This window comes from Uloborus diversus, chromosome 2, assembly GCF_026930045.1.
Source record: "Uloborus diversus isolate 005 chromosome 2, Udiv.v.3.1, whole genome shotgun sequence".
Lineage (NCBI taxonomy): Eukaryota > Metazoa > Arthropoda > Arachnida > Araneae > Uloboridae > Uloborus > Uloborus diversus.
Window position 1 is genome coordinate 60,144,831 of NC_072732.1, and position 144,179 is coordinate 60,289,009.

A 144,179-nucleotide genomic window follows, 5' to 3' on the forward strand; every position below is an offset into this window, starting at 1 on the left:
TAGATGATACATCATAAATAATGCAACCGGAAGCGCCACTACGACGGGAGGAGAAGGAGGAAGCGGTCCACTCCAGATTACACCTTTCTGGGGAGTTGGATGAAACTCAAAATAGTCAGAGTTTATTTTTAAAAAAAAATATTGCAATTCTGATAAATTTCCCCAAACAAATCTCAAATTGTTTAATTTATCGAATTTTAAAGAAAATTGATTGCAGTATTGCGGGGGCAATTTTATAAAATAAGTTCATAATTTTACTTGTCTTTTAATGTAAATTGTCGATTAACCACAAAAAATGAAATTTATTTCCGACAATTGTAAGAAATTCATGTTTGCGTGAACATTTTTTTTTTTTTTTTGGAACGTTCAGGCCGGGGGGGGGGGGGTCTGCAAATTGCCGCCTTGGATGACATAATAACTCTTAAACCAAGTAAAAGTGTTCAAATTTACTGTTTTTTTTTTCCCCTACAATCGCCGACTCGTAGTGGAGAATGTAATAAATTTGGATACTTTTTCCGAATAAGGTCTTAATTCCAAAGAAGGGAAAATTTTTCAACTATTCTGAAAATACGTAGTTAATAAGAAAAACGTCGTGATGGCTGTTAAAACGTACGGTAATATTTCAAACTAAATAAATGAGTAAAAGTAGTCTTTTACTTTATTTTCTTTAGATATTTCATAAAAAACACTTTTTTGCGTACATATATATTGTAAATTTTTTGAAAAATATAAACTACTTTGGTAATATTACTTATGTACCATTTCTTGAGGGCTCGTTTAATATTCTGTTTCTGCCACCATGGCCTACTGATAAATGTGCTTCATGAATTACGGTAAACATATCTTCAAAATACACGTAAAATTTAACATTGATCTTATTTATGGGATAGATTGGTTTTTAAACATTGACAACTGTCATTACGTTATATCTTTTTAGTCTACCACACCCTTCGTGATTTTTTCCTCTATTTTTTTCCACTAATTTTGATTTCACTACAATTCCCCTTAATTAACGAATCATCATAGTTTATTTCGCCAAAAAAAAAAGTACACAGGTATTTGTTAATTCATGACAGTTGACTAAACATGACTAAAACATGAAATTGAAACGCCGAAGCATATCGGCCATTATTAGAAACTCTATAAAAGCGAGAAAGCAAACATTCTGAAAAAACGTCTTGGGAGCACATCAAATACAGTAGAACCTCATTAATCTGTACAAATAGGGGATCCAGGTTATGCGAATTAATGAACGTATGGTATAAACAAAGTAACCAAAAAAAAAAAGAGTCAAGGTACATAAACAAACTACTGTACGCAGTAAAAATTGTGTTTGGAATTCAAGAGAAAAAAATATAACTGAAGAGAAAATTTTAAAAATGCGTAACAAAAAAAAAATGGTCTACAAAGATTCATTATTACGCTAAATTGCATTTTATTTATATAGTGTACATTTAAATAGCTATTCCGATTAATCAAAATCCAGTTTAATAGGGTTTGGATTAGTGAGAGGTTAAAGTTTAGAAATGAAATTAAAATTCTGCTAACATGGCCAATAAATGAGCAGACACAAGAAGCATTTTCTCAAGATAATGGTTTTATAACTACGGACTTCACTTTTTTTTTTTTTTTGGTCACTTTGTTATACTATTTTTATTTAAAATGAATCAGTTTAAAATAAATCTGTTTTACTTGATTTACATTTTCACCAGTCTAAACTTGATTTTCAGGCAAATAATTGCAGAAAGGGCATAAGCCTAAATATTTTTTTAATTTTTAATTAATTTCAGTGACGAAATGAAACGTAATTTAAGGTGAGGTAATGATCCTACTTATGTCTAGATTAGTCCATGAAATTCTTGAAAGAAATATAAATTCATTTATGAATTTAATAAACACTTTTTCTTGAATCCTGAAAAATTTAATTAGTTGAACTGATCCCTTTCTGAAATAATCGATTCACTTGCTTTACGAAAAAATGCTGTTTTCCCTGCGTTGACACTTAGCTGCCAAAGAAACAACTTTTACAGAAATTATAAACTTTTTTGAAATGATAACTTCTTATGGGAGGGTAAACCGATTTGTGACATAACGCGCGTAACGGTGTATATTTAATTATAATATAGAATGCTAGGAACGCAGGATATGCATAGCCACGGTGGCTCGACATGAAGATGCGGGCATCGCGAACCGCATCGTGATCCAGTGGGCGTAGGTTTGAATTAAGCAAGATGCAAATCTCGAGGATGCTTTTCGGAAAAAATCCTAAACGTTGCTGAAAATGATTTGTTAAAAAACAATATATATATATATATATATATATATATATATATATATATATATATATATATATATATATATATATATATATATATATATATATATATATATATATATATATATATATATATATATATATATATATATATATACGTATCATTGTCATATCTTGACTAATAATAAAGCTCAAAGTCTCTCTGTCTGGATGTCTGTAAGATGTCTAAATCTCTGTGACGCGTCTAGACCGTTCGGCCGATTTTCATGAAATTTGGCACAAAGTTAGTTTTCAGCATGGGGATGTGCACCTCGAAGCGATTTTTCGAAAATTCGTTTTTGTTCTTCTTCTATTTCAATTTTAAGAATATTTTCTGGAGCAAAATTATCATAAGATGGACGAGTAAATTACGAAATTATCATGACATAGAATGGGAGAGCGAATGAACATAGCCAATTGGCGAGAAATTCGTCATCCATTGTTTGTAAATATACAGGCGAACCGAATGACCTTTTAATTTTCAACTACGGGCAAAGCCGTGCTGGTACCACTAGTTTTTCTTATAAATTAACCAATAATCCTGATATATTATTTCTGAAGCCTGTTTTTTGTTCCTACGCGAGATCTTCCTTATTTCTTGATCGATTTCTTTGATTTACCCCCCATTTTAAAACTTATCGTGCAGGCTAATGACGAAAAATACACCCACGTTCTATTTTTTTTTTCGCAAAAAAACCTGTTTTAAAGCACTGGACTGAGGTTTTTGGTTAACTTTATAAGTTTAACTTGCGCTGTGACTGACAGAGCTGAATGGCTCGATCGGCAGAACGTTCGACTGGTAACCGGAAGAATGAGTGTGCGGACCCAGCCCGGACTAGCTGTATCGAAAAACCAGACTAATCACGCATTACATTAACACTTAAAATGCAATAAATAACACAAGTCAGGCAATAAAATAAATGAGATTAGAATGCTCCTTGCTGTAACGAAAACTTGATGCAACATGTAGCTAAATTGTTTCTTAATTGTAAGGATTTTTTTTTCTCTTCTGTTTTTGATAACTAAGTATAATCTATCTATACTAATGATATAAGCAGTAGAGTTTGTTTGTTTGAACGCGCTAATCTCGGGAACTACTGGTTCGAACTGAAAAATTCTTTTGTGTTGAATAGTTCATTCATTTATTCATTGAGGAAGGCTATCTATTCTATACTAATAATATTAAGCAGTAGCGTTTGTTTGTTTGAACGCGCTAATCTCGGGAACTACTGGTTCGAATTGAAATATTCTTTTTCTGTTGAATAGTCTATTCATTGAGGAAGGCTATAGGCTATCTAACATCAAGCTATGACTAATAGGACTGGAGCAGCAATAAAAAATGTTATGAAAACGGGAAAATTTACATTATAATATAAAATGTTTGGAACGCAGAATATGCTTAGCCATATTGGCTTGACCTGAAAGTGTGGGCTTTGCGGTCCAGTGGGTATAGGTTCGAGTCCACCATGAGGCAAATCTCGAGAGAATTTTCAGAGAAAATTCTAAACGATGCTAAAAATGGTTCGTAAAAAAATATTATATACGTATTTTACGACGCATATTGTTTTTTTTTTTTTTTAGAAGATAGAGTTATAAATTTCCTGAAAAAGAAAATCTGGAACAGGCGTCGGAAGTCATTTTGGGATTTGGTTCAAAGTCAATCAAAATGTGTTACGTTTCGAGTGTGTGATATTTTTACTGCGGATATATAGGGAATTGAGGGGCAAAGTGAAATGGTTAAGATGACTGAGTTTTTTCAAAATGAACAAATCAGAAACTTGTTTTGAAAATTACAGTACATAAAGAAAGAACATTGTATTTCATAATAAAACTTACGTTGAAACAGTATTTTTTATTTTTGGCAGTAAATTTAAGCATTCAAAAAAAAAAAAAAAAAGTGGAAAATTTTTCACTTTTTTTTTATGGGGCAAAGTGAAAATTAAAATATATTTCTAGTGAAATATTTTCTATTCGATTATAAGACATATTTTTGATCAAAAGAATCAGTAAATAAAAGGTTGAATGAATAAATGAAAAGATAATGAAACATTAAACGAATAATTAAATGAATAAACAAATTAATATATGAAAGAAAAAAAATTAGCTTGTAAAAGAGTAAATGAATAAGAAAATAAGTGAATGAATGAATAAACAAGTTGATTACTAAATGAAGAAATGTAAATCATGTAAATGTAACAAATTATTTCACTTTGCCCAGTATATACTTCACTAATTGCGTACAATTTTTTTTAATACAAATAAGCTCAATATTAACTACATTTTTACAGCATTGAATATTAGGAGGTCTCAATTAATATTTAAAATGTTAATAAGAACTTTATCATTTGTAGTAACAAAAATATTTTTTGACTTACAACGAAATATTACAATATGAGTATCATTTTTTCTAAATTGCCTTTATTACCAAATGCCTTAATCTCCGGCGGTATGTTTTATCCAGACTGGAATGAATTACATATGGTACTATACAGGGGCGGCAAATAGGGGGGTCAAGAGGGGGCGGTCGCACCCCCAAGTTTTATAAGCAGAATGATAGAAAATGGGTGAATTCAAGTTATGTAAATCGGAAATCAATGTTCATTTTAAAAAATCTCGCTGGTTCTCAGTAACTATTTGATGAAATTCGACGCATTCCCAAACTAGAAAAAGTGTTTTTCGTTATTTGAATGATGACTTAAATTCATGAAGTATTTTCCGGCCTTTTCAGAACATAGAAAAGTGATAGAGAACCATGGTTAATTTTAACTAAAGAAGACATTTCCTCATTTTGGCTAAATATTTCATACTTGTGTGTCCAGTGTAACGATGGTATGTCCAATATGAGAGGCTCATGCAAAGTGGTGTGGCTGCATGGTTTTCACAAGAAAAATCCTTGATATTTTACAATAACTTTTACGCTCATTTTTTAAGTGTATATTTATTTGATGAGTGTTTATCGCTTTCTTCTGCCAGAAACACGTTTCAGCTGCTCAATGCATTATATGCTTTCATAGAAACTTCTTGAAAATGCATATGATTATTGAATTTAAAAAAAAAACATATCAACAAATACCTTTTATGGGGCTCTATAATTATGCAATCTCTGCGTGACAGAAGCAGGGGCGGATCTAGAGGGGGGCCATGGGGGCCATGGCCCCTCCCAAAGCCTTGTGATTGTACAAATTTTTAAGGAAAAAAAAAAGAAAATATTATGAGAATTTAACAAAATTTAACACATGTATTTTATTGAAAAAGAAGTATAGGCCTTAATTGGGAGATAAATTATATCCCTATCCTCAACAAAACTTTTATTTCCAAAAATTTTCTCCATCTTTTACATGATTTCTTGATTCCAACTACAGACACTTGGACCAACTCTAAATGCTGCGGTTCTCAGAGTATACCTATTGTTTACAAGACCAAAGAGAGCCTAAATTTTCGTTTTTATGTCTTTAATTTCGAAACGAAGAGGAGAAACCCCTTTTCCCACGCCCTTTCACAAATGCCACGATATGTAGCAAAAAATTGCATTTTTAATCTTTTATTTGGAAAAAAATGTCAACGGAAACGAGCTTATCCAGTCCTTATCACTTAACTTGCTTAAAAGCAACTTAAATGAATTTTTTTGGGACTTCAATTATAAACGAGTTTTGATAGGACCCCTCCCTCCCTAGTTTATATCGTGATGATAGCTTTAAAAGGAGCTTTTTTGGAGGACCTTACGAATCTTCCATCCCTTTCTAAAACATGTATAAATATAGTTAAAAATCGAATTTTTAGAGGCTCAAAGGCAAAATATTTCCAAGAAGGAAGGATTCTAAGCACCTTCACACTTCCTTTAATGCATAAGCAAACATTACCTAAAGGTGCATTTTTAGGCTGGACAGCTGAAAAGCTAGAAGAGCACCCTTCCTCTTCTAACTTCTCAATGTATAATGACAGAATATTTTGGTTTCTAAGCTTTATTTTCAAAAAATATTTTGGGGCCAGCGCCCGAAACCTGACCTTCCTCTGTACATCATCAAAAATAGACAAAATGCGTTTTTAGTTTTCTAATTTTCAAAAATTACTCGAAAATTTAAATTTTGAAACATTTTTGAGGGAGATTCCTAAATCCACCCCCTCACCTAATGTCTCGATACCCCGAAAATTGAGTCTTTTAACTTCATTTTAATAAAATTTTTGAGGAATTATAAAGGCCCAATTTCCCAATAGGCAGAGTAGGCAGCTACCTAGGGCGGCAAACTTTTTAGGGGCGGCAAATTTGCTATTACAAAATACATTTTTTGAATTAAAGTGTTATTCTTGAAAGTCAAATATTAGCATTCTTTCATTTTCCACAGAGACATTTTTTCTTGTAATTTAATAATGGTTACTTTCACACATCTTATGAAAGTCAAATGTTTTTCAGTCTTAGTATTTGCCGAATCGTCAGCAAAATTTGCCGATTAAAAATTTTTTTGGGAGATCACTGTGATCATTTCATCGGGGCACCTCAGAATGTGAAACGCCATCATTTCTTCATAAGTTTGACAGTTTGAATCTGGGGAACACTTTTTACGTTTTTTTTTTTTTTTTGAGTCAAGGATATTTTGATTTTTTTAGGGGGGGGAGGGGCGGCAGATTTCAAATTTGCCTAGGGGTGGTATGGAGCTAAATTCGGCCCTGGGGATTTTATTCAAAAATTTCGGATAGCCCCCTCCCAAAACAGTCGGCTGGATCCGCCACTGGACAGAAGATGGTCTTCAAGAGCTAAAACCATAAAATTATTTCGCTATAACTTCAAAGCAGTGATTTAACGACTGGAAGAATTATTGCAAAACGATTCTTTCAATGGTGAAAAAGCTCATGCCCTTTACCATGTATGAATTCGTTTGAATTTTTATTCAATTTGTCTGTATTGAGGAAAGTTTTTGAAAAATGCTTTACTCTATCAAAACATCTTCAATCCGCTACCCTTACTTTTCAGATTATTCAAACCACAGTTCAATCTACAATTGATCTGTGCAGTATACTGCCATAGTTGAATCTACAATTGAAACTGAAACTAGATTTTATATAGATGCATATTTCAATCAATCGTGAAACTATTCAAAAAATTCTTCCTCCAAGCCAATTTTAAAAAGGCGAAAAAAAAAAAAAAAAAAGTGGCGAAAACCCACACGATGTAAAGTCAAACATTGTTTTCTTAATATTTTGTATGAAGTAATTGATTCAGTTCTGAATGAAATTAACACAAGATTTGATGATAATTATTTTTCAGTATGGTTGGCTCTATATTATCTGGATTGGATGTTGAAAACAAAAAATAAAATGTTTCAATTTTGAGTAAAATTTTTAGCACGAGGCAAGAAAAATTACAAGCAATATACCAGCAGACCGGTTATCATATCCAGAGACTGAAGTTTCGTCCTTGTTATGAACTCATCAGTCTGGAATAATGAATAAAAGAGCTGGATGCAGATGACATCTCATTGAAGCTGAGAGCGCCTACGAGACTAGATTATTCAATGATGAAAACTTAAGCCCCTCAAATTTTGAAGTTGCCTGGGTGATTTTGAAGAGCAAGATATAAAAAGTGTTTTCATACATAACTTTGTTACTTCAAGTATTTTTTAACTTTTCCAATCAGCTCAGCTAGTAGAGAAAGATTTCTTTGTCTCAGGAGGTTAGAGAATTATTTTCAAAACACAATGGGCAAAAAAAAACATTTTATATTTAGTTGTACTGGTAAAACAGCACAACACTGGGCACTGACAGATTAGTAACACGATTTCCTGCTCTTTCGAATTCCAAAAATCATGCATTAAAACTTTTCCAAAAGGTATAAAAACTTTAGTATCGAGACGTTTTGTATGATAACGTATTAGAAAATGAACAAAATTTAATTGTTTTTTAATTGTTTTCAATTTTAATTGTTTCCAAACACAAATTTTTATTCATAGTAAACCGATTTTAAGACCACTCCCTGTTAGCTAATGTGTGTTTTGTACCGCACTGTAGTAATACATATTTAAGAAACTCGACCCCCCAAATGAAATGCTGAAATGCCGCTCCTGGTACTATATAAAATAATATCAGATAAGTGGAGCTAAAAGCAGAGTAAATATTTCACCCAGTGGCGCACACAAGGGAAAGGTCCGGGAGAGGGGGGTACGTACCCCTCCCATAGCTCTTGCATTTTTTTTTCTCGATTGATTATGATTCTATGTATTTTATACGTAAAATATTTCCAAACAAAGAAAACAAAAATTTCAGTTCTTGTAAATGAGAAAGTAAAATCCTCTTGTTAAAAGATTTTTTTTTTAAATATGAACTTTTTCTTTTACAAACTGCACAAGCGAAAGATCTTTCTCGACTTAGAGAAGGCTAAAAACATACTTAAGGAGAACTATGTATAATGAACGTTTAATAGGTTTTTGCAGAAACGAGCAAGAAAACTAGATTTTATTCAATTATATTTTATCAGCCTAGGCGCAGGCTGCTGTCTGTAAATGGATACATGGGAATAATCATGTTTTTAGTTTCGTAATTACAGATTAAAATGAGATTTTCTTGGTCTTCAGTTATGGGGCTTCTTATAAATGAATTATCTTCGTTGTTTTCATTTTTGAATAATGAAAAAAGAAAAGACATAAATTCTAGTGCTTTCTGGTGGTTAATTAAGTATCTGTTATTAATATTTTTTATGAATTAGTGCTAATTATTTATTCAATAAATTTATTTTTTACCGTTTTGTGTTATTATATTGGGGAATGATATGAAAATGGAACTTTTTTTTAACTCTGAACCCTCCCCTTGCAAAATTCTTGTGTGCGCCACTGATTTCACCATTTCACTTTGCCCCATGTTCCTCTACATATGGTATTAGTGGTATTTTTATGCATCCAAACCTTATTAATTATCCTTGAATTTGTTATCATTTTCTTTCTTGAAACAAAAATTCTTGTTAGTTACCACAACTTTATGATCAAGCAAAAACATTTTTGTTAAAATTTTATTTCTGTCTCTCTCTCTCTTTTTTTTTTTTTTTTTGCAAGGTAAACCAAGAAGAGTTTGCGCACAACTCAACAAAATGTTGAAAAACACTCTAGGGCAATTCCACGGTGTCGGACGTAGAATTTGCACGAAATTTATCAATAAAGGTTCATACTTTTCAGAGTTAAAATGGATGAACTGAGCCAATTTTTTTTCTCAATACTTATATATGTAGGAACAATATAAAAACTTATAGAATTTCTGAGAAAAATTCAACCTATAAATATTAAAAATAAAAAACCTCATGGTGTCGGACGTAGATGAAAGGGGAACTGAAAATTTACTTACGTTGAAAAACCCCAGTTTCAGCTCAATGAACTGTTTTCAGATTTTTTGACCACTTGAATGTTTAAAAGCAAAGCTGAAATATGAATATTTTTTTCCTTTTTCACCAAATTATTTAACGGATAAATAGCAGAAATTTTTTTTTCCCTTGGTGTCGGACGTAGAATGTGCAAAGCAGACAACGTCCGACATGAAATAAACATCTTAAAAAGCTGTTTAACTCTTAATGTGTTTATAAAATTATATATTATGGTATTTTAAAGCATAAAAAAGGGGGGAAATATGCATAACAGGAGTCTGTGCAGAATTTTTCCCAGGGCTCCATTTTTGTGTGAAAAATCAAATAATTTTGTTAATATTGAAATAATTTGAAACTCCAAATTTTAGCAAAAAGAATGTTGGGAGGGGGGGGGGATCATGGCGCAAGTTATGTCATAGAACTTGTTAACAGGGAATGTTTTTTAAGACATTTCTTTGTTTTTCTGACAAAATATTATTTTTCTGGGTGTTCTCGAGGAATTTGGGGGAGGGAGGGGGCAGGGGGGATCCCGTTGCTTTTGGGGAGATGGACACCCCTTATGTATCAATATCTGCATACCATCCCAGGAAATTTATATTTTAAGTCTTCACTCATAAAATAAGGAAAATACTATAACGAGAACAAGAGAGATTAGACGTATTTTGTCAAGGTTTTTTTTTTTTTTTTTTTTTTTTTTTGCAATCTCTATGTGAACAACAAAAAACTCAATCTCTAGGGGGAAAAGAAATGAAGATTAATTTACAGAATTTTAATGAAGAAAAATCTAACTTATTAACAAATAATAACAAATTTGGATGTTGGTTACAAATTGTTGAAAACAAAACTGAGCATTTTGAGGCACAAACAGGGGTTGTTGTGAGTTCACCAAAAATACCTGAGAGGTTTTTAAGTAAAAACTAGGGAAGGAAGGAGTGTTATTTTTGAACTAAGACCCTTAATGTTTCTTAAATATTCATAATTTTATACATCACTACGTTAATCGCTATTGAAAAACATATGAGGCTCATTTCTTACCTTCAGATATTTTCCCCAGTCAAAATATTGTGTATATGTTCTTTATATTTATATTATGTAAAATATAAATATAAATACATAATTAGACATGCATAGCATATGTGAATTATTTACATAACCAGGAATTTTTGTATACTTATAAACCTAGTTTCACTCAGGAAAAAATTGGTGTCGGACGTAGAAATTTTTCTGACCATTAATTTAAGCATAACTAGTTTTTTGAAATTTAATTTAAATGATTATTTTTAATTGCATATAAAATCTTTATTTGCAGACAAAATATTTTGTAAAAATCTCCACTCAGTTTTACACAATATAAACTTTCAGCCAATTTGGTGTCGGACGTAGAATTACAAAAATGCCTTATATGAAAAAATCCTTAAAAATTAAGTTTTGCAGTTAAAATGCAACTTTTTTGTATATAACTCTTCTAGAGAGTTCTAAGAAGCATATTTTAGGGAGAATATTTGAAAAATGCGATAATGTAAATATCAAACAGCTATTCTTAAGTGTATAAAAAAAGTTACTTGTATGAACATGGTCATAAAAACCTTATTTGAAGCCTCAGAACTCTAATAAATTTTGCTTTTGCTGCATATTTTTGTTGTTTCCATACACTTCAGATAATTATCTTTCCATTGATACCGAATTTGTGAGAAAAAGATTATTTTAAAATTCTGCTATTTTTCCCCCTTTCCTGTGGAATTGCCCTCAAATTAAGTTTTGCTAAACTCTTCATGTATAATTGTAACATCATTTGTTGGTTATGCATTTTCATTGTTATTTTGCTGTTAATATAATGCAACAGTTGAAACTGAACCATGAGGCGTTTTTGCGCTATCTACCCCTATAGAGTTGAAGAGATTGCGCATATGGGTAGGAGAGATTCCGCTTAATAATAACTATACAACTAAATTGTTAACAACAATAATTACGCTTAAAATGACATAATTGTAAAGTTTTTGTATAATTATAGTGGGAATGAATATTTTAGCTTAATCATTGATGAATCAGAAAATGCAATTTTCAGAAAGGATGTAAAAATTGTAGTTAAGGAAAAAAAATTATAGAAACCAAACAGAAACTTTACAAATAACGTTAAGTTACTTTGTAACTCGTTTTTAACTTAAATCTGTTCATTTTCGTTTTCAAAACAAAGTAACTAATAAGCCGCGTAATCTCTCCTATCATACGAGGAGTAATTTATCAAAAGAGAACATATCCACTTTTTAGAAAAATTCATTTTATGACATTTTCTAAATCTTCCAAATGACCTTTTATCAAATCACTTACTCTGAAGAAGTCCAAACGTGGAAAATCCTATTTTATTTAAGGGTAAAGTGTGGTTTTTTGATCAAAAGGCAACAAACCCGTCCTCTGCACGTTTTATTTTGAAAAAAAAGGGGACAGATCCTGAATGAATCCGTAGTACGGAGACTTTTGAACCCAAAGGAACGCACGTCCAAAATCCTCAAATTTTAATCCACTACTTTTAGGTTCAAGTAATTTGATAAGAGAATATGAGAAGGTGAGATATTAGAGTTTTGGTGAAATTGGAATTTTCAACATTCAGGTTTTCGTTCAAAAGAGCACATATCTAAAATGAACATGGCGATATCTCCCTGTTTTTTTTACGCACAAACATCTCTTACTCTGGGCCATCATTTGCTGTGCTTTGCTGCTCAATAGGGAAGTTGCAACCTATTAAATGTTCATATTTTGGCTATTGGATATTGTTAATTGACCCTCAAAACTAAAACATTCACCATCGCCGAATTTTAAAACACCGTGATTGAGTTTTAATGAATTTTTAAAAATCCACGCGCAAAAGTGCGCTCTTCTGAAACGTCACGGGCTTACGTCACAGGGCACTAATGGGCAGCCTTCCGCCGAAGATCCCTTGTTTTCACTAGGGACATTTTGAGCGCGCTGATATTTTTATTTTTTAGAAATTCAATAATCCTTTTGAACAAACTATGGAGGCCGGATTCGTTAAGGCACAATCTAAATAATCTTCCTCAAGTAACATGAATGATGATACTCGAATATTTCCGAGAGGATGAGAGGTTTAATATTCCAGAAATGCGAGGAGTTAAGCCTTTTACGTTTCGTCTTCGAAGTCGAATGCACGTCCTTCGGTTTCTCCCCTATCGGAAGAGTGCATGACGTCACTTCTTATGCCATTTGACGTCACAAGCGCTTGAACTTTAAAAATTAATTAAAAAAGCCCTACTTATCGTACCGCAAAAAGTTTTTCACCTATGATGTTCATACATGTTACTCTATCATATAAAAATAAAATTGAAAAATCGAAAACTTCCCAATTCTGTTCCTGTTTGTTAGAAGTTGATAATGTTCCTCTTACCCTGATTCGTTTTTCTCACCTCCTGAACATTTTTCGAAAATGTATACGTTCCCTTTTCATAAATTAGTCCTCATATATGTAAACGAATGAGAACAGAGCACCATCTCTCTTACGTAGCAGATGCGCGAATACTCTTATTTCAGTCGGAGAGAATGCGTGGTTTTTTATTTAATCAAGGCCACTGCTATAAAGAACTTCTAGTGTTAACAATGCCTGTCTACGGCGGTAGCTTCATGAAAAACCGTTTAAATAAAAATTATTTTACTTAATTGCCATTTTATAAAAAATAGAGAAAAAGATATGAAAATTCAAGCTTTTAGTTTGGTTAAACTATGCAAAGTAGAAATTGATTGTCGTAAACGCTCTGAACAAACCAGCATGTACTTTCATCTGCGCACTCATATACTGCTCTTGTACAAGTAGATGAAGTCTCTGCATGTTTACTCAATTCGTATCCCCGTACCCCTTTGGGAGCAATCTCTCCGTCTGCGCACAATGTTTATACTCGTTTTACCTTATTCTTCAAATGTGTTTAATATTTATGAAAATTATTATAAAAATATCCTTTTCATTTTTTTTACCAGGGTTAAAGAGCACACGTCCCATCCTTTGCATGCGCCAGAAAAAAAAGTTTTTCCTCTCTCCTGTAAAATTATCATGATGTGACTTACGTCCTTCTGGCTTTAAGGTACAGTATTGTTCGTTATTTTTGGAACTCAAATACGTCACTTGAAATCAGGGGCGTACCGAAGTAAAATTACTGGGGGAGGGGGATTTTTAATTTGTCAGATGAAACTCTGAAAAGCTTTTTGGAGGTTACAGGGACTTCCCGTGACCTCCCATTACGCCATCCTTGCTTGAAATAATGAAGTAAGTCACTTGATGATCACGGGCTGTCGAGGCCTGCTCTAGAACTTCCTTTCCTCATTGATATGCCTGACTTCAGTTCCTGTCGATAACAACATGTCACGGCAAAGTCCAAAGACGTCACTGCAACTCACAATGATCACATCACAAGTCTCAAAGTTACAGAACTGCTACATCTTGTATGAATCACTCTGTGACATGTTTGTAACGTGTTTCTTGGGACTTCATTGTAACATTGTTGCAATAACTATTTTATGACCAGATAGTGTGTGTCTTTTAGAAGAAGTCACTGCAACGTCGCTTTGTGACGTTGCAGGTCTCTTCTCATAAAAAATCCTTGCCTATCAATAAAACGCCTGAGAAGCGTATTTCGAAGGGCATCACGATCGATGAATGAGGTAACTTCTCGTGAGGATATTTCTTCAACATACCTGATGACGTAAAACATTCTTTCCATCAAAAGTCGCTTTCTGTAATTGAAGAACCCTTAAAATTCTAACTTATATATAAATATAACACTAACGCAGCCAGAAATACCATCTGGAGGGGTTTTGTTTAATCAATAAATTATTTTCAAATAAAAAAAAGAACCGATTTCAAAAAACATTAAAAAGTAAGGAGCTAAAAAAAGGAACTAAAAGATAAAAAATAATTAGACATACTTACATACTATTTCCTAACCAAACGTATAAATCAAATATATTTTACAATTCCACTACAAAAATCAACTAAACACCCAATTATGAAATAAACACTGATTTTAATTAATATACGATGAATTATTTTTATACCTAACTAATTATATACGATCTCTTAAATTTTAATAACCATTTGAAGTCGAGGCCCCCTACAAATTACTACCCAACGTAAATCAGTAGGTTTAGTTTTAAAGACTTTCGCGTTTTGTTAAATTAGTATTTAACTCAGGACTTGGTGGGTGGTCAGTTACGTTTGGTAGTAGTTTATAGGAGGCCCTGACTTCAAATGGTTATTAAAAATTAAGAGATCGTATATAATTAGTTAGGTATTAAATTAGTTCATCGTATAGTAATTAAAAACTGTTTAATTTATAATTGGGGTTTTAATTTAGTTGGTTTTTGTAATGGAATTGTAAAATAAATGGGATTTATACGCTTGGGTAGGAAATCGTTTGTAAGTATGTCCAATTATTTTTTACTTTTTAGTTCCTTTTTTTAGCTCCTTACTTTTTAGTGTTTTTTGAAGACGGTTCTTTTTTTATTTAAAAATAATTTATTTTTTGCTTTTTAGTGGTGTAAATATAGAATAAGTACCTAGGGTAGAGTATGTGGTACACTCCTTACGTACATCTCTAGTGAGAAAGCGTCTAGCACAGGAGTCTGAAAGCAGCTAAGAGGGGCAAAATAGAGAGCACAGCGTATATCGGAGACTTCTGAAGACTGAAGAAAGGCTTTTTCAAATGCGCAACTATTTACAAAAAAAATTGTCTTTATCATCAGTTTGACTTGATCGAAGTATGCTTTCCGAAAAAAATTCACGAGTCACTAAAAGACAACAACAGAAATTGCTTTAACTTTGACCATATAATTTGTTCTTTGGCCATATAATAGAGTTTTCTTGATTTTTCAAGGATCTCATTTTCAGATACTGACCTGATGACCATGGGATCACCTGGGAAGTATATACCTTTTCAAACGAGAAAAAAAAAAAGAATTTTCCAAATTGGTCTATGCGTGTTTGAGTTTACGGGGGACATACACAAAAAGATTCCGATGAATTGAGAACTTCTTTTTTGAAGTCGGTTAAAAAAAGAAAAAATCTTAATGCGCATAATATTTTACACGATTGGCACTAAAACACTGTAAAAACGATTCAGAAACGTTCCTGAAAAATAATGGGCAGCTGATGTGCCCAATTTCTTCCAGTAACATATCTTGGAAAAACCAGTAACGCTTTCCGCTAAAAGTCAGTAACCTTTCTGAGAACCTTCCTACTTTACCAAGAAGGCTCCATAAATATCAGAGCGACCACGGCTAAAGATATGCAAGAAGGAACCAAGCATATCCCTTGCCTGCAATTCCCGCCTTTCAAAGCTGTAGCTATCCATTGACATTTTCGCTCTCATTGGGAGCTTAGTCAGTCTGGACAGGCCGTAAGCAACTTTAGGCCGATACACTTAATAAACACACTCATTGAATCTTTAAACTGGTTGCTAAAAATATTTTCCACAACAGTGACAAGTCTGTACGCGTGCAACTTGTAGCGATTCAGGAAACTTTTTTGTGATGATACTTGTTTTTACGGGGAAATAGGTGAAAACGTGTGAAATCCCGAGACGTTCCACGGAAATAGCCAGTAACGTTTCGGATTTTTTTTACAGTGAAATTGATCTTTGTTCCTCTCCAGGATTTTTTTCGTATCCTAATTTAATTAGAACCGTTTAAATGTCAATAGTTTTCCTAACTATTTTATATTTTACAATAATACGTGTCACGTAACTCGTGAAAAAAGTCGCATTTTTCTTTATTTGGCCACGTTATTAATCAACACCACAGTAGAAACAGAGTATCTACTGTGATGTTGTATATATGAATATCAAAATACTACTAGAGCAATGATACTAAATGAATTTCTTGTTTGCTTCATAAGGAGTCTTTATTCAAAATTTGCGATATGACTACAAATGATTAATACATTAGGGGAAATATTTAGAGAAGGTACTCCCACAAAGCTAGAGTCCCCTAAAAAGGAGGAATACCCCTCAAAACAACCCCTCCCCCGCCCTTAAGGGGGCACCCCTGATTAATATTAATGTTTTATGGTACTTTCTTTAACACTGAGTAAAGAACAATGGATTTTATATTTAATCGTTTAATATTGAAATTAAATGAATTTTATTGTTTTTTGCCTATAACTTTTTTCTAAAGAACAAATATGGTGAAGCAAAGGTTTGGGACCTAAGTTAGATCACTCTTATCCATTAATAAAAAAAAAACGATAAAAATGGTTTCACTAAGTGAGACGCTATGAATTTAGTAACAACAAAGTATGAAATTTGAAGAGTTCCCTCGATTTCTTCAGGATCCCTCATACCCGGACTTGAAGACCATTAGAGGACCGGGAGAAGTATACCGTTCCAAAAAGAAAAAGATTTTTTTTAATCTGTCCAGGCGTCTTCCAGTAATCGGGAAGCATAGTACATAAAAAAGTTCCAACGAAGTCATATTGCCCTAACTGTAAATTAAACTGAAGGCGTCATGAAATATTAAATCTAGAATACTTGTCAAACTTCAGAAATCGGACACCAGTTACGATACATTTAATAAGGAATATAACTTTAATCATCGGAGAGGGCGGAAGGAAGGGGTATTTTCGTTCTCTCCTAACGTAACTGAGTAGGTTTAGATTTAAAACCAATTTCGCGTTTAGTTAAATTAGTGTTCAACTCTAGTGGGTTGTCAGTTACGTTAGGTAGTAGTTTATAGGAGGCTCCGACTTCAAAAGGTTATTAAAAATTAAGAGATCGTATAATTAGTTAGGTATTAAAGTAATTCATCGTACGGTAATAAAAATCAGTGTTTAATTTATAATTCGGTGTTTAGTTTAGTTGATTTTTGTACAGGAATTGTAAAATGAATTTGATTTATACTTTTGGGTAAAAAATCGTATGTAAGTATGATCCATTATTTTTTACTTTTCAGTTCCTTTTTGTTTTCTGAAGTCGGTTCTTTTTTATTTAAAAATAATTTATTTGAAGTCGGTTAAAAATACCTTCTGAAGGGGATTTCTTGATCAAAAGTACCTTCTGAAGGGAGGTTTTTGATCAAAACAACCCTTTCGTATGCAGAAACTACTGTATTAGAATTTACATTCATGTTAAAACCAATGGCTCTGGGGGGGGGGTGTTTTTACCCCCAAAACTCCCCCTTTGCTGCGCCACTGAAATATAATAACTATTAATAACCACAACCTAAAGTAAAACATCGATTAAACGATTACGGTTTTATTTCCATCAACTCAGCGAAACGAAACTCCAACAATTCGCTTCCATTTCTTCCCGAGAGGAATCATTATCTTCAGACGAATTCCAACGAAACGAGCTCTTCCCATGAAAAAAAATCCTTGCCTATCAATACAAAGCCCAAGAAGCGTGTTCCGTAGGGCGGGATCGATGGAACAGCTTTTCGCGCGGATTTCTTCCGCCATTAAACTTTCTAAGAATCCAAATGGGCCTGCATTGAAAAGGTCTGCTGCACAATGATTAACTCTCGCTGAAAATCAAAGCAAACTCTTATCGGGTCGGGGTGCCGTGGACCCTCGAGAGGCGTCTAAAGCATCACTTGTTGGTTTTAGACTCTGGCCATCGATGGAACTTGTACCTAAATGAGTGTTATTTAGGAGCCATCTTCGATGCTCCGGACAGTTAAGCTGCTCCCTCTTCACGCTGCTCTCTGCAGAGATGATTTAGATCTGCAAGAGCACCAAAATAAAGGAAAGTGTTGCCAGCTGCCAAAACTTATTTTTAGGTCACGATTCGGAAAAATTGTCTCAACTTTTGCTGCCGCCGATCCAGGGGCGCCCCGAACTTAAAGTTTTGAGAGGACGGAAATTCTCAATTTGCCGAGCAGAACCCCAAATTTTGAAGAATTATGATAATTTTGCCGAATGCAACTCCAAGTTTCGCCGAATTATGAAAATTTTGCCGAATGGAACTCCAAATTTCGCCGAATTAATATAATTTGGACGAATGGAACTCCAAATTTCGCCGAATGATGATAACTTTGCCAATGCAACTCCAAGTTTCACCGAGTGATGAATATTTTTCCAAATGGAATTCCAAATTTTGCCGAATGGAGTTCGAAATTTCGCCTAATGATGACAATTTTGAAGAATAGAGCTCCAAATTTTGCCGAATAAGGAAATTTTTGGAAGATCACGGTGATCTTTCACTGGGAACTGAAGTCTTAACGCAGTCATGTCACACAAGTTGAAAAAGGCACTGTGAATTTTGAAGTCCGTAACACAATGAACATTAATCTTTATTGTGTTGTTAATAAGGCTGTTAAATAGACGTTTTGTTGTCTAATTTTAAAGACAGCAAATATGCAGCAAGAAAATAATTACTTAATGAAACAGTACTTTACTTTCAGATTTGATCGTTTTTAAATTTAATAACATGTTAAAAATTAAAACTATGTGCAGTGCAGTGTTCTAAAAAGGTACTGTTGAATTTTTAAAAAATCTAATGAAGTAATAAAAGGATCACTCTATATCAAAACAACCAAAAAAAAAAATTCTCGACCTGACCACCTCAGATTTTTAATTTTCTAAATTTGTTAAAAAGGATTTTTTTTCTACTTGCCAGCAATGCAAGAACTCAAGATTTACAAGAGTTAGAGTTGTATAACAGCTCATTTTAAAAAGAACTGCACAGACTTGAACTTGATATGTAACCTTGAGTAATTTTTAAAACAAAATTATTTAAAAAAAGTTTTAAAATTTAAAAAATTTTGAGATAACTTTTTTGAAAAAAAAATTTAATTTTTAAAGCATTCTAATGAATACGTCCGAAAATAAAAAGAATGGGACCATGAAAGAATCATCAGTAACAGCAGTTACTAAAAAGTTTAGGAAAAGTTTCAAGTGCTATTTTCCCACATTATTTGCGGTAACTGTCGATCCATACATGATCCCACTCTGAAACTTTTGAATGCTTTCATTAAAATAAATTTTGATCTTTTTTTTTCAAACATTTTATTTGGTTTTATTTTTAAAAATATTTTTTTTTTATTATTAATATTACATTTTTAATTTTGTGGGAGAAAAATCCGATTTTTTTTAAAAGTTACACATCAAATTAAAGTGTATGTAATTTTCTAGATAATGAGCTTTGAAACAATTTTTTAGCTCCGATAAAACTTGAGTTATAATATTTTAAAGCAAAATTTAAACAAAAAGGGAGATTCGTCGGGCTTACGATAATAGCCCAACATACTTTCAAGTAAATAAATTTTCTATGAAAAATTCAGCGAGTATATGCAAGACATTACTATAAGTACCTCTTTTTTACAAATTGAAAAATAATTTAGCTAAATGTATTTTCGGAAATAGCGAAAATAAAGGTGAGGAAAAAGTCCTAAAATTTTCCTCATAGTACATTAAAACAGTTTAAATATTTTTTTTTTTTTTTTTTTTTTTTTCAAAGAGAGGCAATCGTTCCTAAGCATAAGCAATTGGGTGATTCTCCAAAATCCTAGCAATATTATGTCCCAGGAAGCTTACACAAGAATTGTTCGACCTGGAAATATTTTTTCTTTTTTTTAACTAGTTTGAAATAACTCTTCCGATGTTCTTCCATTCTTATTACAACAATAACTCATTTATTTTTTCCTGCAAAATTTTTTTGAACAACCAGAAACTCACTCTCTTTGTGTGTCAAAATCCGTTTCTCAAATGTACTTAAATTATTTTAAAATTGTATATCAGCATTCCACAAATTCATTTTGTAGTACTAAGTTATGCATACTTAAAGATGTAAAATAACATTTATGAAAGAAATTTAATTATTTAAATAATCAAGGTACATCATTTTAAAGATTGTCCCCAGGTTTTCATGTCATTCTCCTGGCCTAGAAATGAGTTCAATTATTATTGACAAAAGAATAAAATAAAAAATTAATTTTCCATACTACAAAATTGTTTATTATCACCATTTTGTTGTGTTCCTTGAGTATTTTGTTGATATGATTTGTCTGAAGTTCTCATAAAAATTTTGAAGTTCAAAAATGGGGTATGTAACATTTTTGCTGTCATTCTCCTCGACAACATCTTTGTTTTAAATAAAAGAAAAAATTTTAATGTTACTCATAGTGTGTAGTTGAATTCAGAGGTTAGAATTGAAAAATAACATTCTTTACCTTAATTATAATCCTGGTAATACGCAACAGGCAGGTTGTGCATATTTGATTAGCAAATGTACCAAATCACAATTAGTTAAGCTTACCCGTTTTGGGCTCCCTGGTAGGGCAAAGCAAGTTTTTCAAATTTTTGTAAAGTTTGATAATAAATAGATATTGGGTTTGAAAGAATACAAAAATCACTTTTTATTTCGAAGTTCAAGAACCATGCGAGGAAATAAAACCGAAATTGCTGCAATAAAAATCCAAAATTTACAATTTTCGAGCGTTCTGCGAAAACCTACCCGCTTTGGGCCACCTCCCCTATAGCATTATGAATCGAATTTACTAAACGACACTGCTTTTCATGTGTCCAACGAAATAAGCTACCCTTCCCCATTGATTTGACCATCCATACCTGAGGTTTCTTTCTCAATTGAAACCAAGAAAAGAACGATAGCTAAGTAGAAGTTTTTCAAATTTGAGGGAGGGGGAACCGACGTATAACTTTCCCTGGGAGAACATTCTAAAAAGGCTGGAGGAGGGAGGGGGGGGGGGAAATAGATTACGTACAAATTCCCAACAAGATGGTTTGCATAAACTACGTTTTGTAAACACCGCTACGAATGGTAAAATTATAAAAAATGTGTTAATTATTAACCCATAGAGCAAAAATTAAAAAAAAAAATTGCTCTGAATTAAAAATTTTAATGCATGCGTAAAATGAAATAATATGAGCTCAAGTTCATTAAAACAGATTGAAAAGCTAATTTTCCTTATAAAAAGTTTTAAAAAAAATTGAAAATAAATTTTTCTTTAAAACACAAATTTATATGTTTTAAGTGTTTAAAACTGAAAGATTTTGAAAAAATAATAACTTTTGATATTCATCAAAATGAATTAAAAATTACTTATAAAAAACTCGCTATTGCATCAAATGTTTACTTGATTTCGTTTGTAACGAAATTATTTCGCTTTCATACGAACTCAAACAACTAGAATACGGTCAAGTTGAAATTTCAACAGTCACTTTCAAATATGTACATTCATTCTCTCTCTCTCACACACACATACACTAATGGTCAAGTTTTGAAATGCAATGCGAGCGAATCCCTTGCATTAACAAAAATGTTCAAAACATGAAATTTTCTTTGAAATAAAATATTAGGTAAAATTAAACCTTAAGAAAAGTGTGGTGCACAAATACATTATCGCTCCAATATCCATGACAGTAAGTAATAAATTTTAATAAGTTATTGTCGAAATCGCCCGAAAACAATATTCAACACAGGCAAAATAAAATATGTATGGTTGCATTCTCAAACTGAAAATTTTGATAAATCCCTTAAGTTCAATGAACGTTTTTAAATCTAAAAAACAAAATCAAATATGAAATGAAGCGAAGGGATGCATTTCCTGTGACGCTCTCGGATGGGTTAAATTGCGGCCGCCACTTGATCAGTACTCTCGAGAGCGGCTTTTCTATCAATCAAGTTGATGTCTGCCGACGAAAGTGTTTGGGTCATTTGTGGTCATCCCCTCGACTCCTCATCCAAAATAGTCCTCGTTCTACTCGCGGATGCTTGGGAGGTGCTACAACTGCAGCACTGCTTCCATTGATCAAGAGTACTCCGGCAGACCACGCCAATGGGAGCGTGTCTCCCTGCGCTCTTTCTTATTGGTTCGTTTGAGTCAAGTGGGCTCCACCCTATTTTCCTCGAACACCCCTCGCACGAGTCATCTTTATCATTCACTCATTCGTCATCCCGGCACATCTCGCGGTAGATGGTGCCTAAAAAAATTCTTGCCACTTTCAAGAAAATCGCACGTTGGGGGAGATTTTTGCGGCTCGTACTTTCTATCGGCGGAAGTGTCCAGCAGGAAAAAAAAATTGCAATTGTGGACGGAATTTTCTGCGCATGCGCTGATTCGAAGAAACGTCAACGACTCACCAAGAGCCTATTGGTCCTACTGATAACGTTTTAGTCCATCGACACCCCCATCCTGAATGCAATCCGCACTTATACATATGAGTAGAGCAACCCGATGTCACGTAAGGTTGAAGTAGTACAGCTGACTTTTTAAATTGCTAGCGTTTTAGTTTACTGTCAAAGAGACTTGTGATTCTTCAAAATCATCTTTCTCCTCACAGTTAACAAGATCAATATATATATATGCGTTTCGAATGGTAGTGAAAATCGTTTTATGTATTCCAAGAAATTTGTCGCCGAAGCCAATTTGGGACGTTGGAGTAAAAGAGGAATCAAGTGAGAAAAATTACTTTAAAAAATAGTTCCTGATTTTTTTGATAATCACGAAGAGGAAGAAGAAGAAAAAACAGTCTATCAATTTTCCATGAATCATACTCACACCATGGCATCAAAAGAGGACCGAAATTAAAGGACTGATTGACAAGACTCTTGCAGACTCTTTGTCTTCTGGAGGAAAGTTGTCTTGGCCGAGAACAAAGGGTGAGGCCCGCAGAGAAATAGCAGAGATCTGTTCTGAGACCACTCTCCGAGTGGGGGCTAGATCTCTAGCTCTGGCTTCCGGGAAGCAATGTCCCTGAGTCCCAAACACTCTACGCCGTTTTCCGTGACAGACATCTTGAGCCCCTTGGAGGAGAGTTACAAGAAGGCGGTCGCCGCCGCCGCTGCAGCGGCTGAAAATTCGGGACTTGGGTCCGCGTACGCGAGGAGCCCCCAGTCGCAGGCAACCATGAACGTGCCCGTCACCAACCCTTACATGCATATGTCACAGCTCTCTCACCCCAACACCTTTCCGACCCAGTACTGCAACGGGACCGACATTTCAGCACATTATGGAGACGTCCGGCAATCAGCTCCCGGATGGTACAGTACGGCGCCGGACCCGAGGTTCGCCAGTGAGTACATTTTCTATTTTTTTTTTTTTTCTAATTCTTATTCAATTTTTGTGAAGTACTCAATTTATTAACCGAAGCAAAGGGATGTAAGTGCCAAAATTAAATATTAGAAGATAAGTAGTGAGAATGATAGGAGAAACTCTCAGCAGTTTTGGGAGTAGAGATGGTAATTAGCAGATCTGGAAAGTGCTGCTGTACAGCATGATTTAGAAAAAAAATTTCAATGAAATCCTTCCTACGGTTTGAGCTAACTTGAAGAAATCCACTTACATTCCTTTTCTTCTCATTGCTTCAAATAATGTTTCGTACCCCTTATTCCTGACTTTAAACAACTTTCAAGTGACATGGTGTTGCATGTAGTGTAGGGCCTCTTGGTTTGTTCTCTCTAGCACATAGCTGTCATATTATGACTCTGTCATCTAAGTTGTTGCATCCTTTCTGTGATACAGTTGAAATGTTCTAAGCCAAAACTATATAAGATCATCTACTGTAACAGCCACAAAAAACTACTAAATGACTAAAAGTGTCTCTAAACATAAAAATACCTTTATCGTCAATAATGGACCACAAACGTAGTTCACCTGTTACCCCTACTTTAGTTTACCTGTTATCCGCAAGGTGGTCGCTCAGTAACTGAATCTTGAGTAAAATTTGAAGTGTCTCTGAGGCGCTTTAAATACATCAAGTCACAGTTAAACATTCATCCATTTTTACAAAAAAAAAAAAAAACTTTTTGACACAGGCGTCTAAGCTTAGTCATTGTAAATACAATCGTGGTCGGACACTTGCTTTACAGATTAAATACATAAAAACTAAAAGCTTAATTAACATTCTTGAACAACTCTAATTCTTCATCAAACGTAAGAAATAATAAATTGGTTGTGTTTATAGAACAATCATCAAGAAACGAGATTCATTTGTTAGCATTTCGTGAAATTTAAGATCGGGCTGGAAACATTATATTCATCAAATGAAAACTTCTTTTGCCTGAGCGTTTCCTAAAATCGAACGTCTGGTGACAAATTAGAACGTGAAGATTTAATCTCTTGAATTCTAAATAATCGGTCCTGAGCGTTTCCTAAAATCGAATGTCTTGTGACAAATTAGAACATGAAGATTCAATTTCTTGAATTCTAAATAATCGGTCCTGACTGACTTACATAAATCGTTGGTAAAGGTTGAGTTATTAGGTATCATTGAAGACTTTTTTAAAGGTCCATGACCTGAAATTAGAGACCTAATAAATACTTTTGTGTGATTCTAAAAAAATTACTTGAACTAAAATGGATTAGTCAACTTAAACAGACTTGGGAACATTATGACTATACATTTTGAAAAAAAAACTTGTAGTTAGTTTTTAATTGGTGTGGACACTATAGAATTATATGAATACCTCAAAGGTTTATAGAAATAAATCGCAACAAGCTTCTTTATTCATTTCGTTTTTATATAGCATCGCTAAACATAATTAGAACTTAGTTAGAAAAGGGGAGGAAAATCGTTTAAATGTGTTCGATTATTTGTCTACAAGTCTCAGTTTCTAAAAGTACATAATTTAATCAGGTCGACATGCTGAGAAAAATAGATAATTTTTACTACAGTAGCCCCTCTTTATATCGCGCCCCGTTATATCGCTCATTCGGATATATCGCTCCTTTCTTCTGTCTCCCGAAATATTAAAGTCTGAAAAAAAAAAAAAAAAACTTCGCTTTAAGTTTGAAACCATTTCTGAAAACATATGGTATTGCTCATAGAAGGTCTCTTTCTTCTTTATTTTGTCAATAAACAAAAGGAAGCTATTCTTCTAAATTCACTGGAAAAGCAGCAGCAATACCTGTCATCCAAATTTACTATACCGGCGAAGTATATTTTAGATAGTCTGTAAACTACATGACATCTTCTTTTGTATTGATACATTGCCTTTACAATGAGTGAGAGACATCAAGCAGATGTCATGTCATACTAGCAGAGAACATACGCCCTTCTTTTAGTACAGAACAGATTTGTGCTTGGTTGCACAAACCGGGATTTGCATCAAAGAAAGGAAGATTGTTCTGGACGGGCGAAAGAGTTTTCTGTTAACAATGTGGTTATTTTTACTTTTCACATCCTTTCTACAGCAAGTCAAACGAAGTGAAAAGTCTATTGGGAATAAGAGGGTATTGGAATGCACACTCTTATCTCGCGGCAGCTCAAAAAGATCGTCTTCATTCGCCATTTGATGTTTTTAATTTTCTGACGGTGAAAATTTACTTAAATTTCAATCTTATTTAAATTTCAATAGGTGTGATGATACATTCGTGAACTACATCGAAACCATTAGAAAATCATGTCAAAAAAAAAAAAAAAAAACGAATGCTAATTTACTTATGTATTGAACTTATAACTATTTTTAATGACCTCTGTTATATCGCGCTTTCGGATATATCGCTCTTTTTCTTTGTCCCCCGAAAAGCACGATATAACGAGGGGTTATTCTACTACTTCCAAAAAATAAAACTATCCTTATTTTAGAATGATGCGCCTATAAAGCATGAAGTTTATTTCTATTTGCATTTTTTTTTTTTTTTTACGTTTTAATTTGTATTTTCTGGTCCAACAAAATTTTAGTTTACAGGAGAAAAACACCAAATTAAAAATAATAATGTATTTAAAATTAAAATGAGCTCGAGAAATATAACATTGCAAATACAGATTGCATTCGGCGTGGATCAGCTAAGGATTTCTTGAAACATAGCGTTAATGCAGTTATAATTAATTGAATGCTTATAGTATAAAAATGAAAAGATAAGTTAAAAGCTCAGAAATTGAACATTTTGATTTAGTACGCTTTGACGTTAAAGTGACACTGTGTTAAAGTAACACTGTTGTAAACATCAGAAACTCTGTACGTTAGTGAACTCATAAAAGTTTCAAAAATGCATCAGCTGAAAATTGTATTCAAAAAGTATATTGGGGAATGCAAGTGTGCCAAAGCATGCCGTACATTTCAAAATCTGTTCTTCAGTTTCACTTTTAAAAAATAAGTTCTTTTTCTGTTGATTAAGAGCATTTAATTTTAATGAAAACTTCAAAACTATTTAACGTAAATTTAAAAAACGTATTTTCAAGGGAAATGCAATTGAATTAATTTTGGAGGTTTTTCTTCTACTTCGGACATGAAAGAAATGTTTCAAGTTAAATTGTAATTATTTTTACTGAAAATTATTCCAGTGTCCCTATTTTTATCACTGGAAACAAATGATGAAAAATATTTAAACAATTATCTTACATTTAATTTACACTTAAGCTTTTTCTTCCTGCTCCCCCCCCCCCCCCCCACTCCCTTCCCTAAATAACTTACAGTTTCAATTTTTTTCTTTCTTTTTTTTAATATTCGTTTTCTTCTTTTTATCTACCCCCCCCCCCCCCCTTTTTTTTCTTTGCCATGATATGTTATTTGAGGTGAGGCAAATGTAATGTCTCATTGACTTTCATAATTGAATTTTCTAATTAAGAAGATGTTGTCCCTTTCAAAGATTTTAAAAATTAAAATCTCAATGAATAAGATTGGCAACTGAGGGCAAATATGGTAAAAATGCATTTTCATTCTCATCACGGATGCGTTTGAAAATGCAAATCTTTGGTACGCATAATAATTTTCTATTTAAATATTTATTGCTTAATTCGATTAACGTTTAAATGTAAATCCTTGTCAAAACTTTACTTTGTCACCATTGCAAACAAAATTAAATAAAAGTAACTAAACCATAACTAGTTTATAAAAAAAGCACCCCGTCAAAAATATTTAATTTATTTAAAGTGCTTTTTTTATATGAAATTCTGTTATTGATTTCAGTTCCTGTATTTTGAACTTCGAGTAAATGTGAAACGCGCGCGCGAGATTTGGAATCAACTATTAAAATAAAGCATTTCAAGAAACATTTCGAGCAAACTATTTCCAAATGCACGCCACCATAAAGATTCCAATACAAAGTTGAAGAGATTGATTTTTTTTTTCATCTGTTGTTTCAGTTAGAAAAAGTTGCATCTATTAATTTCAGTTTCATCTTTTGGTTAGTTAGACAATATTTATATTGTTTTGAATGTAGTCTCGTAAATTGATTTCCCTTACTGTATTTAAATATTTTTATAAAATGTACAACGATTTGGAAAAATTCATTAAAATTAATCATTTTGAAGAAAATTTTGAACAAACGATTTTCAAATTTATGAAACATAGGTAGAACATGAACTATCCGTGAACCATAGAACATAATGAATCAACATTGATAAAATTGATTCTATTGATTTCTTTTCTTTTTATTGACTTCAGTGATTGTATTCAAAATGTTAACCACAATGTGAAACAATTTGTCAAACTTTTAAATTAAAACATTTCAAAGAATATTTCGCTCAAATTTTATTAAATACATGAATCATAACTGTCCCTAGACAGGGTTCGATGGAAAAGGGTTTGGAAAGGGATGTAAATTAATCGTTGCGGTCTCTCTTGGGGAAAGCTATTGACGGAGCACGGTTTAAATGAAATTCTAATTAGCATATTTCTCCCCTTGTAGTGTCTTTATGTTTGCTTTTCTGAAATGCCATGTTACCGGAAATGAGTTGCCTTTTTCAACCAGCATTCTTTAAATAAAATTAATGAAATATAAGGCCATTCCACGGAAAACGGTTATTTTGTCCCGTACGTGACGCCTCATATATGTTATAAAAATAATAATTTAAAACATTAATGAACAACATTTTTCTGCTTAAAAAATTACAAACTTATGTGTGATATCTTAAGCAATAAATTTCTTCATTGCCCTTTAAAATTATTACTTTTTAATGAAATGTATGAACCGTCTCGCGCGGGACAAAAAGTTGACGTTTTCGTGGAATGGCTCAATAATGTATTTGCAACGTATGCAGTTGTCTGCCGATTGCATCTATTTCGTGCTCATTAGTGATTGCAGATGAAAAGTACGGAAATATTATTGTGTTAATATGTATTTTAAATTAATGTGCAAAATAGATTAAAAATTACGAAAACTCAAAATTCCATTATTTGAGCCGGTATAAGGTTTAATAGCAACATACAGTAGAACCTCGATTATCCGAGCTTCAATTAACCGATGTTTCTGTTAACCGACAATGAAGTCTTTTTTTTTTCCTTTTGCCTAAATACGTAAGCTCTAAAATTACGACGCATTTTATTTCTCTGCCTGTGCTGCCTGCTGTTCTGCCTCAAAAACTAACTTCTAAGAAACATAAGACAGACCCATATTTAGAGCAGATGACAGATACTAACTACACCAATAGAAATTTTTTTGCCTAAAAAATTGCTTGATCGGAGAGCTATTGCCAGAAATTTGGGACTTTTGCAAGGAATGGTAACAGATTTCACAACAAAGATGTACATTTAATAAAATGACGAACTTTCAATTTTAAACTAATTTATTTTCTGGAAATTTATGTGTTTTTCAAAGGCATCTGTTAATATTTAAGTTTGTGCATTGTAAAAAAAATCAATTGACTTTTAAAACTTACTACAAGTTATTTTCTTATTTTAGTCTTTTAACTGTAAAACATTATTGAGCAATCACGATTGCTTATTATTCTCATTTGACTGTTTTGATGTCCTATCTTTTTATTTTCTCACCGCCACCCTCCGCACCCTGTCACCGTCGACCGGCTCCTCACGATGCTGCTCCTGTAGCGAAAGCCGTCTCCAGGTTGCATCCATGTCCTACACACACACACGCACGCACACACACATACACACACATACACACAACTACCCACACATTCATGCCTGCACTGACACAAACACATATGACTACAAACACATACACATACCCCCCCCCCCCCACACACATACACACATTCATATACACAACCACCCACACACTTATGCCAGCACACAGACAAATACACATGCCTACACACACATACACAGACCCCTACACACAAACACACATACCCCCACACACAAACACACACGCCTACATACACACACTTGTGATTGCGAAAAACATAATTTGAATTCAAGATGTCAAAATTCAAATTAATTTTTTTTACATGTTCATTTTATCCTTTAAAAATATTCTATTGTATTTTATTTAATGCATTTTCAAACTTTGAGATACTGACATGCTTTTGTACAAAGTTTTCACTAACCGAGATCCCCGACATCCGAGGCACCTGCGGCCCCAGTTAGCTCGGATAAACGAGGTTCTGCTGTAAGTGCTTAGTAGAGTTGTTAGAGCGAATGAAACCTGATGTCCTGGTCTGAATGTTGTCGTTAATACAATGCGAACAGACATTTAGGAGACAAAAATGAAGAACACTGATAATTTAAATTTTGTGATATTTTTTTAATTCAAAAAAAAAAGCCTTAATTGTATACTTTCATAATAAGAATTGTGGATCAGAACTCAGTCTAAAAAAATGTAAAATTTAATATGCTTCATGAAAATTATGTCCTGTAAGTAATCCGTATTCACTTATTTAAAATGAAATTCACTATCAAATAGTCACGTACAAATCGATGACTTTTCTTCAAGGTTTTTAAAAAATACCGTTTCATACTCTTTTTGTCTTTATTTTAATGTCAAGGGAAAGTGGGCCAAAAATGGCGAAAATGTAAAGCCATCAGCAAAGATCTTAGGAAATAGCGCAACATTTTGTAAATGACTTAGAAAATAACTATGCTGAACAGTGGTTTGCATTTTCAAACGCATCCTTGATGTGAATGAAAATGAATATTTTCCCTCAGAGTTGCTTATCTTATTCATTAAAAGTTTGACCTTTAAAATCTTGGAAATGTATGACATCTTCCGAATAAAGAAATTCAATAATGAAATCCAATGAAACATCACGTTAACCAAACTATAAACTACACATCATGCAAAAAAAAGGAGGGGGGAGGGGCGAATGAAAGAAGAAAAAATATGCATCATTTTAAAGTGGGGGGGGGGAGGGTGAATAGAAAGATAATAAAATAACACAAACATTAAGTGACGTAAGATAAATGCTCAAAATTTTTCATCATTTGCTTTTTTTTTCATCTGTTTCTAATAATGAAAGTATTGCCCTTCTTTCCCAAAATAGTTTTCAGTAAAAAAATTTCAATTTAGCTTTAAACGCTTCTTTTACTATATCCCAAGTAGAAGAAAATCTCTGAAAGTAATTCAACTGCAGTTTCCTTGAAAATACGATTTTAGATTTACGTTAAACAGTTTTGAAGTTTTCATTAAAGTTGAATGGTAGATGTATGGAAGCTTTTAATCAACAGAAAATGAATACTTATTCTTTAAACATAAAACTTTTGAACAGATTTTAAATGTTCGACATACTTTTACACAAAATGCATTCATCAACTGTGAAAATGTTAGATTTTGTGGAAATTATTTTCAGTGCTATTTGTTCTTTGGAAGAACTGGGATAAGAAGTTCCGTCCAGAGCTGAACGAGTCTACTTTCCCGTATACCAGCATTGACTTTCTAGCATCTAGTCAATATTCTCTCTATTAGCTGAAAGTGAAAATTATGTAAAACATGCCTTTTTAACATTTGAAGTTCATTTCTAAAAACAAAATATACCTCTCTCATCTGAGAAATAGATACGTAAAAAAAAAAAATCAACGAACAAACAAAGTAACAACACCTTTTAAACAATGCAGCTAAAACATTTTTTTTTTCGTAAATAAAAATATCTTTAATTGTTTTCAAAAAAAGAAGAAGAAGTAAAAATAAAATCGTTTGTTGTTCTTTCTTTTGCGGAAAAAAAAAAGCACCTTGGGACCTCGTCGCAAAAATTTTAAAGGAAATAATAAGTATACTTTAGGAAATAAATAAATTAATAATAAAATGTCATCTTAAATAAATAAATTTTGTCAAAATCATCTGCACAGCTATTTCTGTCTGATAAGAAATAAAGCACTCCGAATTTATTTTCAATTCCCGTAGCCAAAAATATAAATAATCAATTAAAAAATTAGATTGAAAATAAAAACAAATCATCAGAACTATCCTTATTTCACAGTAAAAAAAAGCTGCAGAATCGGAGTTGGAAGTGGACTGATTTTGGGGTAAAGAAGTCGGAGACCGGAGAAGAAAGCTTTAAATTCCAAGTGTATGTCATTTTCCCACCAGAGTCCTTTCTGTAAAGGCCGCGGAATCATGATCGAAGTCGTAGTCGAACGCCCTAAAATTCTGGAAGTCAAAGTTGGTATCCGGAGCTGGCCACCATCCCACTGACTCATACTGATGAAAATATTAGCACTTTGATATCATTTTATCTTGATTCCGCTATATTTATCTCTGACTTGTGTCAATGTTAAGTCTAAATTTTAATTTTTTTTCTAATAACTTTTTTTCTATGTTTGGAAACCAAAAATTGAGAACACATTCAGAATTTGCAATTTTTGGAGTCAACATTTTCGTGTTGTCGTTACTGCTAAAAAAAATTGAATCGTTAAAAAAAGTACCCTCAAAATAGCTACATCAAAAAATATTTTTAGTAGATGTTCTTCATCAAGAGCTTTTTCCGGCGAAGTTTGTTTGAAGTAAATCTGTCTTCCAGTTCCGGACTTATATTTGTCTTAAATTTTCCCGTAGGTCGCGAGATCTTTCGAACAAAAAAAGTTTGTTCGAATCAGATTATTCATTTAAAAGTTATTGTGTGTGTGTGCTTGGGGGGGGGGACAAACCGACACACATTTTCCCTTCTCAAGACCCTGCTTTCTATGTGTTGGTTTTTCGATATTTATTTAATTATTTAAATTATTTTTGACTTATTTTGTTTTAGTGATATTTTTAAGATTGATTGATTAAGGGTTGATTGTATCAATGTGTTTATCGTCTTTCTTTTACTTTTATGGAAAGTAGGCTGAAGTAGATCAGGTTTGGTTCACATAATGAAATAAATTCATATAATACGGATTTTCCAAGATCACTAATATTTTAATTTATAGATTAATTGTAATTCAATCAGAATAATATTCAAGTTATGCTCGTACGTTTCGAGTTAATTAAATTATGACAATTCAGCAATTTCATGATATGAAAATTCTTTTTGGTGTATTAAAAAAACAGTTTTGAAGATTTTTGAATTTATTTCCGGTTTGGCTCCAGTATAAGAAGTGGTACGCATAATGTACACAGAAAAAAATATGCGTTATTCATCATGTACTAATAATTAAATTGCATATCTTGTTATAAAATAACTTAACTTTAAGGATGGATATAAAACTGTTTCAGCTCGACGTATTTCCAAAACATTTCTCTCTATATGCTCGCTAAATTTCCTATTTGTATGTTAAGATAGACTGTAAAAGATATCTCCTGCAAGCTTTTCAAAGCTAATTTAAGCAGAGAAATAGAAAATACAATTGTATTAGCACTTTTTTTTTACATTTTTTTAATCACAAAATCATCTTTTTACTCTTATCTTTTTTTTTCTTAAAGGGCTTTTTAAAATAACACTTTTGCGAAAACATTTAAATTAAACTTTATTCTTTCAATAAACTTTAATCGATGTTTCGGTGTGATTCTTCATTGCTTTGAATAATTTTGAGCTTAATGAAAATTCTAACTTAGTAATTATTATCGTATTATAGTATTAGATATTATTTCATATTTCAAAAAAGGGCTCTATCAATCAATCATGCGGAAAATTCTTTTAACTATTAACCTCTCTCTTGTGGTTCGAGTTATAAAATTGGTGGCACATTTGTAAAAGTCGTTTTTGCTTTGAAATTAAAATCCGATTTTTTGCCCTGAGCTTGATGCCGTCCGTAGCTAACTTGAAGTAACCTTTGTTTAGCAAAATACAACGGGGAAACTTTCTGTTTTAACTAATTCACATTACCAAAAAAGTATTTGCAGTTCTCTTAAAACTTCTTTTCATGGAAACGGACATACAAATATTGAATTTTTAATACGTTTTGCTCATTTTCCATGACGGAATTTTTTAAAATAAGATTTCATTCATTTTTGCGTTTTATTTTATTTAATTTATATATTTTTTCAGTAGTTATTTAATAGCTCAGTCTAGTTAGTAAACCTTTCCCTTGCAGATGTAGAACAAAATTGTGGTACAATCGTAAAATCCATTTTTGCCTTGAAGTTATTTCCTGATTTTAACCCCATGCAGATACGATAGCTACATTGGAATAACTTACGTTATATATATATATAAAAAAAAAAACGTGTATGGGGAGAATATTTATATTAATTTTTTTGTTTCATCATCTTACAAAAAACGTGTTTTTTTCCCCCTTCCACGAGAATATTACATTTAAAAATTTTTAAATCAAAGTGATCCTTAAATACATATTGAAACTGATGATTCATTACCCAATAAATTTCGGAGTAAATGAACCGAATTATGCGGAAAGGGTGAAGTTAAAACAATTTAGCTTGCTTAAATTGGATAATGACTAATCACATGAAATAAGAATCAAGTTCAACACATTCAACGAGAAATTGATTCAACATTACGGAAATGATTGCTCTTTATAATTAAGTAGAATTTCGAGTCAGTCAAAAGTATATATATCAATATGCAGGGTGTTCCGTTTCAACCTGAAGGACCTTAGCAACCGTTAGTCCTAGATGCATACTTCCAATTGCAAAAATGTTTAAAATCAGATGCAGAGTTAAGACATTGAAAGTTTGAAATTAGAATGAAAATAAGTCAAAAAATACAAAATTTAACTTTTTATACGAGCCACAGGTCTCCTAACTTATGTTTCGGGAAATAATCTCCATTAAAAATAATTCCCACAAAAAGTTTGAAATTAGTACGACCAATATTCACCGAAATATAAAACGCAGCGTTTTGTGACTTACACCGCTTTTCACTCGCCGTCAATAGCACATTTTGAGGGAAAATATAGCGATTAACAAGCGTTTAAAATTATATCTGAGCATAGAGTTCCGTTTTTCAAATTCTTCGAGGTTTTGTAGCGTGTTTTTGCGAATCACGCGGCATAACATTTACATTTATTTTTGAATAGCAATGAAAACTACAAATACCTTGTTTTTCTTACTATTTGACGATCTGTCATTCTTCTGAAAAGGCCATAAGTTCAAATCTCATCTTCTGTATGGTCCCTTAAATTTTTAAACTGAAATATCTCCTTGAGTTTTGGTCGCACAAATGTCAAGTTTTTTGTGTAAGAAATAGTTCTTAATGAAGATTATTTCTCTAAACATTAGTTAGGGTACCTGGGGCCTGTATAAAAAGTTAAATTTTGTATTTTTTGACTCATCTTTATTTTTGCTTCGAACTTTCAATATCTTAATCCTGCATCTGATTTTGAACATTTATGCAATTGGGAGTATGCATCTAGGACTAACGGTTGCGAAAATAAAGGTCTTGCAGGTTTAAACGGTATCATATCTATCTTTTATATATTTATTTACCTACTTTGACTTATATCTTTGTGCATATTTCTTGATTAATTTTTAGTTTTGAAAAATTTTCTATGTGGTAACGCTTCAGTTTACGAGAACTTCTGTCTCTCCTTGTGTGGATACACCCTAAAACTATCTTACACACTCTAAGAAATTTCACCGTTAGAATACGGTCAGTGACCGGCAGAAAGTGGTCCGGTCACTGCTCGTAAAAATAATATTCTGCCCGTAATCTTTCATGACCGTAAAAATAATAGGTTTGCCAGTAATTTCCTCCCCGTAAAATAAAAGGGGAGTGACCGTAAATTGACAATGTGCCCGTGAAAATTATATTCCTTTTCTACGGCCACTGCCCGTACATTGACTATATGCCCGTAAAAGCTAGAATTTGTTTTCTACGCCCATTGACCGTAAATTGATATTGATTCGTAAAAGCTAAAATTTATTTTCTAGGCCTATTGCCCGTAAATTGATATTGCTGCCGTAAAAGCTAGAATTTATTCTCTACGCCTATTGCCCGTAAATTGATATTACTTCCGTAAAAGCTATAATTCGTTTTCTAGGATCACTGCCCGTAAATTGGCGTTATGCTCATAAAACTTTTCTATGGTCACTGCCTCCTGTAAATTAACATGATGTTCATAAAAAAATGTCATTCTTTATCGTCACTGCCCATAAATTATTAGGTGCTTTAAAACTTAGTTTATTGTCCTATTAGAACCAAGTTATGAATAAAAGTTTTAAGAACACAATAAAATGCAAGTCATTTTTACAATTCAATTAATACGTAAAATAGGCTAACACTGTTAGTAATGCAGTTTGAGGACCCCAGTTGCCAGAATTATAAATATTCTATTAAATGATCTCTAAAAATGAGAATGCATGTTTAAGAGAGAGAAGTATAAAAAGAAAAATATAGAAAAAATCCTGTGAAATAAGGGAAACTTAACTGAAAAAAAAACAAAAAACAAATTCAGTAAAGCTTTTTTACTGTATGGATTATAGTAAAATACAACACTTAATATTTTATGTAAAATGCTTACATACACAATAATTTGTTTCATCGCTAAAACACATGTTATGAATCAATTATTCGAATTATAAAATTAAGTTGTGACTGATTTTCAGCTTATAATCACATTAATCCTCAAATTGCCAATAACCAGGCAATTACTATGAATGATGGAAAACTCGATTAACTTTTTTAAGAACTATTATTTCGTTGAGAAATATATAAATATATTTGTGCTGAGAAATGACGACGAATCCGAAGTTGTTTAACACAAATAAACAGATTACTGAATACTACACGTCTTTCGGGGTTTCCAGGTACACCCTTTTCAATTGAAAGTTGTGAACTTCTGGATGTAAAGACGTCCGGTTAAAAGCAACGAAAATGAACAGCAGACAGCTTAAATAGCAAAATAGCAATTAACAAAAACAAGACAAAATGGAATTCAACGCCGAAAATTAATGCATGATTCCCTTAGAGAAAATTAATGCTTAACGGTTTTTTCTGAAGGGAATTATGCAATAAATTTCGGCTTTGAGTTCCATTTTGTCTTGTTTGTTTTTATTAATTGCCATTTTGCTATTTAAGCTGTCTGCTGTTCATTTTCGTTGCTTTTTACCGGATGTCTTTACATCCAGAAGCTCACAACTTTGAATTGAAAAAGGGGTTCCTGGAACCCTGAAATACATGTTTTCAGTAGGTAACCTGTTAAATTGTGCTAATCAACGTTGGATATTACTTGTCATGTTATTTCTTGGTTTGAAATATTTACCAAAAATAAAACTGTTTCATCAAAATGCAGCATATTTTTGGATGAATTATCTTTTTTTTTTAAGCTGAATTCACTCTTCTTTAACGATCTAAGTGCTATTGCTGACTCATTATTCACTGCGAAAGGATTACCGCATTTTTAAGCAAATATAAATACAAGTAACAATCATTGGGATCTCTGTGGCCGTGCGGTGAGAAGTATTATCTTTGACAGCAGCTTGCGTGTAAAGAAGGTCGAGGGTTTGCTTCCAATCTTCTTCCTGATGTCATTTCCTTTGTTTGTGATGTATATTCCATTCTGACTTTTGCTATCTATGCTCCCTGTGGAGCAAAGTAAAATATTTGTAATATAAATAATAATAATAATAATAATAGTAATAGTAATAGTAATAATAATAATAATAATAATAACAGTTATTCGCAAACATTCCTTGATAAAAATTGTCACAAAAATTGCAAAAAATCAAGAAAATTAATCTAGGAAAAGTATTATTATCAAGATGACGACGAATTACGAGACTTAGAGTATCTATACTGTAAAGAAAGTTATTCAACTTAAGATCACAAAATTCATGCATCCAGAGTGAAGTGTGATGTTTTTTTTTTTTTTTTTTTTGGATGACTCACGAACGTAGGGACATAACTCAAGCAAGCCGTTTTTCTCTCATGTATACACACACACAAAACAGAATAAATAAAATAAACAGAAAGAAAGTAAGCTAATTTTTATTTAAAGAACAGTTTGTTATTATTATTATTATTATTTAAGAATGATTTTTTATAACTCATTAGCAACCTCGTAAAAAAGTGTTCAGACAACCTTTATTAATATTTTGATTTTTCTTTCATGACGTTTCAGACATAAATGTTGACAAGGAATTCAAAATAATCGAGGGCGGAGGGGGGGAGGAGAGCCACTTTAATGCTTCTACTGATAGATATATACAATACAATGGAAATTTTAACAATGAAATGCTGCTCAAGTAAATTCCTCAATGTGGAAACATTAGTACACAAAACAAGAAAAATGTGTGTTGAAAATGTGTACAATGAGCATGGGAAAAACTAATAAAGTACTAAAGTAGATAAAATGCTTTGTCGTAAAAAGTAAATACTAAAGAAAAAATTAGAAAACTACAAGTAAAATAAGAGAAAATAATAAAATTCATTAAGCTATATAAACGCTAATCTATCTTTGCATTTAAAAAATGGTCATATTACTCAAAAATCAGACAATTTTCATAAGTAACGATCGCGTGAGAAATGAAGAATTATGCATATTGTGACGAAATATGCATAATGTGAAATATGCATAATGCAAAGTTGAATACTCTACGAGAAAATTCGGAAACGAAAACTGAAAATATTTAAGTCAAATTAGCATGCATTAGGTTGCTTATTCAAAAGATGCTCAGTTCTTGGAACGTACACTGCTAAAAATTCAGGGAACTTTTACGGTAAATATTACTGTAAAATAAGCATTTGCAATACAGAAAAAAAAATACAGCAAATTGCATCGACAAAAATAAACGATTGAGAGCCAATTGCAACACCAGATGACTTACCGTGCGAAACAGATAACACCGTATTTCCCCTCACTCGATGTATCCCAACTCGTATGTTGGGTAGCAAAGCTGCCAGCCAATCCAAAGGTCGTGAGATCGAACCTACAGTCCGCATTTTGCGTTTTTTAACTCTCGTTTATTCTACTGTAAAATGTTACAGTAAAATAGGATTTTGCGGTAAAATTTACTGGCAACCTGGATGCTAGTAACTCTTACCGTAAAATTAAAGGATTTTTTTAAACAGTGTAAGCATCAGAAAATTAAAGCTCTTGAATCAATTTAACCCTGTATCAACTGAAACCGGTCTCCGATACTCCCCTGGTCCGTCCTAAGTTATTAAGGAGAAGGCAAGCACGAGTGGTTGGTATATTGATAAGTCCTATATTGCTTGTCATAGTTCTGCAATGAAAATTAGATACACATGGTGTAGGATGGAGCTATGCATACGATTTTTCGAAGCTATACCTTTCCTGCAGCTTGTACAGCACCAAAAGGGTGCGTGAAAATGATCATAAAACTAAGGGACTATTTAGTGAAAACTGATTGAACAGAAAATGTCCTCGTGACTTTTGATTACCTACATCTTGTCAGTTAAAACAGCTATAAAAAGAATTAAACTTTCAATCAGTTTTTAAAAAATCATAAAATAAGTAAGAAGTAATCAAATATTTTTAAATTTCAGAAAAAAATCAAAATTTTTCATTGGTGAAGCAAAGAAATTAAACTTCTTTAGAGGCTAAATGTAGCATAAATAGGAACACGTTTGGGATCGAAAGAAGAGCTTTTAGGCGTGAAAACTTTATATTCGAGAAATTTTAAAAACGGGTTTCACTTTGTAGTACATTTTAAGGCAAATAACTTTTTCTAAAAGGAAAAAGGAGAATTAATGGAATTTCAACGATTAAACCTTATTAAAAGCTACTAAAAGACAACCTACCTTAAATTAATCAAAAGTAAAAAACTAAAGGTCATCCTGAAAATACATAACTAAATTTAATTTTCGTTGTAGTTATTCAAGGATTGCAATGACGATATAAAATCATTTTACGTTTGTGACGTTAACATCTTAAAACAGATAACTAATGACTCTAACTAGTTAATTTCTTTAGCAGGCAATCCGAAAACGAAATAATTGGAAAAACTTCACTGAATCGTCAGTAAAATTTTTCTCGACCACAGTCGACGAATACTCGCAAGTGCATTTAGGATATTTCCACAGCTTCACTGGACTGTGGAAAGAATAAACGAGGAGAAAGAATCCTGCTCAGAATGCCTCGCGAAATGCTTCCTCTCCTTCCGAACGAGAAAGAATCCTCATCTCGAATCCCAGGAGGGGAAGGGGAAAACCCTTTTCGGAAAGATTTCGAACGAGACCTTTCTCTTCCCCAAATGATACTTCAGCGATTGTTGCAGCCACAATGACCCTCCCGCATCTTTCCATATGTGCGCGTATATTTAAACGCTAAACAACGTTTGACTATGCTTCCATCTCTGCGTTAAAAGAAGAGCAGCCAAGAGTCGTGTGGCTCAACTGTTACAACACATCCTCCATTCGAAAAGGGTGCTCTGCTGCTCTCTCCAATCCCCAGGTTCTGGTAATTCCTTCGAGTATATTAGAGGGCCACTCAGTCCTCCGGTGGAGGGTCACTCATTGGGTGCTGAAGATCTCGTGATGCCACTTCACACCACCCCAGAGAAGCCTTTTCTTCAGTGCTGGAGAAGAGGGCAATTGCCTTTTGCCGGAGGTGGAACTTTTTTAAACCCCGGCGTCACTTTTACTCATCATCAGGATTTTTTTTTTTAATCTTGCCCCTTCCTTTATTATTAGTATTATTAACTCTCTTAACTTTTTCATCACTTTATTAGAGCCTCGCCTTCAAGTGTTGCCAAAGTGAGAAGGTTTTTTGCCACAAAAACAGCTCAAACTCTGAACATTTTTTGCGCAAGTGATGCTTGCGTTTAAACTCATTATGGATTTTTTTTAGCCTTCTAATAAAATAACTTGATAACATCTCATTCGCACGAAGTATTAAGGAAGGAAAAAAGAAATAAAAAATAGAGGGAAAAAAGGCTCTGTTTTCGTTCATTAACTTTCGTGAAGTAATTATTTCTTAGCTTTATATCTTCATTTCTCTTGTTTTTATTTTTCAGTTTATGTCTTGATCTCAAAATGTAGCAAGACGTGAATTTCAGAATTGAATAAATTTATGGATACATTGTTTTTGTAGGAGTTTCAAGGTCTCAATAATTTATGCAGATATATGTTTACTATACCAGTATACCTTACGACTAAAAAAAAGATGGATAAAAAAGATTAAACATGATAAATTTCTAAATCTAAATTTGTTGTATTGACGATGATATAACTGTCTTCGTGCAAGAGTATTATGATATATTCTCAAAATTAAATTAGATTTTATAGTGCAATCTTAGCAAAAAGTTTCATTTCCGCCTCGTTCATACTTCAATTTTAAGTTCTTATGTTTGAACTTCAGTTCTAACTTAGGTGTGCAGTCTGAAAACTGAAACTTCGCTACATGCTTTCTGATAGAGAAAAACCTAGGGAAAAATGTAAAGTAGGGTAACGACCCCGGTAACTTTAAGAGTTTGTCCTTAAACTTACCTCTGTTTTTATTACTTAGAAAAAAAGTTATTCACTTGAAATATTTTTGTATTAAAGAATGCACATCTGTGCATCTATTTAGTTCACTGAAGTCAAAAATATTTGAATTGATATTTTTATAAAAAGTTACCAAAATCAACAGTAATTGGCACCCGATGCCCCAGTGTATGACACCTTGTGGTTCAGTAATTGTTATATGTTAATAGAACTGAAAAATCACTTTATTTTTCACTTTTAGATTACTTACTAATTTTATCATCATCATAAATAACAATTAAGAAACATAATTAATGTTAATTTAAAGCAGGTAATTTTACATAAAATAATGTTAAATCACATATCTTGGACCTTGAAAAAGTATTTTAGAGAAATAAAATTAAATTTGGAGTGTTGCATAGAAAAAAATATCGAGATTATTGCTGTTTCATTAGTCGGTATGCAGTTTCGATTTTACGAATTACCTATAGCTGTTTCCACAGAAAAAGGAACCTTAGGAACAGACCCGATAATTCTAAGGGACCATAAAAAATGAACCGATTCTCTATCGTCGCAATATCTGACTGATGGCCAAACATTTTTTGTTTTTTATTGTTTCTCTTAAAAAATTAACAATAGGATTCAAACCAATAGTAGAATCCATACAATACAGTTGCTGCAAAAGTATCAGGAATCAAACCAGTAACATATTGCACAACGCATTAGTGTTTATAGGCACGTTGGCCAATTACTGGAGACTAGCAAAACTGAATCTCCACTAAATGGCATCCATCATTATTTCAAAAATTCAAAAAAGGGAAAAAAATATATTTCGACCCACTCAAAGTAACACCTTTCAACTAAACAAAACTCTTGACAACCAAAGTTTAAAATATATTTTAAGTCAGGTTTTAAGGGATTGATGCGTATGCCAGAGAAAGAAGCTTTTGCAACAAAAATGGCTGATATGACACAAGCCCCAATTGTTTCTCTTTCCTACGCACTGCTACCATTTAGTAACATGAATTGAAGTTATGATTATTGTTATTGATTAGTTAGTTATTATGAGTCATCTTTGAAGTAAATGTACATTCAGTTGGTACATAGCCTTCTACTTTCAAAAGATTGGATACGAATCTTATTTTAGGATATTTTTGTTGGAAGTGCCAATCAATGGTGACGTGACCTTCCAATTACTGGGTATGTTACACTCATTCTTCATTAACTGCAGGTTATCTTGTCAATGTTTACTGACTTTTCTACCACAAAACAATTAGGATGTTATAGTGCATTTAATGAAAGTGCTGTCATCAGACCATTTGAAGGACTATCAATTTTCAATTAATTTAAAATTAATTTTTTTAACAAAGTACTAGTCCTTAAAAATGTATCAGATTCTAAAATGACTCCCAAATAAATGCGTTTGTAATCAAAGCATAAAAATAGTCCTTAAATTAAATTTTCATAAAAGTTCATGAACTTTTAAATTAAAATGTATTTCTTTTAAATGGTCAAAACATTATTTTAAAAAATAAATAAAAGGAATATTTAAAAATCAACTTTTTAAATTTTTGATCAATTCACAAATTTTTGAAGCTTTTGTTCTGAAATACAGGAATTCATTAATAAAAAATCTCGCAAAAACAGATAAATTTATTCAAAAAACTTAACCTGGAGGTCAGAAAGAAACTAAATATTCCATAAATTAGAGAAAAACAGATCTACCTGAGTTCTAAAAAAAAAAGCGTTTTATTGCGCAAGTTTTATGCAATAAAACGTTGTTGTTTCTCATTTTACTTTTCTGCACAAAGGTATTCATTTATTTCTGATATCTGATTTTGTTAACTACGAAAACCAAACTTCTAAAGTTTTCGCACTTAACATTTTAATATGTTCAGGTTGGAGCAAAATTTAACTTCAAATGGTTGTCTTTCTTCATATGGAACGTTCTAGTTATAAAGTTCATAGCAGCTCTGTTAAACAAACGCGACGTGAAAATTGCTTACAAAAGTCATCCATGTAGTACTTACTTACTGTTTTACAATATTGCTGCTCTTAAGGAATTTGCTTTCATATCAGTAAAAAGGCAGAATGATTTGCACATTAAATATAGTGAATTCGATGCTGTTCTAACTATCTCTCTGGAAACTTCGTTATATATTCTTCTAAAACGTCGTATTTTTTTTAATGTAAATTACCTTTTGCTCCCCCTGCCTTCTGGGTCATTCACTGTTAAAAGGTCTTCCCTAAAAATATTCAATTCCTTTCAGCAAACTTGACTTCTAATGACTTTGTGAAGAGTTCATTAACCCGTAAGGCCCAAAGTTTGCACAAAATAGCACTTTGCGAAAGAACTGTTAGAAGTTTTCCGGGTTGTAGAAGTAAAATGTCTGAAAAAACTACCTCCGCAATGGAGGTGATCGAATTACGTTCGAGATATTCTCAACACACAGATTCCCCCTCAGTTTGTATATCTTCGTGGGGCAGGTCCATCAAACTCGGCACTTACATATTGGTTCAGGATAGAGTTTCGTGGTATTTTACCGTTAAAGATTCGTGCAAGTTCTGAATAAAATGAACAATCTTTTTCTCAGCGAAACAGGTGAATGTTTAAGAATCTTTTCTTTATTTTCTCTGGAACAGAATATTTAGTTTCGCTGGGAAAAGGGTTAGTTCCTTTTCAGTATTCATGCTAAGGACATTGACTTTTTGAAAACAAAAGTTTTGAATTAAAAAAGGAAGTACGTATTTGCTTCTTACTTCACATTAAACGTTTTTTGGATGGAGATGAACGGTAACGTAAAATAGGTACAAAAGTATTCAATAATATAGAAAAATTACACGTCGTAGCTACTTTACAGCGGACATACGCACATACATTATACATACATTCATACATTCGGACAAACAAGCTCATTATATATATATAGCTTGTCTGAATTGTCTTTATGGAGAACATAATAATATTGCTATCATACAAGTTCAATAAAATGACCACATCCATAATAAACATTTTAAGAATTAAAAAAAAAAAAAAAAAGGTTAAAAATTGTGGTTTTAAAATTTAACTTTTGTCGAAAACAAAATAAATAAGAGTTTCCAAATATTCAAATCAGCAATGGAAAGAATTGGAGACAGTCGTTTGAATATAATCAAAGAGTCACGTGAATAAGCTCAGACAATCTATACGATAGGAAGTAAACATGGATTCAGCGATACAAAAAAATACGAACTTACTACAAAAATTTTGCTACTTGAAATTCAACCAATCAAGAATGTAGCAAAAGAGAGCAATCAAACGCGTTTTGTGGAAGAAAATAGATAAAACAAATAAAGACAAAAACAAAGCAGATTAATGTGTTGATTGTTCATTTTGATTGCATTTTCTTCCAAAGTAAGAAGCGACAGAAATTTCAATAATGTATACATTTTCACATCATAAATTCGATTCCCTAATTTCTGTCATGCAACGATAAGTAAACACTAGAACCCTTCTTGGCTTGGTATACAATCCACATTATTGCTAGAATTTTCGCCGTCAGCGTGTTTATTTTGATTGTTTTTCTTAATAGAACAAATATCTCAATTTAACATTAATATATTTTTTTTCAATCTAATTTAAAAAACAAAAATAATAATTGAAAATATTTTCTAGTATGCACTGATGTAACCAGAACCGACGGTGAGAATTAAAAAACTGATAACCATATCACATTCCAAGAAGAGACACATCTCAAAAATTAAAAAAATAAATGTATATACTAATTAATGATTTCAAATTTAATGTTATTTCTTGCCACAAAACTTACACAAAGTTTAATTACGTAACTGATGCGTAGTGCAATATAACGCAATACAAAATAGACAATATAATCAATAGCGACATAGCACTGAAATTTCACAATTTGGAATTGACAATTTTTTGAACTTTAAACGTACACTTTTAATTTAGTCTACAATCTCAACCAATAAACCTAATGGCACAATTGTTTTGCGCGTGTTGTAGCATTAAGACACATTCGATTTCCCTAAAAACTCTGAGAAAAAGTTTATCTGGGTGCCTAAAATTGTTTCCTTACTCGTAATATTTTACAATTTTTATCGGTCTTTATATACATGTTTTATTCGAATTAAAATAATCGTTCAACTTGATTTGTCAAATCCTGTTAAGAACTAAGTCTTATTTTGCTGCACAAGAATAGAGAGTTTCGTTCGTTGGAGCAGAAAATTTTAATGCGAATCTGATATTTTCCTAAGGAAGGCGAATAATTAATTTTGGAATTTCACTGTGTGTTGAATCAAGCTAAAATTTTCATTAATAAACTTATTTTATCCTTTAACATCGCTGCAAACATTTTTTTACATCCAACTTCCCTATTCCTATTGAAAAGACTTGTGAAAACGAGAGAGAAAAAATTATACAATATTTCAAAACTCCGTTTTCAGATATAATCAAAGATCTAAAAACGAATGAGTTAAAAAAAAAAGAAGAAAGAAATCAAATTGACAAGAGCACGGAAAATTAATTAATCATTATAGATTTTTTTGACTAAAATTTCCGGTCAGATTTTACATTGGAATAATGAAGCATGTTTTCGTTTCTTAAATAACGTGGATTATTAGTTACAGTATTAAATAAACCTTCCACGTTACTTCTGCATAATTTGCAAAAATTCATTTCTTTGAACGCCGATTTTAATTTGCACTGCGTTAATAAAGTTCTCTTCTAATTTAAATAGCATTTGTAGATTGATAAAAAAGATAAGGAATTCCAGAAAGAAGCTTTAATTAGGGGAAAGAAAAAAATATTGATTTTTTTTTAAATGTTGGATTTTGATATTTCTTTCGCATTTTTCTACAAAATCAAAGTTTGCTTGAAGTGATTTTTTTTTAATACCAAGCATGAAACTTTTTTCCAGGTTCAAATAATCATACATGATTAGAATTATCTTAATTGGAGTAATAAATAAATTAAAATAATTATTTTTTACATCGAGAAAAGGAGTTGGAAATATTTGCTTGCAAGTAACAATTATTTTTTGCATTAGCAAATGTTATTCATTAAATATTTCATTTCACTCTTGAATGAAACACGCGAATATTATTGCGATGTTAATTAATTTTAAGTTTGTGTGCATATTTGTTTTATTAGTCAATGAATAAAATTACAAATAAGAGAGAATTTCAAATATTTTTTCGATTTAAAAGCAATGATGCAAGTTCAAATACTAATTATTTTTATATAAAAATGAAAGGTAGAAAGTATTGGCTTGTCATTCGAATGTCTCGTGAGTCCCCCCCCCCCCCACCCCACCCTACCCCCGAATTTTTTTTTTTTAAGGCTTCCCCAGAATAGGCTTTTTAAATTCATATAATATGCTCAGGAAAAATCTTTGGAATTTGTGATAAGACTGTAGAACTGATAGCTTTGAATTTTCTAGAGCCAGTCGATGTTATTTTGAAAACTTGGGAAACATTATTGATTTTCAGCTTTCATTTCCAGCTATAGGAAGACGAGTTTTGCTCTAACTGAGGTAAAATCTGACTCTGGATCATGCAAATCATAAAGCTTTTATTTTGGTTTAAACTTGAACTCTATGTCGGAAAGCATGATCTGTTAAAGTGAACGCTTATATATAAAACGCTGTATATTGAAGAAAATAATTAATGCTTGGCGATAAAAGACAGGAAGAATAGAGGAGAGAAGAAATACGTAGGTGAAGAAGAATAATAGTTTTTCGTGCTTTGCTTTGAATACTACAGTTTTCTCTCGATGAGTTTCTGTACGAGGGTCAGGGACTGCTAAATGTCTTTCTACAGTCAACTTCCGATAACTCGAAGCTTTTTAACTCTAATATTCTATTATCTCAAAGTATATAGAGGCTCCCAAACGAAAGCGAATGTGAGAAATCTGAGAGAACTTCATATAACTCAAACTAACAAGTGTTCGAAGGTTTGAGGCAATCCCTTTGGAATTCCAGTTGAGAATTGACTGTTTTATTATGTCTCTATTTACTGTTATATCTATATCATATTGCGTAGTAAATCCTGCAACTACGTTACAACAATTCCGTATTTTTTCTTTTTTCAATTTTCATCATAATTTTTGGAGAAAACTTTACAAATCAATGTTTTTTTTTCACACACTTTGGAGAATATGAAGACTTGATTAAAATACAACTTCTATTTTTTAATTATAAATATTTATGTCGCCTTTCGAGCAAAAATGTTCCATAAAAGTGGGACATTCTACTTTGGCACATTTGTAGTTACTCACCTAGCTGTAGTACTCAGCTCACGATATGAACTATCGGCAAGGAAAATTTACCGCACTAATCAATTTATATTGCATTTTCAGTTTCATAGATAGGCGTTTGTTAATAATCGCTATAATCAACACTTCATGGCTTAACTCATAAGTTAAGTAAAAATCTTACATGTGCATCGCCCCCCCCCCCCAAAGAAAATATTTTTATTTCAATTTTGAATAAACAAAAAAACAATTAATAGTGAAGCAGTTAAAACATTTAATAGTGATTACGTATTTAGAAATATCAGTTAAACGGAGATACCCATCAAGTTTACGCATTGATCATTAAAAAAGAGTAAATTATAACATTGCACAAGTTTTTATGCACATGTTAATAAGTGGTATTGGTGAAGCTAACATTCCTGCATCAGAATAAGAGCGATAGTTTGTTTATTATTTTTAGGTTTCATCTATTTTTTTTCCTTGACTTGGAAAAGAATGTAAACTTCGTCTATTTGCAGATTTCAACACTGTTTACAACCAAAATGTGCATGTATTTATTACCGGATTGCACTCTTAAAAATAAAATCCATTGCTTCACCAAGAAATCGGCTAAATCTGGCGAAATTTTGATGCAATCATCTCATTGATGATACGCTTCATAAAAGTACTGATGCTTTTAGTGGACATCAGTTTCTAAAAGCACAATTACAGTGGAGAAACTTACCACCATTAAAATAGTTATAGTTGAATTTTGCTAGATTTAACCAATTTCTTGGAGAAACATTGAACTTCATTTTCAACAGTCCATAGTACATCAGCATCGTTATAAAGTTGCGTCATAATCTTTGCAAGAAATACAAAACTTAAATGAAAATTAATACCGGTCTGATAAATTTCCTTATTCATTTGAAGAAAACTCTCGGTCACATTTTAAACATCTGCACAACCTCCAACTTCCAACAAGAACAAAAACCCTTATCAATGTGCTGTCTTCTTCTTCTTCATCCAGCGCCCCTACCCACCCACATCGTCGTAGTTCGTTGTCCTAACTGCAGGCACGCGGAAAAGGGGGGGGGGCATCAGTGCCGAGGTCAGATTTACCTGTTTCGCACCTCGGGCACAAGTCCAGTTTCGGCAGCAGCCACACACAAGGCCCGTCGGTCAATATTTGCTTTGGAAATCTCTCCCCCTCCCCTTCATCCCCGAGATCCACCCCAACTTTCCTGTTCTATCCCTTTGAAAAGTCCGTGCCTTTTCCTTGATGTATTCGCTCCAGGGATGTTGTCGTTGTTGGAGCTTAATAATGTACAGGTCATTGAGGCTGTGATGGAGGATCATGATTATTCCGGTAAATTGGCAAGGAGTGCGCCTAACACAACAAAATATTGTTAGCCTCGCCGTACGATATTTGATCTGACGAGTTTTGGAATTTTAACCACTATTTATATCTTTTGGTTTTGATTTAACTGCATTTTTGTGTGTGTGTGTGTGTTAAACCAACTTTGATTTAAAATTGATTGTATTTTTGTTTAACGATAATTTTTGCCCTTATGTCTAATTTTTCTGTTAAGGATATCAATGCTTAGAACAGATTCGAAATAAATAAATACATACACACACACACACACACACACATATATATATATATATGTTTTTATTCCAAGACAAGTTCTAAAGAAAGTGAGTAAAGGGATTGAAATCAATATTAGGCTCAGAAAACTAAAACAATACAGAATAATTATGATGTTTTGCATGATGTTTTAGAAAAGAAGTAAAAACTCAATGCCATGGTATTATAAAACATCATATTGAAACTATGCACATCAAATAATTATGAACAAAATATTACTTTTCAATACTTTTTACTTCAAAAAGCAAAAATGTGCTCGTAAATATTTCTCCTCTTAGTAACATATTTTAAGGGTGATTTTTAAATGCACTGATACATTAGGTTCAACACAGTTTGAAAATGTTTGCTGTTATAAACATTAAAACTTTCCTAGTTATAAATTCCTAACAAGTTACAGCGTTCAAACCAGATGATTATTTGTGAGTTAATTTGCTTAGATTTTAGAAATTCCAAAAAAGCTTATGAAAAGAAGTATTCTAACAAATATCTGAAATTCTCAGTTTTAAGTCAAATGGCATAAATATTTATTTGTTTAAGAAATTTTAAGCATTTGTAAAAATGTTTTTCTAACGAATGTTACTTTGTTTCTAAAATAAAGGGAAAAGTTTACGATAAAAGCATATTAATTTTAACATTAAATGTCTTCATTGCAATTCCCATGAATAGCTACAAAATTTCAATATTGAAACCAATTTTTAAAGACTCAAGACAAAGTTTATTAATATAAATGCTAAATTTTAGCTATAGTAACACTCTTGAGCGATGGACACATTAAATTATTTATTTTAGTGTTTCAGCAGTAATCCTTCTAAAATATGTAGTTATTTGAATATCATGTCTTGAGAATTAGTCTTTCCAAAGCAACGCTCAGATTTCATTTTTGCCAACATTAGATTTGTGTCAGTGTTCACTCTTCAATTTTTAATAATAGTAAATTCTTTTATGTATGTGTGAAAAAATATATCTCTTTGATATAAGTAGGGGAGGTTGGGGCATAGTGACAGAGAGCTATTTTTGGATTTTTAAATTATAATGGGAAAATGGTGATAGGTACCCATCAGGCTTGGAGTCAATTACGAGGGAATGTAATCGATTACGATTATGATTACGGGCACAATAACAGGCGGATTACAATTACGATTATAATCCTCTGGCAAAACGTAATTACGATTACAGCAGCTATCCGATTACGTAGAAAATGTAATCGATTACTATTATAATATGCCGATTATGATTTTGATTACGATTACAGACTTATATTATAATGTATATATATATCACTAATTTGCATCAACAACGTGATAGTTGAAAATTGTGATTTTTGATTTAATATTAAAGAGATAATTGTAACTACCGTGTAGTATTAACTTAAAGTTTATTTATTTTGTATTATTGCGCTGTTGCAGGGAAAAAGTAATATATGAAAGATTAAAAAAAAAAAAATCTAGAAAATTCAAACTGCTTTAATTACACAATGCTACATATACTGTACAGGTATAGACACACTCTTATTCAAATGGATACACAGGGAATATTGTTTTTGACTCGGCTGTTCATTATTATTTTGCCATTGCAGTACATAGTTCTGCCTTAGCCCTGGCTTAAGGGCAATGACTTACTGCTACACTGCTCAATATTTTATAGCTTATTATTTCTGAAAATTGTATGGCATATTTCAGCATTGTATTCTCAATTATTTAGTATATTATCAGTCAATTTAATACGCAGCTATTAAAAAAAAAGAACTTCGTATGGGTCTTTGTGCAGAAAAACTGCAATGTAATAAAATATGCGGTAAAAAATACGAAACTAAACAACTGAAAATTTAAAAAAAGAAAAGGAATTAAATGCATCTAAGTGTAATTAATACTTTAAAGATGTCTGGTTTTTTCCCTCTTATTCTCTGAGAAGTGAAAAAATTTCCATTAATGCTATACAATCGTTGAACTGGAGCAGATGACGCAGAGGTGAAAAAATACTTGGGTAGTATTATTTTTTAGCAAAAGGATACTTATGAGTGTTAGACCCCTACAACTCTACAGGATCAATTTTATAATTATTTGATAAGCTATTTGCATATGCTTTGATTTCATTTTTGAATCACTCACGTACTATATAAATTGCACTTTTACAAGCGCTAAAATATTTCAGTTTAACACTCATAAAAAATAAGATTGGACATGACATGTTTTGCCATGATTTCCGCTTTTTTGTCATACAGCTTTTTTTTTTGCATAAATGAGTATTTTATAATGATATTTATACATCACAGTTTTAATGCAACAGAGAAGTGCAATTTTTCTCACTTAAAAAATGTAGCTGAAAAGATAATTCAAGTTCAAAATTTGTGTTAATTCCTTGATACAATAAAACGAAAACAAATTTTATAAAATCTAACAATGCAAACCTTTTACTTTCATACATACTCATTAATTAGAGATAATATCAGTTGTAAACATATAAACATACATTTAAGATGCGACTATGCGAGGATCTTATTCACCAGGGTTTAGATTAGATTTCATGTAGCAAAAAATAAATGCAATACGTGTAAAGGCAAGAATACTTAAAGAATCACTGAAACACAAATGCGAATTCGGTTTTCTTTTGACAAAATCTTTTTTCAGTCATTCACTACTTTCTCATGAAAGTACAAAAAAGAATCAAAAGCTTTTTATTGCGCAAAACTTAGTTGTACTTTTGATATCAGTGTACTTTTCCGCTAAAATACGATTTTGAGGCGACAATGTGCTTCGTTTGATTGCCTAACATTGACAGATGAAAGGGAAACTGATGAATGACCAATTGTAAGGATTTGAGAAGACGTTCCCAAGAAGCCCTGAAATGCAAAAGCTTCCACAGGGTACTAATTGTACTAAACACTTAAGATGGGACTTGATTTATGACTCTCGTTTGCAAACAGGGACGAGTGGGGACGAGCACTGAATAGTCGCTTAAAGAAAGAAGTTGTTTTCAATGTAACTATTGAACTATGTTATCTTTCCATACATTAATAAAAGGGAGGCTTAAACGTTTTCTCTTTTAGAAAGTCAAGATTACACGATTACAAGGGGAAATTACGGATTATTTTACTTAGATTACAGTTACGATTACGCATGAAAATCCTGATTATGATTTCAATTACGATTACGGCAGTATCCAATTAACAGATTACGATTATGATTACACAAAAACGTAATCGATTACTCAGATTACGATTGCGCAATCGACGATTACTCCAAGCCTGGTACCCATAAATCTGCAGCAATTGACTTTTTGTATTCTGGGATACGAAGTTGTTGCTCGTATTTGCAATCAAATGATCGTTAATTTCGGATTTCAGGCTGGTTTTTTTTTTTTTTTTTTTTTTTTTTTTCGACTCTCGCATTCATCAATTTATAACATTTTCTTTTATGAATGAAAATTAGCCACACGATCGTTTTTACTGTTCCACCTATGCAGCTACTTTTCATTAAAAACATTTAGGATAGGCTTTAAATGCACTCCTTAAAATGTTGAATTAGAAGAAAAAGACGGAATGGGTAGTTGGGGCAGAGTAAGACAGCCTCATTGTGCCCCATCCTGAATTCCGATTCGAAGGGGATGTTTTTTTTTTTAATTTGTTTTATGGGGGGGGGGGGGGATCTAAGAAATTTCAACTTGCTGTTTAATTACTTTACATGCATTTTTTACCTCATCAATAATGTGAATTAAACCACGTCAACTGAAAACAGGAAAATTTTTTGACAATTAAATGAGAAATTTATTTGTAATTTACCTTCTGATTCCAAGTGACATTTCAGATAAAGAAGATCAAAATAGTCTGTAAATTATCTTAAAACATATACAAAAAAGCCCTCTTGCTCTAGCGTAGCACTGAGTGTTTTCTTAGGTCCTTAAGGTTTTAGAGGATATCCAAAAATCAAAGAAAGAAAAGGTTGAGTAATAAAGAAAGAGCATAAAAGGGTAAAAGTATCAATGTAAGAGATGATCCTGGAAAATAAATTTTAGAAGAAGAAAGCACAAAAACTAGAGAAATGAAAAAAAAAAAGGGTGTCAAAAATGTAGAAAAAAAATAGGCTTATTTCACGCAATTGATGAGGTAGAAAAAATTAAATGGCGGATCTGATATTTTATCAGACCATATTAACATGATCGAAAATCTACATTCAGGATTTGCAGAGCTAGATCGTAGGACACTTGAAGTTCGGATAGAATTTGCCATCAAATAGACACTTTTTTATGTTAGAAAAGTTCTAAATAGCAGCTAATAACGATGGGGACTTTTATTTATTTTATTTTTTTTTTCATTTATTTATTTTCTTAAGTGCAAAAGTAAAACCATTTTGACTGTTTTTATTTGACCATCTGTGCCAGATGTTGCATCCGTTCCGGATAAAATTTTAAATTATTTATAACAGCTAATAGAAAAAGAAATGATACAAAGCGAAATCAGTCTTTTTTGTGGTCTGAAAATTAAATTTGTATTTAAATGTACAATGAAACTTGAATCTTTTTTGCATTAGGATTAAATTTTGATTTTAAACGTTGAATATATATTGTTTCTCTCAACACTATATGCTGTCTCTGTGTGCTTTGTGTGCGTTCTCACTGTGTCCCGTATGCTGTTCACGTTGAATTGTACATTTCAATATACAACATATAAGGAACAAATATATCTATTATTAGACTTACCCATTCCAAGAATAAACAAATATGGCTTCTCTAACACTTCTGCTAACTACAATAAAGAAATATTTTGCACGTAAAAAAATATTTTACTCTCTGGGGTAACACTCATGAGTTGTCCATAAGGACACAAACTGCATTAAAATTTTAAACTGTTAGATGAGCAGTTCAGTAAAATCTATTTCAGCTGTGTCTAACCAACAAATATATTACTTCCATCTTCAATGCACAAAAAGTAAAAAAGCTGCTTAAAAGCGTACAAAAATGATTTAATGCATGTGAATTTTCTAGTAATGAAAAGGAAATTTCCGTTATTAGCTAACTGAAGTAATAGAAAAGGTTTGTTAATCTACGATCATGAAAAGAAGCACTGAATGCAATTGTAAAACAATGCCTTACAACATGCTTTTGAAAAGTCAAAAAAATAATTTCATCATTATAACGAGCTGATGTGTGCATCACATGACTTCCTTTTACTCCAATTTAATGTCATTTCCCCATTATTCGCTATTTTAATGTGATTCAATATTTATTCTCTAAATATCACCAACAATGGCCAAATTGAAACCAAAAAAAAAAAAAAACTCCGCCAAATTTGTCGCCAAGTTGGCGACAAAACTTGGCGACCAAAAGACTGGCGATATATCGCCAAGTGTCCGACAAATTATAACGCCACTTGAGTTTACATCGAAATTAACAATGATTTCCCCCCAAAAAGGTGCAAAAGACCCCCTTAGGAACATCCGAAAGCAACCAAAAGGGGAGGTGCACAACTAGACCCCACTACGAGTCTATGTACCAAATTTCAACTTTCTAGGACATACCATTTTTGAGTTATGCGAGATACATACGTACATACGCACATACGCACATACACACATACGCACATACATACAGACGTCACGAGAAAAGTCGTTGTAATTACATCGGTGATGGTCAAAATGGATATTTCGCGTGTCTATACATTCTTAGGCACTTTTCCGCATGTGGTCGAATCGAAAAAAAAACTCAACATTCATTTGGGGGTGAGCAAAATGGAAATTAAGGGCGATTTTTGAGTGAAAATTTTTTCGCGAATACAATACTTCCTTTTTTGTAAAAGGAAGTAAAAATGAACGAATAAAGTCAGGACACTAAACTGTCAATCGTTTTGAAAATCACCCTTAACGGACTTGAGACAATAGTCAAGGTAATTTTATTCTGTGCATGCGTGCAGAAAAGTTGAAAAGTGATATACGTTAAATGTAGACTTTTGTTACTATCCGTTTCGGAGTTTTACGAACATCAGAATATTTGAAAACTAAGTTACTTAAAAGAGCTAGTTTTATTCGCCTTTTTGATGTTCTTATTTCATTTGGTAATAAAACTTCCTCCTTTTACAGATGCATTCCTTTTTTTTTCTTCGTTTCATTTCTTTTCTTTTTTTCTTCTTTTTTTAAAGACTCAAAAGGCTAGATAGAGAACCTCTTTTAAATAATTAAAATATATAAAGAACTAATAAAAATTCTAATAACTGAGTGATTTAACCATGAATTACTTTTAATTCATCATCATTCATTTTCATCAAAGGCTTAATGACAAATGTAAATAAGAATGGATAGGGAACCTCTCTTAATTTAGTAAAATGTATAGAGAAGTAAATAAAAATTCGAATTACTACTTTTTTATTCTTCCAAAAATATTTTTAAATTGAAATTGAACAAAACGCCGTGTTGTATAACTGAAAAGTTCTATTAGCGAAGGGAAAAGTCATAAGAATTAAGGAAAAAAAAACCTTATAACTGAGAGAATGACTCCAGGGTAAGTAAGGGGGGAAAAAAATCTCCTGCCCGAAAGAAAAAGTGGATTTCAACTTTATTGGCTGTGACGGGGTGAGAGAGGATTCTGGGCCTCTGGCGACGTTACTGGAAACCGTAGACCTGTTGATTTCTGCGCCATTGTCTTAAAAAGTGCAATACATATTTTATTCAAAAATGATAAGCAGCAGTGATCTACTGATGTTTTTCCTTGTTCAAATTATAACATGTTTGAAAATTGAATAGTTGAAATTAAAAATCCTAACACAAAGAAAGTAAGAAATTATAATCAAAAATGGATAAGAAAAATGCCAACCTAAGAAGAAAAAGCATGTATACTTCAAAAATTGAAGAAAATAAGTATTTATTTTTCTATAAATAATTAACATTATTTAGGCACAGAAAAATACAAAAATCAGCGGAATTAAGACGGGTTTTCTTTTTTTCTTTTTTTTAAATAGCTTCATTTATTTATTTATTTATTTTTTAATATTTCTGATAAATATTCTCCAATCCTTTAACTTTAACACAATCTTACATTGCTCTTATTATGCTGGAATGCTGCTCCAGTAGTTTCGAGGATTTTTCTTGCATTACTAATTCCCTTGGTTAAAAAGTTTAGAAAGCAATTTCTGAACAGTCATGTTTTAGTCATATGATATTTTATTTGAAATAGTGATAACATTGAATTACTCCATAATAATAATAATATTTGCACCATTATAGTGTAACCGTTACACCATTTTATGCACTATATTACAGAGAATGTTTTCTGCCTCAATCAGTTTTAAATTAAGAAATAAATTTCATATTACTTTTTTATAAGTTACAATCTGAGAAAAAAACCTAAAGTTATCATCCATCCGCAGTGAGGAAAAATATCTTTAAAATTATCCTCTAACGTTTTTGCTGCCTTGGAAAACGTGAATAATTACATTAGCTATAGCAAATTCCATTCAGTGTGAGAGACATCATATTTCAACATATATTGAAAAATTATACTAATTAGATCAGCAACTTTTATTTAACTAGATATTATTTACTACTTTTTTTAATGCTAAAATGCTTTTCAGCATGCACTACTGACCTACTGCATTAAAGTTGAATGTTTAAAGTTAACAATTTTTAAATTAAAAAAAAATCCAAGTATACACCGTCATATTAAAAGTTTAAATTGCTTTTGTATAGTACTAGTTTTTTTTTTTTTTTTTTTTTTTTTTTTAATTGCTGCATTTGAAATCCTTGGAAGAAGGGGGGAGTGGGTGGATAGCACTTTCAAACGAATCAATACATTTTTGTTCGGAAGTTAAACGGGTAAATGTAATCCCTCTTTTCCTCTTTTCTCAATTAAAATTTCGAAAGTCTCTGTTAAACAGAGTAACAATTGAAAAAAAGAAATGTGATATCCAGGTCCCATAATTTAGAGTGGAGAATTATTAAATTGAAAGTTATCTTTTTTAAAAACAATAAAAAACGAATACATGCTGGAAACAATGGAAGATATTATCTCAACCATTCATTACAAATAACAAGTATGCAAGGAAGAATAAGAAACTTTAACACACATTAACTAAGCATGCTGTTCAGAAATAAAAAATTTAGAATGAGAATAGTTAACATCCCTGTTTTAAAAACCGCGATGAAACAGATACATTTTGGAGACAATAAAAAACAAATGTCTGTCACGGGGAAACAAAACTACGTCCCATATTTGAGTAGCTGCAGTTAAACAAGTGGTGATATCTATATAATAAAGAGGTAAATTATGCTTTTTATTTACCAACTCACATTGTCCTACGCATTCACACGATGAGTGAATCGTTTAAACACCTGCTTTTTTATTTGCTGGCATTGCTATTCGAAAGTATCTTTTGAAAAGTCTCTTTACTAATTAATCTTTTAGTGCTTGCTGATGACAGTCATACTTAATGCAGAAGATGCACGCAAACTATCATGTTGATTTCATTTCGGTGAGTCAAATACACTGATAAAACTGAGGGTTGCATATGGCACCTTTTCTGGTGAAATATTGTATCACCATTAGCGACAAGGGTGGCAAAGTGACTCCTTATGGAACCCCTATGTGACCTTCAGTTTCGTATGGCACCCTGTGGCACCTCTAAGGGTGCCATTTGACTCCCTTTGGTACCCTTTAGGATGCCAGAGAGAGACAAATAGTGCCCTTAAGGAAATGCCGCTGGTGCTACAACGTTTCGCCCTGATAAGTGCCATTTACCATTCGCACTTTTAACAGTGTAGAATGGTGGTCAAAACTGTGAAGCCTATTGGACATCGTTGTTTCTTAACATTGTATGCTTATAGAAAATGTTACATCACAAAATGCAAATTCATTTATTTCATTTTAGGAAGGTTTTTAAGTTAAACTCAACAGAAAAGAACGAAGTTAAGTATTTGCAATATAAAAATAGTTGTCCTTGCTTTTAACCTATATTTAAAAGAAAAAAAAAAACAGTTATGAAGTGGTTTGTAAGTGCTTAACTTTTCTCTCTAATTTTCTGTTCTTGTTCTGGGAATGTTAATAACTGCCAGCATCTGACATCATGTTATCATATGCTTGTGCGCATTGTGCTTTGTTCTGTAGAAGGAAGATTGCTTCGAATATATGTAATCAAATTACTAATTTTCTGCTAAACTTTTACGCATCTCAAATAGTTGATTTTTGTTTACTTTTTTCTTTTTTTTAAATTCAGAATTGAATTCTCTTTAATATATACGTGCCTGCATTTGGTACAACGTAAATTTTTGCAAAATGTATTTCGTATGATGAGTAAGATTGTTTAACAAAAAAATGTTTCGTAATTTGTCTCGACCTATAGATTTTAGTTCATTATTGACTATAGATTTTAGAGTTGCGTTCCTGAAAACTTAAACATTTTATTCATATTTTTTCCCCAGATTTATTTATGCTACTATTATTTGCTATCATATTTTTGTCTTCAAAAATTTGAAGGTTTTTTTTTTTTTTTTCTTAATAATGTATCAAAACAAAAGTTTTGTTACAAGTTCAAGAAAAAAATTCACACTAAACATTTGAACTACATCTGTAGAAACAGCAATGTTCGTTGACTATTTTCATGTCAGCATAATCTGCGAAGGTTAATTAGTCGAAAAATATGCTTAAATACGCGTTGAAATATCAGCAGCGTTTTCCATTTTCACACTAAAACATGATGAAAGCCTTGAAAGACACAGAAATAAAAATTGAATATCACAATTAATTTAGTTGGATCTTTTCCGTAGGGTGGACAGGGGCACGTTTACGAAGTGCCCTTTTTTCAAAACGAATTATAACTGGGAGACAAGAGACATAACAGATTAAAGCTGCTCCCTAGCAAATATTTCACAAGTTTTTGAGCATCAGTCAAGCTTCGGTCTAGCATGTACAAGGAATAATTTGTTTTCTACCAAGTCGAGTAAGCTTTGATTTGAACGTTATGAAGCTTATTGTGAATAAATAATACTTAGTTAAGAAAGAACAAACATTTAAAAATTAGCACAATTTTATCCTTTTTTGAAAATTATATTTGTATGAACTGAAATGTTATTAAAAATTTTTGCACGTTAAAAATAAATCTAAACATGGCGACGGGGCAAGTTTACGCGTTGATGTCTGAGCCCCTTTACGCACGTTCTTACTGTGTCTTACTTCTAAGCGAGCCCTGACGCTTTTGTCGCTCCGAACTGTCTCAAAACTTTTTAGTATTTTCAGGCTATTTAGTTTTGAAAATCACCTTTTAATTTTTAATTGAGTAACAAATTCGTATCTTATAGCTTATAATCATGTAGTGCTACCTTCATGCCCGTTCAGCTTTTACTTTCTTTATACACTATTCAGTCTGTATTAAATTTGCATTATTTTTACGATAGTAAGACCTTATGTTCAATGCACAAACAGGGGGAACCATGCTAAGTGTCAAAATAAATATGCGTAAACGTACTCCGTGTCCGGGGCAAGTTTACGCAACCGACTTGGAATCAAAAACATTTTTTTTTTTAATTAACGGTTAAAAACACAAACTGAGCATTAAGTGAGTATGCCACTTTTGACTCCATTAACTGCTTTCTAAAACCGCTATGTCTAAAATTACCTAAGTTAAAACATAAAATTTGGAAAATTCTTCGAACAAAATCCTCGTAAACGTGCCCCGGTCTACCCTACTAGACAACAATTCGCTTTCGCTGAAAGCCATTCATTCTTACCTCTGTTTTGACCACACCCTGAAGCAACGAGTTAGTCCAAAAATGCGCTTGAACATGGCTTTAATTTCAACAGCGTATTTCTTTTCCCCAGCAAAAGCATCCCTAAAGTCCTGAAAGTAGAAAAAAGTGCAATATTAAAAATTGCATTTCAGCATTTATATCTCTTATATACGTACTTTTGATTGATATTTCTGCACGCATCAGTTGTTTACGAATTACTGTAAGGGATAACTATTCGCGTTTACCATTTGTCATTCGCTCCTTCTGATCCTGTTTGACCTTACCTAGAAACAACTAGTGAAAAAATATGTTTAAACCTGGTTTGAAATTTCTACAGCTTATTCCTTTTCCATAGCAAAACATTCCAAAAGAACAGAAAAGCAAAAAAAAAAAAAAAAAAAATTGTGTGTCGTAAAGACATTTGATGGAAGTGAAACTTTTTTTTTCTTTTTTTTTCTGAACTGTCACTTCACCCACTCGTTTTCTCTCACGCTTGTTTTTTCTGCGCTTGAGTTAGGCATATTCACAACAAAATTGTTCATTTTAAAGAAGAAAAGTGATTTAAAACAACGAGTAAACTAAACACTAGTCGAAATCCATTTTTTAAATTGTTCTCAAAAACAGTGAAAAATAATAGTCATTAAAAAGTTAATTTTGTTAATAAAAGTTAACAAACTAATTTCAAGGTTGAACTTAAGCAATGTAGATTTTGCTTTTACACAGACTTGATTTCAATCACAAAAATCTTCAAAAACCTACATTTTTTGAAAAGTTTAAACTGTATAAAATCCAAATATATGCTTGCTTCAGTTCAGCCTTGAAATAAATTTGTTAAATTTATTAACAAAACTAACTTCATAATTTCTGCAATTTTCCATTGCATTTGGCAACAATTAAAAAGCGGAATTATTTTAACTTAAAATTACTATCATTTTTTATTGTTTTGGCAACAACTAGAAAACAACTACGTCACTTCCCTCTTGAAAAAAGGTTATGGATCAAAATTTCAAAGCTCTCGCATAAAAAGTTTCACTTCGAAAAAAGAAGGTATCAAAACAAATTGAGTTTGATCATTTATAACACTCATAAGTACTTATGACGGATATCCCTACACGCTTCAGCGCAAGGGACAACAATTCACCCCAATCACGATTTAACGATATTCCCTACCTGTGCCAAAACGAAGTTTTAAAAGTGGACCCAATTAAGCACTTGATTCGCGCTAGCTGAAGCCACCGCTTCCTCTATTTTGAGTGAGCGGGTCAATATTTGCCGTAACCTCTTTATACGCAGTGCAGCACCTGTCTTGAATAACCTACATTCACATTGTTAACCACTTGTTATTGCATTTCAACACTTTTTTTTAACGTAAAATCATGATAATAAGGTAGAGCTGCTGAACGAGATTTATTTTCCTTTTTTTTTTTTTTTTTTTTTTTTGTATTTTAAACAGTTTGCACGTGCGTGCTTTTCTTTTTATGCCATTTTCCATCAATCAATCTTTGTCATGAAAAAATTAACAATGTTAATGGACGAGTATTAACTCTTACTTTCATATTAGAATTCTCCGTGGGGAGTATATTTTTACATAGATTTCTCTTAAACGTGAACATACATATTTGCGATAAATACTTTGAATATCTCTACGTGTCTGCTTCACAAAGATGTCCAGACCTTTCAAATATTTTGTTAAAATCGGTACATAAGTGCTGCAGAGGATAGGAAGTGTCGAAACAAATTCTGAAAATTCGTACTAGTTATGAAAATTGTTACAAAAACCAATTAGTGTTTTTTAATTTTGATTTTGACCAAAATCGCAAATAAATTTGACAATATAAAATTTGAAATGACTTTGAACACTTGACTTTTTGGACTATTCGCCTCCCCTTCCCTCTCTAGTTTTATTCGAGTGGCACTTTACATTACTGACAATAACTGGAGATTATTTACGAGACCTCTTTTTCCCATTGACTGTAGAAAATAAACTTTGGATCAAAGGGTGATATATAAATTCGAAACAACAGGTGAAATCAAGAAAAATATGTACACTTTGAAAAATAAATTTTATATCAAGCATTTTTATAAACAAAATCTTTCTAACCGACAACAAAACTGAAATATAGGAAGAAACATTTAAAATTCATTTTTTTAATTTTGCAGTACCAATTCACAAATTCGAGTAACATAATAAGTTTCAACTAATCATGCATAAATAAACTTTTAAACTGTATATACATACATTTAAAGACTAATGAATTTTACAAAAGCAACCATAAAAATAAATAACTAGTACCAACTGATGAAAATTTATTTACATTGCAGCAAAAGAAACTTAAGGAGTTTCGTTATCACTCTTAGGTAACTTTGATTGATGGAGGGAAGAAATAATTGACAATACCAGATTGAGAATGGAGCATTTCACTGTACATAACTGTACACGGTACAAAGTTGAAGGACAGGGGCGGATCCAGAAAATTTTGTAAGGGGGGGATCAAGTTTCAATCGCCAGCGCTTTCCTCCTACGTAAAAAGTATCAGTCAAGCAGGGGTGGCCATACCCCAAGGAGGTCGGAGCATCCCTGTATAGGCTGCAGAGCACCGTCCCCCAAATCAGAACAAAACCCTTTCAATTTATCAGTCTCCCCTAAATTTTTCAATGGAACAGCTTGTGTGTCACCTTCAGGGGGGCTCACCCCTGGGCAAGTGCGTACCCCCTCAATATCGTGGAGACCCCCCAAAAGCAAGAGTCACTCCCAAATAAAAAGAATACCCCTCAAAGCACCCCCTAAAAATTTCAATGGCACAGTCCTGCGCCATGACCCCCCCCCCCCAGGTGGGCACCCCTGGTGTCACCTCATTCCCTTAAATGTTCATCAAAACTCATATTTCTTCAGGCAAACAGGCTGATCACGTTTCCGTAAGCTTTGACAGTATAAGATTTCATCTATAAAATAGGTGAAAAAAGCACAAACGACATACGGTTTGAGCAGGAAGAGAACTCTGAAAAAACGTTAGATTCATTAAAGATGATTGTTCTTTTGAAAATGAACAAAAAACTCAAAATAGCAATAGCCCAGCAAACCAACCAAGGCAATCATTTGAATTTTGACGCACTGAGAAGAAATACTTTGCGTAACCAAGCAAAGTAAGGTTAACATTGATTCTATGTACTATTTTTTCCGTTTCTAAAAAATTGAAGTTTAATAAGAATCATAGTAAAATTCTTGTCACAGGGGGTCAACTGACCCTTTGACTCTCTCCTGAATCCACCCCTGTTGAAGGAGTAAGTTTGTGAGGAAAATACAGTATTAGTAACATTTATTATTCGAAGTGAAATTTACATTTGGTGGAATCGATTGCAAGACGCTGATTTATTAATGTATATACAGAGTGTCCTGAAAAGACTGACTGTTTTTAAAAATTAATAACAGGAAAACGGTAAATGATAAAAATAAAAAAAATTATTGCAGATAATTCATGTGGTGGGTCGTGAATTTCCCCCCCTGAGTTCCAAATTCTAGTTGAAAGTTTTCCCAACAGATGGCGCTGCAGATAGTAACCCCGTAAATAAAAAAAAAGAAAATTACATCATAATTTTTCAAAAATAATGAACAAAAAAAAAACAATATTTTCAAACAATCGTCGGCTATAATCCAATGTCGTTATCGGAGGGAAAATCGGTGAATTTCAATTCTTTTTTGACTTAACGGCATAATATGGTGCAGCGCCATCTATTGAAACATTTTTGAACTAAAATTTGGAACTCTGAGGGGGAAAAATTTTAGGGCCCACCACCTGAATTTTCAAAAGAATTTGTTTTTTTATCATTAACCGTTCTCCTGTTATAATTTTTTGAAAACAGTTAGTCTTTTTCAAGACACCCTGTATTTATTTTGCTTGATTCAGTCTTACATTGACAGGCAATAATTAGTTAAATGATATCGTATCTAATTGTGTTTCAAATTAAACTGAAAATTAACTTGTACAAAAGAACTGCAGAGAACAATCTTACTCCGGATCCTTGAACAGCAATGTCGCATCAACGTTAAAAAATTGCTCGCCTTTAAGAGGACTTCAGGACAGAATATTTCTAAGAAATTCTGGATTTATTAAATGAAGGTCGTTGATCGAAGTGAAGCATTAAGTTTATGTTTTCATGCCGGAAAACCATTTTTTAAATTTCTTCTCTAACCAATCTTATACTACATATCTTCAGATTTTACACTTAATGAAGCTGTAATTTTCTTTCGTAATGACAATTCCAAAACTTCTAAAAGCTAAACTTTCTTCAAACGTAACTATACAACTGATAGAACCTAAATGATTCACGTTGGTATCATAAACTCTCATCATTTTTCATTTGTTAGTCAAAGTTACCTCTTCCTGCAATAACACACTTTAACAGCATAAAACGAACATTTTACTCTGACGTTAATATTTTTTCCTTTTTCTATTATAATTAATTCTGCAGCAATGCTAGCTGCCGATACTGAAAGTACTGTTTTGTGCTACGAATGAACCGTTTTTATTTAGTAAAATTACTCCTGACTCTAATAAATGTATACCACGAAAATAGTTCATGTGCAGGTATGATGCCACTGTTTGTTCTTTCTATTCTTTTCAAATGAACGTTTTTCGAAAATGAACTCCTTTTTTTTAATGAAATAAGTAATCAACGTATAAAGAGAACCTTTGCTTTTGTGTGTTCACCGAAACACTTAAAAACTTCAATTGATGTTGTATGTTCATCAAAGAGCAAAGATTGAGTAAACGCAAACACCATTTTTACTCAAACTAAATTTCCTAACTTCTTGGTACAGTGTCTTGGAAGTTTTCTCCCGGTTGAAAATGCTCCACTTTAGCCTTGAATAGTTTTCTGTTATGTACTTACGCTTTATATAAATTGGTTATTTATTTTATTCAAATACCCCAAGAACGTTTTGATTATTATTTACGTACGCATTTTCGATGTTCATTACAGCAGCCGATAATGTTCACTGTACCACTTTGTTACCATTATCTACAGTTCCATCCTTTGCTGGGTTCGAAAATATCGAAAACATCCGATAGTTTGATATACATCGGTTATTTTGATATCTATCCGATATTTTCAATCAGCACAAACTAGTCGTTAAAATAGTAAATGAATCTTTATTCACTCTTTATTTTGTTATATTATTTTTCAATGTGTATCTTTCATTATTTATATCTAATACTAGCTGCGTGCCCGACGTTGCACGGGCTATTTAAAAAAATGAAAGAGATGTCCAATTGATGTTTTTGTATTACTCTGACATCAGTTTCTAAAGCGCTAAGGAGTATATAAATACGCGTAATGCAATGTTTGCAAAACACCCAGTAGAGCATATTTTTGGCAAAAATCTCCTTAACGTTAATCATAGTTACCAATGATATAAGTTATGAATATTTTCAATTAGCACAAAAGATGAAAATATGTGCATTATCAACTATAATCTGTGCTCACGTTAAAACGAATCACATTTGATAGACTATATATCTGAAACATTTATGTACAATTACAATCAGCTTTTTACATAAAATGACACACACTTTTTGGTTGATTACGTGAAACTAAAGCACCAAGACTAAATGAATACCAATAAGCGTTAATTCAATACCAAGTCATCAGATTCCAATTTAGCTTTAGTTAAAATCCTTAAAAACGATCTTTTTTGTTGAACTCTGTTTCACTTAAAGAAATCCAGACATTCTTAATTTAACATATTCTTTTAACGACACAAACTATTTCAAAAATAGAAACAGGAAGGAAAAAGAGAGTCATTACAATTTGAAAACTTACCCATGTGACGGGAAAAAGTCCAACAAAATAAACACAATTAGTCGCTCGTAAATGTACCAAAATATGAGGCCGGTGAATGATAAACTTGCATTACAATCAATAAACATAGCTAAAGAAACAACTTTCATGTACTGAAAAGAGTAAAAAACGTATAAAAAATTAAAAAAGGACAGACGATAAAATAAAGGCTATGTCCGAATAGAGTAATCAATTTTAAACTAATTTAAAAATGAAATTCTAGATGGAAACGTCGTTTTAAGATTTGGACAGCAGCCAAAAAGAAATCTCTTTTAAAACAACTATTAGAATTTAACTTCCTCACCCATATTCAAAATGGCAACAGGAAAGAAATAAAAATTCCTGAATAACGTAATGTTTTAATTGATATCTCCGCTAATTAAAGTCGCACAATTACGAGATTGGTCCTATTGTTTTCTTTGGAAATTTTCGAATTGATAGGTATCTCGTTTGATTCCCGATTCGCAGCGGTTCTCGAGAAGATCGATCTTCAGCTTCAGACACACAGACGAACGCGAACAGATTTTAATATTATTGTGGATGGATGGATGGATTTTATTTTACATTGTTATCGATTTCAAATGTTGTTTACTTAGTATTAGCTGTTTTACTCACTTTTCCTTACTTATACAGTTATATAATTCAGAGCTAAAAAAAGAAATATGCATTAGTCTGTGCATTTATAAGAATTTTTCTTTTTTTTTTTAATGAACAACGTTATAGGCACTTTTAATCTGTTTTAAAATTTTTACATTACTAATAATTTTATGAATATAAAATAAAAAAAGGAATACTAAATTACTTTGTTATATTAATGATGCGTTAATACATCATAAAAATATAGTAGATAACTTTTTGGTTATTTTTAATAATAAATGAACAATATAACTGCCATTAATATAATTTTTATATTAAAAATACCGTAGTTGAAAAATAAACATCGAAATTATCAAAATATCATGATATTTTCAAAATAAATATCGGATATATATCGTGATATACATATATATATATATATATATATATATATATATATATATATATATATATATATATATATATATATATATATATATATATCGACTGATATATGGATGCCTCAGTTGCCAAATCGATTAACTCCACTTTTAAAAAAAATCCTCATTTCTGCTTTAATAGAGCTTTATCAGTGCTTAGCATGTAAACTTATATTAAAGTTTTGGTTCAGCACATTTCTGACCATGTGATGGCAGAAAATGTAACACGAGGGCCTATTCACTCCTATGGATAACACTATCTTCTTCATCACTTTTCTCGACTTTTTGTTTTATAAAGTTAATCGATTTGGCAAGTGAGGCATCCATATATCGGTGAAGCCTGATCCTTAGAAAGCATGTTACTGTATCCTACTAATGAACTAGAGTTTGAATTAGAGAAAAGTGCTACCCTTCTATAACTCTAAAAACACAATTCATTATACTCTACCATTATAAAAGCAATCCCATTCATACACTAATTGCACAAGGATATTTCCGGGTGCGCCCCCGCTTCCCCCTTCAGATCAACTCGATGCAAGCGGCCAGCTCGTTCGGGAAAGGCCCATTAGCCCCTTTCCGCGTATTAGACTCAACGAGTCTCGTACCATCACAACAATTTTCCAAACCGATCACGCCAACACCTCCTACGAGAGCAAAGCCTCCCGAGAGGAGCCGTTTCGAAAATCCGAAGGGTCATAAGGGCAGGCTGAAAAGAGATTTTCCTGAAAACTATTCCAAAGCGCGAGATGCAACAAGCCGAAAATTTGACGCTCTCGTGAGCTTTTGCAATCTTCCGATGCAGAACCCAGTCCATCCATCGATTCGCATTTCCCTGGATGGTTTCAAAGGATCATCGATTTCCTATGCAGCGGTGAAGAGTGAACCATTCTTACGCTCCCGGTCATCTTTTTGATGAATTTTAATATCGATCTGAATCTGCCGTTTAAAAGCCTCGCCGGATTAGAAATGACTTCTCTTAATGCTTTCCCCGTATAGTGCGTTTTCAGGCTTTTTCTTACGCCACGTTGCAGTGCTCTGAGCAATTTGTTAGGGTCCAGGCGAAATTACTTGTGAAAGCTTTGCTTAGGAATAGCATATTTAGTTTTATTTATTAATACAGTTGACTCTTCGTTTAACGACTTTCAAGGGACCACAAAAAGTCGTCCTTAAGTAGAAATCGTCCTTAAATAGAATGCTTTTAACACTATAGTGTACCATCTGGGACCATGAAAAGCCATCGTTAAATAGAAAAAGTCGTTAAATAGAGCGTCGTAAAACAAAGAGCCAACTGTATTGCTAAAACTATATGCAGAAATAACTAAGAACATAAACACTTATACAAATTTTCATTGAAATTTACCCTGATTGAAGAATATGTTACGGCAAAGTTACGGGGAGATCACTGCGGGCCATACTACACTACACTACATTCCATGGTCACTCCTACCTGTCACTAAACGTGGTCTTGCCTATTGGATGGGGTTCTGAGAACAACTCATACTGCGAGTCGCAATTGAGTCACAAAGAGACAGAACTTCTCAGATATGACACATTTGTGACAAGTTCACTGCGACCAAGCTGTGTCAGGTCACTTAGTGACATATGTGAAGACGTCACTTCAACGTCACTTTGTAACGTTACATGTCATTAACGTTAACGTACAGTACGTTAACGTTACAGTAATGTTTTGTACAGTAACGTTTGTGTACAAAACGTTACTGTACACAAACGTTTGTACATAACGTTTGTGGTACAGTTTCGTTTTGTGGTCGTCACGTGATGAGAACTTGAATGTCACCACCCCGCAACTTTCATTTACCCAGAGCACAGGTAAGCACACTTCGTTTCATAAACGTTTTTAAATTGTTTTCAACATTGTGACGACTATTTTAAAACATTTATGGAACGTTTAAACTTTACGTTTGCTACATGGGAGAGTAGATATGAGTGAAAAAACATAGGAAAACTAACTCGCGTTGCAATAAAGTTAGTATCTTCATTTACTTAATTTTCATTCAGAAAATGTGTTGCAACGTTAAAAATGATACACTTAAAGTAATCCCTTTTGCGGCTTATTTTCTGTGATGAGCAATATTGTTAACTGAAGAAGTAAACTAGCGACTTGATTATTCAGACGGCAGCAAGTAAGTCAATCTTGAAATTCGAAATCAGGACAAAACCTTCTCCATTTCAATAAGTTTAACTATTTTTAAATTGAATCTATTACAAATATTATGCCCTGCCTCTCTTTCTTTTGAAACAAATATTTTGAACATAGAAACTAAGTGTAAAAAGTAGAGCTTAAAACACTCCGAGATGAATGAATCACAATAGCTCGAGTGTAGGGATTGCAATACCGGTATACCGAATACCGGTATTTCGAGAAATTTTAATATTTTTTAATACCGGTATTTGTTGAGAAAATACCGTTATTTTCGGTATTAGCTGAAAATAATAAATAGTTTTAATTCAAGAATTTTCTCAATTTAACTTATTAAATTTCTTCTTATATTTTAAAAATCTACATTTATTTTCCCATGATACAGAACCGAAATCAATCTATTTATAGAAAAATTTAGCTTCAAAAGCATGAATTAATAGAATATTATTAAACAAAAGTATTTTTTGTGCACCATGTATTTATTTTTTCCATTTCCCTGATCGCTCAGTTTTCTTTTTGGGAAAGTTAATTTCGAGTGTTTTTTTTTTTTAATGCCCCCCCCTCCCCGCTTTGTCCGATGAACAATTTATTCAAATCATCAATTTCAGGAATGCTTTATGATTTTTTTCTTAAATATTTGTCTCAACTGTACTAAATTTTGACAAAAACAGTTTCTTGTTAGCATTACAAATGACAATTTGTTGGCACCAGTATTGGTATGTTGTGCCGTCTCGCTATTTGGATTCATACTTGTTAAGATAATATTTAGAAATTATATATTGCCTTGAAAATTTGAATAGAGGAAAAGCATAAATATGTTCCACGAATTCAAAGATATTTGAATTCGTGGAACATATTTATGTTCCACGAAATATTTATGTTCCATAGAATTTTGAAAAGAAAGCTAAAAAGAATAAGAAAAACCAACACGATCAAATTAGTCAAGTTTATCATAAATTTTAAACCAAAAGACTAATAAAAAGTAAACTGTAACCCCTCCTGTTCAAGAGAAAATGATATTAATATTGGAATAGTATCGTCTCTCACGAAAGGAACTTCAACTGGCTTTAAATTAAAAAGTAATAGAAATACGCACAATACGAAAGAAACACACACACACAAAAGGGTTTATCCAAAAATGACATGCAACAGACCAAATTTTTTTGAAGATAAAACACTTTTAGGCAATTAACTAGAGGAAGTGTATCACGCATTGTTAACAGTACCACTGACCTGCGTGAATTCAGAAAGGGTAGTTTCAACTGTAGGAAAGTTGAGCGCTAAAATGAGTTCCAGGCTTAGAGACAATTCATTAGAGACGCATTATGTTTTTTACTAGTATTGATTTTCTATTATGACATTTGTTCCTCCATTTTATATTTGTTCACAATACTGTTTCATAATAATACAATTTTTGTACAAAATTATGAAATGTGGCATCGAAACAATATATTTTCAAGCAATTTTTGAGAAATTCTAAATACCGGTATTAAAACTGGTATTCCGGTATCACGTTTTAAAAACACCGAATACCGATATTGAATTTTTGGTCCGGTATTGTAATCCCTACTCAGTGCTTAACGTATTCCAGCTTTGAGTTATTCATATTGAATATTAAATGTGGAGGAAAATACACACCTCGCATTTCTTTTTTTTCATTTAATTTATGATGGTTTGAAAATCATTTAATTTAAAGTTTGAACGGGAACCATTTTTTGTTGAAACGGAACAGTAGCGGATTTTAGGGGGGGGGGGGCAGGGGGTCCGCGCCCCCCCCCCCCAAGGAAGAATTTATTCAACAATTTTATTCATTATTTTTTAATCGACTTCTCTATGGCATTTTTATATAGTTAATTAAAAAGAACATAAAACACACAGAGCATATTTTAAATAAAAGCATTTTTGTTTGCTAAAGACGTAATACTGGAGTCAGAGGCCCAGAGTGGCAGAATACATTTAACTCGCTGGTTTCAAATTCAACGGAACGCAATATCGCGATTCGTTCATCAATTCTTCTTTGATGGAATCAATAATTAACATTCTTCAAAAAAATGTGTAGAGTTATTTTGATCCAGGAAGCTATTTGCTAAATAATAAATTTATTGTTCAGCTTATAAAGAATGCAAAATGAAAGAAATCATATCGTAGTTTCTTGAGAAAACCATGATATTAATGGAGTGGCATGTAATATGAATATGTTATGGCTTCAAGAACAATCAGATTTGAAATCCACACAGAAATTATCCTGATGAATTTTTCAATAAAACTTATATGTTTAATAGCTATGATTTTCTTAATTAAATAATATTTTACAGTTAAAATATAAAATAATTTATAAAAACTGACATGAGATATTGGTATAAGGGTTTATTGAATAACCTTGCCTTCGTGTTGTAATCATTATGACAATGTTCCTAATTAAAATCGTTCACTGTATAGCATCTCGGTGACATTATTTTGGGTTTAGTATTTAATTGGCTTGAAACGTCCACATTCAAAGTATATTAGTGCATAATATTTATGTATTTAGAAGTTGATCACTAGTTTGAGGGGATCATGAAAAAAAAAATTAATGAAAAAAAAATTTAAAAATAAAGTAATGAAAACTTTGTTATGAAACATCGAATGTGGCGGGGGCAGAGGCGGATCCAGAAATTTTTGCAAGGGGGGTCAAGTTTCAATGGTCAGCGTTATACCTCCAACATAAAAAAGTATCAGTTAAGCAGGGATGCCCCCCCCCCCAAGGCAGATGGCACATCTCCTCATATGCTACGGGGCCTTCTCTCAAATTAGATTAAATTTCCTGTCCTTTCAAATTACTCCCTCCCCCTCCTCCCCTCCCTTCCCTAAATTGTGTGCAACTTGCTCCATGGATCATTCTCTCAAATTTTCAGTTAAAAGTCATATTTCTTTAGGTAAGCAAGTTGGACACATTGTCGTAAACTTTGAATATATTTTTCTTTTGTAAATGAAAACAAAAATCTGAAAAGAGCAATAGCCCAGTAACCGAACTCAGTCAACCCTTTGAAATATGACATGCTGAGAAGAAATACCTTGCAGATAGAACCAAGCAAAAAACGGTTAACATTGATTTCATGTAGGTACTAATTTTTAGAATCTGAAAATTGGAGTTTAGTTAAAAACCTTAACTTTTTTAGATTTAGTTAAATTCATGCCACAGGAGGGTCAGCTGACCCTTTGACCCTCCCCTGAATCCTCCCCTGGGTGGGGGGTGCTATTCAATTTACCAGGCCCCCTCCAAAAGATTTTTCTGTATCCGCCCCTGAAACGGAATGATCTGCAGTCAAGTTCAATTCTTTCGATTTCTTTTCGGTAAATGTTACGAATATTCTTTGGTAGTTCTTAGCTTTCAGCAGATACTCAGAGATGTGCCACTAGTCCCCAGTACTTTTATGCAATGTATTATTAGACGACTCTATATACAGAGAGCGTTTACAAATTTTTAGAACGATTTCAGGGCTATTTTACTTTATTTTTAAACTGTAAAGATTATTTATTATTTTTTTAGCTTTCAATCTGATAACCTTTTCTTTGAACTAACTAAGTCTACATCGTGTAGACCATTCGTGTAGGTCATCGTGTAGACCGTGTCGTTCCATAACCGAAGGACTTTCTGTGTCATTTCTAGAAGTAAGGCTCAGCATTCCAGTTTTCCAGCTTTCCGAAGTCCATCATTGATAGTGAGTTTGCGTTAAGAGAGAGAGAGCTCTTTTTGCTGATCAAAGGCACAATAGTTTATGAGAGAAAAATCAAAGGGAGTTTGCAGAAATATGTTGAAAAAAAATATAACTCATTACTTGCATCAAGTTAAGTGTTTTCAAGGTCTGCAGTCTGCAGTGGTAGTTTTAGAGGTTGGCTTTGTCTTGGCGATATTTGAAAATCGTTTGGATAAAGAAATGGAATTTCTTCTTTAAATATATATCGGATGCTAAGCGTTATCTTTGGTAATGTACGGAGTTGATTTTAACATTTTTTCCCAGTTTTTATTTTTGTATTCCCATAGTAAGAGAAGCTTGTGAGAATAATAAATCCCTGATTGAAGTTTTCTTTAAATTTTCGGAACCAAATGTGGATATGTTTTTTGAGCCATCACGATTGCTTATTGTTCTCACTTGACTGTTTTTGGCGTCCTATCATTTTATTTTCCCACCGCCACCCTCCGCACCATCACTGTCGACCGGCTCCTCACGATGCTGCTCCTATAGCGAAAGCCGTCTCCAAGTTGCATCCATGTTCTACATGCACGCGCATACATACACAACTACACACACAAACACATACACCTACACACACATACACACAGACACCTACACACGCACAAAAACATACACACAACTACCCACTCATTCATGCCTGCACACAGACACAAACACATATGCCTACACACACATACACCCTACACATAAACACACATACCCCACACACAAACACACACGCCTGCATACACACAATCGTGATTGCGAAAAACATAATTTGAATTCAAGATGTCAAAATTCAAATTAATTTTTCTTTCTTTTTTTTCTGATCTTGCAGTAGTAAACCGATCTTTTTCCTTTCAATCGTTTAGTTAGGTAAACTCATGTTTCATCAACAGCAACGACATATTTCCATTTATCTCCTCCTAAGAAATTTTCGTACATGTTCTGCAACATGGCTCGCGTTGATCCACCTGCAAAATACGGTTATTATGACATCTGTTAGCCTTTTAAGTTGTAAATCTGGATTTATTACCTTATTTAATGTTGCTACAAAAGTGTTTAAAGAGTTACTGTCTGACCACGGATTGTATAGAAAGGCAAATATAGGGATGTCGGTTTTTGCATGTGTATGTTTGCCTCTAAATTCAACAGAGTCTCATTCAAATGAGAGGAATATGAGCATCAAATTTCTACCTTTCCTCCTAATTCAGATAGACTCGTTTTAACTGGACGTTTGCCAATTCCGTACAGTCCTTGGTTGGATTGTAGCAATTAATTTCTGCGTCGGAGGATTTTCTCTTGTCACCAGTGATCTCACTTTAAAAATGTTTGAAACAGTGCATATACCTTCTTTGGGAATTCATCTGGAGTCTAGTTTAAATGTAAAAGTACTGACTGGAGATATTTTCCTCCCTCATTGATATTTCTTGTTTTGCACCTAGAAATTTTTATACCTCGCGTTTCACACCTTTTAAACACCAGAATAAGATAAGTTCTCCTAAGAAAACGCGAAAAGGTATCTTTCTATCCAAAGCTTGTTTACATGCAACATTTTGACAGAATCAAAAGTTTAAATGAAGTAGATGGTAGTTTTTAATTCCAGTTAAAAGCTGTTGCCAGCTTTTCCCCCACCAAAATGTTTTCTTTTTAAAAAGCTTTCGTTAAAATCGCTCTACAATTGTGTAAGCACCCTCTGTATTTAAAATATATAAAATATATTCCTCCATAAAATTATCACTTTCTGAAAATGCTTGAGCAAGCCCAAATAAAATAAAATATGCGTTATAATTTTATAGAACTAAAATCTGGAGTTTTTAAATTGCGGTTTTAGGGCGCGATAAGAAAAGGATTGCGTGTTTCTTTTTATTTTTAATTCTTAGTCATTTAAAGAGAAACGTTTACCAACTTCTAAATTTGCTGTACATACACTGTAAAAGCATCCAAAATGTCACTGATTATTTCCGTGGAACGTTTCGGAATTTCAATCTATTTCCCCGCAAAATGAAGTATCTTTGCCAAAAAAGTTTCCTGAATTGCTGCAAGTTGACCGAATGCAAAGTTTTCACTGGTGTAAAGAATATTTTTAGCCACCAGTTTAAAAATTGACTGAGAGTGTTCATTAAGTGTATCGGCCTTAGATTAATTACTGTTCGTTCAGATTGACTAAGCTCCAAATGAGAGCGAATAAGTCACTTGATAGCAGCAGTTTTGCAAGATAAGAACTGCTGGCAAGAAAGGTGTTTGGTTCTTATTTGCAATTCTGCCTTGGCCAAGGCTGCATTAATACTTTCTTGGTAAATCAGGAAGGTACTAATCAATTAAATTGAACATACATAATTTTTCTTGACGTTTTAAGGAGCTTGACTGACTTTAACCGGGAGATTTCCAAATTCTTCAGAAAGTTTCAAGAATAATTTCAGAAAGGTTACTGAGATTTAATGGAAAACGTTCCTGGTTCTTAAAAGATATGTTACTGGCAGAAATTGAGCACATCAGCTGCCCAATATTTTCCAGGGACGTTTCTGAATTCTTTTTACAGTGTAGTATCAAAAAGGCAAAAAGTTAGATACTAGAAATAATTTAGCACAAATTAAAAACACGTTTTTAAGGCACTGTCTTTGGGGGAGGGGGTTCGTACTATAAAAAAACTCCCGATTTTGAGTTGACGAATGTGTGCTGGATAAATTGATATCTAATGCTGTGCAATGGGAAATTCACTTCATAAAAAGTTGAAAAATCCAATTTCGTTTTGTTAAAACTTAAAAAAATTCTGGACCACCATCCATTCCCTGGATCAACAATCAACATATAACGATACTGGTTTGTCTGAAATAATTCTCATCAAGTAGCCCGATATTTAACCCTTGTTGACGGCTGTTTTCCGAATTTTCGCTGGGACGAACTCCTTGTCATGTTTTACAATCCAGTTTCCTAGAAATGATGGCTATATTCTTTCTTCTTGAGACAGCATTTCTGCAGATACATGTAAAGAGAATTCAACATATTAGAGTTGATGCATTCATGCATCAAAGTAAATTTATCGTTATTTTTGGAACACCCTGTAGTCCTTGCAATAGATTTTCCACTCTTCCCTTATCATTGAAGAAGGGAGCGATTCCTAAAGAAACCGGTATACCATTTTTAACGGACTTCATTTGTGGCAGTTCACGTTTTATCAATGTACACACCCATGAAAAACATCTTTTTAAATATTGACTTGAAGCAGAAAAAGGACACTTTTGCAACATAACTCATAGTATAAGTAGCAAATAGTCCAGTACCGTTCAATCTTACTGAGCATACCAGAAGTCCTCTAAGAACAAAAAGGTTTTCAAGTGTTATTCCATGTTGCATAAAACTCAAATCTTGCACAATCTGATTTTCAGCTGTATTGCTTCTGGGGCTATCTTTTTTTTTTTTTTTTTTTTTTTTTTTTTTTTTTTTTTTTTTTTTTTTTTTTTTTTTTTTTTTGTAGAGACGACGTTTTAATAATGCCAATGATGTGCACAGTAAAAACAATTCAGAAACGTTCCTGGAAAATAATGTGCAGCTGATCTTCCCAATTTCTGCCTGTAACATATCTTGCAAAAACCAGGAACGTTTTGCGTTAAAATTCAGTACCCCTCTTGAAATTATTCTGGAAGCTGCTTAAAAAATTCCGAAATCTTCCCGTTTAAAGCTAATCATACCTCTGGAACTTTAAAGTAAACAAAGGTGCACATAATATGTTAAGTAATGCTTGGCACCTTCCTGATTTATCAAGGAAGTTCCAATAGCAGTAATGCAATCATGTCCAAAGCTAAGACAGAATTGTGAGAATGGATCAAGAATTTTACTCTCCTGCAACTCTTGCAAAGCTACGCAGTCCACAGATTTATTTGCTCCCTTTGGGATCTTAATCAGTCTGGACGGGCCGTATTCGGACCGAAGCCGATGGACTACAGTGAGAAGTCTGCATTCGTGCGACTAGCAGCAATTCAGGAAACTTTTTGACAATGATACTTGGTTTTTCCAGGAAGTGTGTAAAAACTATTGAAATCCCGAAACGTTACACGGAAATATTCAGTAACGTTTTGTAATTTTTTTACAGTGTAGAAAAGGGGCGCTACGAGCTTTTTTCCTCCAAGTAGTCCAAACAGCAGCAGGAGGAACTTGAACATTTCACGTTAATTCACAGCTGTACAAAAAAAAAAAAAAGTTATTTATGATAAAATTTACTTCAATAATTTAGACACTGTTGTGCATGTCGCTTCTAAATCATTTTTTTTTTAACTTAAAGGCAAATTTATGCTTTCGCATCGTCTTGACACATTCACTTGTCAAACGATGGCATGGATGTTGTGTATACTGGATATGGACCGTTCCAGGTCCACACAACACAAGCAACAGTGAAATTTTTATTTTCCATTTAAAACGCAGTAAACCACTCTTGAACTTCGGCTATTTAGGATGCAGATTGCATACCAGTATTAATGTTCCTGAAAACCAACTTTTGCCATAGTTTTACATATAATCCACAGGATCAAAACAGTATGCCAAGTCAGTATGCAAAGTTAAATGATGTACCTTAAAACCAGACTACTGCAAGTCTCATTATCACTACTTTGCAGCTTACAGACGCTTAAAGAGAGCATAAAAACGTTTGTCTGGAGCATACAAAGATTAGGAGTCGCGCCTTACAATACTCGTAAATAATTACTAATATTACTGTGCTAACACAAAAATCGCCATTTTTTGACACACTTTAGTCTGGCTCTGAAGATTTTAAACATTTTATTTTGAAACTGGAAGACGGCTGGGTTTGCACGAGAGCAGCCAATAGTTTAGCACTCTACAACCCTTATCTAATGTTTACGTATTATCAAAGTATTTTAACTATATTTTTTGCCCCTTTAAATCTTATAATATTTAAAATACATACATACATACATACATACATACAAAGTATTGTTTTAAAGAAAAACCGAAAGAAAAAAAAACATAGTTTTTATTTTATATACTTCTTTAAAATGCGCTTTTTTCTGTTCTTTTTCAAATTAATTTTTAGCTATAATGTTAAAAAAGACAAGTTGTTTCGCAAAATGTTTCTAGCATTTTCAAATTAAAACACTCAGCAATTAAGGAATGTAAATAGCGGAAAACGTTTAAAACTCTCCGAGTATTTCCACCTCTTTTAAGCTCATTTGATTTTAAGTACCATTTGAATTACTTAAGCCAAATACTTAACAGTAAGCAGAAAAATTATCCGAAATGTTTTTTTATTTTCCAGGCAACCTTCACACGTGATGCGCGCCATGTTTTTCAAAGACGCCGAAAGTTAAAAATATTCCTGAGGTAGTGAGTACTTCATTCAGTTTTAGCGTTTTTGCGTCGGAGAAAGAAATTTGTAAAACGAGTAAGAGCGGGAAAAGGATGAAAAAAAAATTATGGATTCTCTCTTAAAGATTTCCACGGAGCCATTTTCGCTTGTCGCCTCTGAAGTGTGCGACATGAAATTCTCTCAAGAAAATTTTCAGAATGAAATTACGGAGGAAGTTTTCAAAAAAACAGAATAGAAAATCCACGATTTGATTATGCCTTCGAAAGAACGCGCATTATATTATACGAATTGTAAGACCGTGACAAAGACCTTCTAAGCGTTCCATTCTTTTGTCCCCAGGAATCGTCCTGTGAGCACGGTCGCAGTTAAAAGCGGACGGGTCTCGTCAGCACCACTTGAGGCTTCGTCGCCAGCGCACTTCATCACGGAGCTCGCTACCAGAAAGCAAACATTGCCGGCGGCTGCCCCATAATTAAAGCAATATTAACGGCCTCTAAGTTAACTACGCTTTTCACCCCCGCGCACACTCTTTTCCAATTTAATTCTAGAGAGAACAATTTATCAAAGCCTCCTGACATGATTACGGAGCGCACCAAAAACAATGGACGATTGTTTTAGTTCCCTTTTCGTTTTCATTTAGAGAGGATAGCAGATTAAAAAAAGAGGTTTAATATATTTTCTTTGTTAACGCTGGAAGTATATTTGGACAAGGGTGGTGATGTTTCTAGAGCGCGATTAAGGATCCATGCTGGACACGCGGCACATTCTTTGTTACGCGTCTGGAACGTCTTGGGAGTTCTTTTGGAACGTCTTTCTTTGATGAAGGAGAAAATTTGCATAATTGATGTTGGGCAATGAACAAAGAGGAACGGCAGAACAGAATTTTCAGGTAATTGAAGAAAAATACGAAAATCTCCTCCGTACTTTGTTAAAAAGATGGCGGGTGGGCTTCAGCATGTAAAATAATTTTTACAACAGACCATAAACGAGACACAGAACTCTGATTAATTTTCTGTTATGAATTTTTGAGAAATGTTACAATAATAACGCATGCAATAATTGAAAGTATGTTTCTAGAACTTTTTAACGCATTTTTGGGAGGCATTAATTAAAATACTGGCACAGGAAGATATATACGAGTATTTACGCATAAAACGAATGTTTTGTCAAACTGGAGTAATATACTGCAGATTCTTTTCGTCTAAGAATATTAGCATTGTTGTAAATGTGACCACAGAAAAATTTTCCGAGCAGCACTATTGAATTTTTATATTCAAGTACATTAATTTTAAAACAGGTAAAAAATATTCCTATGTTCTGTAGAATTAACGCAAATTGAAGCAGGCAAAAAATGTTTCTCAACTTCAAATCGTATGTTTTTCTCTCGAGAAAATTACTTAGCTCATTTTCTACTTTTTCCCCTTTTTAAAATCATATTTGCTAAAATTAAGTTTTTGACGCACTCCTCCGAGGGCAGTTTCCTTTTCCTTTTTTTTTAAAATTATATTTGCTAAAATTAAAAGTTTTTGACGCACTCCTCTGAGGGCACTTTCCTTTTCCTTTTTTTTTTTTATTTATTTATTTTTTTTTAATTATATTTGCTGAAACTATTCCTAAAAGTTTTTGATGCGCTCCTCCGAGAGCACTTTCCTTTTCCTTTTTTTTTTATAAATTATATTTGCTAAAACTAAAAATTTTTGACGCACTCCTCTGAAGGCATTTTCCTTTTCCTTTTTTTTTAAAAATTATATTTGCTAAAACTAAAAGTTTTTGACACACTCCTCTGAGGGCACTTTCCTTTTCCTTTTTCTTAAAATTATATTTACTAAAATTAAAAGTTTTTGACACACTCCTCTGAGGGCACTTTCCTTTTCCTTTCTTCTTCTTATTTTTTTTTTTAAAATTATATTTGCTAAAACTATTCCTAAAAGTTTTTGATGCGTTCCTCTGAGGGCATTTTCCTTTTCCTTTTTTTCAAAAAATTGTATTTTCTAAAATTATTCCTAAAAGTTTTCGACGCACTCCTCCGAGGGCAATTTCATTTCCTTTTTTATTAAATTATATTTACTACAATTTTTCCTAAACGTTTTTGACTCCCTCCTCCCAAATCAATATCGCAGAAATTTAAAATTTAATGTTTAATTTTTAAATGAAACAATCCATTAAATGAGAGTAATAGTTACATTAAAATGAAACAAATTACGTAATTCTGATTCGTTGACTACGTTTGAAGCTCTGAAGTTGTTAGATCTGTATCAGCCTTGCAATTTCAGGGGGACGATCACAAGCCCCATGAGCAGACAGTAACTACACAACAATTCGCTGGAAACTGCGGAGAAGTAAGGAATGATGAAATGAAAGCAAAAAATTGAGTGAGAAAAATGATTAATTTCAAAGAAACATTTAAAAATAAAGCCGATATCGATAGAATATTTTAATAATATTTTCCAAGTGGAAAAACTGCCTTTTGGAAATTATTTGAAGAAAATAGCAAATTTTTTTTTTTTATTTTAATTTTCTATGAAATACTTAGTGTTTTTTACTGATAATAAAGCTGAAAGTCTCTCTGTCTGGATATCTGGAGCATGTTTGGATGTCTGTAGTATGTGTGGATGTCTGTAGGATGTCTGGATCTCTGTGACGCGCATATCGCCCAAACCGTTCCGCCGATTTTCATGAAATTTGGCACAATGTTAGTTTGTAGCATGGGGTGTGCACCTCGAAGCGATTTTTCGAAAATTCGATTTTGTTCTTTTTCTATTTCAATTTTAAGAACATTTTCCGGAGCAAAAATTATCATAAGATTAACGAGAAATTAAGAAATTATCATGACGTGGAAGGGAGAGCGAATGAAGATAGCCAATTGGCGAGGAATTCATCATCCATTATTTGTTAATATACAGGCGAACCAAATGACCTTTTAATTTTCTACTACGGGCAAAGCCGTGCGGGTACCACTAGTTAGAAATAAAGGAATACAAATTGTTGACCAATTGGACTACCTTGAAAATAAACCTATGACTTAAAAAGAGTGCTGGAAGGAAAAGTATTTCATTAGGTTTTGCTTAAAACTGATTGCTCAGTAGCATTTAAACAGAGTTTGCTCACGACAATATCAAGCTTAAAATTTTTTTTTAAAGCAAACCTCTTATAACCAATTGGGTTTGCAGTATTGGTTGTAGAAAGGCAATGAACTCGAGACCTGATGGACTATTATTAATTAATTGAATATCAGAGCATAATTTAGTGTATGTGCAAAACGAACAGCGGACTTTTTTTTTCCCTTGGTTGAGCTGTAAAAGTTTTTTTACATTAATATTTTGAATTATTTTATTTTTAAATACATTTTTTAAACTCTTTTTGTTCCAAGGGTCGAAAAGCGCTTAGAATTTTTATATCTATGCATTTAAAAATTATTTAATTTTTCTGAAATATTTCTTTAACATTTCGATCTAAAAATGCTCTATATTCAATTTTTATAGCAGAATTGTGGGTTGTGTACATTTTTTCTTGTTTTCTTAATGTTCCATTACCAACTAACATTATATATAAACTATATTTAATTCAACCAACTGTAAACAAAATATTAGTCAACCCATGCACATACATATTACACAAATTAAAGAGAAAAAAAATTGTCAATGGATGCTCGTTTATAATTTTTTTAAAAAACACTTCTGAGATATTTTTACGGTTTAGGTAATGCAGTACTCTAACCAAGTAATGATAATATGGGGATTTTATGTATACTGACGTAATTTTTCTTTCTCAAGTGACCTCCGTGATCGAACGGCTTCGTGTGCCGAAAGACATGGGTTCTATTCCCACAGAAGCCCTACGCGTTATTTATTTCTTTTTGTGACGTAAATTACATTAGGACTTCTGATATTTGCGCCGTGTAGTAATCAATGTGGAGAATGGCAAAATGGCTGTATTCATTTTGAAAAAAAAAAAAAAGCCTCTTAAATATAATAATCTGACTATTGACAAAAGAAAACTCATCGATTACTGATCGTCGCGTCAGAAACAACTACATTTAGTGATTTCGTACTTAGTTGAAAAAGCAGTTCTATAAATTGCTTTATCCCTAAACTTAAAATAAATTATTTACGTGTTTTTAAAGCCTATATATATTTTTTTAATCAAAATTTTCATTTAGTAATTTTGAATAAAGATGCCTATTCGCACAAATACTTTCTAATAATTAATGATCGGAAGAAAGAACAAAAAAGAGGAAAAAGAAAATTGTTTAAATAAATCTTGGCACAATTCAGATTATTTTTTGTTTGTTTGCATTTATTTTTTATAGCTATATGGGGACTTTTTTTATTTTTAACCTTTTTGAATAAGAACCTCTTTCAAAAGCATTCGAATGTTGCGTACTTGCATAGAAATAAGATTAATTGAAAAGCGAATGCGATGAAATGCTTATCCTTATAACCAATTAAACATTGAAAAACGTAATTATATCCTTCAAAAGCAATCTATAATGAATAATAATTCTTTTTCCTTTTTTGGCTGAATATATTTTTGAAGACTTTTTTTTCTTTCGCCAAAAGGATCAACAAAATTCTTTTAAAGTCAGATGCAGATTTTTTTGAAGTTGAATGCAATTTGCCTAACGAAGTAATGAGTTAATTCTTTTGCACAATGATTGTATCTATTGACTTTTAGATTTGAACTTGTTTTTACTTTTTTTCTATCTCTTAATTATTTTTCATTTAAGTTGATGATTCGACGGTACATTTTTCTGCTTCATAAAACATCCGTTTATTTTATTTAGTCATTTTAAAAATTAATTTTCTCCAGAGTTTTCAACATAGCTTTTAATTTTTTGAATGCATTCAAATTCAATTTTTATTGCAATAATTAGAGCATCAATCAATGAAATATCTAATTCCAACTTTAAGTAAAAAAAAAAAGACTTTGACTGTGATGTAATATTTACTACAGTTAAGTTTCTATATTTTATATTTTTACTGTGACCTATGTATTAACAACTCATGTCTCAACACTGACTTTATTTGAGCTCAAAAATACGATATTATAAAGCTGTTTACTTCTCAAATTTGGGGAGAAGTCTTGTCTGGGAATAATATTTCACTGAAAGCTGCGATGCTACGAAAAGTCGATTCTTTGAACTTTCAATAAATACATGAAAAGAGGAAGGCATTCAACAAGAAACTAGCTTTGTACTCCTTAAAAACTTAACTAGAACATATGAAACTTCACATTATTCTTCTAGTAGTTTTAAAACAATATTTTGACTCCTAATATATGCTTGCGTAAAAGTATTTTAAAGAAGGAAAAAACTTTGGAAACTAATGCTGGATTACATATTGAACTGCAGCATAATACAGTAATTAATGAATCTTTCGAATATTTTACTGATAAATAACAATAAACCGTTTTGAACAAATTTGTCAATTTGTTCTAAATAAGTAATTTGTACTAAAAATCTAAAGATTAGTAGTAAGCAATTAACATTTCGATCCTAACAATTACGACGATTGGAAATGTACAGCAAAAGTTTCTGGAAAAAAAATAATAACAGCAATTTTTACTGTGTATACTACACATACATGTACACAGTACATAACACAACAAGACCAAACTCCATCATTTTAACGAAGAAAGCAATTTTCAAAGAAAGCAATTTTTCACAAGTGAGCCCAAATGCTACCCTATGCGGGTACTATATTGGCAAATATGTTCCCAAGTTTGAATTTAACAAATATCCTTGTCCGAGCACATTCGGCACACTTTAAAACACTTTTTCTTTTTAACGAAGCAGACCTAGAAATTCTTTCCGCTCTTTCTTTTAGGCAACTGAACAACTTTTTCTGAATCCAAGTTTTTCAAACGCGTTCCCAGTGTGTGCGGTACATTTGCATTGTAATGTCCCCGATGTTGCATTGCTATTAATAACGAGGAGTCTTTGTCAACTCTGTATGTTACAACACATTTCATCGCATTTTTAAGTTCAAAAATTACAATACTTACAGAAATATTGATAAAGATATTCTTATCCAAAGAACGCAACTAAAAGATGGTCCTTTTTGCAGTTTGACTAATAGCTCAAAGTAAAAGGACAATGTCAAATAATGTAATGAATTTCGGTGGAATTCGGTAAAATACATTTTCTCCGCTGTACACTTGTACTTATTATGAAAGGCTTTGTACAGCTATCAACATGTAATCGTCTGTAGAGGAAAATAATGCATTGAAAAATATTTCGAACATTTAATGGTGTTACGCGTCATTACAGCAGAAATTATTAAAGTTTGTAAAAGAAAGAACTTATTTTTAAACAGAACTGAAATATAATTCATTTTAGAGTTCGATTGATAGCTTACTTAAAGGTAAAATGCAAATTTTAAATTCTATAATGATGAAGCTCTGTATCACGGTTTCACCGCTGTAGGCTAGGGCCATCGATAGTCATTTTTGTTTTTAAAAACAGTTGGATGGCTTTTGAGCATTTATAAGACATCTCTGCTACGGGTAGGTAAACGGCAGCTTCTATAGAAATGAGTTTTTGAGGAAACGCATTTCGGATTCAATACTAACAATGGGAAAATGCTGGAATTGAACTTTTTTTTCCCTTTCTTTTTGTTTGTTTTTTTCGTGATTTTTTTTTTTTTTTTTTTTTTTTTTTTTGAGCGGAAATCAAATAAGCAAGCTTGTACAATAAAGCTAACCTGCAGCAGATGACAAAGAGGCAAAAAAAAAAAAAAAAAAAAGAAGAAGAAGAATTTTCAGTTATTGCTCTTTAATTGTCCACGGCAGAACTGTAATGGTGTCCTAATACCTAATGGAATGTCCAACGATCGCGCTAACGGAAACTAGCAATTTTTGAACGAATTTAACCAAAATTAACAAACATTTCTACAAAATTAATAACGTTAGTTCTGAATGCTTCTTATGCTTACTTATTTAACGAACAATTTATTTAAAAATCAATTCGACACTTTTTGAACGCATTTTATCATGTCAAACCGTTTACCAGCACCCTCCTCCCCCGCCCCTCCCCTCCCCAAGAAATAACCTTACCAAGAGCATTTGTTCCCTAACCCAGAGAATCGGTCATGATCATGAAGATGCCATTAGGCGAAAATAGGCCCGCCATTTTCGAGTATAATTAAGCTAAACTACACAAACATTTTCACAAACTATTTGAACAAATGTTTGAACAAAATACTTCGTAAACAGTGCATTTCAAATAATCGATCGAACATTTATGTAGGCTTTTTATCGGGTCAAACAATTCATGAACAATACCCCCCCCCCCCCAACCGAAAAAAAGAACTACTAAGAGCATTTTTGTCTCCCACCCGAATCATCGGTGTTGATCATGAAGATGTGCTGTTCGAATAAATTAAATAAAATTAAACAAGCATTTCAACCAACTGAATAATGTTTGTACAAAATATTTCGTTTGCTTGTTAATTCAATAAAACAATGCATTTCCAATGACACTTTTTTGAAGGTATTTCATCTGGTCAAACAGTTCACCAACAATCCCCGGGAAAAAAAACCAAAAGCAATTGTTCCCCAACCCCAGAGCACGAGTGATCGTTCTCGATGATGAAGATACCAGGAGATATTCCCAGACGAAATTCCCGGGCTGTTTTCGGGTTCGAGTAAATTGATTATGTCCCCGTCCGCTAATGAAGAGGGCGAGACTCCTCCTGGTCCTTCGTACTCCGTTCCCCCGGGGAAGGGAGGACAATAGTCTCTGTGTTTCCACCAATTATATCTGTCTTGCCGCAGTGCCCATGTAATTGTTAGTAGAGGGATGGGAACGGTTGGGAATAAGTGGCAAGCTTTGAACGTGAAGACATTGAAAAATGAGATTATTGTGTGGAAAAATTGTTGTGTTTGATTTAATGTCTCGGTAGTTATAGTGTGTGGTTTGAGATGATTGAAGAAGATTTTTCAAAATTTATAAAAACTTCAATATTTATTTATCTATTTTATTTACAAATCAATTAATGGAAAATCCTACACGACGCTCTATTGAATTTCAATCGAAAAACAAAATTTTTAATTCTTTTTCTTATCGTTTTCAATATCGACAACTGTCACTTCAGTAAATATAAAGCATCATTAAACAAGAATTTACATGCAAGAGTCGTCTGCTCATACTAATATAGTTTAAATAAAAGAGATAGTGTCCCGCACACTTTCTCTCACGCCTCGCTCTTGTTCTTTATGCGCCTTACTTAGGCATATTCAAAACAAAATTGCATATTCTAATGAATAAAATAGGTTATAAACAATGAGAAAACTAAACAATTGTCGAAATCCGCTTTTTAATTGTTTCCAAAAATAATGAGAAATATTAGTAATTATAAACTTAACTTTATTAATGAAAGTTAACCAACTAATTTCCAGGCTTAGCAACATGGATTCCGTTTTAAACTAATGATATGTCTTAAATTATATGCTTGCTTAATTTCAACCTTGACATTAATTTGTTAAATTTAGTAACAAAGCTAACTTTATAATTACTATTATTTTCCACTGTTTTGGGAAACAATTAAAAAACAGCTACGTCATTCTGTCGCACATAAAGCTTGTGGATCAAAATTTCAAAGCATTTGCATAAGATGTTTCACTTCAAAATATTTCGTGATCGTCTGAGGGCATCAATATACTAGTAGAAAGAAAGATAAAAGGAAATATACGATGGGAATACAGCAATGGCAATTCTGTCTCCCTTGGCAACTTTTTACAGCTGTGAATTTTATAAATCAGTAATTTAAATTAAAGCCCTCTTCTCGTAGATCAAGCGTAGAACACGTATGATCTCACTAAAGAAGCACTGTCAATGGTTTTCATTCGTAAAAAGCAGATTGAGTTTGGGGGTTTAGTAATTACTGTTTGATTTCCCTGCGTTACAAAATATAAAACGGCGCAATTGCGGTCCTTATCGTAGAATCGAATTGAACTCTGTAGTAGTTTCACTGCTGTAAACTAGTACTTGAAATGAAAGTCTATGTCCAGCAGTGAACAATCAGTCGTCTGCTAAATTATCAGAGAAAATCTTTACTAATAATAAAGCTGAAAGTCTCTCTATCTGTCAGGATCCCTGTGACGCGCATAGCGCCTAGACCGGTTGGCTGATTTTCATGAAATTTGGCACAAAGTTAGTTTGTAGCATGGGGGTGTGCACTTCGAAGCGATTTTTCGAGAATTCGGTGTGGTCCAATTTTAAGAACAAAATTATCATAAGATGGGCGAGTAAATTACGAAATTATCATAACGCGGAACCGTAACATGAGCATAAGCCAATTGGCGAGATACGAAATTATCATAACGTGGAACCGTAACATGGGTACAAGCCAATTGGCGAGAAAATTCACCATACATCATTTGAAAATATACAGGTGAACCAAAAAACCTTTTAATTTTTCTATTACGGACAAAGCCGTGCGAGTACCACTAGTAAAGAAAAATCAAGGTATAGTTCATAACATTTAATGACGTTACTTGTCAGTATTACAGAAATTTTCATTGATTTTAAATCGAGGAAATTATTTTGAAGTAGAACTGAAAGATAACCCTTTTTACTGTTCGATTTATAACTTAAGGTAAAAAGCAAAATTTCTAATCAAATGGTGCTTGCTCATTATGGTAGTTTTACCGCTGAACACTTGTACTAATGAAATTCTTTATATAGCTCTCGGCATATAATATTCTGCTACATTATTACAGGAAAATAATGTATAGTTTATTACATTTAATGATGATACATGTCATCAGAGTAGAAATAATCATTGTTTGTAAACAAAAGAAATTATTTTAACTGTATGAAAATTCTTTTTCCAGTTAGATTCTTTTAACTGCGTAATAACTGCGTTTAATTGTGTTTAATTGCATAAGCTAAAAAAGGAAATTAACAGCAAAATGTCATTTCCAGTAACCATGAAGCTCTGTAATGTGGTTTCACCGTTGTACACTTGTAGTTGTAAAGAAAGGCTTTGTACAGCTATCAAATATAATCGTCTATAATATTTAATCAAGTTCATAAATTTAATAACGTTCGTTGTTTGTGGCTAATATTATCAAAGATTGTAAACCAAAAAAAAAAAAATAATCAAAACTGAAAGATAATAATTTTTACAGTTCGAATAATTGCTAAAGGTAAAAAGCAAATTACCGATCCTATGGTTCTCTGTAATGTAGTTTCACCGCTGTACATTTGTGCTTGTAATGAAATCCTTTGTACAGCTATCAGCACCCAGTTGTGTGCATAATTATTAAAGGAAAATAAAATGTATATTTAGTAAAACTAAGTATATATTTAATGACGTTACTTGTCAATACAGTATAAAGTATTATAGTTCGTAAACTATAGAAATTATTTCTAAGCAGAATTGAATAAAAAATGCTTCTATAATTCGATTGATAGCTTAAGATTTTAACGAAATTTAAACTCTGGTAGCCATGGAAGTAGTTGCTTTATACAGCTATCAGAATACAATCGTCTATAATATTTAAACAAGTTCATAAATTTAATAAAGTTTGCTATTTGATGCAGAAAATATCTAAGTTTGTAAACCAAAAAAAAGGAAAAAAACAATAAGCAAAACTGAAAAATAATTGTTTTCGAATGATTTCTTCAAGTAACAAGCAAATTATCATATTATTGTTCTCTGTAATGTCTTTTCACCGATATATATATTTGTACTTGTAATGAAACGTTTGTACAGCTATCAGCATGCAGTTGTGTGCCAAATGAATAGAAGAAAATAAAATAAGTATTAAGTGAAACTAATTACATTTAATGACGTTACGTGTCATTACAGTAGAAATTATTATAGTTTGAAAACTAAAGAAATTATTTCCAAGTAGAACTGGCGGGAAAAAATGCTTCTTTATTTCGATTGATAGCTTAAGGTTTTAAGAAAAATTAAACTCTGGTAGCCATGGAACTTTATAACGTAGTTTCAACGCTGTAAGATTGTACTAGAAATAAAATGCTTTGTACAGCTATCAAATTTAATCGTCTATAATATCTAATCAAGTTCATAACATTTAATAACGTTATTACAGCATAAATTATCAAAGTTTATAAACCAATAAAAAGTATTAGCAGAACAAAAAGATTATTATTTCCATTGTTCGACTAGTAGCTTAAGATAAAAAGCAAGTTTCTGATCCTGTGGTGCTCTGTAATGCAGTTTCACCACTGCACAATTGTACTTGTAATGAAATCCTTTGTACAGCTATCAGAATACATTAGTGTTCTAAAATTTATTATAGTTTGTAAACAAAAGAAATTATTTCTAAATAGCTCTGGAAAATAATCCTAGTACAGTTCGACTGATAGCTTAAGGTAAAAAGGAAACTTCAAATCTAGAAACCATGCAGCTTTGTGATGTAGTTTCAACGCTGACTAAAAAATGAAATGCTTCGAACAGTCATCTAATACGAGGCGTGTTTTTAAAATAAGTTCCGTTTTGATATAAAAAAAAAACGAGTACAGATAGAGCAAAGAAATTTATTGCACAAAAATCTACCATCCTTACGCTATTTTTTGACATTGCTCCCGTGATTTTCCAAGCATTTGTCATAGCGAGGTACAGGTTTTTGTATACCTACTCATAGAAAATTGCCGCTTGTGTAGTCAGCCATGGGATAACATGTTCTCTGAGCTCATTATTGCTGTTGTGCCTCAGACCACCTAGCAAAGACTTTAGATGCCGAAACAAATGAAAGATGCTGCGAGCGAGGTGAGGGCAGACCAGAGGATGTTCAAAAACGCCCCAGCCAAAGCCCTGTAAGAGTCCTCATGGTTGACTAACCGGGCGGTAACTTTTTACGAATAGGTATACAAAAACCTGCACCACGCTATGACAAATGCTTGGAAAATCACGGGAGCAATGTCGAAACATAGCGTAAGGGTGGTAGATTTTTGTGCACTAATTTACTTAGCTCTATCTGTACTCGTTCTTTTTTTATATAAAAACGGAACTTACTTTAAAAACACGCCTCGTATAATATCGTCTATAATATTTAATCAAGTTTTTCACGTTTAATAATGTTACTTGTCAGCACAGCAAAAATTATCAAAGTTTGTAAACCAATAAAAAAAAATTTAGCAAAAGTAAAAGATAATTGTTTTGACAGTTCGACTGATAGCTTAAGGGGTCACAGTACATTTCAATCTTTTTCTTTAAATGTAAGTAAATTTTATATTTCTTTGAAACCATAACATGCATACTTATTTTGTAATCAAAAAATTATTTTCAAAATTTAAAAATTTTGCCTACTTTTTTCAAAAATTTGAAAAATTGCGAAAAATTTCAATTTTATAAAATCCCTAAGGCTTTTTTTATTTTTGCACTAATTTAAAAAAAGTTTTTTGCTAAATGATCACTATAATCATCTCTAAAAATCTGTGCATTCATTTGCGCATGAGTTTATTACAAAATTTTCTGTGATCAATTATGTAAAAAATCAAAGTTTTTTTTTTTAATTTGGTTTTTAAAGGTTTAACATGCTCTAAACATTTGAGTAATTTATAAAATGCTTATCCAATGCACAGTTTTGTCAAATATGTTATCCCAATTGAAAAAAGTATTACTTTAAAGCTGTATCTTTAATAGAAAAAAATCTTTAGGGATTCTAATGACATGAAAACACAAAAAAACCATCATCGAGAAAAAGCAATTTGAAGTTTTTCTTTTGCATAAGAACACATAGCGAACATGGCCTAAAACCCCTCATAACTTTTTAATTATTTGAACTATAGCAATGAAACTTTTCCCCTGTGTTCAGAATAGTTTTTAGTTTTGAAATAAGCAATATTTTTTTGATCGTTTCATCATTTTCGAGGTTTTGTAGCCCCTTAAGAAGCAAATTTCCAATTCTATTGTGCATTATAATGTAGTTTCACCGCTGTACACATGCACTTGTAATGCAACCCTTCGTAAAGCCATCAGCATAGAATCTTGTGCTAAATTACTAGAGGAAAAAAAATATGTTTTTCATAAAATTTATCAAATTTACTGACGTCATGTGCCATTATAGCAGAAACTATCATAGTTTTTAAACAAAAGAAACTATTCTAAAGTAGGAGAAAACGCCAATTTTCAGAAAAAAAAAATCATTTTTGAGATTTTGAGAAATTTAAATAGACCAAGTGTTTTCATTCTGAATATGCAATAAATTTTCAGTTGATAAGTTATTAAGGAAATTAGAAGAAAATTCACAAAGGGAAAATGCACTGTTTTTATTTGAAATAGTTTTTTTTTTCTGTCTTGATTTTCTCAAAAGTATCTTTTCGAAATTTTTACATTACCGAATAGCTCTAGAAATAAAAGTATTGACTCTATAGAGTTGAAATTTTGCAAAAATGTCAATTGACTAGTCTATAGTGGAAAAAATCTTTCAAACTGAACGTATATGCAACAATTGGTTTTTCACTAATGATGAATGAACGTTAAGTGGTGAAAAATTACGCTTTTGGGAGAAATTTCAAACATTTGGCTATAATATTTGTTTTAAATTATTTATTTATAATTATGGAGGTTAATTCCAATCTTCGGTATCTAGCACAGAGATAGACACAAAAATTTTGAAAATCGAAGAAAAATTGTATACACTAGTAGTGCTAAGGAAATGTTAGTTTTTTCCAGAAAAAAAAGTGGCTTTTTACAAAAAAAAAAAAAAAAAAAAAACTTAATCGTTAGACAAAAAGGTTTATCTCTATTAAAAAAAAAACATGTTGAATTTTGTATAAGTGCAGTGGATTTTCAAGAAAAATTATTTTTGGTCTTCGCCTACCTTTAAGTAGAACGGAAAAGTAATTTCTTACACAGTTCAATTGATATCTTACGGTAAAAAGGAAATTTTAATTCTGGTAACCATTGAGTTTTCTTATGTAGTTTCATCGCTGCACACTTGTACTAGAATTGAAAAGCTTTGTACAGATATAAAATATTATCGTCAATAATATTTAATCAAGTGTATAACATTTAATAACGTTACGTCTCATCACAGCAGAAATTAACGTATCGATAGTTTGTAAACTTAACATTTTTTTTTTGAAAACAGAACTGAAAGATAAATTCCCTTACGGTTCGATTGATCGTTTAAGGTGAAAACGAAGTTAAAATTCTTACGAAGATGGAATTCTCTGTATTACAGTTTCACCACTGTACACTTGTACTTGTAATGAAAACCTTTGATCAGCTATCACAATTTTATCGTCTACAGAGATGTAATAGCTCTGTATAACCGTTTCACCGCTACAGACTAGGGATTGTAAAAAAACGCTTTGTACAGTTAGCAACGAAGGGTTTTTTTTTTCCTAAGATAGTGCACACTGATTGATTGTAATTTTTTTAATTTTTTTAATGGTTGCCCAGTTTGAAAAGAAGAGCGGTGTTGACATATTATTGCTCAAAGAATAAAAATTGTCAAATTTTTTTAACGAACATACAGGGAATTATGATCAGTGTCATTAGTTTAAAAGGAACAATATGTGAGATAAATTACAACTCATAATGACATTAAAACGATAATTCGCACTTTGATAAAAACAAATAAATAAAACAGATGTGCGGTTTTCAAGGTATGACGGTTTTAGAAAAATACTCACAAAATTACAGTAAACCAAATAATAATAATAATATGGGTTGAAATTTAATGAGCTTTGTGAATATTGAAGTGATTTACAACTTATTAGTTATTAAATGTCTTGTTGTCTTTCAAATACATATTTACCATAATTTACAAAATGTTTAGCATGTCGTAGAAACTATACTTAGAAATTTTGTTGAACCTTTGAATTTCTTTAAAAAAAATACTAAAGAGACTATAAATTTTGGCAATATTTTTCAATGAACTCTTTTTCAATCAAAAAACTTTAAATTCTTAACGCTTTTTGATTGAACTCTTTTTTCAATCAAAAAACTTAACTTATTTAAAAGCTCACAACTTTTTGCGTTGAAAGGGGGGGTTCCTTGACAAACCAAAACACGTGTATGCAACTTCTTGCTGTATTTGTGCTTTGATTGATCTTTTTTAAGCTTACTCTGCTACCTAAAGCTATTTATTCATTTTACCTCAACAATGACTGGAATAAACGGAAAATTATAAAATATTGATTTTTTTTCATCACTTTCAAATGGTAAATCAATTTTATTAAACGTTTTTTGAAGAAATCATTTTAGTACTTTTAACTCTAAATAAAAAGATTCTTTTTTTTTTAATTCTGCAATATTTTCAGAAGGAAAAGTTGCACTGTAATACTGCTTTAAAGAAAGCTTTAATTCACAAAACTTAATAAAAATTCATAAAAATGTTTTTTACGATGCTTTTACATCAAGTTTGAAAGCAATAAACTTTATATAAAGTTATTTTGTGTCATTCAAATTTCATACAGATTCGCGATCTCAAAAAAAAAAAAAAAAAAGCGTTTCGGCGTAGGCATAAACTTCGATTTATTGATCTTAAAAAACTGAAGTGAGGAGCAAAGGTTTTTTTTTTTTTTTTTTTTTACTAGAGGAGTATTTTTCCGAGGAGAAGAAAATTTTACAACAGCGGATTATTTAATAAATAAAATACTTATTGCTGATTGAGACAGCTTAACATTAGTTCATGTATAGGGAGAGAAACTAAATATACTTGATATTGTGATACTTGATATGCCTGCCGTTACTACTCCGGAGAGAAATGAAAATTTTATAACAATTGACTATTTATTAAATAAGAAGTGTATTGCTGATTATGATATCTTAACATTAATACATACATATGAAGATAAATCAAAAATGTTTCATAGTGTTACACTTGGTATGTTTGCCATTAATCTGGATTAATATTAGGCATGAACGTGACCTTGTAGAACTGAAGTGAGGAGCAGAGTTTTTTTACTCAATGAGTGTATAAGAGTTGTGCACTACTCCAGAGAGAACTGAAAATTTTATAACAAGTGACTATTTATTAAATAAGAAACTTATTGCTGATTATGATAGCTTAACATTGATTCATACATATGAAGAGAAACCAAATATGCTTGATACTGTTATACTTGGTATGTTTGCCGTTAGTCTGAATTAATATTATGCATGAACGTGACCTTGTAGAACTGAAATGAGGAGCAGAGTTTTTTACTCAATGAGTGTATAAGAGTTGTTAACTACTCCAGAGAGAAATGAAAACTTTATAACAAGGGACTATTTATTAAATAAGAAACTTATTGCTGATTATGATATCTTAACATTGATTCATACATATGAAGAGAAACCAAATATACTTGATAGTGTTATACTTGGTATGTTTGCCATTAATCTGGTTTAATATTATGCATGAACGTGACCTTGTAGAACTGAAGTGAGGAGCAAAGTTTTTTTTACTCGAGGAGTATACGGGTTGTGCACTACTCCAGAGAGAAATGTAAATTTTGTAACAAGGGATGATTTAGTAAATAAGAAACTTATTTCAAATTAAGATAGCTTAATATTCATACATATGAAGAGAAATCAAATAGGCTTGATGGTGTGATACTTTTTATGTTTACCGTTAATATGGTTTAATATTAAGTGTGAACATGACCTTGAAAAACTTAAGTGAGGAACAGAGTTTTTTTACTCGAGGAGTATACGAGTTGTGCACTACTCCAGAGAGAAATGAAAATTTTATAACAAGGGATAATTTAGTAAATAAGAAATTTATTGCAAAACAAGATAGCTTAACATTAATTCATACATATGAAGAGAAATCGAATATGCTTGATGGTGTGATACTTTGTTTGTCTACCGTTAAACTAGTTTAATATTAAGCGTGAACATAACCTTGAAAAGGTTAAGTGAGAAGCAAAGTTTTTTTTACTCGAGGAGTATACGGGTTGAGCACTACACCAGAGAGAAATGAAAATTTTGTAACAAGGGATAATTTAGTAAATAAGAAACTTATTGCAAATTAAGATAGTTTAACATTAAAAGTCATACATATGAAGATAAACCTAAAATACTTGATGGTGTGATACTGGATGCATTTGCCTTTGATCTGGATTGATATAATTAAACAACATGACCTTGAAAGGTGAATGTACATTGTTTAAACAGTACACTTGATTTTTTATCGCACTTAATTTTGTGATAGCGTAAATTAATTTTCTTAGAGATTTTGCCACTAAGTAGACGAATGCATCTATGCTATAAAAGCAATAGAGATCCAATGTATAAGCAAAAAGTAAATTCTTGAGCAAGCTGGTTTACTTTTGTACTAGCTTTACGAGGGCATTTTAACTCACAGCTGTACCAATAACGACTCACATTTTCGCTTAACTACCCAAAAAGAAGTAAACATTGTAAAGCTTCAACTTGTCAAAGTCGCACTATAAAATCAAATTATTTATGTTGTTCTTATGCAGTAGGGAGACACTACAACCAGGTAATTACAATTCAGTTTTTGTTGTTGTTTTTTTTATTGCATTGAGTAAAACTGAACAAATTGATTGTGTTTTTACAGCTTTTTGCAGAATGTGACGATTTTGTAAACATGTAATTGAACTATAATTGTAAAAATTTCATTTCATTAAAGTGCTCTTCTTTTGAACAAAAATGTTGAAAGATTTGAAACATTCTATTTTTCCAATCGCAGAGCATTTGTGGCATAGAGACATGGCGCATGAACTGGAAGCTTAAACAGAACCCTTCATTTTGTAGTAGATAGGATCAGCGAGAACGCGCGTGCAGTAAAAAACTTCGCTGCTTGCGGGCTTCCGTTTTCAGTTTATTCGTCATGTCTCCATGGCACAACTTGACTCATCCCACGAACTTATTGGGCATTTTGTATGTTGTCATGTGTTAGCAGAGCGTTGGGTTTGCGAAATTCTCAAGGTCATTTCTTCTCTTTCCAGTCTCTCGGCTGATGGGCTCGTCAACGGGCATGTCCATGTCCAACATGAACATGTCGAGCTTGAGCGCCTGCAGCGTTGCCGCGGCCGCGGCAGCAGCCGACCCGAAGGCAGCCTCGGCGGCCGGCGTCCAGTTCCCGCTGACCCAGCGGCGGAAGCGACGCGTCCTCTTCACCCAGGCCCAGGTGTACGAGCTCGAGCGGCGCTTCAAGCAGCAGAAGTACCTCTCCGCTCCGGAGCGCGAGCACCTGGCCAGCCTGATCCACCTGACGCCGACACAGGTCAAGATCTGGTTCCAGAACCACCGCTATAAGTGCAAGCGCCAGGCCAAGGAGAAGGCGATGGCCGAGCAGCAGTCGCAGCAGCACTCGCCCAGGAAAGTGGCCGTGCCCGTGCTTGTCAAGGACGGGAAGCCGTGCTCGACCGGATCGGCGGAGGACGACGGGAGCAGCGGAGGAGACCTCCTCACCGGGGGAGGCGGCTCGCTGCAGCCGCACCAGCACCAACAGCCGCCGCAGCACCACCAGCCGCAGGTGTCCGTCTCGAGCGGCGGCGGGCACAGGAACAGTTGCCTCGGGGACTCGTGCGCGCAGAGCTCCTCGGCGGTGGCGGCCCGGGTGCACGCGCTCGCCGCCGCGCAGCAGTCCACCTGCTCGCTGGCTGGCGGGGGATCCGCCGCCGCGGCGCTGCAGGGCGCCCTCAACGGGATGAGCGGCTACGGACAGGCGGTGGCCGGAAATCTGGACCTGAGTGCCGTCACTAATGCCGCCATGTGCCCCTCGTACTTACAGTTGCAAGGCAGGACTTGGTAGAGCACGTGGTGGAAAAATAAAATACTCGTGTTTGACTGTTTTCAATGGACGACACTCTTAAAAAAATGAGAGAGAGACAGAGCGAAGGAGTCTATCGAAATTCAATATCAGATGGAAATATTTTTTTGAGAGTGCATTATAACAACTTCTTTTTTTTAAACCAAAAACTCTGACCGAAAATTCGTAACAGACTCAACAATTTTTGCCTAAAACACGTCAAGATTCCTAATATGTCAGACCCTTGTTTCATTGCAAAAACTTTATTAAGGGCATGGACTCCACATCTATACAATGCAATTACATTTGGAAGATTTTCGGAAACGATATTTAATTAGTACTTTTTGGCACAATAACGGGTCACTTTCATGACATACGTCCAATACTGAGCCAAAAAAAAAAAAAAATCACAAAACGAGTACATTGAATGAAGTTTTTTTTAAATCAAAGTCGCTAATGGGTAATATTCCACGATAACTGACGTATCAATTGTCTGGGTATTGACACTGTGAAAGCAATTCTGAAACGTTCCTGGAAAATCATGGGCAGCTGATGGAGCCGATTTCTGCCAGTAACATACCTTGCAAACGAGCTGATGTATGCGTCACATGACTTCCTTTTCCATCAATTTAATGATAATAGTGCTTTGCAGTAAGCAAGGAAACACTTTAAATATTGTCACCTCTAGTTCTTCACGAACAGATACAAAAAAGCGTTGCACAGAGATTAGTTTTCCCAACATCGACAATTTTAACGTGATTCAACGGACAACTATTTAAGCATCGCCAAATAAATAACGCCAAATTGAAACTAAATTTAAAAAATTAAAAAACGCCGTATGTCACCAATTTGGCGATATATTGCCGATTTGGCGACAAACCTTGGCGACCAAAAGCTTTGCGATATCTTACCAAATGTTCGCCAAATTATAACATCACTTGAGTTTGCATTGATTTTCCCCCAAAAAGTGTAAAAGACCCCTTATGGAACATTCGAATACAACCAAAAGGAGAGGTGCACAACTAGACCCCACAAAGAGTCTATATACCAAATTTCAACTTTCCACGATATACCGGTTTTGAGTTATGCGAGATACGTACAACCATGCATACACATATACAGGCGTTACGAGAAAACTCGTGGTAGTGCACTCGAGGACGGTCAAAATGGATATTTCGGGTGTCCATACGTTCTTAAGCATATCAGCACGTTCGGTAGGGTCTAAAAAAATCACTCAACATTCATTCGGGGATAAGTAAAATGGAAAATTAAGCCAAACTTAGAGTGAAACTTTTTTTGCTAATACAATACTTCTTTTAGTATGTAAAAGAAAGTAAAAACAGGAACGTTTTTCGCTAACAGTCAGTCACCTTCCTGAAATTATCTTTGGATCTTTCTGAAGAATTTGCAAATCTTCCCGGTTAAAGCGAATCATGTCCTTGGAATTTTCAAGGACAATTAGGAAGGTTTAATACAATTGATGAGATTCTTCCTGATTTACCAGGAAAACTCCAGAAGCATCGATGCAACCATGGCCAAAACCAAGACAGAATTAGAAGTAAGAACCAAGCATATGCAATTCTTGCCACGCAAAGCTGCAGCTATTCAGAGACTTATTCCCTCTCATTGCGAGCTTAGTCAATCTGGATGGGCCGCAATCGAACTAAAGGCGATGCACTTAAAAAATACGCTCAGTCAATCTTTAAACTGGTAGCTAAAAAAAAATCACCAACAGTGAAACATCTACAATCAGCAGTAGCAATGTCAGCTTGTAGCAATTCGGGAAACGTTTTTGCAAAGATGCTTGATTTTACGGAGAAAAAAGTATTAAAAAAAAGTGATATCCCGAAACGTTCCACGAAAATAAACAGTCACGTTTCGGAATGTTTTTACAGTGTACCCTACAAAGATGCCAAAATACGAAGAGACACCCACACCCTCAATGACTCCAAATGAAAAGGACGTATCTCATAAGATACATTTGTAAGGTCGTATCTCATACGTTATAGAACTCAAAAACTATAAATTAAATATTATTTCTGAAAATCTTCAAAACTTGATTGCATGATATAGAAGTTGAGTCCATGTTCTTCATATAGTTAATGCAATGAAACGAGAATCTCACACATTTGGAGTCTTTGTGGGGCGGTACGACAATTGATACGTCTGTTAAAAATTTATCTGAAATGTCATTAAGATGGAATTAACTACTGAATTGTTACAAAGAAATTCACAAAAATATCGATTTTATTATTGTTGTTCGCTTCACTCGTTATTCGAATGGTTGACAAGTCATTCTGAACAGTACCCCATTTTCAGCGAAGAGAAAAGTTGCTGGCGATAACAGCTATAATCATTCAGTTTTAAAATTTTGGATTTGAGAGTTTGAATAATTCGTTAAAACAAAGAATTTTAAGGCACAAAAAAATTATTACCTTTTCAAAATTAATGATTTAGTTCATAAACTATTAGAAAACCAGTTGCCTTTGGAATAGTATCTGTAGTCGCACAAATGCTACCACATTCGCCAAGCCCAACTTCAGTCGATCTTGAATGCGGTACCACGGTCAAGACACCAAGTCACATTGTATCAAATTAACATGCATTTAAAAAAATTTTTGGATTCAAAATTAAGTTATAGCAAGCGTGGGGAAAAAAATACGCAGAAAGCATAGACGTCGACTGTGGGAGTAAAAACACCAGAGTAATAAAGGAGACAAAGTTAAATAAAGCAAAAACTTTCCGATGCTTGTCATGAAAATTTAATATTTTTCTTGTTTTCCAAGTTTCTAACATTTAATACATATGAGTACATATCATTACTCTCGACTTTTGTATGGTTCGTAAACGAAGGAACTATGTATTGCAGTTTTACTGCAATACACTTGTACTTCTAATGAAATGCTTTGACCAGATATTAACATCGCTTGCTAAATTATGAAAGGAAAATAAAATAAACGTTTTAAAAGTTTCTAACATTAAGCAAAGATACATATCATTGAAGCCAAAATTATCATGATTTTCGAACGAAAAAAATCATTATTAGGCAGAAATGATAGAAATATCATCTTGCAATTGAATTTAATACTTTTGGGTCAAAAGCAAAATTCAAATATTTTTAAGTTGGAACACTGTATTACGGTTTCACCGCAGCACACCTGTGCTTGTAATGAAAAGCGTTGTACAGCTATGAATCGTCTGGTGAATTGTCAGACGAAAAGGAAATTATATTAATAAACTTAATAGCATTTAATCACATCACGTGACATTTCAGCAGAAATTTTCTCTTTATAAACCAAAGAAATAATTTTTACGCCGAACTGAATTATAACTTCCGACTCACATTTGCGAGTTTTATCCTCATTCTCATATCCATCTGATATTGAACGGTCGAAAAACATCCTTCCTCGGCTCACCTATACACAGACTTGTTGCATCGCACACTAAGAAAAATTCAAGAAGTCTAAAAAATAATAATAATAAGGGAAAAAAAGAAGAAAAAAAGACAAGGAATACTTTCGTGTTAAGTTCCTAGCCATTTTTACTCGTACGCATTCCGTCTGCAATTGAATTTGTGCAAGCGATGAAAAACATCCACAGCAAACAAAAATGTCCCGCAACAAAAGATTCCTCTGCCAGAACATTATTCCTTACTAGGGAAAAGTAATCGATAGAGTCATGGACCCTGGAAACCGCAATTCTCTCTGCTTTCTTCTGCGAGATCCATTCTATTGTGTAGATAGAGACTTCAGCCTCCTCTCTGGAGATATCATGGGGATGAAGATGCACTTTTCACAAAAAAATTTCTTGCTTTCTTCGGTTATCTGCGAGAATTAACGATGATGTGTTTGGAAAATAATAGAGTTTATTATTTAGATTTTTTTTCAACTTGTGAAATGAGAGTTCTTTTATTTATTTCAACTTCAGCTTTTAAAGCGTTTTAATTGTGTGCATTAAAGGACGAATTGGTTTTCGAATGTTTTGAGTAATTAGAATGAATGAGTTCATAGTTTCATTAAAGAAAAAGCAGTTTTTGTAGAACAGAAGTGTTAGTGTAAAAAAGAAGATTGATTTTTAATTGTTAATTGAACTTGTACTGATTAAAAATGTGATCATACATTTTGCAGTTGTTTTGCTTTTTAAAACTTTATTGAATGTGGTCAAAATAACATAAAGCATATCAAAAATTGACTGAATAAAATTGTAAATAAAATTTTTAAGCAGAAAAAGAAATTTAGCAAAATATTATCGTCAAGGCATCAAAAATAACTAAAAAAATTTTAATTCCCGGCACTTTTAAGAAAGAAAAAAGGAAAAGTTTAAAAAAATAACTTTTTTAACAATATCAAAAAGTAAAAATTTGGGATACGTAAAAAAGGAAAAGTAATTCTAATAAAATTTTAGATAAATAAATAAACAAATGAAGTAAAAGAAGTGAAATATATGTTATAAAATATTCTTAAACAAGTATTAAAAAATATTTAACTTCATGAGTAGGAGAAAAACACTCATGTTAAAGGAATCAAATTCATGATTACAAGAACAATTTCACTTATTGAATTTTCCTATTGAAAAATTCATTGCTTTATTTTTTATTATTATTTGTTTATTTAATCAGTACAGTAAAAAGTACTACAGTGAAACCTGTGAAGTTGACTACCTGTACAAATTGACCGCTTTTTTCAGGCACGGAACTAGCAGTTATCATTTTAACCAATCTTTGTAAGTTGACCACCTGTTTAATTTGACACTAAAGTAGTGCACCGCAAGTGGTCAACTTACACAGGTTTCACTGTATCACATTTAAGTGTGATTACAAAAATTTCAAAATTCTAATTTTCTAATCTAATTTCAAAATTCTAGAAATACATTTCTGTCAGCTTAATTAATAAAAAAAAATCAGGTGAGAAGATTACCATGCGACATTATTCCAAACACTGGCAGTGCGATTCTCTTACCAAAATTTACTAAACGAACATTTGGTTTCTGGTCAGCAAATAAAAATTTAGTGCATTCTAGAAGCAATAACTCATTGTGTGTCTCATAAACGAAAGTTCATCACATTTACTCTTTATCGTGAAATTTCTCTGCAAGCATAAAAACGTAGAGCAAAAGAAATAACTAAAAGATTAGCATTTTTATTAAAATTTCAAAAGTAGTTGAAATAAATGTGTTAAGTAAATAAATATCCTCGTTGCACCCTCATAACATTGGCTAGTACTCTATGCCAGCTGTCAATAATTCAAATAATGTCCCTGTCTCCAGAAAACTGAATTTTAAAAAATAAATGCTTGTCCTTTTAAACTACACTCCAATAGCAGTATTCAGTATAACATATAAAACCTGCACGTTTTTATAATCAATTTTTATAATAACTTATTGTTCCATTTGTACATAGCAAACTGTATATATGAAATGAAATTCTCGTTGTTTTATATGTAATATAATACTATAAATGCAACAGCATATTCACTTTATCTGATGTTTTGCAAAAGGATGATTTATTCCTGTTTATAATTAAAGTTATGGAGGTTAATTTCTGATTTTTCAACCAAAGAAAGAGTAAATAACTAAATACATGATATTTTAAGCATTTTACTTACTCCAGAGATTCACATTTTTGCTTTAAAAATATGAATATTCAATTTAAATCAGAAATTATAAAAACTAAATTATATTATATCGAGGAGAAATTTATAACGAATCAAGACTAACCTTTCTTTATTATTTAATTTCTATTTCTCGTAGAATAAAAAAGCATCTTTTGCGCATTGTTGTACTTAATTGGTGTACTTAATATAAATAATTAACATGTTATCATTTTTAATGAAGTTCACTCGTAAATCATTTCAGCTATAAAAATGAAATATGTGATCGGAGATATTTTGGAAATAGAGGGATAAAGTTTATGTGCTGCTAGCTATGTTTTGTTTATAATTGATTTTTCAGTTCATTACTTGTGTCTGTGAAGCGAAAAACATTATGAATCTCTCATTTGTTGGTATGTTCAAAGTCATTTAAAAATGGCAGATGATTCTGGTTTTGTACATAAATTTCTCCAGATAACAGATGAAAAATAAAACAATGCATAAGAAAAACTCAAACTGCATTTTTGTATTTTTTCTTGCCAGAGATTTATTCTTTCTACATAAATTCCAAAATGTCTTTGTGTACATATGTAACTAGAGGAAACGTTATGATTTCAAAAAGAAATCCTATTCGCTAAACAAAAGTTTTGTGAAGTAAAGAGGAAATCCTAATGACTGATAATTATAAGGAGAAAATCCTAAGATTGAAGATATATTTCTAATAGTTAAGATGAAAAGTCTAATGACTGATGGCTTCGTTATAAAGATTTCGGGAAAACTCTTCATGGATAAAGAAAATACCTTATTAAATAAGAGGGGAAAATCATAATTTCGAAAAAAAAATCCTATTCGCTAAACAAAAGTTTTGTCGAGCAATTAGAAAATTTTAATAACTGCTAATCCTGGGGAGAAAATCCTAAGAATTAAGAAATGTTTCTAATAGTTCAAAGAAAAACTCTGAAGATTGATGGCAACGTTATAAAGATTTCAGGAAAACTCTTCAAGAATAAAAAAAAAGACAGACATTATTAAATAAGAGGGGAAAATCATAATTTAAAAAACAAAAATCCTATTCGCTTAGCAAAATTTTGAGGAGAAAGAAAACCCTTAAGTCGGATTGATACAGAAAAGATCTACAGATTTAAGAAATAGCTTTTTAAAGGAAAAAGTCTGCTAGCGAAGTTATGAAGACTAAGGGAAAACGATTAATAAATAAAGAAAAGACCTTATTAAATAAGAGAAAAGAATCGTAATTTAAAAAAAAACTAGTCCTATTCACTAAACAAAAGTTACGCAAAGCAAGGAGAAAATCCATATGACTGATTGATATGCCGAAGATCTAGCGATTTAAGAAACAATTCTAATATTTAAGGGGAAAACTCTAATGATTGATAGCAATGTTGTAAATACTTAGGGAAAACTCTTCTTTGCACTCTTTCTGAAACAAAACCTAAAAGCAACGTGAAGCACGAAAAGGAAATCAACTGTTTTGAAATTACCTCATTTAACATTTACTTCATTTAACGAATTGCACGAACGTTTTTATCTACTAAACAACCTTGCAAAGATGCACGTGATGCTAACATAAGTAAAAATAATGGTAGCGATGAAGAAACAGGATTTGTAAATGAAGATTTTTAAAAACTACCTTCCAAACTTAGGTATTTAAAATGAATACTGTATTTACATTAAAAATAAATGCTTAGATTACTTTTGAAATGAAAGAATTTCACCTGGTTATTTCATAGTGACACAAACAAAAATAACGAGGTTAAGTCGTACAGTTTTGTTCCAAAAGGGGTTAAGTCTTTTTTTTAAATTACTAAATAACTACTATCAAACACTCTTAACCATATAATTTAATGTTATTTACATCCATAAATTTCTGAGGAAAATTATTTGTTCCTTAAATTTAATAATAAATCTTGCATTACAATTTTTTTTTCCATGAATGAAAAAAAAAATTGTAATGCAAGATTTATTATTGAATTTAAGGAATTATTTTTTCCATGAATGAAAAAAAAATCAAAAAATTTTCTGGTTTTGTTGGGGTTAAGTATTTGAAATCTGAATGAAGATTTTGTAAGAAGTGATGTTCACAATAACTACAATAAAAATAAATACTACAGCTAAAGCACTGAGTTTACAATTCGTCAGAAATAATAATTTATTTTTTAAACGAATTTAAAATAAAAAATATATAAACATTTCAGCAAAAAAAGTGTTATGAAAAACACATTTTAGAATAGTTTTGAAAATTTTCGGAGGGTTTTTGAACCCTTAAAACCCACTCCTTAAATATGACCATGAATACAGTACCTAAAAAAAGTTGGGAATCCTGTTGAAATAACGGATGGAGATGGAAGCTTTGATGTCATCTCTACTAATAATAAAGCAGAAGGTTGTCTGGATGTATGTATGTGACGCGCCTTAAGGCTAACATCATTCGGTAGATTTTTCATGAAATTTGGCACCCAAGTAAATTTGCTAATATAAAGTTGAATCCAGTTTCAAATCCTGACGACATCTGAAAAGAGAAAGTTAAAAAAAAAAAAAAAAAAAAAAAAAAAAAAAATATATATATATATATATATATATATATATATATATATATATATATATATATATATATATATATATATATATATATATATATATATATATATATATATATATATATATATATATATATATATATATATATATATATATATATATATATATATATATATATATATATATATATATATATATATATATATATATATATATATATATATATATATATATATATATCTTATTCTTCCTCAAGTCATTTACTACCCATTTATTACTTTGTGAATTATAGTCTTCGGTTTGAAAACTTGCAAAGAGCAAGATTGCAATTGATTGCAACAAAATCCAAAATGTTACATAAAACCTGTATCAATTTTATATCAAAGATCAAAAATCTCAAGATTTCAAGAATTTGGTTTCTTGACATTTTATTCAATAAAAACAGATAGCTCCCAGTCCTTTGACCACAGACTATCCAGTTCAAGTTCTTTCGCACAACAAGTTCTACGGGTAAAACTAATATTAAAGTATAGTACCTTTCTTTGTGTTCTTCAATACCAATTCATCTATCACGTTTTCAAGTACCTGAAGGATTGTTGCAGACAACGTTGCGCTTAATATGTTGTGTTGGGCAATCAATTTCTTTCAAAATATCTTTTTCCGATTAGCAGGCCAATACATATCCTCACTACTCAAAATCACACTTTCATCATCATCACTTTTCGTATAAGTTTTATATTATTTTCAAAATATTCTAAAGCTTCCTGAACAGTTCAGGCTGTGGCATTGTAACGTCTTTTTTATTCAGATGTAGAATAAAAGTAACTTCAAAATGTCTCCCAGATTTTTTTTCTTTTTTTTTTTTCACTGCATTCAAACGTGGTTTGCGCTTCAAGCCAATCATATTGACATTGACACAAAACATTCAATTTCATTCCTTTTCTGGTGCAGTCCATAAAATATATGCGAGGATAAGGAAGAAACATTTTTCAATTACTTCTGAGACAATGCATGCTTTTTTCCATCAAATAGTGCATTAAAATTTCTTATGGGTCAAATCGACTTACTCTGAGGTTCTAGTATAGTAATAAGATTTTTTGATAAAATTAAAACTAACAATTAAAATTGGGGGGTATATAGGGGTGTATTTCGGGCTATCCCCTTTTCCAATGCAAAGAAAAGGAAAAGATCTTATGGAAGAAAAGAAATTGGATAAGAAATTCCTTTTCATCCATTACATTCAAAAATAAAAGTTCAACTTTTCACCAAAATCCATGGACTAATTTCAATTAATCCATGGACATTTAAGAAGAGCTGGAGATGGGAAAACCTCTTAAGGAAGCCAAGAGTGCCAAACAAACAGGTAGCTAATATAGAATTAGCGCAGACCAGACCTAATAAGCACAGTTGAGTGCTAATAAGCACGAAACTGCAGTCCTCGGCTGGAAATGACTGAGCTGGCGGTGTATTTCATGTATTTCTGCTTTAGCCCTAACTATTGGGTGGTAATTTACTGAATATTTAAAAAGAGTCACCATTTTCCTGTTTCGGTTACTGTCAACAAACTCTTACTTCACACTTTATTCTCAGTTCATCTTGGATTACAAATGGAGGACGGGCAAATCGTATCATTTCGAGTGAAGAAATTTAGTCTTACACATTTTGCAAGGTGACGGTGACGAGAGTTCATTTCATAACTAGTCATTTCATAACTATTAATGAGGAAAATTTGATTAATATTACACAGTTGATGTTTAGACGACCTGGATTCCATTCAATATCTTGCTGTCTTTGTTTTTATGTCCTTCAGAACCCGATAAAACCTTTTGTGATTTTTGACATGATAATAATGCTTTAAAATACTCTTTTTCCATAGCTTTCATAGGTAGACCTAAACCCTCTAGAATTCTTCCAACAGTTTTTATAAGCGGAGGTTTTTAATTTTACGTGATCATTTTGTTCAGATTTACTTATAATCTAAGATGTTTACTTCTTAACATATAGCATTGTGATTACAAGTCCGTTAACGTGGTTCAGTTAAATAACTTTAAAACATGGAGTTTAATACAATAAATCAAACTTGAAAAATAAATAAAGAAACGATGACAATATTATTGATAATGACGATGGTGATAATCATGATGATGATACCAAAAAAAAAAAAACTTATTTGCAGAATTGAAAAAATCAATTTCTTAAAATAAATACATGAATACTGGAAACGAAATCAAGCAATATATATATATATATATATATATATATATATATATTTGAATAATGCAAATACATAGAGAAATACAAGAAAAAAACGTGCATTTATATTAAAGTTAAAAAAATATATATAAAGTGAAAAAATATATATATAAAGTGAAAATCCAGCTGAAACAACAGGCATGAAATTACACATTTCTTCTCTCATTTATTTAACTTTCTAAAATATAATGAAAATGCAACCGGGGCATTACAACCAAAGAGTGAAATTAGATAATAAGAACCTGAACACGTTTTGCTGACAAATTAAGGTTTACACAATCAGGAATTGCAGCCAAGTTACCTCTGAACCTTCGTACCTCTGAACGTTATAATTTTGCATGAATTTCAGTTTACCTCTTCAGATTTTTTATTCATTCTCCGATTAAGCACTGTTACCAGTTCTCTGATTGAATAAGCTTTTGTATATTTTCTGCAGCAGTTTATTACGTGAATACGACATAAGCTCTTTAGTTCGCTTAAATTGCATTTTCGAAAAAAAAAAAAAAAAAGCAAAGTGACGTCAATAAATCAGCTTTGAACAAGATGTTACTTTAATCGTAAATGTCTGATTTCACTTTAAAGTTACGACAGAAGAAATTGAGACAGTTTTCTTGAAGCTTAAGTGAGTTGAAAAGTCTAAATTTAGCAAAGTTTTCAAGTTATTATTTATTTATAGATGGCTAAGTCTAGCCACTATCTCAGACTAACTATTTCCAACTTTACAATTTTGCTCTAGTGACGTGGTAGAAATAACGTATTTTCTGGCATTAAAGTTTGAGATGCAGTTATTTTTTAAAAATCCTTGCAAATGAAGGATCAGCATTTGGTTCCCATTCCTTTTTGACCAATCAGGAACCCCGTAAAATTTGCATGGGCCCCGACTGTTTATCTTTCTATTCTGCTTTGGAATTTATGATTTGTCTTATGGGTGCATCGATTATAAAACTATTTCAATGGTGTAGTTATTCAGTAGTACTTAATAACATTTTAAACTACTGGACTTATAAATTTTTCTTTTTAGTTTTTTTTTTGGTTTTTACGCAGTCGGAATTTTTGTTTTTATTCAATGAATATTTTATGTTGTACACTTTTCAGTTAATTTTCATTGACTTAGTTATTATGATTATAAGGCAGAAAATTTCACAATATTGTTATTTTATTGAGAGAGTTTATAGAGTTTATATCGTGAGGATTATTAAGTAACTTGCGGTGGTCTAAGCTACTGATTATTAGTTCTTCTAGGTACCCAACTCGGCTTAAAGCTACATATGCTTGACCTTCAGCAAAAATGCGCCTCAGAAACGTCATCAGTCAAATCTTCCTCGCAAAATTAAAAAAGCCCATCAAGAAAGAAGTTAATTCCAAAATTCACTAATCTGTTAAAGCACAGACAAATTAGCGAAACTCATCACCAATAAGTTGGTTGCAGCAAAACTTTTGCTTCATTTAACCAGTTTCGAGGTGAAACATTGAACTAAATTTTTAACAGTGCTTCTTTTTTTCTTCCATGAAGAGAAGAGGGAAGGGGCATTAAGAGAGTTTCTCCTAGTAACTTCGAAGCTTTTGACTGCAGTTTTTACTAGTATTTGGTGCAACTTCAATGCAGTTGCTTGTTTGTCACTTATTGCATAAAGGTAAACATGGCGTTGACACCTAAAAATTGATTCTCTAAATTATGCTTTTTGAACTATTTTAGTTGAGCAGGAAAACCGCGGTTAGAGCTTGCACAAAAAGCTCGCATTCACGACGATCACCAAACAAACTATTCCCGAAAATCACGTCCTCCCGTATGACTTTTAATTGCTCGCTCCTCCCCCAATCGCTGTACACAAAAGGGTTTTCCGATCGCGGTGATTAAACACGAAAAAGAATCTCCTCGCGAGGCACGTGACCCGAGCTACCCCCATCGCCACGCGGGGAGTATTGACAAAGCCCAATATCGAGCCCCGGGGGCCCCAGATAGTAATCGCCAAACAAATTGGCCCTCGGCCGTAATTAAAGCGCAGGCGCATGTGTAACCTCCCCCAACCCCGGCCTAATCTAACCCCATGTTTTGAGTAGCGCGATCGCCAAGAGGGTGGAACAGGGGATGATTCGGATCCGATGGAGCAGGTAGGCGTGAAATCGGCCGCTTTATTAGAGGGGAAGATTTAAGGCCCGAACGCTTCCAGGTCCTATTTCCAAAACGAGGCGATGTTTTTAGAAATAGACGTATATTAGAAAAGACGTATGTTAGACCGAACATAAAATATTTGTCGCCCCTCTGGACCAGGGGCAGATACAGAGAACCATTTCAGAAGAGGGGCTTCAAGCTGAAGAACGACCCCTCCCAACTACGGCTTTGGGTACGAAATATTTCTGAAACTGTTTGGGTGTCAATAAACAGCACCGAATTGGCTTGAAATAAGGCAGTTGGGGGATAATGGGGTCGTTTCGAAAACTTTAAAAGTATTTTTTTTTCCTGAAAGAGCATGCTTAAAAACATAGAATCTAACCATTTTTTTTTTAAATAATTTGTTTAAGTTTAATATTTTAAAAAGATTACTTAAATCGGCGAGCTTTCATTGATTATGCTTCTGTCCGATGACATCACAAATGATGAAATGCCAATCTGTGTTGCCATTCACAGAGCAAAATATTTAATTCGCATCTTCACTCACGTGTATTGGAAACGATAAGCAAGCGTTGAGAGCAATTTTAATTCGTTCCTTGATTATCATAACGTGGAAACGCGGAAGAAAGATGCGCCAAAATGCATCATTTGTGACGTCATCAAGACCACGCCTTGTTTAAAAAATCGGACATTTAAAAAGATTAATTAAAAAATAACTGTTGAGAAAATAAAACTATTATCTGGGTCCATATTGTTTTTTTTTTGCTTATTCTATTAATTTCAGAGACAAAAAGTACTACTTTTGACTGAAGGAAACAACCCCATTGGGTACTATTAGGTAAAGCAATGAAAAGAAGTAGTATTTCAAACATTTACTTAAAAATAAATAATGAATTGAAAATATTACAGTACGTTTGTTTCAAAAAGTTTTAGAACATAATGCTATAATGTGTATGGATAATATTGCAGACTTTTTAGGCGAATCATAACCCCCATGACTCTCTCCTTGTATCCCCCCCCCCTGTTCCGGACACTGTTGTAACATGTTGATGAACATCATTAATGCTAAGTTCATTTCGTTTCATAAAGTAGATTTAAATTTCATATTTAATAGTAGCACTTTCAGGCTCGTTGCACTATATTTTGATTGCTACAGCACAATAAGCTTTTGTATTGGCAAAGAAAAGCGGTTTTCCTCACTCCTATTTTAACTAGGGAAATCATTTAATCCTTCACCCATCGGAAATCAACTTATCAGAGGAAGCATCCCGACAAGGAAAGTGACAAAACTATAAACTCAGAAAAAAAAAAAAAAACAGCAATGGGGAGATACTAATCACGGTTTTACTCAATAGTAGTTTGAAGTGATTCGGCCTCAAATGTTACAATATGCGTAAAACAATTATGATGTAATGTTTAGTGGTTAGTTTTTACTGTCCAAATGAATGATGCATTTTGAAACTTCGAAATATTTCTTCTAAACTATCTACTATCTTAAGTATTTACAGCTAACTAAGAATCAGATATTGACTTATTTCCAGAGTTTGTTTTAATATTTTTAGCGTCCTGATACTAATCTTTTCAACAGATGGAAGTTCGTTACTTTTATGAACATTTTCTTTCAACCAGTAGGGGAGACTGGGGATACTTGATCCCCACTTTAGTTTTCAATTTTTTTTTTCTGCTGCAAATTATCAGTTTTTTTTTTTTTTTTTTTTTTTTTTTTTTTTTTTATGTACGTGAATAAATGTAATTTTTTCCTCTATCTGACAGTATTTTTTTAGTTGAAATTAAACAGATAGTTTTGGTAAAATAATTGTTTTCAAAAATTTCATAAAGGGATCATGTATCCTCACATCAAGGAATACATGATCCCTTCATGGGGGATACTTGGTCCCACTGAGAAAAATACATAGACTTTTCATTAGATCGGCAATTTATTTATGGATTTTAGTTTTCTACATAATGTTTCTCAAAAATAACACCAATTCTAATTTTCTTTATTAGATTATAATAATGTGAACACAAAATAACATAGTTTCGAATTTCACTAAACATGTGTAAAAAAAATGTACACAACTTTCATGAACTTATGATGCTTTTGATCAGTTACTTATTATCCAATCAATTGTGAACAGTACTATGTTTCATAAGTAAAACTAACAATTTTTTAAAGTATTAGCGTAATGAGGGTAAAATTACAACAAATAAAAAAATAGGATGACAAGCACGAAAATCATCTTATTTGCTTCTTGTCTTGCAATAATAAAATTAAGAGTAACATCAATTGAATTAATTTTTAAAAAGAGGGAAGAAAAAATGTAAGTATCAGTGTACTTATAAAAAAGAAAGCCTAGCTTATATGTTTTCAAAACCTAAAAAGTCAAATGCAAACAATTCGTTTGTTGTAGTTCTTAAAGTTCCGCTCAACCCAACTGGATGTGGATGTGTGCCGATTAACACATTTTATCAATTTTTCAGGAAAAATATATTGATTAAGCATATTACCTTTTCGCTTCAGAAAACTTATGTTAATGATACTACTTATAAGGGGTTTACTTATATGAACAGGAATAAAAAATTTAAAAAAAAATTCATTGATAGTATTTATAGTTTACTTCTCCAAGACCCAAAACATACAGAACACTGATCAAAACCAAAACCTACTAATTTACTGCAACGGTGAACTGCAGGGAGATAAAAAAATCAAAAATACTTCGCAGTGGCAGACTTCTGATGTCCTGCAAATGGCATCTATTTTCCAAATCGCTGACCAATACATAAAGCATAAAAAGAAAAAATAACGCGGCATCTTTGTCCCCCCATATAACTGTTACAGTCAGTAGATTTATGGAAGAGCATCTGCTACTGTCACTGTTTATTTGGATGTTCAAACTGCACCGTTTTATCTGTGAATGTCTCATAAATATTAAAAAGTCATTTTCGTTCCTATAATATGTTATTTGTGTTTGTGTTCAGTTAAGCATTGTTTAAAACTGCGATCACCAGTACAAAAGTTATTAAGAAGAAAGAATTGCCACAATGAAAATTGAAAATCCTAATGTGGAAAATAAAAATGATCTGAATAAAAATTTAATGCAGAAATTAAAAATAAAATGCGTGAAATAAAAAATATCTAAACAAGAATTTAATGTAGAAATTCTAAATCTAATGCGGAAAATAAAAAAGATCTAGATAAAAATTTAATGTAGAAATTAAAAATCTAATGCGGAAAATAAAAAAGATTTAAATAAAAATTTAATGTAGAAATTAAAAATGTAATGCGGAAAATAAAAAAGATCTGAATAAAAATTTAATGTAGAAATTAAAAATTTAACGCTTTTAAAGTACACAAAAGAATGGGTGCGTGTGCTCATGTACGCGCGTGAGGATCAATACTTCTTCAATGCATAATTTTTTAGACACTTTCATACGCCTATAAAATTATGGTAAACACAGAGAATTTCACTTGTACTGTCTAACCACCAATATTATGGAAGGCAACCATCTGGTTAGTTCGTAAGGGTGCGGTGTAGTGTGTTCGTTATACGGAAATGCGCTTTTGCCTCTTAATTATTTAGACGCAGTTTCGTAAAAATGACAATTTGTTCACTGCAATATTTTTTTTATCTAAACTATATTCGACCTATATTCTCATTACCAAAATTAAATGATTTACTTTTTTACAACATAATTTTCCTCTTAACATTTTGTTTTTACAGTTCCCGACGAAACGAAAACATTTTATTTTCTTTTTGTTATTTCCATAGAAACTATTTTTGCTTCCCCTCATTTTATTTTAGCAAATGCAATAAATTAATATAGCCCAAGTGATATTATAAAACGCGTGCGTAATAACTCCCATCACTATTTTCCCTTCTCCCCTGCTATTCATTCAGATAGAATCGTCAAAATTTGGCCGATTGCCAAATTCATATTCTTTGTAGTCAGACTGTAAATGTAAAGAGATGTGATGTCTTTGTTAGCGTTGGTGATCTGAAATTACAAAAGAAAAACTTAAAGAAAGTGAGAACGAAACGAACATACAATATAACTATAGTGCTTTAGGGTGATCAGAGAAACATAGCTACAGTACGTTTTTCCAAAAATTTCACTGAAAACAGTAATATTAAAAGTAATGAATATATTGTTCTCAGCTTATAATTTTTTTTAGAAAAAGAAGTGAAGCTTGAGAAAGTGAATTTGGTGAACTGTTATTTAAAAAAAATAAACATTGAATTTTGAATAGTTTAAAACTTTTATAAATCAATTTTAAATGTAATTCAAAAGCTGAAGTGATGTATATTTTTAGAGTTATTGGAATAAAAAGTTCGTATGGAAATAAAAATCTTATTCTTTTTGGTACTTTAAAAAATTCGTGTAGAAAAACTGCGAAAAAACAAGAAAATTATATCAGCTTTGAATTTCTTATAAGCAAAGTCTGGTCTAAATTCACACGAACTTTTGTTGTACACACATATGGAAACAAGTGCAAAAAATGTGGCTTTAGCATTTTCTGCTAAATTTTGAGCCGAAAAAAGCCTTAAGGATTATCAATTACTTGGATTTACAAAAAAAAAAAAAAAAAAAAAGTCTGAGAAAAACGTACTCAAAGGCTAATGGCATGAAACCAACAATAATACGAGTATTGCTCAGGAAACTTCAATGTCTCAAAACTAATTAGATTTTAGACATAAAATTTAGAGCCAAGGTCCTTTACCTCAATGGCTTAACAGGAATTTGATTCTAAGGGTTGCATATTGTCATTCCAACACAAGAAGTCAATTTTTCAGTTTTGAATTACTACTTGCAAGAAACTAAAGAATACGCTATATTAGTCATATTTGTTTTATTTAAAATTCTCCAAGGATTAATGCAGATTAAATTAAATTTAAAAAAGACAAAAATAAATATCATTTATGAAAAATTAGAAAGATACTATGAGAACTAAAATTTCTTCTTGATAGAATCAGTAAAGTTCATCTTTGAAAACAAAATAATCAACATCATTAGTTTAATAGAAAAAAAGTTACAATTACAGCATGGGTTATATACAATCATATAAGGCATATGTCAATTGCATATTTTTGCTTCTTTTACGGACATTAGTTGCAAATAAATCCAGAAAAATGGCTTTAAAAAACATGTACATTACTATTTTTAAGTGTTTTTATATACAGTCGAACCTCCATATATCAAAGTAGCAAATTGCTGAAAAAAAATCGATATATAGAAATTTCGATACATAGAAACAATCTTATTTTATCGTACAAATCTCCTAAAACACTAAAATTAAAGCTCATTTTCGTGTATGAAACCCAATTTCTAATTTATACGAGCATCGGAGTAAATGAAAGTTAATAATTAAAAAAATATCAGAAATTACATTTTTGCGCCTTCATACATCTTCATTCTTCGGCAATTCATCTTGATCCGCAACATTAGGCTATTTTCGCTTTGAGAATGTAATCGAGAGAAAAGTAAAAAATCAATCTACTTAACTTGAATGATTTTTACTGAAGCTAAAAAGACTGGGAATGATAATCAACAGACAAAAGGAATAACTTGAAACTGGTTCTACAGTGTTACTGGTTACAACTTAGATTTGAAACAAACTTGAGGGAATTTAAGAACTCAAGAACAGAACAATGACCTGTTTACACAGCCGTCAACCCCAGATTCCTTATGAGTTTCGCAGCAACCTTTAGTGAACATAATTTTCTCCCCTAATTTTCATTTTTCATGAGACAAACAGCCCGAAATTGAATCAAAATCTACGAATGTCTCAAAAAAATTTTCGATATACAGTGGCTCCCAAAAGTGTTCGTACACTTTGAAATTTTTTAGTAAAACCAATATAACGGGAAACTGAATTCGAATATGAAGTCCAATATTTTTTTACATCATTCCTATGTCATTCTAAATAAAACCCTGTAGTTTTCAAAAAATATTGACGGATCTTCTTTTTCAAATGAGCCAAAAAACGAAAAGACAGAAATAATACGCCACAAAAGTCACACTCAAACATTTTCGAATGTATTCGTGATTAAAACTATCATACGTCGTTTTTTTGTTATTTTTGCATTGTGTTGACCCTTAAAAGTCATTTGACTTGAATTTTTTGTTTATTTATTCCTTATTTTTGTGCTTATTACTTCAAAATGGCTGGTACTCGTAAAAAACCACAAACACCATTCGAAATTTGAATTTTTTAATCACAGTAGCGCTAAATTGGTTTGAAATGTCTCTAAATTAGTTATTTTATTCCATTCTATAGTAAAGTGCTTGATAAAATGCTATAAAGAAAAGAATCGGACCGAAAATAAGGTAAGAAAAGGTCAACCAGCAAAGTTGACAAAGCGTGATCGGAGATTTACAGTTAAAAAATTTATGAAAAATACACATTTGAGTGCTGTAAAAGTTTCTGCAGAGTTAAATGAAAATTTTTACATTTAATTTTCCCCTAAAATTGTTCGTCAAGTTCTCTGATTAGCTGGATTAAAGGGGACCTCTTCCCGCAGAAATTTTCATGGCCGTGCGAAAAACAGAAACCTTACGCTTTTCGTCGCAAAATCAATGATAAATAAGCTCAAAACGTTTGGGAATTACGTCGTACTTGCATATAAAAATAAATTCAACATTTTTGGTTAAATTGTTGTATAATTGTAAGTAGAAGAAAAAATTAGGAACTTAATCTTAAGAACTTAGTTGGACCAGTTAATCAGGACGGTGAAGGAGTTCTTGTGTGAGGGTGCATATCAGCATTAAGACTTGGTAGTTTGGAATTTTTTGATGAAATAATAAATAATGCTATTCGTTTAAATGTTTTAAAAACCAATTTTAAACTGTTAGCCAAAAATTTGGTTATCGGAAATTACTTTGTTTTTTATCATTATAACGATAAGAAGCACACGGTTTTCAACGTTTGCCTCAAGTGCCTCAAAAATTGTCCTAAAGTTTAGAAAATACCCCTTCAATCTCCAGCTTTGAACTTAATGTAACATATTTAGAGATATCTGTAGACTAGATTACGAAAATACGTTTTTGAAACGAAAAGAGAGCTAGAAACAGTAAGACTCGAAGTGTGGTTGAACACTTACACAGAAATTACGCAAAAAAAGACATAAAAAAGAATGAAATTTATTCCCAGGCATTTAAAAGGTGTTGTTGATACTGCATGATATTCTACTAATTAATAACTTTATCAAAAGTTAGATTATTCAATAATATATACACATTTTATAAAGTGTACGAAGACTTTTGTGAGATAAAATTTCCGGCACTTTTTGGTTTTCGATTTTTAAAAAAATAAGTTTTAATATTTTTAAAAAACTTTTCATGTAGTTTTGTTAAAAATTGATCATTAATCTTATAATTAAATACCTATTCCGAAACATTAATTCTAACCAATGGATTGGGGCCTATTTCGTTGAAAGTCGTAGGTGTACGAAGACTTTTGGGAGCCACTGTATAGAAACAATTTTTCTATGTAATGAACATAGAAATTTGCTGTGATTTCGATTTATAGAAAATTTCGATATGTGGAAGTTTGATATATGGAGGTTCGACTGTATTTTAAACTGTGTGTGTGTATGTGTGTGTGAAGAAAATATTTTATGTCTCATGAGGAAAGAAAAATCAGTTGTCTCATGGAAAGCCATTTCGTTGAAATGAATATCACAAAACGGGGCTATTTGAGCCTCCAGGGGATACTTGAACCACGGAGAAAAAAGTTCAAAATCCGTCGTGGTCCTATAAAACTCAATGTATAGACTTAAAAAAACCTTCTCCATGACATGTTGCAGTACTAGGTAGAGGCTGGAGCATGAAACAAAGTTTCTGCTATTCCTGTCTTTTTCTGATTGAGGTTAAGATTGCAAGTTGTTTAAACAGTTATTCAGTGTCTGAAAACTTCCACGTGTAAGTTCATGGAAACATCTAATATCATCAAGGCAAAGATAGTTTTATGTTTGTCTTCTATTTCTTAATAAACTAGCAGTGTTTTAAGGTTATAGCTATATGATTAACACAGTAACTAACATAAGTTAGTAAAAGTGCACTGGTTGCCTTAAAATGGGCTATTTGAAACGGGTTCAAGTAGCCCCCCGCCCCCGACCAAATTTCATCACTAAATTATGTTAAGTAAGGTTTGTAATCTTTTAAAATAAAGAGGTTAGTTACTATTAATACCCGTTTATTTGTAGATCGGGGGGGGGGGTAAAAGAGACCGAAAGTAAAAGAGTACCCCTGGAAGGATAAAATATGCGGATTATTCGGAATAAAAATTACAATTGTGTCCAGTTTCACCTAACTCCGGAGAAATGTCTCGGAGAGTGGCATCAGCCCATTTTGACTTAGGTATATCAAGTCTAAAACGGAAATTAAAAGATTGTTTACAAAACAAGCCTGGGCATCCTGTAGCATTTAGTAGAGAGGAAGAACAGGCATTAAACAATATCAGAGAAAATAAATCCATCCATGCTATTAAAGACAGGAGTTTTCACTCTTTCTAATGTATAAATAACAAACACTTCAATTGGTTTTAGCTGTAGTTTGATTACATTTCTATTTGAGATATTACGTTTGCCTAAAAATATATTTTTATGAATACGTTGATTTTACATTAATTTAAATAAAGATTCACTAGACTGTATGTTTTGAATTTTCTTTCAAAATCATTGGTCCTTCTTGGTCCCACCATCTGTTTTACAGCCTTTTCTAATGGATTTGCTCAGTTGAACCAAGTTACCCCAGCGCGGGGTTACTTGAACCAATTTTTAAAAATTAAAAAAAAATGATTAAGGGTTGGCATTGTTGCTTAAAAAAGGCTTAAGGTGGTAGCAGAACGTCAGAAAAGTGGTAAAAACATGGTTATCAGTGCGTATTATGTGTTGAATCAAAAATTCAGTATAGAACTCGCCAAAAATATTAAATTTCAGGTCCAAGTAGCCCCGGTTTACGGTAGTGCAGTTGACTTTCCAGTTGTCAAAAAGAAAAAACAAATGATAGTTACAATCAGAGATCCTGAATTAGGATGCGTTTCGTAGATGAATGACTGAGATTTTTAAGCTAAAAAACTCTAATCTCATTCTTTAAAAGAGTTGTTCGATTTTCGAAATGAGTTGACCACAGATGGAGATATAACTTAACTGCGAAGGAAGAGAAAAGCTCGGCACAGGACAAAGTTGAATGCTTCACGCTCTTCCCAATAATATCTGCAGAAGTTTTTTATCTTTAGAAATGATATTAATTTATAAAAAAAAACATGTAATTAAAAATAACAAAAGTAACAAATTAGCATACCATTTTCTGTGTGAATAATTTTTGTTTTTAGTATATAATTGTATTTTTATCGCTTTAGTAACAAATTAAAAAAAGTAGAAAGACCAATTATTATACATACATTTGTAACAACTATTCTCTACCTCGTAAAAAAAATATTATCTTTGCATATTTTCTAATTTGTAGTGTATACTGTAAGCTGTTTTAATGAATATTATTTTATTTTAATGATATTTGGGCCATATAATCCGGGCGCTAAGTATTTTTTTACAATATACTGAAAACTTTCAATTTCGAGTGCAAATGTTGTGGAGGGAACATATGTTCCTTCTTTGAGCCCTCTTTGGGTACGCCACTGCTTATATTATGTGAGTAAAATAAAAGTTAAGCCAATACATTTCTTTTAAAAAAAATGAAGTTTTGTATCTTGTGATTAGTCGAAAACCAGCTTATTTTTCAGATTGTCAATAATATTACGTTATTCTGACACCATCCACTTACAGACTACGATAGTCATTTTGCTTGTTTCTTTTTTAAATTTAAGGTTATAACTATGGAAATAAAAAACGTGCCTTCGGGCAAAGCGACATAGGGTTTAATAATTTATTTATTTCTAATTTCTTGACTCATGTGCTGACTTCGATTTTCTATTTCAATAGGATAAGTATAACTTTTAAAAGTTATTTTTTAGGATGGCAATTAATTTGTCCATTAATTTAATCAGTTATTTCTTTATGTTTTATAAACGAATGTGCTGACTTTAAATTGGATAAGTACAACTTTTTTATATATTTTTTTATAATGGCAGGTAGCTAGTCAATTATTTTAATCATTTATAACTTCATATTTGATTGGTACCAAATCACAATTAGTTAAGCTTATTCGCTTTAGGCTCCCTGGTAGGGCAAAGCGGGTTTTTAAATGTTTGTAAAGTTAGATAATAAATAAATGTTGGGTTCGAAAAAAAAACAAAAATCACGTTTTATTTTGACGTTCAAGAACCCTGCTAGGAAATAAAACTGAAATTATTGCGATAAAAATCCAAAAACTGCAATTTTCGAGCGCTCTTTGAAAACCTACCCGCTTTGGGCTCCGCTATACAAGATCTCTTATTCACATTTTAATTTATGGCCAATAACTAAGCTTTTTTTAACGTATTCCCGCTTCAACAAAATCACATCTCTAAAAAGTATCCGTTTTTGTGTTGGAAAAAGGGTAAATTAAATAAGTTTGAAAGAATTTTTATTGACTTATAAATCGTTGTATTTGTCAAATAATGATCCTCTGTTATTAAAAGCACAAAAGTTATTTATTTACTACCCAATATTTCATTTAATTTTATTATAACACGGTCTACTTTGAGTAAAAATAACTAATTTTCTCGTACAAAATTTCCTCACCTTCATTCATTTTGAAACAACGTACAACGCCATTTTTGCTTAGAAAAAAACATGCATTAGACGTCTTGCAGATCGTCTCCTTTAACATTCATTCACTCGTACTTTTCGATATTAGCTTCGTCAAATTCACAAAGGGGCCAGGACACCTAAACCTGGGCACCTAGGGGTTTTTGTCAGAACCGAAACATCATTCAATTCTTTATTATTTAGTTTTATCTTTTAGTTCGGATTACATCTGCACTAATTGTTGTTTTTACAGTCGCTTTGAAATCTTGGAGGAGAAAGCTGCGACAAATTATAAGTATGAAACATTTTGAATTCGTACAACGTAATGTATTGTAGCTTAACACTTTTAATTAATTAGTTGTGTTTCAATTAAATATTGAACACAAAATAAAATTAAATATGAATTTATGAATTCCGCAGAATAATTGCACTTGTAATATTAATTATTAAATGGCATATTTAATGAGTATTAATGAACTACTCATTTAATGAACTATTGAGAAATTCTGAATAATTTCAAAAAGGATTCGATATTATAGGTTGCGATTGTGACAGAAATAATATTTTCCTATTAAAAAAAAAACATATTTGCTTTTTTTTTTAATTGACGAAAAGCGAAGTCATAGATTTAGATCACAGTGGTGCGCAGACTTTTTTTACCTGAAAGCTGTATTAGGCTGTACCAGGATTAATATCGCTGGCCAGAACGAGTAGAAAATTGAAATATCATTACAATATTTTTGGATAACATGAGAAAACGTGGAAAAGAAAAGAAACTAACAACGGAAGAATTGTTGTTACCATTACGACGTGATTATTATCAATGCGAAGTTTTCATTTGCTTTTTAGAAACCAATTTCTGACTAAGTAAAGTGGGAAAAAACAACGTCAAAAGACACAAATTTCAGATTACTGCAAACACGAATTTGTGCTTTTTGACGTTGCTATCTCTTATACTTTACTTTTCAGCACAAAGGTATTATTCATTTATCTTATCCAATTTCTGACTATTTGGCTCTAAATTTGCAACACTCGTTCTTAATGCCAAATGAAGATGATATGTTGATATGGAAGGTTACAGAATATAGTTTTCGATCGATTACATTGAACATAAAAATGGACCACATGGATCAGCTTCGCATGCGCCATATGGCACGCAATCCGTGTTAGGCACCTCTGTTTACAGTATAATCCGAATTATTTTAGGTGCTAAGGTTAAATATTAAGCAAGTCAAACGCTTTCTCAAACTGCAGTGAGGTCTTTAAAACGGTCTGCGCATACATGTTCTCAATGATGTAAACAACCATTTCCTAAAACTTCTATCTTTGTACCATATGATTTTTCACCTCGAAATTTAAGTTATTTTGAAATGGTCTGTCGACACTTTTGTCCCTAGGAAACGATTTGCCAATACTTTTTCTTATTTAAAGCAATAAACATACATATTCCACGAACTTATAACACGTGTCCCCCGTGAACCTTATGATTTTTTTTTCTGTTTTCTCTATATCTGCTTTACGCTCTTTTTTCGGCTTGGTAGACAGATTGCTCAATTCTCAGCTCTTCTTAGGCAAAAATTTTCCATGTACCTACCTTCTGATCAACATTTTTGTGCAACCAACTCTCGGCCTAATGCGTCACTTTTCATTTGCTTTAACTTTTCTTGACACAAGCGGAAAATAACTTAAATGTTTCCATGCATGAGTGATGCAAGTAGCTTTTGAGTTCTGAAGATTGTGTTGTAAATGTGAGTAAACACAAACATTATTTTTGTGTGAAATTAATTGTTCCAGTGATAAAGAAATACATTATTCAATTCACAGCAAAAAAAAAAAAAAAACTCTTTACTGCTTGTTCCGTAGAAGCCGTTCTAGAAAAATTAGTCATGCTTTTGGTGAAAATTATTATGAATTATTGCAAATTCTCATATCGGTTCTTGGGGAAATTCCACTGCTGTTTGTCAGATAATGCGGTTAACATTCACGATTTGATTTTTTTTACCAATCTTTAAAAAAGTATTTAAACAGTACGAAATTTAATTCTTTAAGTCATCATTGCATATTTAATATCTTTCGAAGTTTAAAAGCTAAAAAATTACAGCAATTAAATTTGTTTGCATCTTTTAATTGCATATTGAAAAAAATCAAACCAATTAGGGATTAATTCTATTTAACAATTCTAAATACAAACATTATTGTTTTAAAAGCTTTTCAAACGATGTTCCTTAACAACAGAACAATTTAATGAACCAATTTAGTACTCATTCGCGGTTTATTATTTTTGTTTTGATGTAGCAAAAATTTTAATTTATGTGAACTGCATATTGATGAGTTTACTCTTGAAACAGCAGCAATACGTGCAAAAACGTAATTGTTGTTAAATCAATAAGAACACACGCGAATGCAAATGTAATTAAGGGAATTTTCTTTTTTTTCTTTTTTATATCGGAGAATCTTCGCCTTTGAGCTTCCTTTGTTGTAGTAACTCCGCTAGCATTCCATTAAGGTTCATTCTTTAGCTTTTATCGGAAAGTTGGGAAAATCTCCGTGCTAAGTCTTTTCTTAAAACAAGCAGTGGGAAGGAACTTAATACAGGTGCAACAAAGAGAAGTTCCTAATTAAGAACTTTGCTGGCGAGTAATTCACAGGGGGAAAAAAAGAAAAATTAAAAAATATCTCTCTCCCATTTCAAACACTTTTCCAATTAAGAACGGGCCTTTTAATTACTTTTAAATTCTTTTCAATTAGGAGAATGAGTAATGAAAATTATCGGAATCTTGTTTGTTCGCAAGGGAACCGTAAAACATTACAAATTCAGTCCTCGCACAAGTGACTAACAAGTACTTGAAATTAAAGCACTTCATCTGTTTGTTTGTTTTAACGTTCTCCCTACTTAAGACAGCAGTAATTTTCGCGCGCAAAACTTCGTCAACAGACAGAAAAGAGAGCTTTTTAAGTAGAATGGGTAAAAGGAAGAAATGGAGAAAAAGCAACCCCTCCTTTTTATTCTTACAAAGTCAACGAATAAAAGAAGCTCCAACCTCCCCCAGTTCTACTTAACACTTAAGATTTCAAGAGCTTGCCGACACCTTGGGAAGAATTATAGAAAAGAAGATATCTGCAGAACTCCGATTTAAAATTTTTCCTCATCCTTCTTAGTTTTACCGATTTCTTTCAACTAAGTTCCTTTTTTTCCCCGCCATCTGGCTCGCAACCCTCCCTAAATTTCATTTCTGTGTTCCGCAGTCCTTTCAGAAGTGCTTAGTAATGATCTTTGTGGAAGAATTTTATCAATGGACAGTTACGGATGCAGAGAAGTTTTTGGGAAGAGAGACAAAGAAAACTAAGAAGGGTTTTGTGGTATTTCGTGTGGTTACTTGAAGTCGCACTCAGCGGCTTTAACGAGCTTCAAGAAGCTTTGAAGCAGTCGAAAGAAATTAGCGGCTGAATTAATGCGTGGCGTGACGTTACGGTTACAGTTTTCGCCTTGGAAGGCTGCAACAATTATTTCAAACGTTATTTTAATATTTTGATGTTAAAGTAAAAATGAACTTGATTTCTTTTTGATGCTTGCGAAAAAGCGAAATAGTTGAATGTAAGGGAGAAGAAAAGTTTCTTGGATGGAATTCATTTGCTTTCTTCAGGTCGTAGCTTCTTTAAATAATTCGAAAAAATATCAAAATTTAAATAGAGTCACATTTAAGAATGTGATACATTTTATTTTATGGTTGCATGTATGTGTAGACTATTCCAAATGTAAAATAAATCATAATTTTTTATGAGTATATATTTAACGAGTAATTTCCAAATCAGAAAAATGTACAAGCGATTAGTTAAAAAATATATATTCTTCAAAATTGCGTTTGAGCACCATTAAGGAATACCTTGGTGGAAACGAGTACAAAGCTGGATAAGCGTTTGGAAGGGATTAAAAACAAAATTTTAGCTTACAACTTATACTCCCAAGACAGATTGAATAAAGAAAAAGTCGTGGTTTCAATAAAGAATTTCTTTTTTGTGATACATCAATACGTAGTGAAGAAAATGTTGGAAAATAATTTAACTCAATGTGAGGAATTATTTAGCATAGCTAAGTGGGTAAAATTGTGAATTCTACTGCTGGAAAAAACATTCAGACCGTTTAATTGATATTTAGAGAATTACTAATAATTTGTATCACAATACAAAACAGTTATGTTGAACCGTTGAATTTTCTAAGAGCATCTTGAAAGAAAAGTCCTTTTATGTATCAGCAGGGGAAAAAGAGGCAGTGAAAAAGCTTTCTTCCCTTTACATGATAAATTTAAATTTTATTTTACATTAGTCTGTTTCTTATCCACTTCGTATATCTCTATTAAAGGCAGACGTAATTTTTCATTTCCAAATAAAAATTGCAATTTTTATACATTAATGTCCCAATCTCAATGATTTTTATCCTAAAATGAAGACAAAAGCCATATATTTCTATGAAACTTAAAATGATGTAGCTCTTTCTTTCAGTATCTCGACACTTATTGCACATTGTTTCACAGCTATTATAACCTTCACTGTAAAAAAAATGTATAACCTTACTCCGTGTAAAAGCGGTGGCATTGTCCCGCCTCCATAGCAACGGAGTAACTTAACACATAAAACTGGTGTAACGTTACGCATCGCTTATACCGTTACAGGAGGGAGCTGGCCGCCGGAATAAAGTTACACAAAATGCAGAATGCTGCAACCGTATTTACGCAGAAAGGTTAAACATTTTTTTTACAGTGTTAATTAAGCAATCCGAAAACGAAATAAATAAATTTTAATTAAAAGTAAATTTTTCTCGACCACAGCCAAAGAATACACACGAAGTCCATTAGGATATTTCCAGAGCTTCACTAGACTGTGGAAAGACTTAAAAAAGAGATTTTTTTTTACAGTGTTGGAATGAAAACCAACGCTAGATATATCTGTGAAAGACAAGAAAATACACTTATATCCTTCAGGAATCCTATCGTTATCTTCACTAATAATAAAACTGAAAGTCTGGATGTCTGGATCTCTGTCTGTTACGCGCATAGCACCTAGACCGTTCGGCCGATTTTCAGGAAATTTGGCACAGAATTAGCTCGTGACATAGCGGTGAGCACCTCGAAACGATTTTTCGAAAATTCGGTTTCGTTCTTTTTCTATTCCAATTTTAAGAACATTTTACCGAGCAAATTATCATAACGTGGACGAACAAATTACCAAATTATCATAACGTGGAACCGTAACATGAGCGAGCAAATGAACATAGCAAATTGGCGAGAAACTCAACATCCTTTACAGGCGAACCAAATGATCATTTGATTTTCTACTACGGGCAAAGCCGTGCGGGTACTACTAGTCGTCAATAATTCGGATCATCGTGCTGAAAAGAAATGCTCACAAAAAAATCTCCGTGAGAACAGTATTTATTCATTTCAAAATAAAAGTAGAGAACTTCACGATACAATCTCTTAGTGGTTCATATGCAATTGAAAAACTTTAATTGTCTGTGTTCGGGATAAATATGAAATTTTTGACTACGAAATGCCGATCTTTGTTTTGCCGAACTTTTTGTCTCCGTTTCAGTTTTTGCTCCTTGAAATGATGAACGACGTATCATATGAAGGGCCGTAACCAAACTTCTGTGTCATGGTGGGTTTTATACCAACACATTTCTCGAGAATTCCGTATGATCATTAAAATTCAATTCCATTTGTATAGGTTGTTGATTTTTGTTACAATATGTTATTTAAATGAGGGTGTGCTGGCTTTAAGGGCATTAACAGGAGAAAATGTAAAAAAAATGACGTCCCTGTTAAATGAAGGGAAAAATCTGATGTGGTCGCAATTTTTCCCCCAAAAAAGTATTTGGGCTAAGACACCTTGTTATCTTAATCGGGCCCTGTTTCTACCTATTCCTTTCTTTATCATTAGCGGTGAGCACATAATTAACAACTTTTAATTTGTTTTACTTTTTAACTTTTAATGTTTTTGGATCAATTAACTTTTTTTTTAATTCATGACTTACGCAATATCAATAGTAAGCCTATCATTTTTTAATTCCACTAAATATTCAATTTCTTACACAGTTTATCAATAAATAATCTCTTGCCCTTATTGAGGCTTTGAAACTTATTTGTGGTTGGATAATACAAAAGTAAAAAATAATGTCGTCGTTTTAAACTTGGTAAGATACTTAGGAACTTTAAATATATGATAACTAAAATCAGAAACTGGTTGAGCAATGAAAACTAATCCATTCGATCAATCGCTCAAAATTCCGAAGTTGTAGCAATGTTAAAAACCAAGTAGCGTTATAAACAGCAAAACATCAATCGTTTTTGTGCTGCTGAGTTATATTCCGTGTTTGTAAAACTTTTGAAAGTATTTGATTTGCACAAAAATACCTATCAAACAATTCTTTAAAAGTGCTTGAAAATGTTAATATGCACGAAATATTTGTTTTAAGCAAAATCAATGTTGATCGTCTGAAAAATTCGTGCATTCCAACTTCAACTTGTAGCAGCGATGTCATTCGAATTGCTGAATCAGTTCTGCCGAAGCCTTTTTATGAAAAGTAATGACAAGAATAAAACTTCTCAAATTACGCTTGTTTGTTCGACTTAACTTCGAATGCAAAGAGGCAAAAAGAATTTTCATGAAGATGTCTTTAGATAGAGTTAAATAGCCCAAGGTTCAGTCTCCTAGAAACCGTACTGCTCGATTTTCCGCACGAACTGATCTCACAAAGTTTTAACCGTTCTGAAGATTTTACGGGAAGAAAACCCGTGATATAAAATAAAAATTTTCAGCATTCATTCTCTTTTAGTTTTACGCACCAAGCTATTCCTTTAACAGCTCAGAGGCATAAAATAGATGCGAAGTTATGCGAAGAACTCTTTTAGGATTTCTTCGCGCTACATTTACTTCCTACTTTTTTCCAACTGTCAGTCTTTGCCAATTTATTTCTACTTTATTCTAAAAACGCGAAAAAAAATGTATCAGTCACGCAAGAAGCTTGATTCCTAGCTTCAAGCGGTGGGCTGTATAATTATTCTATGCATCGCAGTCTCATTCTCTCCAAAGATAACAAGCAAGAAATGGCAACAGTGAGAAATAGAGTTTTCGGTAGCAGACTGGTGTATGTTCAAAATATTATCATAAATAAGATTATTCTTTTCATGAAATAGTTGTCAGACCTTTTATACTTTTATTCTGCTCGAGATAAAATAAAGATGAAACTGAAAACACAGACACACATGCACTTGAAATATTATCTCTTGATATAGATAAATAATTTAACGATTCATTTGCTTTTAATATTTTTCAAAGTATAATAAGATTTATTTAAATACATTCAACATTGATTTTTAGACTTCTTCTTTTGAAAAAAAGGAGGAGGTACAAAAATCAGTTTTGAAGACTTTCTTGAAACTTCTTCGCTACAAAGCTTACTAGAATTGATTTAAACGTCCATAATTAATTTTTAGACTTCTTTTCATAAGAAGAAGAGTCCAAAAATTCAATTTTGAAGACGTTTTTTAGGCATCATTTTAGACTTTTTCTCGTCCTTCATGGTAAAATAAGACAAATTTAACTATCTTCAAAATTGATTTTTAGACTTCTTTTTATAAACAAAAAGGAGATCTAAAAATCAAAGTTGCAGATTTTTTTAAAGAATTTTTTTCAGACTTCTTCTCTTCAAGGCTTACAAATGATATTGATATGTTTGTCTTAAAAATTAATTTTTAGACTTAGTTTCATTAAAAGAAAATTCTATAACTTATCAAATTCATTTACAATTATATGACTCTACTTTCCTGTGTAGGAGAAGACCGCCTATTTTGGACCCCTTATGAACTTGTGTCGCTGTATGTGAAGCAAAGCAGAAAGAAAAATAGTGGGTCGCAAGTCAAAACTTATAAAGAACAAGCTAAAGGAGACAGAATTGTTCAAAATATTTTTTAATGAAATATTTTTCAAAAATTTGCATGAGTTCAAACTATGTCCCTAAAATAGATCATAAGCTTCTTAAATTGCACCTACACGAGAAATGTCAGAAAACATTATGGTTAATCTCTACAATTATTTTACAGGATTTAAAAGCCTTATTTTCTCGATTTGGCCCTCCTATGGCAAAGAATTGATCTTCTCACTGGCGACAACTCATGCACTAGATTATAACTATAGCTTCATCCTCATGGCAAATGCTTTAATGCGAGGCACTGTTTCTTTTCTTCGTGACTTTTAATGTTCTATGTTCTGCAAAAAAGTCACTGATATAGAGCACATGTCTATTTACCGTCCAAACTTGTGTTTTTGAGGTAACCAATAACAACATCGGCTACGCTTGCAGCTTATCCATAAGAGTTGTCCTAAAAGCAATGAATTATGCATATCATTGAATATTCTCGCACATAAGAGCACCAAATATTCGATTAAACATAGATACTAATATGATTTGGTGCTATTGAACAGCTTATAAGTCGGTGTCACCTACTTTAAGCATTTCAGTTGAATCTAAATTGTTTACATCTTCAATCGTTTTCGATATCTCAATGAATTTCATTGTTACAGTAAAACCTGTAAAGTTGACCACCTTTGTAAGTTGACCCTCTTTGTAAGTTGACCACCTGCCTAAGTTGACCGCTATATTCAGGCACAGAATTTGATTTATGTCATGTAATTTAACCTCTGTAAGTTGACCACCTGTTTAAGTTGACCACTAAAGTAGTGCACTGCAAGTGGTCAACTTACACAGGTTTCACTGTTATTCCATTTTGCATTTTCGACTCATTGTTAAATCTTTGCAATAAATTATTTGTTTCTGCGGTTTGGAAAGTAAAACACTGAATGTCATTTCCCGTGAGTTCAAAGTTTTTTTCTCAACAATAGTCCATGATGAGCTAAACAATTTTCATTACATTCGGAGAAGAGTATTTATCAACAAACTTTCTGTGATTTTTTCCTCCCAGTACTAGTCTATGGCCAAGCATCAATATCATTAAAAATCTCTGGGACTATGTGAACTTGCTTGATTTCTATTGTTATTGATGAACTCAATACAAATGTGCATTGTTCCGAAGCTGGAACTGTCTCATTAAGTTTTAATTAGTAATTGAAATAGGAACTATGTTCCGTGGCCTGTTAGAACTTACACAAAAAATATTGTCTCTAGATGGCGCTATTACACAAAATATTTGTAATCTAAACAGTTCTTCAACCGCAATTTTGCTTTTTTACTGCTTTTTCGTTGCAAAATACGCATATTAATGCGTTTTAAATTACTTACTTTATTTGCTTTGTGATTTATACAAGAAAGAAATAAAAAATTGTATCAATCCGCAGTTCTACGTGCTCTTAATCTTAGGGTTTCGTTTATTACACTAGAACCAACTTAGAAATACATTGTTACGAGTAAAAACTTTAAAAAAAGCATTTTACTGCGCAAAAAATATATCACTGAATAGCAATAACTGATCTACAAAATCTTTAGAACATAAACTGGTACCAATACGTGCGCTTGATTTGTACGGGGGGAAATGATTGATAGGTCTACAATATTAATTGCCTCTCTTGAAACTCAATGAGCGTTTTATAGCCCAATTCCTAAAAATGCCAGAATTTCAATTTGTATCCATTTTTTTCCCAAAACCTCAAATTTGATCCAGCAGTGGCTACTCTATAATCCTTAAATTTCCGTAGTGGCCATCTGACATTCTCCCATCCGAAGCATTTCCATTGCTTTAAATTCAATGACTGATGAATAAAATTGATTCAATATGATAGTTACATTAAGTACCAAAAAAAATCACATTATTATTGTTCATTTCTTTCTTCAAAGTACAAAAGTAAACTTGAACAAGCCATCACTGAAGCACTGGTCACTACTGGTGTTTTACCTTACCAGGAAAAATACTGAAGCGACTGGCACAAGCACGCTATGTAGCAGTGCAAAGAGAATTGATACCATATTTTTTTAACTTTGCTCAACCCCATTAGCTTGCTTTTAACTTAAGTCTGTATTACGCTGGTTATTCGCGGTCAGGGGCATCTTTTAGAATTAGAGTCTTTTAGTTTCTCCAGGTGGAAGTGAAAATGGATAATTTTTTGTATGTTAATAAATATTTTTACAATGTTTTTTGATAAGATATGTTTTGATGCTTGTTTAGCTGTATGATTATGGGAAAACACTTAGTACAAGGTTATATAAAAAACGAACGTTAAACGTGTTTGAATAAAAAGTAGGAAAAAAAAGGCAAGTCAGGGGAGTATATATTTATACATAACTATTTTCAGCTATTAATGCCAAAATAAAACAGTTACCGAGAATTAACTGTGTGGACCCAAATAAAAGAAAATATTCTTTATTAATTAAGCATACGCTAACAATAATGCAACTAGTTTTAACTAAACAGTTACGGAGAATTGACTGTGTAGACCCAAATAAAAGAAAATATTCTTTATTACTTAAGCATACGCTAACAATAATGCTATGTGCCATTAGAATTTAAATAGCGTTTATTCACCCATCTTACACTTTTAAACTAAGTTATACATTCCGAAAATACGTACTTAAACAGCACTTAATTTATGTTCCCTCTCAATCTGTTTAAAAGCGTTATGTAGCACACAAAATCTAATTGGTAAAAACATGGCGTTGATTTCTGAGGAAATTTGAAAGCATAGCATTTCGTTTTTGAGCAATTACGAATAGCTTAGTATCCTCACTTGACCAAAGTTGATGTGGATTTTTCAGATTGACATGATAACGAGAATAAGCTAACTCGTTGCTTTAATATTTATAAAGAGTGCAAATTTTGTCGCCATGGTTACAAATCGTTTGCGTTAAATCAAATCTTAACTTTCGTAAATTTAACTTTCAAAAGGGGGGGGGCAAAATTACGTTTTTGCAGGAAAAGTATCAACATAGATGAACTTAAAAAGCAAAAATTCATCTAAATTTAAAATTTCCAGAGTACTAATTCCCATAATTTTAGATTGATAAGCAATAAAAATACTCATCGTAATACACTGTAAATAAACTTTATGATAAGTGTACGTTTCTCTGCAGACACCCCACCATTTAGCTGTAAGCCTTAGATTCCACCGTCCGGGGTGTCCGCGTAGCGGGCTCCCCGCACGGCTGGCTGCGACGGTCGATATGATAAGTGTACTGGTGGATATGGGTCATGTGTAAGTGTGAAATCTTTATTATAGCATCCTAATTATCATTTCCTTTATATATATATATATATATATATATATATATATATATATATATATATATATATATATATATATATATATATATATATATATATATATATATATATATTATGGATCTCTCCTCATCGCAAAAAAAATACCTTGAATTCATGACATATCTATATTATTCGGCAGTTCATTCATTCACTGTAAAAAAAAAAAAATGTGCAACCTTACTTCGTAAATACGTTGGCAGCATTCTGCACTTTGTGTAACCTTATTCCGAGGGTTAGCATCCTCCATAGCAATGGAGTAACTTAACTGATAAAATATGTAACGTTATGAGCGTACACCCAGTTTTATCAGTTAAGTTACTCAATTGTTATGCATTCAGCTAAGCTGCCACCGCTTTTAAGAAATAAGGTTACACATTTTTTTTTTTTTTTTTACAGTGTTGTTTTTGGAAGAATAGTTTTTAAAGTATGATTTTAATCATGCATGAAATTTACTTTTTTTTTTTAACTAGTAGTTCAGTTATATTACTTAACTGAGAGTAGTTTGCTACCTTGAACCTCTGGGCACGACCTTGATGGATTTCTATGTGTATATGTTTTTTTTTAAATCGAAATCTGCAAAATATTGACATTCGCCGGTGAATATCAGCATTCACATAGCAAAGATATCGATGAAATATAGAATATTTCCGTTGAATCAGCGATGAGGGTTGTTATTTTCCAATTTCGATCTTTCGCGGTATTAGTAACACAATAGAGTTTGTTTGCAATGGAGTTAATTAAGTTTGTTTGCAGTGCCAAAATCAAAGTTATCGACAAGTCGAAAAAGGGTTGGCTGAAGAGAAAATTCAGAATTTAAGCTTGACCACGGAGAGATGGCGAATGAACTTGAAGTGCAAATATCATTTGTATCATTTTTAATGGAAAGAATCAGTCAGAAAGCGCCGAGTAGTAAGAGGCAGGTTCTCTCTGTGAAAGCCAAACAAAATAATAACAAACAACCATCACAAATGATGTTTCCATTTCAAGGTCATCCGCTACCTCTCCGGGGTGAAGCTTTACAACTGAACTCAATTACTGTCTGACCACGGATTGTACGGAAATGCAAACAACCGGTTTACAGGCGGAAATAGACGCATCTATTAGTTTTTAGGGATCTCAGCTTTTGCAGATGTATGCCTCCAAATTAAGCAAAGTCTCATTCAAATAAAATGAACATGCGCATCAAATTTTTACTTTTTCCTCCTCACTCAGATAGACTTGTCTTAACTGAACGTTTGCCAATTCCATACGATCCGTGATTGAACAGTATTTGTCAAAACTTGCTACAAAACTTCTGCATTCTTGCAATCATAAAATTACAAATAAAACATGTTTTTCTTCCAAACGAGATATTGAAAAAAAACCAAGTAAAGTGCCCTGAAGCTGATATCCAAAAATAAAACAATTCCTAAAGCTGACATCTTAAACTATAAAAACAAATATTTAACGCATTATCAATTTACTTAATTGACGTAGAATGAGGTTTTCTTTCTTCTTAAAAACGAAAAACTCATTCCAAATCAGTTAAGAAAATTGGCCATGCCTTAAAGATATGTTTTATTTAAAGATGTTAGCTTTTAAGTGCTTCTTTGAAAGGGGGGAGGTGTCGGGTTTAGGGCCCTTTACCTAATACTTCTCCTTTTTAAAATACAAATTCATCAATTTCTCATTCAACGTTGCATTTAAAATCTAATACTCCAAGGTCATTTTCAGTAAATTATGCTCCAACTGTGAAGGACAAGGATTCATTTAAGTGAATATCATTTTTCACGTATTATTCCCCCTCCAATTTCCTTCACACCACTTTCGCAGAAAAATCTCCCAGCACTGAATATGCAAAGTGTTTCGAGGAATTCTCTGCGATGCAATCGTAAATAATGCTGAAGGCGCATTTTGTCAAATTCGAAAATATAAGTAAATAAAAGGCAACTGCGAATATGTTTGGCTAAGGAACATCCTTCTTTATCCTAAAACGAAATTGCAGCAACATGTCGTTGCATACGAAGGTGCTTGTTAGTTTAGGAGCGAATAGAGTAAACACAACACAATATCTGAGCTTCGAAATGTATTTTAAGCTACAAAGAAAATGCGATGCACCATGTGTGCATTAGAAAAAAAATGTTATATGCATTTCGCGGATTGCAGGCAGACATGTTTCTTTTAGTTGGCTTGGTTTCTTTGACTCATTTAAAAGGCGAAACAGGAATATTGAAATGGGGAATGCTCTACAATATAATAAGTCAGAATTTATTGCAAACAGAAAATAGATTTACTGACTGGGGGAAAAATTGAAAGAGAGAGAAAAGAAGAAAAATAGTTTATTCTTATATAATTAAAACATCTTTAAGAGATGATCTTGACACTAAAACGCTTTTAATTTTAAATATTAAGCTGATTGAGACAGCACAAAAACTTGTAATTTCTTCTGAACTGTAACGGAAATTTGAACAATGAATTAGTGAGCATTTCCAGAAGACAGTGAACAAACAAAAGAGTTTGAAATTTACCCTAAGAACGAAAATGTTTTTCGTCTTTATAGTCGAACTTATGGCATATACGCAAAATAGTCTTTGTCATTCTCAACAACAGTAATACACACACAAAGAAGAACGCACTCAAAAAGAAAGAGAATGAAAGGCGGCGCATGTACACATGCAACCACGTTATAAGAATGGGGTCGTTTCCAAAATTTTAAAAGTATTTTTTTTTTCTGAAAGAGCATGCTTAAAAACATAGAATCTGACCATTTTTTAAATAATTTCTTTAAGTTTAATATTTAAAAAATAAAAACTTAAATCGGTGCTCTTTCATCGTTTAACGCTTCTGCGGATGACATCAGAAATGATGAAATGCCATTCAGTGTTGCCATTCACGGTCCAAAATATTTAATTCGAATCTTTACTCACGTGTATTGGCAACGATATGGTTGATAGAAAGCGTAGAGCGCAATTGTAATTCGCTTCTTGATTATCATAACGTGGAAATGCGGTAGAAAGATGCACCATACTGCATCATTTGTGACGTCATAAAGACCACGCCTTGTTTGAAGAATCGGACAGTTTAAAAAATTAATTAAAAAAGAACTGTTGGGAAAATAAAAGTATTTTCTGAGTCCATGTTTTTTTTTTTTTTTTTTTTTTTTTTTTTTTTTTTTTTTTTGCTTATTCTATCAATTTCAGTGACAAAAAGTACTACTTTTGACTGAAGGAAACAACCACATTACATGCTTGTTTAATTCATAAATCTGCACCTCCAGGGGCGGATACAGAAAACCATTTTAGGGAGGGTCAGGCTGAAGAATGATGAAACTGCTTAAGGGTCAATAAAAGAAAGTAAATCAGGCATTAATAATGTACCAAATAAAACGTTGCAAATTAATTTCATAAAGAATGAAATGAAGTAGTAGTTGAAATATTTACTTTCAAAAATAATTAATCAATTGAAAAGATCCTGTAATTGTTTATATTTTATGCATATAAAAGGTTTGAACACAATGTGAACGGATACTGTTGTCGACTGTGTAGGGGGTGTCATGACCCCCTTGACCCTCCCCTTGTATCCGCCACTGTGTATCTCAGAGCCTGACTGACGTAAGTCCGAAAATTACGATTTTCCGCTTATTAGTGCATTGTATGTAAAAGCTCATTCCGCACCGACTCATGTGAACGTAATTGTTAAAAAAAAAAAAACACCATTTTCAATTTTTTACCTGGGTTAAAAGAGCACGCGTCTCATCCTTTGCATGCGCAAGAAAGAAGTTTTTCCTCTCTCCAGTAAAATTACCACAACGTGACTTACGTTCCTCTGGCTCTGAGGTAAATAAATTTTTTATGAACTTATATACTTTTTTCTTTTTCTAAAGCATGGTTATTATAGATAATGACACAAACGCAAATTAAATTAATATTTTTATTCGCGAGAGCAATAACTAAACGAAATATGTATTAAAAGGATCAAAAGCATAATACGAAAAGACTTTGGAGCTACGAAAGTTGCAATTTAAGTACCCGCATTTCCTAGTTTGTAGCTCCCTAATGCAAGAAAAACAGTTTTGCACAGTTAGGGGATAGAAATCTCGCTAATGGAGCTAGTTCAAAGGGAAACGCAGAGATATTGCCGTATATTCAAATTGACACTCATTGAATGTCTCTTTTTTGGAACCAAATTTGGCGTAATATGGTCACGTCGACGCCAAATGGTAATTAATTTATGTAGTTAATTTGTGAAGTCACTTCCGTTTGCAATCCGTTTAATGTTGGAATGTTCAATTGTACCAAAAGAAGTATAATCTCAGAAAAGATTATAACAGTGAAACTGTACGTACAATTGAAATCATGAAACATTATGAATTGAAGTACATAGCTTTAGTCTTTTTAATCTTCGCTTAAAATGAAACAAAATAAATTCAAAATTAAAACTGAGAGCAAGTCCTTTCGAATTTTATTGTTTTGACATGCATGACTTAAACCACAAAATGTAATTTCATTTACCACAGAATAACGAGTGATGCTGTAGTTATACTACACTGCAACCTATAGTAACATTCTTAACTTATTGAAGCAAAATATGAAATATAATTTCTTCTTAGCAGTTTAAGCTTCATCAGCTTTTGGTTTATTTGCAATAAACTGATGTGTTTGATAAAAATGTTACAAAAAATAAAAACTTTCCTTAAATTTTATCCGACCTAGTTAAATGCCAGATAAATATTACGATATGAATGAACTGAGAAACCATTAGATACAGAAATTTGGGTTTATAACATGTACTGCAAAGCTTAAAGCACTTTTTGAATATGTTTTGAACGAACACTTTTTGAACGCAGAAACTTTCATTTGCTTTTTTAGAACACTTTGAAACACTTTTTTGGAACAGTATTAAAAAACACTTATTTGGTACAGCAGATTTAGATACGTATTTCAGAACATGTTTGGAGCACTGACACAATATTTTTTAAGCACTTTTTAAAGCATTTACAAAACACTCATCTTTTTTAAATCCGTTGATTTGTGCATTAGTTCTCGAGGTTAAGTTTACAGAAATCTCTCGTGGCAACTGCTAGCCGCCGGACATTGTGCAAAGTGCAATCTTTGGAAGGCCATTGGAAGTCTTTGGGCCAAATGTGTCCACAATCTATTCCCAAATGTGCGTCCGATCTTTTTTCAAATGTTTTCTCCGAATTTAAATTTAGCAACTATTGTGAGCGAGACACTTTCGGAACAGATGCAGAACTCATTTCCGCACTTTTAACGGAGCACACTCGGAACACATTTTAGTACACATTCAGACAATTAGAACACTTTTTGTGAATTTAAGTATTCCAAACGTGATACCAATGTGTACTGGGAAATTTTAGGAAGGGGTAAAAAAAAAATAAATAAACTAGATTTCTTTTAAAAGTAATATAAAATGTTATTGAAAGCACTTTTTTTTTTGAAAATAACTTATACATTCGCACCATACAAAAATCGAAAAGAAATGTTACAGTGTGAAAGCGGAAATATAATTCATTGGATGTTGTGCCCTTCTTTACTTTTTTAAGTCATAAAAAGGGGATGAGAAGGGGGTGGGATCTGACATCACCATCTCCGAGAACATAGAAACTGTTCGTATATTTACCTTCCGAAAGATATTGGACTAAGGGAGAATGTAAACATACATGGTGTACAGATATACCAATCAACACAGCAAGCAGAACAACTTCAATCGGGATATAGCCACTGGGCGAAAAATATAGTAGAGGATCAAATCAACGAGCTGAAAAAGCCCCGTTTACTCACGCATTTACTATCGGTGGAGGAATCAAAAGATTTACTACACATTTTTTTCTCTACTTTGTGCTTTCACAGATCAATATCCATATCAACTCCTGTATATACACATTACGACAATGAATCAAATTCTACTTTTCCAAAACGAAATTACCTACCGAGATAGAGGTTATGATGGGAATGTATAGAAAGAGAGAAAAAAAAAGGAGCTATTGGGAAGAAAAATAAAACTTCGGGTCCTTTTCCCTTTTTTTCTTGTGAAAGTCGATATTTCGCCGATGCCTCCGGGGTGGGGTGGATGGAACATCGAAGTTCTTCCAGGGAGGGTGGCAAGGATCGATTCGCTTCGCTGTAGGCGCCATAGCGCAAAAAGGATGGAAGAGAAAATTCCTTTTGAAGACGCCGGAATGGACTTCTCTCTCTGAGGGATGGTCGAGAATGGAACTTATAGAAAGGCATGGCCGAAGATGAAAGAAGCATTCATGCTTCAAAAACTTTCTAAAATGCCACAGACTTTTCTAGACATTTCAATCGTGATACAAAAAAAAAAAACCCGCGCTGAAATAATGTGTTTTTATTATTACTTTCGAGTTGCAGAGCCATACAGCTGATAAATTTCGATTAGTTTCTCTTATCATCAGGGGTGTAGTGGGGTTGGAACGCACCGGTACGACGTTCCGGTACTTTTCTACTAGTCGAAACGCAGTACCGGAATATTCTTTCATGTAATAGATTTTTATTTCATTTGAAAATCCTCATTTCTCTAGAAATCAGAGGGATTTGATCAGATGATTTCATTGGCTTCTGTCGGATTCTTTGCTCCCTTTTCTGCGTTGAAAAAGGGGTTCCTTTAAACTCCGAAACACATGACTGCAGTTCTCTGTAAAGTTGTGTGATTTAACGTTGCTATATATATTGTTTTTTACTTTTCTGCAGAAAGTTATTTCTTTATTTATTACTTTGAATTTGTTCAAACCTGAACTCTGCCTAAAATGGACATTTTAAGAAATCTTTTCAAACCAATTGAAGAATGCGGGGAAGGAAAGCGAAAGGTCATTTTCTGTTACCATTGAGTTCAATATGACAACCCTGAGTCTTTGTAGAGTAGAAATTGTTGTTCAATTCAATTATTATGTGGTGATGATGATGACGGCGCCAATAATAATAATAACGTTAATGATGATGATGATGACGACAACAGTAATGATGATGATGATGACAACGACAATAATGATAATGATGTCGCTGCTAATGATGATTATGACATAATAAAAAAATTGCAATAATAATAATTGATGATAATAATAATAATAACATAATAATAATTGATAATCATATTAATAATAATAATAATAATATAATTGATACTAATATTAATAATAATGACAATAATAGTAATAATATAATTGATAATAATAGTAACAACAATAATAATATTAATAATAAGGATAATAATATTAATAATATAATTGATAATAATAATAATAATAATTAAAAATATAAATATCAATAATAATTATTATTATCATTAACTCGTTATCTCTAACGCAAAGCTTACGGTCATCATCAAATCATTACTGAATGCATATACATATTTCAACGCAATATCGTGGGAGAAAGGCATCGCAATTGCACGATGAGTTATGTCTGTTCATAAGCGGATGATGACGTCAGCAGAGCGAACGTAATGAGCATGGTGCCAGCAATATGGTTTTCTGTGGAAACATTTTGCTTACCCAGAGAAAATCCTGGAAATCTTCTATGGCTCGAGGGCAAGGGAGTTGACTCCCCGCTGGTACAAAATCGTTTTTGTTCTCCCTCCACTTCAGCCAAGTTTTGATTTTCGAACTTTTAACACTGTGAGAAGGAAGAAGGGTTAAATTGTCATAGCAATATATATATATACATTTATAAACTGATTCAAGTATGTAATAAAAGTTTTAGAAATACAAACGAATACAAAAACACATCATAAGTAAAATGAGATATAAACTAACTTATGAGTTTGGCATTAAAATATATTAACATTATTCATTAGACACAAAGTTGAATTACTTCAAGAATATTATAATGAAAAAAATTTTTAAAAGAAGGAAAAAAATAAACAAGCGAACATCAAAACAAAAATTAAATTATGTTTGAAAAGTCTAATTATCGCAAAATGCAGCTTATTTAAAAGCATAATTTCTCCAAAAGCAAATGCAAAAGTTATTAAAAACCTTTAAAATAAAATTTGAAACCTTAATTGAAATGAACATACATGCACAAGCACAAATTTTCCTTAAATGATACAGCTTGATAATAACTTTTAAATTACCCTTTTTTTACCCTTACTTGTTGGAAAAAACGAAAAGGAACGTAAAACGCAAACCTGTGTATTTCCATAATCTAAAATTAGAAAAATAAGTTCAGAAATGCTTAAAAAGTCTTAATTACTTTACTCGGAAAAATGAAGAAAAATTAAATTCATTAAAGATTAAGACTTTATTTTTTAATTTTTTTCGTAGTGTTATCTTTTAATTACATTTAAGTTTTTGGATTTTAATTATTAATTTTTGCCATTCATAAGAAATTCATGGATTACTTTCAGGAACATACATTTCTAATGTAATTTTATTATACATCCACACTTCATACATTGTGCATTAAATGATCGCAATCAGATTCATCATCGTAAATGCTAAATTCTAATGTTCACTTTCCTAATTTTTCCGAAAATGTCTCTTTTTCCTCAGATGTAGTTTTATACCGAATATCTTGATGATTAATTCTCATTAAATTACTGTATCACAGATGTTGCGTGGACCGTTTTAAACATAAATTAATATAGTAGCTAATTATAATAACTAATTTTGTGAACAAACATTTCAGGTATGCAAACATATCTACGTGAACAAACGGGCAGCATGGTAAAAAAAACTATATCGAACTGCAACAGACTCCCAATATCAGCTGCAATAATAATGAGCTCTAATTAAGATTAATAAATTAATGGCCGAATAAGAATACTATGCATAAGATAAGTAACAAGAGAATCTTTAAAAGAATAGAGGGTGATATCATCTGGCGGAAGAAGCCAGCGTTCTTTGTTCTTGCTTCATTTATAATTTGAACTATATGTTCGTTTTCCATTCATTCGAGTATTTTTAGTAGCAATTTTAGTATAGCAATATATTCGAGTATATAACTTATTTAAATTATCGTCAATGTTGAAAAAAATTACTATAACGTTTGGCTGAAACTTGGATGTAGTGGTACGACATCGTCCCTGTGATGCACTCTGATGATCAGCGTTTTTGTACGGCAAAGAGATATATGACTTTTAGCATGCAGCATTCTGGCCAGTGATTCCGCTGAAGGAGCCAATTTAATGCATCATGACTTGAACAAAAATATATAGCGACAAACTAAACCTGTTCAATTGAGCGGATTTCTCGGTACATATCTTGCGTTATTTAAAAAAAAAAAAAGAGAACAAAATAATGAAATGTAAACTAAATGAAAGTAAATTATATCAGAATTATCACTTTTAGTGGCTCAAAAAGCATCCAAAAATAATAAAGCACCCAATATATTGAACATACTGAATTTGAAAGTACTGAAAAATATCTTTATTCAGATCACAGGTGAGAACCAGAGGAAAAGTTCAGAAAGAGCAGCTTCAATCAGAAGAAAAAATTCAGAAATGGTGAAAAAATATACTATGCTGAGTAAGAAACTTCATTCAGAATTCAGAGGTTATGTTCAATCAAACAGAAGAAAAATCTTTTTCGAACTAAGAAAAACCAGATATCAAAAAACGTATTCAAATGCATTCCAAAGCAAATTCGACTTCTCTTTCTGAGCATTCAAAAGATCCCAACTCTCTCACTTGTTTGCTACAGGTCCATCCTTTCGTCAGAACGCTTAATGTGATGAACATTCCATCAAATGGAATGTTCATCACATTTTAAACTTTATGAGACTTAAATCACAAACTATATACATTCCCGTGTTTTATAACATTAAATCGGAGATCGATGCAACGAGCAACTACTAATACCCACTTTTTGCTAAATGGTGTTGACAGGCAGTCAATACCATTTACCTCCCCCCCATTCAGTACCCGTTTACCCGATATCTTGTTTACCTCGATCGCTTATTTATCACTTTCAAGCCATCGATCACTTACTTACCCCGAACTGAATAGAGATTAACTCACAAATAACAAGCTGAGAAAGTTAACCTCACTCTGGAAGACTGCCCACACAAATAAGTGCTTTCCAGTGTACAAAATAGCGTACACATCTTCCCCCCCACTGCATAGCTCAGCGGTTACATTTAATGATGATGCCGTAACAGAGAACCTGCAGTTAGGGCCTGAATGGGCACATCATTTAACGCCTTTTGAAGAAGATGTACGAGTCTTGCTTCCATTGCCAACTCTCCTCCACCACAATCGATTTAGAATAGACTCCCCCCAATTGTGGAGGTGGTCCGTTTATGTGCAGGTTAACCTCTGCATTATAGGGGGTGGCTAAGCTTGATAATGGCCGGGAAATTCGCGCAGTGGTTCCATGGAAGGTCGCCGCAGAAATATGGCTCTGGAATTTGTCATTCAATGGATACAGGTTGATGCTTTTATGCACTGGACGGTAGGGTTTCTTAACAACAAGGGTACACCAGCTATTTTGTTCCATTCAGAGTTTTCATTTCAGCTTTTTTTTTTCTTTGGCAGTATGATTTTTTTTTTTTTTTTTCGAATCGTTTGAGCTAAATGGAGCATTTTCGGTAGCAAGAATGCTGTTAGTACTTATTACAAAAGAATTTAGCAAATATGACTCATATTCTAAGGAACTGTTCACCGAAAACCATATACATAACTTCGAGAGGAACAATTTTTTCACATTTCCTTACTGACGTAATTGTTATTAGCAAGAAAAGAAAAGCTGACTTTTACACAATCCAAAGGTACTATCATTAAATTCCTGTTACCACCATTTTGCGTTGAATTTGTATATTTCACTTTCTTGTAATAAAAATAGAGCCATATTCGCAATTATTTTTACTTTTAGTGAAATTCTGATGCATATGATTATAGTTCAATCAAATTATATTGTCGTTATTTAAAAGAATAATATTAAAAACTAGAGGTATCCGCATGGCTTTGCCCGTAGCAGAAAATTAAAAGGTCATTTGGTTCGCTTGTATACAAATAATGGATGATGAATTTCTCGCCAATTTGCTATTTCTATTTGCTCGTCCATGTTACAGTGCCACGTTATGATAAATTGGTAATTTACTAGTTCACGTTGTGATGATTTGCTCGGTAAAATGTTTTTAAAATTAGAATAAAGAAAGAAAAAATCGAATTTTCGAAATATGGCTTCGAGGTGAACACCGCCATGCTACAAACTAATTTTGTGTTAAATTTTTTAAAAATCGGATGAACGATTTAGGCTCTGTGCGCATCACAGAGATAGAGACAGAGAGAAATCCAGTCATCCAGACTGAGAAAGAGATCCCGATATCCAGACAGAGAGACTTAGAGCTTTATTATAAGTAAAGATAATAATAATTTCTGGTACCAGTAAATTTTTAATACAACAATGAAATAGCAAGTGCAGAAATTAAACAAGTAAGTTGAAGGAATATTTAGTGCTAAATATTTAGTGGTAAGGAAACGTACAGCAATTACAGATTCAAAAGAAAAAACAGGGAGACAGAAAAAGAGGTGGAAGGTATTAAAAAAAAAGTTACGTAGCAGCGCGTGATGCAGGACATAGGATGCGTGAAATGCGATTAGGTAGCACGGGCTGCTAAAATCTTGAATTATCTGCTAATAGGATTGACTTTGTGATCCCACTGGATTTATGTATGGGTGCATTTAAACCTTTGTACTGTGAAAGATTCGAAAGGGGAAAAAAATGCGATTTAAAAAGGTCTGTAATTCTATTCTTTGCGTCGTTTCTGGTAAATATTTAGCAGTAAAACTTTGAACATTTAATGGAAAGTGTATGTGTGGGGGGGGGGATGTGCGTGTGTGTATGTAACATATGTATATATCAGTGACGCAGCGAAAGGGGGAGTTTGGGGGGTGAAAACACCCTCCAGCGGCATTTGTGTTAGCATAAATGCAAATTCTAATGCAGTAAAGTAAGAAAAAACAACGTCAAAAAAGCACAAATTTCAGATTACAGCAGACACGTGTTTCGGCTTACAGGGAACGCCTTTTTCAATTCAACCAGGGACAGATATTTTCTCAAGGGGAGGACCGGTCCCAAAGTTTACAAGGCCCTTTCTGTTTAGCAAGAGGGAAGGCCCCAATAAATTGCTACCCTCTCCGAGAGCCTTGAGGAAAATAGAACATGAAAACATACCTGAAAATTAAAGAACGAAAGAGTATTCAGGCGAACCTTCAAAAGGAAGTAGCAATCAGAATGTAGACCCTGAAAAAGAAATGACTTGCACGTGCCAGGCAAAAATGTAGTTAAGGTACGGCAGCAGCAGACTATGGAATTGAAAAACATGGTTTTGAAAAAACCTGGAGTTAAAAAAACCCTGGAGAGGAAATAAAGAAACTGAATTGGAAATTACATCAGAAATTTTCAGGATAGATCCCAACAGACCTTCATTGCTTAGGTGGCCTCACTGTAATAATACAATTGCGCAATTCTTCACTCTGCTGAACAATTCTTTACTTTTCTAATGTAACTTAAATAAACAGATTGGGGAACTTTATTACACTAAAAAAACCCCGAAACGTTACTGGTTATTTCCGTGGAACCTTTCGGGATTCCAGAGGTTTTCACCTATTTCCTCGTAAAATCAAGTATTTTCGCAAAAAGTTTCCTGAATTGCTAAAAGATGCACGGATGCAGACTTCTCACTGGTGTGAAAGATATTTTTTGCTTCCAGTTTAAAGATTGACTGAGTGTGTTTATTTAGCGTATAGGCTATAACTTGGTTATGGCCCGTCCAGATTGACTAAGTTCCCAATGGGGGCAAATATGTCACTGGATAGCTGCAGTCTTGCGAGGCAAGGAATGTTCTTGCTCGCAATTTCCGTGTAGCTTTGGCCAGGGATTCTCCAATGCTTCCTAAGTAAATCAAAGAAGTTCTAATCAAATAATTTAATTTTTTAGAAGGTTACGCCTGGCTTTAACAGGAGAGATTTTCCAATATTTCAGAAAGGTTACTGACTTTTACCGGAAAACGTTCCTGGTTTTTGCAAGATATGTTACTGGTTGAAATTGGGCACATCAGCTGCCTATTATTTTCCAGCAACGTTTCTGAATCGTTTTTACAGTGTATAGTCTACAGTACTTTTCAATAAATTAAGATTTTAGAGACAAAATCATTTCTGTTGCAGATAGTTTTAATTCTATTGATTTCATTAATCAAGGTGTTACGGAAAACTTTAATAGAAATATTTGAATTCCATGAAATCAAAAGATTAACATGGAATTGAAAGGAAAGTCGTTTACCAAAAAGATCAATATGAACTGAATTGTCTGAAAGATAAATATTAAGATCAAGGAGATCAGATTGTTTGATATTATCATTGGTGCGAATAAGTTCTAGTTCAGGAGGATAGATATTT

At 32.4% G+C, this 144,179-nt stretch overlaps 1 protein-coding gene across 1 annotated transcript; it reads left to right on the plus strand.

Moving 5' to 3' along the window:
• Positions 1-23,357: 23,357 nt before the first annotated feature.
• On the plus strand, positions 23,358-96,364 carry LOC129217071 (thyroid transcription factor 1-like). The gene is made up of 2 exons (XM_054851318.1): positions 23,358-23,682; positions 95,556-96,364. Exons 1-2 carry the CDS (start codon positions 23,358-23,360, stop codon positions 96,362-96,364), a joined length of 1,134 nt encoding a protein of 377 aa, XP_054707293.1.
• The last annotated feature ends 47,815 nt before the right edge of the window (positions 96,365-144,179 follow it).

Bases quoted from the DNA above. Each gene is read 5' to 3' on its own strand.
- LOC129217071 (XM_054851318.1), top strand. From the start codon at position 23,358: ATGTCCCTGAGTCCCAAACACTCTACGCCGTTTTCCGTGACAGACATC. The intron at 23,683-95,555 runs GTGAGTACATTT...TTCTCTTTCCAG, and splicing joins GCCGGACCCGAGGTTCGCCA to TCTCTCGGCTGATGGGCTCG.